This window comes from Mastigoproctus giganteus, chromosome 3 (genome assembly GCF_048544385.1).
Source record: "Mastigoproctus giganteus isolate SK-2022 chromosome 3, ASM4854438v1, whole genome shotgun sequence".
Classification (NCBI taxonomy): Eukaryota; Metazoa; Arthropoda; class Arachnida; order Uropygi; family Thelyphonidae; genus Mastigoproctus; species Mastigoproctus giganteus.
In genome coordinates, this window is record NC_143577.1 from 240,492,578 (window position 1) to 240,632,568 (window position 139,991).

General features: G+C 38.6%; 1 protein-coding gene and 1 long non-coding RNA gene across 2 annotated transcripts; one reads left to right on the forward strand and one right to left on the reverse strand.

The window, feature by feature from the left end:
* Positions 1-6,012: 6,012 nt before the first annotated feature.
* Positions 6,013-23,223, reverse strand: LOC150088946 (uncharacterized). The gene is made up of 3 exons (XR_016546803.1): positions 23,108-23,223; positions 9,037-9,220; positions 6,013-6,344 (listed from the first exon to the last, which is right to left on the reverse strand). It is a non-coding gene; the product is annotated as an uncharacterized LOC150088946 (long non-coding RNA).
* Positions 23,224-54,591: 31,368 nt separating this feature from the next.
* On the forward strand, positions 54,592-121,453 carry LOC150088947 (uncharacterized). Its single transcript, XM_090370960.1, has 10 exons — positions 54,592-54,977; positions 82,761-82,803; positions 105,275-105,471; positions 109,597-109,706; positions 110,230-110,339; positions 110,529-110,607; positions 112,938-113,088; positions 114,592-114,721; positions 115,971-116,110; positions 119,051-121,453. Exons 1-10 carry the CDS (start codon positions 54,903-54,905, stop codon positions 119,327-119,329), a joined length of 1,314 nt encoding a protein of 437 aa, XP_090227086.1. The 5' UTR covers positions 54,592-54,902; the 3' UTR covers positions 119,330-121,453.
* Positions 121,454-139,991: the final 18,538 nt, after the last annotated feature.

The following is a 139,991-nucleotide window of genomic DNA, read 5'->3' on the forward strand; positions in this document are numbered from 1 at the left end:
AAACCAGTTAGTGGCAAATGCTGGCTTTTCAACATTATGCAACATTATGCGTCTAGTAACTGCGCATGCTCCTAAGTGAAACCTTACGACAATGGTCAGTAGCTTTAGTCCTAATTATTGTAAAGTTGATTTTTATTAAATAGTAAGAAACCTGAAAAAAAAAAGGGTCCTATATTTTACTCTATATATATATTCATAAGAAAAGGAATATACTTGAATGATGTATTAGAAGTAACAGAATCATAAGTCCCAAGATTATTAAATAATTATTTTGTCTTTTAATTCACTATTATTGTTATTATAACTAATCTAATGTCAATTTGGCTCTATTACTTGTATTTACACGTGCTGTGCTTTTCTATGTACAACTCTATGGCAGGCACACAGAATTCACGGTCGCATTTGAATACGACAGTGTCGGGGAAAGGTTTGCTATACACTAAAGCTTCTATTATTATCATTATTTTTATTACAAAAATCTATTCAACTACCCATTTGCTAAATTTTGGCCTACGGTAAGGTGATCAAGTGATATTTGCACGATTGCTGGATATTAGCAATGTGTTTAGTGAAATAGGTGATTTTATTACTATATTTTGTGATTTTGTGGCTCAGTTTTGGCAATACTCATTATTAATATAACATTTACTATTTAATAGTAATATATTGAACTTTTTCCTATATATCTATATATATACATTTTTAGCTATAATGTGTAGTGTTTCATGGGCAAAAAAATCATTATAGCGCTACCTGGTTGCTGATGTAGGAGTAGATACTTTTATCGGGCTTTTTTGTCATCTAATGGTTCACAATAAACCCCCGAGTCATTTTGATTGTGTGGGAGTACACGCAATATTGATAGATCCCTAATAAGTATGTAGGAAATTAACTCCACTAAAGCTAGTTAAGGGAGGGTGTTCTGGCGATACTTGCAGGAGTAGATCGATGGCATATACGGTAATGTATGGCCTTACCTGCTGCTGCTGCTACCGGTTGTCAAGGTAATGAGTGTTTCGCGTGACCGGAGTACAGGTCCGTGAAAGACGGCGGGAAGTCGACTTGATCGAGTTACTTGGAAAAGGGAAATTTACTTAGCCTCATTCTGACAAGGAGCACTTAGAATTCTTGGAATAAAGGCAAAAAATAAATAAATATAAAATAATAAGAAGAAAAGGGCTGAAATGTTTTATGTACAATAAGTAATGGATATGTTTTTCGGGCTAAAGGGAGAAGTACTAAATTGAAAAGCCAGTTTCTTGTGCTATTCTCGTTCTGTCAAGAATTATTATTCACAATCTCCCCTTTTGTCATTCTTCGATATTTTGGAATAAAGGACAAAAAAATAATAAAATAAATAAATAATATTAATATTATTTTTTCCTCTAGTTGCCTGTAGCGGGAATCGTGTCCTACATTTCTATGAATAAAGAATTTTTTTATTATTATTATAATAAGGAAAGGGACGATAAGAGTAATGGGCATTTTGAATTATAGTTATAATATTAATTAATATTATTTAATTGGTTATAATATTAATTTAATTATACTTAAAATAATTATTACTAAATTATTATCGATGAGATGGTATTTTTATATATATAAAAAATAAAAGCTCAATTCGGTTATTCTGCGTCTTTAGCTCTATTCGCGCCTGTGACCGAGGCTACACTTTTTCATGCCCTAGTAACGTCTGCTGAAATTTTTTAATGTGCAATACGTAATGGATAATTTTTAGGAATAAAGGGAGGAGAAGTATTAAATCGAAAAGCCCCTTTATTAAGTTATTTGTATTATTCTCATTCTGACAAAGCGGCGTCTGACGAGAATTGTGTTTTTTTTTTTTTCTTTATTCATTCTTTCATTTTCTCTTTCTTAGATATCACAATAAATATGATTTATTTCAATTTTATTTAAAAAAAAAAGGACTGTAATATTTTTTTGTACATTAAATAAAGGATAATTTCCGATTGAAAGGGAGGAAGAGCATTCAATTGAAAAGCCGGCTTCTTTATTAAGTTATTTCGATTATATTTTTCTCAAAGCAAGAGAGAAATAAAGAGATAAATATAAATTTATCGGTGACATTTGTGGACAAACGAAATTGAATTTCTTTTTTTTTTTTTATAAAAATGTAAGCGTATGCATCATTATCGGCTGCTGTTTCTCGAGCGTGATCGGTACGATAAAAGAATGGACGAGCGCAGTTTGGACGATAGCCTGTCGTAATGACGTAGGTACAGCTGCAAAATATCCGGGACATTGGCGGCAGGTAAGTCCAACTGATCAATACCCAGCGTCTGTAGCCAGTAGCCACGAAGTCTCCAGTTGCAGCAAAATGCATGTGAAACAGCTGTGACAGGTGAGCTTCGGGTGGTTGCGCCGGGCACGTGGCGGAGTATACGTACAACAGACGCTTCTATTATCGAATAACAAGTGGCTTAGTTCCCGCCCGGTGGTGTATAATGAAGGTTTTAATGTGATCCACGAAACAATTAAAAAAAAAAAAAGTTGGGGTAGAGTGGTATCAGCGTGATGTTAATCGATAAGTTTTATGTGACCTGATGTTTAGATGAGACTCTGAGCATGAATTATAAAGGATCGATTTGTTATTTCTAGTATTACGTGATCGTAATTCTTATTAACGCCATTTCTTTCAACTTTTTTTTTTCTTTTTTTAAGCAGACGCTTGCTTCAATATCGGCTCATTTTTCTAGCTACACTCTTACTTCTTCACAGTTTATTTATTTTGCAATTACACATATTTGTTTTAATTATCCATGTACTGTATTTAAGATTTATTGCCAAATTATTTACTATAAGTTTAAGGAAGGATAGATACAGAGAGAGAGAGAGAGAGAGAGAGAGAGAGGCAAACGAGGTAAACAGAAAGAGGGAGAGGACGAAAGATGGGGGAGGAAATAACAAAAAAAAAAAAAAAAACATAGAAAAAAGAGTGCGAAAGGGAGAGAAATAAAATGAACACCGGAGGGAAGGAGACGAGAGATAGAGTGAAGAAATAGAAAAGAAATAGAGAATGAAAAACAAAAGAAAGAGAGCAAATACGAAAATGGAAAGAGGGAAAAAATGAGTGAAAAATAGAAAGAACGAGAAAGAGGAGGGGAAAATTAGAAAGAACGAGAAAGAGGAGGGGAAAATTAGAAAGAACGAGAAAGGGAAAGTGAAAAATAGAAAGAGAGAAATAGAAAAGCAAGAGCGAATATGAAAATGGAAAGAGAGAAAATGGGACACATAGCGAGAGAGAAAATTGAAAAGAAAGAGAATATGAAAAGTGGAAAGAGGAAAAATGAGAGGCAAAACGAGAAAAAGAAAGAAATAGGAAAGAGCGAATATGAGAAATGGCAATGGGGCAAATGAGACAGAAAATAGAAAATGAAAATGGAAAAAATGAGAGACAGAGCAAGAAAGAGAGAAAAATAGAAAATAAAAAACGAATATGAAAAATGGAAATGGGGAAAATAAGAGAGAAGGAGAGAAAAATAGAAAATAAAGAGGGAATATGAAAAGAAAGAAAATGGGAGACAAAGCGAGAGGGAGCGAGAAATAGAAAAGAAAGGTCGAATAATGGAAAGAGAGAAAAGGAGCGAATATGAAAAATGGAAAGAGGAAAAATGAGAGACAAAGCAAAAGAGAGAGAGAGAGAGAGAGAAGGGGGACAGAAAAAAATAGAGACAGACAGCAAGAGCGAATATGAAAATGGAAAGAGGGAAAATGGGACACATAGCGAGAGAGAAAATTGAAAAGAAAGAGAATATGAAAATGTGGAAAGAGGGAAAATGAGAGGCAAAACGAGAAAAAGAAAGAAATAGGAAAGAGCGAATATGAGAAATGGCAATGGGCAAATGAGACAGAAAATAGAAAGTGAAAATGGAAAAATGAGAGACAGAGCAAGAGAGAAAAATAGAAAATAAAAAACGAATATGAAAAATGGAAATGGGGAAAATAAGAGAGAAGGAGAGAAAAATAGAAAATAAAGAGGGAAAGAACGAAAAAAAGAAAAATAAGAGAGGAAAAAAGAAGACAACAAAAAATAGAAAGAGACAGAAGAAAAAAAATAGAGAAACAGAGAAAGAACAAAGATAGATAATGAGAGAGAGAGAGAGAGAGAGAGAGAGAGAGAGAGAGAGAGAGAGAGAATATACCTTGTTTGGATGTTTTAAGTATTCGTGAGTAACATAGGTGCAATTAGAGCTGCAATACAGATTCTTTCTCTAAAGTTATCCCCCGGGAGCTTCCTGGCAGTTCACATCGCTGTTGCTAGGTGACAGCGTTGCCTAAATTGGCCACAAATCGATCGTCACTTTACTGCACAATCGCCATTATGAAAATTTTATGAAGTCGTTACGATTGGCTGCTTTTCAACACGCCCCCTCAATGCACGGTGTACGTCGTTACACGAAGCCACTTGCCAACGGTAAAGCGATTTCCACGAACACCGTTGAGAAATTGCAGTTGCTGGAAGTTAGGCGTTGGTGGAGTAGTCGAAACTTTTACAAAATTTCTGTTTTCATGGGCGTACACGACCGATTTTATTCGATACTGCGTAATCCCACCGAGTCTCGGAAGGTGCGAAAGATGACGCTTTACGACATTCTCAATTTTGAATTTTGTTAAAAGCCATCTATATTTTTACATAGATTATACACAGTGGACTAAGGAGAGTTCATGTCTTTTTATCATTAACGTTAATAACACAGCTAAATCATTTAATTATTCTAATTAAATCAGAATTTGACGTATACCAATAGAATATCATTATTGAGCTGAAATTTTACATTCGTTCTTTCTTTATTTATTTAACGTGAATCTTAAATGGCGCCTTTGTCACCATTTTACACCGGTGATAAAACGTCTGCTTTGGTCTCCGATAAGCCTGCCCTCTATCAAACTTTTCCACTTTGTACTTAATAATTTTAATTTTATATTACTAAAACTATATTCAACTAAACCCTCAATAAATATAAAATATTGAGAGCAATATTTTAGATTTATTAAGAGTTAAGTTTGCAAATAGAATATATAAAAATAAATAAAAAAATGAGCTTAGCTGTTTAGACTGGTGATAAAACGTCTGCTTTGGGCTCCGATAATTCTGCCCTCTACCGACTTTGTACTTAATAATTTTATATTTAATTTTAATTTTATATTACTACAACTATATTCATCTAAAAGCTCAAGAAATCTGCGAGCAATTAAGAGTCCAGTTTGCAAATAGAAAATATTTTTAAAAAATGAGCTTAGCACACGAAGCAAGTGTACGTAACCTAAAAATTCATCACGTTACTCATAAAATATTTAAAATACAACACCAGGAAAGCTAATTACAACATTTACAAATCCTAAGTTAATTACACTAAAACTACATTACAGACAATTACCGTACAATATCGAAACGGTCCATCGTAAGCGGCTAACCCCACGGCTACTTTTGTTGTTATTCTGTCGCTATGGCAACGACCATTTGTCGCGACAATAACAGATGGATTGGGTCATACTAGATATTTTTCGTCTACACGCTTTTATTAAAGATTGATCTTTTCTTTTCTTTTTTGTTTGCAGACATTTTATGTAAATAGAATTAAATATTTACTAATTAAATATACGCATAACATCGATATGCAGTTGGAATCGATATACAAAGCGTGAAGTGAATCGATTCCATCATTTTATTAACATCTTATGAAAAAATATTTAAAAACATTTTGGCATATTACTTTGCTGGAAATATGTTAATAAGACGAATATGGGCTTGTAAAACGATCAAGAAATAATTCCTCTTCAAATAAATAAAATAGAAACAAACAAATTATTTACTCATTTAAATGGATCTCTGGGTGAGGCAGAGCACCACATTTTCCATGATTTTTGAAACTTCAAAAATAATCTAACAATAAATTAATGCGTATGTGCAGAATGACTATAATAAATAGCTAAAATTCTGACAGCAAAATACTATTATTTATTTTAGCTCACAGCTCATGTTTAGATTAATTAAAATAGTAACTGAGAGTTTCCGTTCATCATAGAAACATTTGAAGCTTTTCTCAAGGCTATTCCTTACTAATTTCATACGAATATAGATTTTTCCCCCTCCTTGAACACTTTTAATTCCAGAAGAAGGTAAATTTATTCCTTTTTAACTGAAAATTACGATTTTTCTCCACTATGGACAAAGAACTATTCCAGTGTTTGGCTATGTAACAAAATTATGAAAGGAACTTGTAGAATCTTCATTTAAATTTTGTCTTGAGGTAGGCAGGAAAGGCTCCGAACGGTCGAGGTGGTGGGAGGAATAAATTCCTCGGATACTCATGTACGCAATCCTGTAAAGAAAACGAAAAACTTATAATCGAAATAATTCAGAATTGAAAGTCATCTTTCGAAAATGAATTATTACAAAATGATTTTATGATGCTTCATTTAGGTGGATAATCATTTACACACTAATTGATCTAGAATAAACATAAAATAATTCAATTAAAGAATCAATGCTATTGGTTAATAATTAAAATATGGATTACTATATATATATATTTTTTGATCGCTTATAACTAGTAATGGGCATAATCGAATGATTTGCTGTAATCGAAATAGTCACCTTCTGGCGACAAGAGGCCAAAATGTGTCTTAGGCACTCCTTCACGAATCACAGTACTAAAATATAAATAAAATAATATCCTGTATTTATAGGAACTGTCCGATTTGTAAGAAATATTTTTAATAAAGAAGAAATATCTTTATTTCTCACCCATTTGAACCCTGGTGCATCCCTAGCAGCCAGGGAGCACACGAGTTCATATCACCTTCTTTGGCACTCTTATGTATATGTCGTGGACATAAGACACCTAGAAGTGCCAAAGAAGGTGATATGGACTCGTGTGCTACCTGGCTGCTAGGGATGCACCAGAAGTTTTTGGAGGCCCCAGAAAAACTGGTGGACGGAGACATTAAATTTTAATACAAGGCTGATGCCATTTTACGAAACTCGTTTAAGCAATCACTACAGTAATGTGCCAAATGATAAGGCCAAAAAACACGAAATATTTTTAGAACCAGTTAGGCTTAACTGTTCGAAGATAACATCTTTTACTTATCTAATGGAAGAAAATAAGTAACAGACTAAAATTACGTATCAATTAAATAAAAATCATCCAATTCTATGGCTGGAAAATTCTAATCTTGCAGTTATTAAACCACAACGGTAGCGTACGTTAACCAAACGCATACACAAAATACAGCACTAAAAACCGATGGACGGAGACATGTCGGAGCAGCACCAGTAGGACCCGGAGCACCATTTCTCCGCAAGCCGAAACCTATCCCAGCTCACAGCGAAACCTCAGACCCAGCCCAGTTACCCTATCCACAGTTTCACCTCAGCAGAGCAGCGCTACCTTTCCAGCGTCAAGAAAGGAAAAGCTGGGGTCAAACAACATCGCCAATTTCCTAGCCAAGGCAATTGAACATAGTACCACAGTGTTTGGCGATGTGGGATGAGTGTCATCCAATTCTAGAGACTCTATCCAGTAGGATTACAATTTTACAGCCCATCTGGGAAAGAGGGACGATATGCTCCACGAAAACAGACCTTCGTTTAACTCTATTGGAAGTCTCCTCTAATGAGTATGAAACTTGAAGCATATATATACAATTAGATAATACTTTGTAGATACGTTTATAAAGAGTTGCTGAACTATTGAATCTTAATTTAATAGTTTTTAAGAGCTTGATCGAACGTCACATACCTGCACAAACACACATCTTCAATGCATACAAACGACGAATAAAAAGCTTAGATTTGTCAACAATGTAGTTACTAAAGGTAACTTGCTGTTCCACCAAATTCCTCATTGAATCTTTAGCCTACAAAGGTTTCCTATTCTATACTTTTAAGTCTTTATAGCCAGTGCATTAGTTTTCATATAGTTCATTGTACTCGCTGTGATGTAGCACAACTTCAGTGTTTGACAACTGTAGAGTGTCTGTTCTTCCCCCTTTGGAACGTGTCATCATTTCTGTTAATAAAAGCGTTCCATTCATAAAATGATATCAAAAATAGTTTTAAAATTTATTCTAAGTAGCGTGATATGAAATAATTAAAAGATTTAAAATAATATATTATAATACAGTTATATATTATCATTAAATGTAAATATTTTTAAGTTTAGTTCATCAACAAATTTTAATTGGGTTAAACATTAATAACTATAAATTTAATAAGATATACATGGTCAGTCCCCCCAATCGTATGGCCTTTTTAAATTGGAAATATTCTATTGAATAAAGGTCCTGTTGCAATGCTGTTTCATAAGGTTCTTCATTTCTCTTAGAGCGTAGAAGTATTATTTTCAAATTTGTAGTCAGAATTAGAAAACAGAGCCTTGATCTTATCTTTCAAATACCTTGCATGCTCAGTGAAATACCTCTCCTCAAGGAAGAACTTGAGGTGCTTGACCTGGTACACAACTCAGGGAAGCATCTCATACCTCACAACGTACAGAAGATTGTCGCATAGCATGTAAGCATCACACAGAAGTATAGTTCAGTACTACTCAACTGTAATACGTGTGTACACAGCATCTGTGGCATACTTATGGACATTCACGCCAATACCCAAGTTTCCTGCTAGGAGCAAAGAATACCAGAGAGTGGTACCTAGTTAAAATACTTTCCTACGCAGTGATCCTATCGATTCTGTTGAAGTGGCCAGGCAAGTCATAATTTTATGAAGTAGCTATTTGACAAGTACCCCTTAACAAACGTTTATAATTCTTTTAAATACTCATAGCAAATAACGAAGCAGTGAAAATTGAACTGAAAATTGAAAGCGCATTTTGCTGTTCAACCAGTGGTTGAGCGGGCGAAACGAATCTGAATGTTGTTAAAAAATTGAACTGGCATACCAAGTCATATATCGACAAGATACTGCTTGGTTCATTTTCAATACAATTGGTACTAGAATCCTAAAAATAAGCAATAATTTACGTGGTAGTTTTATCATAAAAAGTATCTTACCTGTACATTAGTGTGAGCCATTTCATAGTCGTATTTGAATCATTGGATTGGTAGAAGGACTCTTGTATGACGTTGATATGGCCACGATCTGGATTCACCGGTTCTGCTGGACTTTCTCCACATTGTCGTCCATGATGGCGAAAGATAAGGTACTGTCGCTTGCTTTTCCCATTGAGGGTGATACCTGAAGAATGAAAACAAACTGCCTCAGTCTCTCAATAAGTTCAGTTATTCTTTTTGAAACATCACTACGCACCCCCTATTTGACACCCGTTTTGTATCAGTTGTCAATTTGTTCCTAACACCGAACACTATCTCAATTACTTGCCTCTACAATGAACGGTGGATTGTCACACTGGCGTTTCTCTCCTTTGTGCTTTCATACCAAAACAAGGTGTCCTGATAAAATGAGATTTCCGTTGCAATCCGTGACTTTTTTTTTTATTTTGCAAGGGGGAGGGAGGGATCTACCGCACACTCTCAAACGTATGCATTGTGGATACGACCTGTGAAGTGAACTGTGACAATTACAATGCATGCAACACATAACAATGAACTTACAGACACCGTTTCAACGACCCACCTGTCCACAGCCTGAAGGGAACAGCAGGTGTTGCATAGCAACCGACTGCTACAGTCTGCTCTCTAACACAGCTGGGTCGTTTTTGTACCTGTAATAAAGGATTTTCAGTTAATCTTAATTTTTTTTTTTTTACCATAAATAAATATACGATATTATACAGAAGATAGGGTGACCAGAGTCCGAAACACTATTTCCCAACTGTTCTTCAAAATACAGAAAATATCTCAATGAACAATGTGTAATTAAGAGTTAATTTATTCTAGTTTTTATGCATAAAAAATAATTATGCAATTTACTATAATTTTGTTTTTTAATCTTTTCAGATAATCTACTCTACAAAAGATGGCTTCGATAGAAGAGAAAGCGAAATGTGTCCTCTTGCTAGTAGAGCTTAAGTCCCTATCAGCAATTAGAAGAAAATTTATGATACATTGCGCAAAAGGAAGCACCACAAAGAAATTCAATTTCAAACTGGATGAAGAAGTTTGAAGAGACTGGTTCGGTCAACGATTGTGATGCGAATTGTAAAGTCTCGATTAGTCAGGCGTAAACTCTGGTATCTGTCGAAGAAGCTTTTCTACAAAGCCCATGAAAATCGTTAAGACGGGTATCTTTGGAACTTGGTGTTCCTAAAGAAACAGTGCAAATAATTCTTACAGTAAAATTGCACAAGCGACCTCACAAGATTCAAGTGCATCAAATATTGCTGGAAGAGGGGTCCACGTCAATTTGTTGCACGATAATGCTTTATGCAACAGTCTGGTGCATGAAAATTCGCTGTAGACGACAATTTGGTGCATGACGTCTCGTTGTATGACAGTTTGGTGAAGGACATCTGGTGGCTAAGACAATTCGGTGTGTCACGCAGAGAGCAGAAATTAACAAAATCAATGTAGTACAAGGTTTAGGAACAAGAGAAATTGTCGACTTAGAAAGGAAGAATGCAAAAATAATAGAAAAAAAGAGAATAGTACATTTTTTTATCCATTTATTTTGTTTAAAAGGATTTACGCCGATCCTTCTCATAGGCAGGTTGGAAAGTGAGTACTTATTTCAGCAAGACTCTGTTGGCGTACCCTCCCTTAGTCAGGAACGTCGAGAACCGCCACGGGCCTTCTTGAAAACACCCCACTGGGCTATAGTGCTTTTCCATGTAGAGGACACAGACTCCAATTCTGACCCCTACACAATCTTCAGGGAAGCTTACCCGCCTACCTTTAACCTATCCATGGTTCTAGCTTACTACTAACTTCTTTCGATAAAAACCATAGCGCGGTTTGGAAACCGAACGTCAGAAGAAAAAATAAATAAATAAAAAAATACAACTTACAGAAGTGAAAGTAAAGTGCGAACAAGATTCTCTTGTATCCCAGTCTTAGTTATCTTGCAACGCTACAGATTTTTTTTTTTTTTTATATTTATTTATTCCTGAACGAATGCAACTAAGAATTGAAGCCAATACAGTTTTTCAGCAAGATGGAACACCTTGCCACTTCGCTCGGGACGTTCAACAATTTTTAAACGAAGTCTTCCTAAACAGATGGATTGAAAGAGGTGAGCCAGTTGCTTGGCCAGCTCTTTCATCCGATATGTTCCCATTGGACTTTTTTCTGTAGGGGTATGCTAAAAGTGTCGTTTCTTCCTCAGAATCTCACTCTTTAAATGATCTTTGTATAATCTTATGATTAACATATCCTAAAAACTAAAATAAATTACCTTTCCAATGCATTTTACAGATTTTTGCCCCTGATTGCCTCTGATTGTTCAGGGGCAATCGACGTTTAACTATCTGCGAAGTGGCTAGTGATATTGCTATTTATTATGGGACATATCAATCTATTTTAACACAAGATATGGGAATGTGACACGTTTTAGCCAAATTTATGCCTTGCAATCTGACTAATGGTCACACAGAGCGCGAATTCCCGCATGAGAGGGTAATCATCAGCTCCATACCTTGTTTCTTCTCACATCACTGGTGATGAATCGTGAGAGTATAGCTCGGCCTTGGAAACAAAGGCCCAGTCTCTCAATGGAAGACTCCGCCTTCTCCAAGGCCCAAAAAAAGGAAGAAAAGCAAGGCAATCCCCATCAAATGCGCAGATCATGCTTATCATAGTTTTTTGGCTTATACATTATTTTCTACTAACTAAAACTTTTATTAATTCTGCTGGGGGAAAACATTATAGACATGAAACTATTTGCCACTTTTATTTTTAAGTTTATAAAATTATTTAACCCTTCAAGCAGTTGTTGCCAAAAATTACCACAGCAGCGACTTAAATCAACTGTCAGAGGCAGCTGATTTAAGTATCAATTGACATTTTCATATAGCGGGCAGGGTAAAATTTCTTGGTTTAGATCCAAGAATTTAAGTCTCCACACTAGAAGAAAGTTCAAAGTCTCAGTTATGTAAAGAATATATGAAGACTTGGAAAGAGAAACTGGGCGGTGGTTGCAATATTTATTTGGTTTGTTGTTTTTGAATCTACAATTATGAGATAGGTAATTTGTAGAAACATAGAATTTTTATTTATCGCTTGCACTATTTGTCTCATTTTGGAAATATCAAAAAGAAACCATTTGCATAATTCTTTGAAGGTGAAGATAAAGAAAGAAAATGTAAGCACGATGGTCGAAATCACACTGAAGTGGTCAAGGGGATGAATGTGACTCGCAGTGTTGTAAATGGCACTGTGGAACTAGTCTGAAAACACGTAAACTATATCTCGAGGGGTTCTCTGGGTTATTCTCATCTCACGTCTATAAAAGATTATGGCCGTTTTCAGATTTAACTGCAAGGCGTCGTAGAGAATTCACAGCATGGTAAATTGTTTTACAGCTTGCTGGATATACAAGGGCTGGTATCTAGGTATGCCTTCTACAGAAGGCTTTATGATCCATCTATCCATGTTCCCTTGACCACTATAGACGGCTCACTTGAATTGGTGCCGACTGAGTGTTGAACACACACAGGAGTAATGGGCCATAATGCTCTTCAGCGACGAGTCGAGATATTAACTAGAAAGGAAAAGGAAACCAGATTCCATCATCTTAACAAGAAAGACGCATGTTTGGAGACGGTGTTTTTATTGCATTGTCTGTAATCGCTGTCAATGACCGTTCGGACTTCTATATGAATCCAATACCAACATGGAGAAAGAGCATAGCCGTATGGAATGGCCAGCTAGATGTGAATCTAGTAAATATTATTCATGGCCGGGATGTTCTGAGCGAAAGAGAAGTCAGACACTACATTGAGCTAGCGTCAGCCTTACACAATGAGATTGATACTTCCAGCACTAATTCATGGCCTCATTCTCAGCATGATAAGACGATATCAAGCAAGTGTTGTTAATTACGGGGATAACAGATCTTATTAAGGTATTTTTTGTTTTATTTTAGTTTAATATAATTTACATATAACGGGCATACACTCCAATGACAATGTCTATTTATATAAGAATTATACTTTCAAATAAATGCACCGATAATGCGCACAATTCTTATGAATATAAAAATGCATATTTGCACAAAATGAAATTACAATTATTTACACTGTTGTTATTTGTTATTTTTTTTTTTTTTTTAGGAGCATTAGCAATTAAGGCCATATTGCTCCGGGGATATGCGGTGGTCATTCTCTGACCTTTCCGCATCCTCCGTATTTGGTATTTACACTGAGCGATCATTGAATTATGACCACCTACCTAATACTTTGTAGGTCCTCCTTTTGCCCCCAGTTCAGCAACTATCCGACGTGGCATTGATTCAACAAGATGTCGGAAGCGTTCGGGGGGGGGGGTATGGTCAACCAAGCTGCGTATAATGCGGTCAGCAATACAGGTATGGAGGTGATTGGTGTATGCAGACGCCTGATATGCCTTTCCATAGTGTCTTACAAGTGCTCTATGGATTTGATATAGGTGGAGTTTGGAAGCCAATCGATAAGCTGGAAGTCAGAATCGTGTTTCTCAAACCATTCCTGCACAACAAGTGCCCGATGGCTCGGCTCATTGTCATCTTGGAAGATATCATCGTCATTCGGGAAAAAGTGTAACATAGCGGGGTGTACACAGTCAGCAAGCAGTTGACGAAAGCGGAGACCACTGATACGTTGTTCCACATGCACCAGGGGGTCCAAGTTCCTGCCAGTGATACAGGCCTCACACTATACAAATGCCTCCACCGGCCTGCACTTTTGATACCATGCATGATGGATTAAGAGTTTCATGTTGTTGATGCCAAATCCGTACACGACCATCCACGGTATGGAGAAAATAACATGACTCATCCCACCAACACACCAGTCTTCTTCCCGTCTTCTAACGTCCAACTTGCATGCTCTTTGCACCAGGCGAGTCTTTTACACCGAGAACCTTGGTTAGGAGAGGATGAGCTTGCTTAGGGGTCGTCTTCTGATATAGCCCATACGTGCGAGCGTGCGACGATTGGTCATGCCAGATATTGTTTCGGGTTGGCCCATTGTATTGGGTAGTCAACTCTTCAACAGTGCTGCGCCTATTTGCCTGTACTAGTCATCGTACCCGGCGCTCACCTCTAACATCAACCTTTCGCTGACTTTTGCAGTTTTGCCTTCAGGTCGTTGTTTGACCATGTTGACGCCAGTCCTGGTACACTTTAACTACGGCGGCTGGTACAGTTTAACTACGGCCACCAGTTCAGCCGTTTGGGAAATCGAGGCTCGACGAGTTGGTGCACAATCTGTCCTTTATCAAAGTCCGATAAATCCTTCCTTTTTTACCCATCATGCTCGGAATTTTACTACCAACTGAACCACTGACATCTTATCTATTCTACGTAGGTCGACTAACTGCGCACTCTCGTACCTCACGTGGTCAACGGGTCGCATTCAGTTTTCATAGGGGTGGTCATAATTTAGTGATCACTCAGTGTATTTTACAGTTATATTGAGTGGACAGTTCCAAAATCATGTACCTCGTGGGCAGAACAGTCGGTATTATCACCGTCATCCCCACAGCAAGTGGAAAAGACCTCGGTTTGAATCCAGTCAATGACGCGAGGAATTTTTATAGGCCTTTTTCACAACACGGCTGAGTTAGTCGGTCTCAGGCGAGGGTGGCATGGTTTTTATTCCAAGAAACTCGAGTTTTCCAGCAAACAGCAAATCGATCAGAAAACTCACCCAATTTACAAACACACACTGGCCAAAAAAATACGAACCTACATTCAGTATCGAATCGGGCAGTCTTTGTTTGGAATAACAGCAAGTATGCTGTGTAGTATGGATTCTATAAGGTGTTTTAGTGCATTTTAATCTAATTGTTACCATCCTTCCAGCAATATATCGCTCAGCTGCGACAAAGTTGAAGGAAGATTAGCTCTCACCAGCATATCCCACATATTCTCAATAGGATTAAGATCAAATGAATGTGTAGGCCAGGGAAGATGGAAGAAATCCATATCATGATCCGAACCATTTTTGAACGATTCTGGCACGATGCACTGTTGCGTTGTCGTCCATAAAGTGGCCATCACCTTCGGGATAAAAGGGCAGGATGTAGTAGATCTGATACAAAATTCAGGTACTCCTTGGATGACATTCGACCTTTCACTGGTATCAACGGACCCAGTCCGTGCCAACATTCCCCATGTCTTGATATCACCTCCAGATGCTTAAGTTGTCTTAAGGTAAGCATGTTCCATCGCTTCATGAGGTTCTTGCCACACTCTCTGCCAACTATCAGTGCAAAACAAAGTGTATCGTGGTTCCTCTGGCCACATGACTTTCTTCCATTGTTCCACTGTCCAATCACAACATTCTCGGCACCACTGCAAGCGGATTTTTTCTATTTTTCTCGGAAACAAGTGGCTTTCGAATAGGCAGGCGACCCAATTTCTTTAATTTCCTGTGCATGGTACTGTTGAAATAGAGCAGTTCTGGGCTTGGTTGAATTCAGATGTTATTGACTGCACACTGGATGTCCTACTTTTTCCATACAGTCCTTCTCAGAGTACCACTGATTCGCTCTTGAAGTATTGTTTTTCTACCACATTTTCGCCTTTGAGATGTGGAAGAACTGCTTGCTTTTCAGTCATTAAAAATATTGCTGGACGCTTTTAAGAAACCAAATGTGTTTCGTTAATCGTGGCTCCTGCTAAGACCTTTTTTTTTTCAATTTTGAAAGTCTGATAGATCACACGTTTTCCTCATTCTCACTTCAGGTTATTGCAGTGTCTAACAGCATGTGCAATCTTTATACTGAACGAGGCAACACGTCATCACCACACGTCACAGATTTCTTTGCATTTCTTCTGTTTGTGACTGTTTTAATACAAAGGTTCGTTTTTTTTTTTTTTTTGTTTTTTTTTTGGCCACTGTGTATTATATACGGCACAATATTGCTTAAGTTGCTGATGCTTCTAAAACCCTACAACAATCAACCAAGATCACGTGTAAACATACCAGAGTAAAATCTTGAGAAAACGCCTATGACTAAAATAACAAATTTCCATTTACAAAGAAGCAAAATCAAAAATATTTATTTTAAAATTGACTAATTTCAGAGAGGTATTTTGTATATCCACAAACGGATCCAGATTTAAAATTTCAGTAGAATTATACAATTAATTTGGAGAATTATTTTTTCTACCATAATTAGTATGGAATTTTGCTCAGAATAAAGGGAACCGCATATGACGTATCAGATAAACAATCTACATCTAAATCGTTGTTAAACAGCTTATCTATAAAACAGAGGTTTATCAAACTCGTGGTGGAGTAAATATTTCAACCAAAATCGTTGTAGGTATATCGGGTAATATACTGGTGTGCAAAACTTAAGGACCATTCAGGTTTTCAACTGTAGCTTCTCATAGGAGTGGCCTCGATATTGGAAAAGCATACCAAAGGAACCACGTGAGGTACAGAAATGATGAAGGAAACAACACCGACACAACAACGGTAGAGAGGGACTTTATTCAAAAATGGCAACATAGCACTGGCTGCCATGATACAGATGCATCACTGCCAAAGATGGAACAAAGGGAAGAGGTGGTCCTCAGTAGGAGATATGGCCACCCCTAATGTCGATGCAAGCTTTGCACCGCCTGTCCATACTTAGAACAATGTTGTTGATAAGTTCTTGCGGTAACAGCGTCCATTCCTCTGTCAACGCCATCTTCAGCTGGTGAACATTTTCTGGTGGGTGTGGACGTGCCGCTAGGCGTCTCCCCAGAGCGTCCCATATGTGTTCGATGGGATTTAGATCGACTGAACGGGCAGGTCAATCCATACGAATAATGTCCTCACTTTCCAAAAGCATATCAACAGCTGCAGTGCGATGGGGGGTGGCGTTATCATCCATAAACACGAACTTGGGACAAATGGCACCTCGGAACAGACGCACATGGGGAAGGATTACCTCAGTACAGTAGCGTGCACCGGTTACAGTACCACCTTCCGGTATCTGGAATTGCGTACGTCCATCCAAGATAACGTCTCCCCAGACGCGAACACCTGGACCGCCATATCGATTCCTTTCAGTGATGTTTGCTGAGATGTTTCAGGGAAACAGCGTACTGGCCGTCGGGCAAACAGTCCACCTTTGTGGAGTCGCTTGGCCACAGTAAACCGCGATATCCAGCGTCCTGTGTTCTTGTGCAGCTGGTTTGCAATGGATCCCGCTGTCTGGTGTCGGTCCCTCTTGGCCTGTTGGAGAATATAGCGGTCATCATTGGGCGTTGAGTTTCGTGGACGACCACCACTGGTCCTTCGAACAGCTGTAGCTGTCGTTCTGAAGACCGACAACGCACTTGAAACGATGCTATGGGCGATACCGAACTCTGCAGCCACACTCCTCGCACTTCGACCTTCCTCGAGCTTCCCAATTATTCGACCCCGGGTAAAGTCATCCAGTCGTTGTCTACTGGCCATTTCGTTGCCTGTAGCACTGTATGAAACCAATGGAACGTCTGTAACAATTGTGCTCACCATTCGGTAATTTGTGCATAACTGCTGAACTGCTGCTTTTATCTGTTTATGTGAGCCCTCTCATCACGATTCAAATTTTTGCATGTGCACCAGCTTTATACTGAACGGCACAATTATGTAAATCGCCACATGCTGTTTCGTTTGATTTTGTGGTTGTAACCTTTAGAAATAGTGTTGGTCCTTAAGTTTTGCACATCAGTGTAGGTGAAAAAGACCTGAGTTGTAAATTGCATGGATTCTACGGTCAATTTTTTGTTTGCTGGATGAAAAACCCGAGTGTCCGGGAGAAAAAAGCATGCTACCCTCGCCTGAGAGCGACTACTCAGGCATATATAGCGTGTTGTAATTTGAATTGAATAACTTTAGCGTTTACATGTAAAAATTGAGGGATGTAATTTTTGATATCATCTCAGAAACTTATGTTGTGAGATAAAGATTCTTTTTTCTTAGGAATACTCCACGTTAAATTTTGCGAGCGTTTGTTCACAATTTATTTTATCAGTGGGCAGATTGAGTTCCCTTTTGAATTTCGAGGAAGTTAGTTAATGGCAGTACATGCTGTGACGATTTGTATTTGAGAGAGCAGTAACCAGATTACTCGAAGTGTCCAGAGTTGTAAGTTCTGAACTTCAACACGGACAATTCACTGTTTAGAAAGCAATTTAAAGTCAATGTTTCTTCATTTTGTCTTTTAAAAAAAGAAAGCTCAATTATGATTTCTGATAATTCGTTCGAAGTGTTGTTGATCTAGGTATTAAACTGAGATTCTGGAGTAGTAATAGCTGATCTGTATTCTTGAAACTATTCTCTTATTCTTGAAGCGCTCTACACTAATTGGAGCAGGTACCTAGAACGGTAATGATGTTATCATCTGTTTTGAGGCCTTCAGAAAGCGAAGCCGACAATTTTTCTTGAAAATCGAGGATATCGAAACTTTCACTTCCATCGTTATCTGATGAGGTCTCTTCTGCAGGATGCAAAGTGTTTTCATTACGTTTTGGAGAATGTAAAGAAGTAAGGGCGTTCTTTTCTGGGTGCTCTCGTGGGTAACACAGTTTGTATAATCACCGTCCTCCCCACATCGGGTGGAAAAGACCTGAGCTCACATCTCGAGAAAGACGCATGGAAGTTTTATGGGTCTTTTCCACGTTGCTGAGTTAGTCTGTCTCTGGAAAAAGGTATCATGGTTTTTCGTCCAGCAAATCGACGACAGAACACATGCAATTTACAGACATATTATTTCAGATCAATATTTGTCCAGGTTTTGTGTATTATTAAGAAACTTCCAAACGAGTCTTTTCTTTTTACATTGGTAGATAAACGCGAAGCCGAACTGCCTTTCCCAACATATCCAAGACACTCTCTATTGGATTCAGATCTAGACATTCAAATTTTAAGCTAAATGGGAAGAGCTCGTTCTTATACCACTAAAGTTTGGGAATCATTCGTATCATGTTTTAATAGTCCCTACTCCAGTTCATAGCAGCATAATGTATGTTCTTCTTTATATTCCAGTACGACCACAGTCAGAAGAGTTTACAATAAATTGTGAATACAATTGTTAATCGTGTTTAGCAGTCACGAGCTTGAACCACAGTCTATTCAAAAAGCGTGTACTACTGCACTTTTCCCCCATGACCACTCGGCTTCAAAATAAAGTTTATTATTTATTATTATAAATGCTATTAATGTAATTAAACTATTAGCATATCGAAGTATCGCATAAAATAGGTGTAAATTGATTGAGACAGCCATTTCTTTGGTGTCAACTTAGGGTGAAACAGTAGAATAGAAGAAAACCTCCCGTGCTATTTTGCTATTGCGAACCCCGTGTAAGTTACCTGGCAACGCTAATGGATGTTCCAATTACTGTTGATGTATGTCGTTTCTACGAAACGGCTGAAAAAAAATCGCTTGTGTTGAAATAAGATCCGTTGATAGAGCGGTTGAATGAACTCACAACAGAGAGGAACTTTAAGTGGCTCCTTTTCAAGTTCATTGAAGACAAACTCGTGGGGGTAAGGGAGCTTTCCCTGCATCGCTTATAAACAACTCCCTACGGCCAATTGAAAGAGATCTCAGACACCACACAAAGCAGATGGTGATCTGCGCAGATCGTTTGACCAAACTGGTCCACCTCCATTATTGAACAATGACAATATCGGATTATATACTTGATTAGACGCAAAACAACCCTCCGGAGATGGGAGAAAGGTGAGACAGAGTAATGACTCCCTTCCCTGCATTCTCCCAGCAGCAAATGCGATTCAAGATAACTATTGATCTTACATTGGTACATATGTGTTGCCATGATTCTGAAGTGACAATCGCCTTCCCTATGCAAAGACACAAAACAGGAATAAAGGCAGAAGCAAATTTCAAAATTACATAATTTTTGTTGATACAGGACTAGCCAAATCTCAATATTTGGATAGTCCTGTATCAAAAGCTTTACCGATATTTAAATATATGATATGAAAATTATTTTTTGCATCCATTTCCTTTGTGACTCACTAGCCAAAAAATTAGAACGCTTTTGCAATTGGCATCAACAGATGGTATGAGCACACGTTCCTTGATATCAGATAAATACTGTACGCTTTCTGCGGATTCTCAGTAGATTCGGTGGAAAACGAGTGATCTTTCCAATTTTCAGAATGGTGTTATTGTTGGAGCACATTTATCAGGAGCCACAGTTAAAAATAAAGAAACTAGTGTGTCAAAAGCAATCATCTGAAAAGAACATAATGAGTGAAAGACGGGAGGGGAATGCAACACTAAAAGGAAGAAATGCAGCAGAAAATCGGACTTCAAGAATGAGACCGCGGACATTTAAAGCGAATTGTTCGTCAGAATATAAGGTCCAGGTTGCAGCAAATTACTGAAAATTTCAGTTTAGGCAAAGAAAGATTGGTTTCCAAATGAACTATGTAGCAGAAGTTGAAGAATCGGGGATTTAGTAGTTATGTACAGATACAAAAGCCACTTCTTTCTGTAAAAACGAAAGATTCGACTGGACTGGGCCGCCAGTCGCAACACCGTACTGTGGAACAGTGTAAAAGATCATGTTGTCTGACGAGTTTCAATTTACACTTTTTTGCACCATTGGTAGGGTGAAAGTGTGACATGAACTTCATGAAGCCATGCATCCAGACTGTTCTCGTGTCCAGTACTCTAGCAGCTGGAGGTGGCATGATGGTATAGAGTATGTTCTTCCTTAGGTCTGTACGGACTGTATCCGTTCATAAAGTTGCAATGCGTAAGGACTGGGTCCGTTCATACGGTTAGACGCTAGTGTTATCTCCACTGAATATCCTTTCGTCGTATCGAACAATTTTCCCTCTGCAATGTTTCATTTTTACCGAATGGATTCTTTCAAGACGACAACGCAAATTATGTATGCATCAGTGATTTGGTCAACTGCCCCGCTCTCCTACTTGAAACACCATCTTGGATTAGAATACTGGTATTTGCGATGGTTGAACTGGGTCACAAAGAAGCTCTTCACAATCTCCAAGGCGGTACTGTTCTCAAATCTGAACAACCCACCGTGGAAACATCTCATTGTTAAACGAAATATTATAACCCTTAGTCAGCTATTTACACACACTTTGGGCCCCCGGCATTGACAATATCCTATATAGCAGGAAAACAAGAAGAGGCCAAAATTACAATTTTACTATCTACAGAAACGCACTTCAAAGCCTAACAAGTATTTCATACATGTTCTCCTCCAATACCATCAATTTCTGCACCATTTCTTGAAACAGACCTAAGGAATGTTTTGGATAGAAAACAAATCCTGGCCGAAACCTTCTCCGTGGTTCAATTCTGAAGCAGTACGAGCGATTCCATGGTTAATTAGCTCTACAAACCAGAAACCCCACGGTGTCTGATGCAAGGGCCAATTCGGAATGCTGTTTTCTTCCTGGGATGTGCCGATGACCACTTTTTATAATGGAGTTCAAAATGGACCTCAGACTTTCCTACTAATCGCAATGATCAATTTCTGCTCATTTTTATCGAATTAATTTGATCTAATTTACTCATGTTGTTATTCATTTATTTTGTTTATTCCCATAAATCTCCTATTTTATTTTTGTTATATACTAATCATTTATCTCTTGAGTCTTGTAATCATTATTGTAATTACAGACTTGTCACTAATGTAAACCCCACTAGTACTTTGCTGTACAGGGGTGAGATTATGATCTCTAACTGAATAAATAAATAAATAAACTATCCACCGTGCAAAAATTGTATCCGAATGGTTTGAGGAACATTCCCGAGGAATTTTTACAGGTCTTTTTCACAACGTGGCTGAGTTAGTCGGCCTCAGGCCAGGACAGTATGGTTTCCCCTCCCGGAAACAAGGGTTTTTCGTTCAGAAAACTAAAAATCGACCTCAGAACACATGCAATTTACAGACAGTATACACGGAGCAACATGCCCTTAGTTTCTGATGCTCCTAAAAACCAACAACAAAACCACAAACAACGAGAATCAGGCGAGGGCACTAAGCTTTTTTCTCCCTGAAACTCGTGTGTTTCTTCCAGTAAATAGCAAATCAACGGTAGAATATGCTCACTTACAGACATAATATATTGATACCTCATAGACTTAGTTGCTTTGGCGCTTAACGCACATTACCTCCTCAAAAATGGGATGAAAGTGGCAAGTGTAGATTGGCAGATAGCGTTCACAAAAAGACATTCTAGTTAACAATACGCAAACTGGACAATCCAACCTTACTCCAACCTTACTGGAGCTATGAACTTGAACAGAGTAAATGTAGGCGAATTTTACGCTGATTTGCCGACTTATGAGTTACCATAAATATGAACCTCAAAGCATATAATGTAGATGAGACAGGAGTCACTACTGGATAAAATCATCGCTTTGTTTGCGTGTCCTGTTGGAAATCCAACCCACTCTTTACTTTAATTTTTCCGAGAAAAATATTTTCAAGTCCATTTTATTAGAGATGACCAAGTAGGTAATGTTCGAACAGCGAATAAATCAGGCTGGATGCAGGAAGAAAGTTTTAATCAATATATTCACCATTTTGAAAAATTTGCGAAGCCAGAAGGAAACAGTACAGTTCTACGAATACAAGACAAACAATCTCAGTTCTCAATCATCCCAGTTACTGATTTCTGTAAAAATAATTTCATTACACTTTTTTTCCACCGCACACGTCTCACAAACTACACTTTTAAGGGTAGATGGACCACCGAGATAAACCCTAATTTCGTATGTTATCTTTCTATTGGAAAGGCTATGTGACCTTTACAATACAAAAATGGTCTAGGTGAAATGCTGGATTTCCCTTAACGGGACCCAAAGTCTGAGAACCACTCATATAAGATATAACGTTCTTTGCATTATTTAAACACAGTAATTCAACTACTGAAGACGTTAGAAAGCTTAAATGTATCCTGCAAACACAGAGAAAGATTGGTAACAGAGTAATAAATCCCAACTATTTAACTTCCTCCCAAGATTTCACCTACCTTGATTCAGCAATACTTTGTGTGCGATCGGCACCGTTTTCTAAGCAGCAAGCAGGTTTCAAAGTTTCGTAAATTGGCTGGTTCCTGATTCTCTCTGCTTCGGCCATTCTGTTTCTCCCACTGCTCGAATTTCTATAGCTTTCTCCTTTTTATCGTACAGGAAGGTGCCTAGCGAAAGTTCCTCCCTCTCGCCTGAAGCGCGTGATTCTATTGGCTGCATTTCGTTATCAGAAGGGCAGTACTACTGCCACGCGCCTGAGCCGATGTCTCTGTGCCATTTCATCCAGATTTCATTCAGGTTTCTGATAGCTTCCGTCCACTACTCAACCGTATCACCAAATTTTTAATTTGGGAGTGGAAGGAAATAAATGTATATGGGGAAACAGATGCTGCTGGAAAATACTATAGATTAATTCAGCACGGTTTTTCTTCAAAAGGAAATTATTCTAATTCTAATCTATTCTAACTTAAATGGGATTATTTCAATCCAATTTAAGTTGACAGATTCTTCCTTAAAAGCAACCGAAGATACGAAATCTGGTTATGTCATCAGTTGAACCAATTATCTAATTTAAAGTTAATCAAGGTGCAATTACTTTCTGAAGATATTCTTGACAAAACAGTCATTTGGTTTCTTTTTGTCCTAGGATCTATTTTTAACCATTTCTATCGATGAACAGTTAAGTCCCATAGCCATTTTTGTGTTTCTAATAGAAAATGGCAGAAACATTAGCACTATGATCGTTGGCTTACTATTGGAGGGATTGTTTATTGATTTTTACAATGTTAATCTTTATGTTTCAAAGAAGGGCAACAGTAATTTCGAACATAATATTCTTAATCACCCCTAATAAAAGTAAACCAATCTGTTGCCAAGGTAACGTTAATTATGATAAGGCTTTTTTTTTCAGAGAGGATTACACGATGAAAAACTTTACAGGATGCTAATTATTTAAAAATAATAATTAATAAAAAAAATAACAGAAATTTTAAATATTGCAGGGCAAATTGATCGATTAAGCGATTATATTTGTGCACGAAGTATACAAAATTACTGTATATTCCAGAGAAGGCTTTAGAAGTTATCTGAGGACTTCACCTTTGAAGTTCTCAAAAATCTTGAAATTGTAAGTTCAACTTATACGCTAAATATAAAACAATAAAGTTAAAGGCACATATTTAGGGTTAGCAGACAGATCAATACCAATATATTTACAATTAATTACATATATTTTTTTACTGTTGCTCATCATTTAAAATGTTGCTACCTGTATTGCATATCATCAGGGACTTAGGCCATTTTGCTCAATATATACTTAGTCTTCTGTAAATTGTGTGTGTTCTGTGGTCGATTAGTCTGTTTGATGGACGAAAAATCCAAGTTTCCGGGGAAAAAAAACCATGCTACTCTCTCCTGAGACCCCTAATTCAGTCACTTTGTGAAAAAGGCCCATGAAAGTTCATCACGTCAACGACTGGATTCGAACTGAAGTCTTTTCCACCCGGTGTGGAAAGGATGATGATATGTCGGAATATATAGGATTTATTTAAAAATAAATATATCTGTATGTTCTGGTGGAATCTCTCCCCATGGTCTTCCCTAACGTTGCCTGCTTGAGCTGAAAAAATTCAGGTAAGAGTGCAAGTAATGAAGTTTCATTGACATTCTGCATCCTATTTTTCAATGAACTTGTGAAGGTCTTTGTAACTTTTAATGTTAGAGATAGCCTCTCACTACAACGCAAAAGGACTACAAATTTCGCTCGGCATCAGCCATATGATCTTCCATTTATTGTAAAGCCAACATACGATGAACTTGTCGGCTAATAAATATAATATCTTTCACTTTTGCATCAAACAATTTTGGAAAATAGATTGTATATGATTCGAAGGTTTCACGTGAGGATCAAAAATAGTTAACAAAGAATCTCAGCTTGATATGAAGTGGTGGAAGCAAGACTTTATTTCTTGGAAGCCAGGGATTGCCAACTGAATTCTGACCGACTATTTTCTTCTCGAGTAGTGCTGATGTACTGCTCTGCTGTCCCAGAGGCAGAGAAAGCAAGGGAACTTAGTGAAACCACTTCGCAAACTAAGGAGGAACTCCAGCATTTTGAAGTGCCCACAGACATCACTATTTATACTGGCTATACTTGACCTTCTCTGGCTATAGTGGCCATCCTTGACTCTACTTGGACACATGCTTCATATTTCCGTAGTTTTCTTTAATACGAATACAGGAATTGATGGGTGTATATTTCCATTTTGGAGCAATTCATTTTTAGAAATTTTGCTTGAATTGTCTATGAAAAGGACTCTTCCTGATTGTGACCAAAATAAATTTCTTCATAAAGGCCAATCAGATCAAAAAAAGTAGCATATAGGATTCTACAACTGTGTAAAAGAGTCACTATGTGCATCAGTGACTCTTTCTATATGTGGAAGTCTTGTAGCTGTGATCCAGTAGGCTCCATTCTTGAGATGTCAGAATATTTGCACCAAATTTGGTTAAACCACGTCACTCACTAAGTCATCCATTGCTTTCTGGTTACCGAAATATGGCGCTTTACTTCAACAGGCTTGTGTGGTGTAATCAGAGTTGTACTGTTGACCAAATCATTTCAAACGGGAACTTTCAATCCTATTCTGGAGTTTTTTGAACCTAACTTGCCGACGACGACGTGAAACTATATTCATGTATCAACAGTCAAGATGATGAGTTAACCTTGAGACTGCTCTCAACTCTTTCGCTAATTGGATTGTTTTGAATGGTCTGGAGGTTAATCCTAGGAAATGCAGATCTATTTCATTTTCAGCTTCAAGGAAAACTGAGATTTTAGTTAACCAATTTTACATCAAGGAGATGCCGATTTTCAGAGTTTCCGAAGTTTAAGATTTGGGAGTTACTTTTACTGCTGGATGTGGGTTTGATAAACATGTTAGAAAAATATTAAACCAAACAAAAGAGACAAATTGGCTTCATTAAACGGCAGACATAAAGATTTGAAGATCCTCAGTTCTCTTTGCTCCTATTCAAAACAACTGTACTCCTTATACTGGAGTTTGCTTCGCCTGTATGGAACCCACACTATGCATACTTGATGCAGCAAATAGAATTGTTGCAGATGAAATTAATCCATTATCTTTCCCGATGTAATCACATCTTTTACCACAGAATCTTCTACCCGAATCTCTGTTCTTACTTCAAGCTTCAATCTTTGGAAACTTGGCAAAATGTTCTCGATCTAAAACTGTTGTACCACATCTTCACTGGTTCAATCTACCTGCCGGATCTTCTATGCCATATTGATCTTCACGCTCCAGCGGTGGCTACTAGACAGAAGACTACTTTCCACATCGGTAACTCTAGATTAGAGATATCCAGGAACTCGTTCGTTCTTCAAAAGAACATTGGCACTTATGAACAAGTTTGATCTGGATATGGTTATGAACAGGAAAGAGTTTCACAGAACCGTTTGCAGTAGGTTGACTGGCTGACGGATGAGTTCTGGGTTAAAGAAGTCCTCATTAATTTGTGTTTGAAGACGAAATGCACAAGGCATAATCCTTATGGGTTTTGATAATTAACTATATAATATTGGTGTAGATACACCATAGTTAACTCATAATTTGAACTACGTATATAGTGTAACAGGCATCGTTTTAATAGTATCTCATATTGTGTGTGCCTTCACAACGAGAAAACTGGTATTGCAATATTCAAATAAATAACACTTCTCTAGTAGAGAAGACTACTGTTATTTATTTTCAGAGGATACCACCACCCAGACGATCGTTTCGAAGCTAATGGGCTTCATCATCAGAGGGCGGCCAGGCATCATGGTAGTGCAACATGCCATGTTGCCAGAGAGATGCCAAAGGGGCATCTCTTTTTGATTTATTCGGGGTAGTGCAATACCAGCTATCTCGTTGTGAAGGCACACACAATATGTGATACTATTAAAACGATGTCTTTTACACTACATACGTAGTTCAACTTTATGGGTTAACTATGGAGTATCTACACCGATATTATATAGTTAATTACCAAAATCCATAAGGATCCTTGTGCATTTCGTCTTCAAATACATTATTTCCAAAACCCTTTGTTGTGTATATTATATGTTAAAAGTAAATAAATAAATTCTCTCCCTAATCACATCATTCGTGATTTATCGCATCTTGTCTTTCCAGCTATGCTCCTCACAAATCTCATTTCTGTCCCCTGCATTCTGCCTTCATCCTTTTTCCTTTTTCAGATGCATACGTCAATTATGACGTATGCATCTGAAACTTTTTCAAGTTTCAGATGCATACGTCATAATTGGTATGTAATAGGTCTAATATATAGCCTTGTTACACTTCAGTGGTACGTTCCTGTTCCAGATTAGATATCTAGTCTGCCTATAGAAATTCCCGCCCGCTGGTATCCTTCTACTTATTTCTTCGTCTATCACTCGAGTCTTTGTAATGGTGCTTCCTAGGTACTTAAAGTTGTTATATATTTTTAGCTCTTTCACTACCATTGTAATGTATCCTTCAGGCTCACCCCTCTTTAGAACCATTACTTCACTCTTCTCCTGACTGAAAACCAGTCCAAATTCATTGGCCATACTAGCCCACAAATCAACTTGCCGCTGCATTTGTTCCCTGCTCTCTCCCCACATTCAGAGGTCACCTGCGAAGAGCATAACTTTCATCTGGTCTTGTCCAAATTGTTTCGCCACTCTACATTGCACATCATTCATGACAGCTATGAACAGTAGTGCTGACAGAACGCCTTTTATGTGCAACAGTATCAAAAACTTTCCTGAAATTCAAGTATTTGATATCAAAATTATTTTTTTGGATCCAGTTCCTTTGTTACTACATAATACTGTCCAATAAAATTGATCAGACAAAACTTCCCCTTAACAAACCCATGCTGTGTTTGAAGTAAAATTTCAGCCTTGTCTAGATGATCTTGCATTACTTCTTTTACCAGTGACTCCATTATTTTCCATGGAACAGAAGTTAAACTAGCAGGTCTGTAATATGTTACCTTCTGATCCCCTTTGTGAATTGGGGATACATTGGCAAATCTCTTCTCCGCGAGGATCTCCCCTGAGTCCAAGAAAACTTTCATAATTATGGCTAAGGGTATGGTTACTTCCTTCGTTGCCTCACCTTAAAATAATTGGATAGATCCTATCCGCCCCGAGTGCCTTTCTTATGTTTAACTTCAACAATTTCTCTTCCACTTTCCTCTCAGTTATTTATCACAAAATCATTTACCTCCCTGTTAGTTTGATAAACTTCTAGCATCCCTTCCCTAAAGAATTCCTTATGTGTGAATGTAGTGTAAAAAGATATTGGAGGATGCAAAATACTCATTCAGTTTTCCAGCAACCTGAGCAGGATCATCCAGTCGAACGATCGATATCAAGTGGACCAATCTGATTTATTCCCTTCCGTCTAGGGTTTACATAAATAAAGAAGACTATTTTGCATCCTTTGCCAAAGATTTCTCGTAATCTGCCTTCGCTTACCTGACCTACTTTGAGACTCGTTTACAGACTAGTTTTTATCTACTATAGGCTTCTGTGTCGCTGATATTTTATATGCATCCCATTCATTTTTATTTTCTGCCATGAGTCTCATTAGCTCATCTGACATCCATTAGGGCCTAAACTTTGAACAGTATTTCTTAGTTGGTATGAAAAGCCTATTAGCTTCCAAGATTAATTCCTTGAATGCGTCCCATTTAGAACTTGCTAATGGTAACATTGGTGTACATGCATTGTCCTAACATTGGTGTACATGCATTGTCCTAGCATTGGTGTACATGCATTGTCCTAGCATTGGTGTACATGCATGGTCCTAGCATTGGTGTACACGCATTGTCCTAGAATTGGTGTACATGCAAATATACATGCACCAATCATATGTACTTGCATGTCACGATGTGTTCTTGCTTTGGCATTTGCCAAACGTAAACTGTCCTGGTGTTGGAAAAAGTGTGAATGATGATTTGTCTGAAATGACGTTTCCAATAATCAAGTGTACAGTTTTTGTACTCCTACCACCATTCCATCCTCATTCGAGCATTATCATCACTAACGAGTGGCTTGGCAATAGCGGCTCTGCCATAAGTTTCAGCGTTATGAAGTTCTCGCCGAACTGTTTTTCCTCGAAACTGGACTGATGAGACTCAAATTAAGGTCTAGTTATTTTTGAGGCGGAGGTTCTGTGTTTTTTAGGCTACAATCGTTTTCAGTTCCTGGCAATCTTCAGCATCAGTCAGCATCGATTTTCTCCCACAATTCGTCCTACCTGATTTTGTTTTTCCCTACTTAGTGAAGGCAGACATCACTTCCGATACAGTTGCCCTCGCAATTTACCCTTAACACCATTCTGCTCCTATTTGTACAGTAGTCTTCCATGCGCAACGCTGCCTTGTAGGGGTTATTTTACTTTTGGTGATATTTTAATATCATAACGGTTGAAAGTTATTATTTTTTTTTTAAATTTTATTTGTATAAGAATCTTATACATTTCTTAAATAACTTTATGGTTGATTATCTTAAAAGTTATAACACTGTAATCTTATTAGCACCCAAATGAATTTAAATAATAAAAGTTTCTAATCAATTTTTAGAAATATTATCATTATTAGCCATATGGTGCAAGGAGGCCTAAGGCTTTTGCTGCACCAGGCAAAAAAAAAAAAAAAAAAAAATTCTGAGTTACCCTGAGAGAGAGAGAGAGAGAGAGAGAGAGAGAGAGAGAGAGAGAGAGAGAGAGAGAGAGAGAGAAGCAGAAGGGAATCACCAAGGAAAGAGAAGAATGATGATATCCAACTCAAGACCCTGGGTGCGCCAGGCCCATACTCACCAGCTCCTGGAGAGACTTTCCAACAACTTATTGTTGTTGTTGTTGTCATAAGGTGTTAGGAGCATCAGCGACTAGGGTCATATTGCCCCGTGTATACTGTCTGTAAATTGCGCGTGTTCTGAGGTCGATTTTCTGTTTGCAGGTCGAAAAACACGAGTTTCTGGGAGAAAAAAACCATGCTGCCTTCTCCTGAAACCAACTAATTCAGCCACATTGTGAAAAAGAACCATAAAAATTTCTCCCTTCATCGACGGGACCCGTACTCAGGTCCTTTCCACCCGGTGTTGGGAGGGAGGACGGCGATCCTACTAACTATGCTACCCACGGGGCCTCTTGGTGTGTAATCAACAAGGGGTTGTATGGTTTCCTGTAGTAGTGCTATCCGTGTGTTTCCGAATGTGTCCAGTAACGGCCGCACATTGTCAGGTGGATGGTCGTAGCTTCGAATGTCCTTTCCAGTAGGTCCCAAACATGCTTGGATTGAGATCGGTAAGTTGGATTGCCATTGGGGGAATTCATTGTGGTATTCCTGAAACTAGTTAGCAATCCATTCGAATCCCATCAATGACGTAAGGAATTTTTATTAGCGTTTTTTTTCCACAACGCGGCTGAGTTAGTCGGTCTCAGGAGAGGGCAGCATGGGTTTTGCTCCCTTAAACTGGGATTTTTCGTACAGCAAAACAGCAAATCGACCATAGAATGGGTGCAGTCTACAGGCATTATATACGGCGCAATATGGCCAAAGTTGCTTATGCACCTAAAACCCTACAACAACCAACCAACCAACCCGACTTTGAGTCTTCAACCAGCGTCAGAGACCAGTCCATTCCTGTATAAGGGGTATTGCTAATTCGAAGCCAACTCAATGTATAATTTCTGTTTATTGATAAAGTTTATTTCAAAACCTTATACCTTATAATAAAGCACTTTGATCTTTAAATAATAATACATTTTCAGAATTTTGTATTTTTAATATACTGCAATGAGGATTAGATTTTAATGTAGTATGGAGTTCTGGCGACTTCCAGAGAAATTTTTCGTGTTAAAGCCATAAGTTATAATTTTTTCTAGATTAATATCTTAGATATATTGTGCTAATATTCGATTAATTACTGCATTTAATTACAAACTCATTAAATATTTAATAATTAATACTAATAATTATCTACCACCGAATTACTGTAGGATAGGAAAACAAAAGTGGACACGAACAGCCAGAATTCATCTAAAACGAATCAATTATCCTTCTGGTCTAATCTTAGAATTTAGTCAAAGATTGCTTGTGAAAAATGAACAACACATTTGTCATCAGCTTAATTAATGAAAGTTTACACACAGTGCAAGTCGTCAGAGTATAATGGACTTTTCGAAGCTCACATGTACGTGTTGCTAAGACAACCGATTTACTAGTGGAGTCTGATGAGAAAACAGGCATGTTAAAATTAGCCATTTCTCCATGTATTCAGATCAATTTACCAGCAACTTGTTTTCGTATTGTCAGCACTTTGCTATTGTCAAAGTTGGGTTTGAGGGCTTTCTCAGCTGCGGCAATGACATAGCCAGCCATTAAACTCCAATAAATTTGCAGTATTTTCTTCTCGAACCTTTATTGTATAATGTCTACGCCGCCATTTTGACTAAGAATATTAATTTTTATTTCATGGTTTTCAACTTTTGGCTAAATTTCAAAGATCATCATGTAGAGAAAATATTTTAAAGCACTGTAAATTTCCATGGAAGCTTTTAATCGGATTAATCAAAGTAGGAAGAGATTATCTTACAATGTTGAACTCTCACTAATCTATTACACCAGCACATTAACTTAAAATAACAATCTACATCTTCTTCTTCTTCTTCTAAAGTTCTCTACCAAATGGCAGATTCAGGAGAGCTAGGAGCTAATTGCTTTTCAATTTCTTTGTCTGTTAACAGTGGCAGTCTCAGGATTTTCAAAGGGAAGGACTAAAGTAGTTTTCCGGCTAATCAGGTGTTTCTTAAGCTATCATCATGTAAAAGTAAAAAAAAAAAATAATAAAAAAAAAAAAAAAAAAAAAATCAACATTATTTTGATGATAACGGGACAATAGCCACTTTGGACTTGACCAGCGACCGCCACTACTTTCTCATTCCAGCTTTCATTACACTTCTGTAACATAATACTTATAATCCATCTCATGGCTGATAGTGCGCCTTCCTTCAGGTTTTTCTAGGGCGTCCTCGCCTTCTCTTCCCTTGTGGTATCTACTCATATATAATTTTAGGCCATCTCACTTCATTCATGCGCAGCAGATGTCCAAACCATCTCAACCTCCTATTTTCTATTCGTTCTATAATATCTTCATCTGCGTGCATCTTCTTGTTTTTTGTTTCCTCATTTGTTATCCTCAATACCCTAGAACCCTAGCACTCCGACGTAGGTAGTCCATCTCTAGGACTCTAAGCTTCTTTTTGTCGCCCTCTTTCAGTGTCCACACCTCACGGGAGAGGTGTGGACACATTCTACGGGAGATATTGTTGTCCCACCAAAAAGAATTTAGGGCACTAAGAATCTTCCTACTTTGATGAATTCTTGTGTAAACTTCCTCTTTCCCCAATCCTTCCTTAGTTAATCTACATCCAAGATATTTGAAAAAGAAAAAGTCAACAGGTTTTAGATGTATAGACTGTGTAACTTTCAATTAATCAGGATGTTCCGCTGTGCTTAAGTATTCTATCTTTGTAAAATTGATATTGAGGCCCCATTGGTCATATATAAGATGCAATTTTCTCAACATGTATTCTAAATCATAAGCTTCTTGTGCAATGATAACCTGATCATGCAAAATTAAGATTCCAAAGACATCTGTCATTAACTGGTACTCCCATTCCATAACAGCTTCTTTTCCATTTTTGTAAAGCGCATTCCAAGAAAACATTAAACAATAAAAGTGATAGATTGGGTTAGATAAAGTATTCGAATAGATTGGGTTAGATAAAGTATTCCCAACTTTAATATCGTACAATTCCCTAATCAGTTCCACAAGCTCTGGATCAACTGACATATTTTGAAGGGCTATCCATAATTCCTTTCTTGGAACGGAGTCATAAGCCTTTTCTAAATCGATGATGGCAAAGAAGGTATCTTTATACTTTACTTTTCTTTTCTCCACCAGCTGTTGTAGAACAAACAGATTGTCCACACACAAGAGCGACCTGACCTAAATCCACTTTGTTCTTCAGTTATCTTATCCTTTACCTTCTCTCGTAATTTTAACTGAAGCACTTAGAGTATAGGCTGGACATAGTGCAATTAACACTTAAGCCTCTATAGTTCCCCGGATCCAGCTTATTTCCTTTTTTATATATGGATGAAATATAACTTACTTTCCATTCATTTGGAGTTTCCTTAGCTGTATACATCTGTTAATCAGCTGTGCTATCAGATCGAAAAGACTTGGTGGTCCATATTTAATTAGTTCCATCGCTATGTTCCCAGGGCCTGGAGATTTTTTGTTCTCCATTAATTTTGTACAGTCAAGAACTTGATGTTTTGTAATTTCTATCTCCCTATTATCTTCTGGTGGAGGGGTAATTATGCTCTGATACTATGAACGTCTTTCGTTTAGGAGGTTATTATAATGATTTTCCCATGTTGGCATATCTATAAAGTTCTTATTCGATCGAGATTCATTTGTTTTCAGTGCTCTCAACACTCGCCAGATTTCTGATGACTGTGTTCCTCCTAATGAGCTGTCAATTTCTTGGCATCTTTTCTCTCCTGCTGCATTCTTGGATTCAGCAATTTTCCTTTTTAAATTTTCCTTTTAATTTTCCTTATAATCCTTTAGGGATATATTTATTTTCATTTCGGCTTTTCCCTTTACTCCAAGTACCTCTTATATTAATTTCTTATCATACCTCCAGAACATATCCTATATTATTACTTTCTCACTCCCCCCTTAATTTCAACTCTTTTAATGAATACTACATATGAAATTATATTTCTGACTTGTCCTGAACTCTATAATTTTGTTGCAAACAGTACATTTCCAACTAAAAAAAAAAACAAACCATGTAATTATTTAATTAATATCTATCAAAATTTTCCAATATACAAGTCTCTCTGAATCATGTTATTCAAATCGACAGAAATCTCTCTAAAAATCATGTCATTCCGATCAACAGAACTCTCTCTCCAAATCATGCTATTCTAATAAAATTATTCTCTAAATCATGCTATTGTAATAAAATCTCTCTCTCTAAATTATGCTGTTCCAATCAATCATACTATTCTAATGAACATATATTCTATTATATGAACATATAATCATACTATTCCAACCATACTATTCTAATGAACATAACTTTTCAAATCATGCTGTTTTAATGAACATAACTTTTCAAATCATGCTCTTCTAATCAATACAGCTATATATCATACTATTCTAATCAACAGAACCCTCTGATTCATGTTATTCTTATTAATAAAATCTCTAAATCATGCTATTTTAATAAATAGAACTCCCTAATCATGCTATTACAATCAACAGAAGACTGCCTAAATCATTGTGTGCATTTTTCACACCAAGACACTGGTGTGCAAAACTTAAGGAACAACATTATTTGTAAAGGTTACAATCACAAAATATTTACTTCAGGTACTCTTTATTGATGAGAGTAGATTCAGTCTCAGCAGCGATTCTGGACGTCAGCTAACCTGGCGAGAGGTTGGCACACGGTATCACCCCGCAAACATTACTGAAAGGGATCGATATGGCGGTCGAGGTGTTCTCGTCTGGCGAGGCGCTATCTTGGATGGACGTACACAATTCCAGATACTGGAAGGTGGTACTGTAGCCGGTGCACGCTACTGTACTCAGGTAATCCTTCCCAATATGCATCCGTTCCGAGGTACCATTGGTGTTCGTGTTTATGGATGAGTTTATGGATGAGTACCGAGTTCGTGTTTATGGATGAGTTTATGGATGAGTACCGAGTTCGTGTTTATGGATGATAACGCCACACCCCATCGCACTGCAGCTATTGATATGCTTTTGGAAAGTGAGGACATTGTTCGTATGGATTGGCCTGCCCGTTCCACCGATCTAAATCCCATCGAACACATATGGGACGCTCTGGGGAGACGCCTAGCGGCACATCCACACCCACCAGAAAATGTTTACCAGCTGAATATGGCGCTAACAGAGGAATGGACGATGTTACCGCAAGAACTTATCAACAACATTGTTCTAAGTATGGACAGGCGGTACATCGACATTAGGGCTAGCCATATCTCCTACTGAGGAATATCTCTTCCCTTTGATCTTTCATCTTTGGCAGTGATGCATCTGTATCATGGCAGCCAGTGCTATGTCGCCATTTTTGAATAAAATCCCTCTGTACCGTTTTGTTTCCGTTGTTGTTGTGTCAGTGTTGTTTCCTTCCTCATTTCTGTACCTCACGAGGTTTCTTTGGTATGCTTTTCCCATATCCAGGCCACTCCTATGAGAAGCTATAGGTGAAAACCTGACTGGTCCTTAAATTTTGCACACCAGTGTATTTTAATCAATAGAAGACCGCCTAAATCATGCTATTCTACTCAACAAAAGTTGAGTAGAATAGCATATAGTAGAATAGAATAGCAACATAGTTCAGCAGGCTGAACCATGCTATTCTACTCAACAGAACTTACCAACTCATGCTATTCTACTCAACAGAACTTACTTACATGCTATTCTAATCAAGAAAATTCTCTCCAAATCTGCAATTATAATCAATGGAACTCTCTCCAAATCCTGCTGTTCCAATCAATACAACTCTCTCCAAATCATGCTATTTTAAGCGATTGAGTTATCCCGAAATTACTCTACTCTTATCAATAGAACCTTATCCAAATCATGCCATTCTAATCAACAGAAGTCTGCCTAAACCAAGAAAACTATCTATAAACCACGTTATTCTAATGAATAGTAAACTCACTAAATCATGCTATTCTAATCAACAGAACTCTCAATCATGGTATTCTAGTCAAAAGAGCTCCCTCCAAAACATGCTATTTTGATCAGTTAAGCTATTCTAAATCACATTATTCTAATTAATAGAATTCGCTCCTAATTATGCTGTTCATGAAAGTCTCTCTCAATCATGCTATTTTAATCAATAGTATCTCTAAACCATGCTAACTATTCTAATCAATAGAAATCTATTTAAATACATGGTATTCTAATGTACAGAACTCTATTTAAATCATGCTAATAAACAGCACTCTCTGAATCACGGTATTCCAATTAACAGAACTCTCTAAAGCATGTTATTCTAATCAATAGAATCATGAATTCCAAATCATGCTAATTTAATCAATAGAGATATCTCTAAATCATGCTATTCTAATGAATAGAACTTTTTCTCTAAATAATGATGTTCTAATCAATAGAACTCTCTCCAAATCATGCTATTTTAATCAGTTGCGCTATCTCTAAATCATGCTATTCTGATCAACGGAACCCTTTAAATCATGCCGTTCTAATCAATAGGACTTGCTCACTAAACTAATGGATTTTCTACTTGTAATTCGTTTGGAGAGGTTCGGGTTCGAATCCAGTCCCAAAATTACACATTTTGTGAAAAATCCCGCACCACAGGTACTTCAAGCATTTGTAACTTTTTTTTTCCCAAATTGAGGATTACTTTTTACCATGTTATTCTTGTATATCCTATAAGAAAACAGATTTAGCAGAGAGTTTAATTAAAATATTCTGTTACACAGAATATTTTAACTAAACAACCTGCTATCTAAGTGGTCTATTATACAGGCCCCTTAAATTGCAGCAGTCGAGGTGGGCCCTGCTGGCCTCGCCTTGATCTAGAGTTCCGGCTCGCTACAAACGTGCTCTGTGTTGTTTAAATGACTACTAATACAGCCAGGTGTTTATGATGCTGATCTTGGAAAGGCATATCGTGGCGCCATCATCCGGTCATTAATTATACTAATTATTTTAACCCGAAGAAGTTCAATTATTTCTTTATACAAATAACAAAGTTTTATCGTTTTGTTTTATCGTTATTATTGTATTCATAAACGTAAGCCACATTTGTATTTTAACATGCAAAAATAAAAAAAAGTAAATAATAAAACAAAGAAAAGAAGGAAATATAAACAAAATAATAATAATAAATTATAAAAAATAAATAAAATCTGTTTATAATTTAGATTTCGAATTTAGAATATAGGTAGAATCTTGCTAAGATTAATTACACTTGTTAAATCGTTTCGTTTACTTGGAATCGAACTTTTTTATTTTTTACCCGAAGAGTTCTATTAATAAAATTCAAAATCATTAACTTTGATATCCAACCATAAATTGGAAACAAGTGGCTCCATCTGGTGGGCTATTCTTTTAAAATCATCACAAAATAGATTTCAAACTTGGTTTTGTGACTCCCAACTTTGTTTTTACCAATTACCTCTCGGAATTTCGCAAAAAATACTAAAATTTTCCCAAAGAAAATTTATTTTAATTCACTTGAATTTAATAAAAAAATATATATACGCAAAATTCAAAGTTAAATTATTTTTACGAAATTTAAAATGCAATCCCAAATGAATATTGATTGTCTTACAGTGTATACTGTAATTCAAAAGACAGTTTATTGTACCTCAGAGGTGGAGATGACTCGAAATGAAGTAATTTGCATGTTATGCAGGCTGAAAAACACAGAATAACTTGCAGCAAAAACCTAAAATCAGTGGTTCGCAAATGGTGTGTTTCGGCACATTGGTGGGCCGCAACCTTAAAAAAAAAAATGGTCTTGGGGAAGCTTTAGCCCTCTTAGGCCTTCCACTGTTTTCGCCTTTGCAAATTAAGTAAGAAAGTTAGGACATTGGTAATCTAATCTTATAATAACAAGGCCACCTTCCACTTGTCCTTGCGCCTTGCCCTTGAGAACAGAGATGATTAAAATCAGTTTTGTATAGTGGTCAAGTGGAAGATTGCGTCGTTCACCGAGTATTTGCAACTCATCGATCAATCAACATAAACAGACTAGCGTGGACAATTTTAAATTCGTATACGAATTTAAATTTAATTTTGTATAGTAATTTTTGAATATTCCTATACGACTAATAATCAATTACAAATATATAGTATAACACCCTACAGTACACTGACCTACTATTAATATCCGGACGGCGTTCTGTTGATAATTGGTCCCATCCTACCCAAGCACCACTTGTCAGACAAACTATAACTATGCTTGTAAGCCTTCATGGAGACATTAGTACGACTATGAATGTAAGTAAATGGAAGCAGATTGCTGCTGAAACCGTCCCGAATCTATCCGGAAAACTATCGAAGCTGATTGAACGTGACAGAAAAGCCCTGCAAAGAATCGTCCACTCGGAACCCTGGTTGATGTTGTCGCAGCACATACACAGGCCCTCGGTGAGACGATCGGGACATAAGTTAGCACTAGTATAGTGCTCAAGATGCTGCATAATATGGGTTGCCACAGTCGTACAGCTGTCCACAAGCTGCTAATTACAACTATTAATGCCGATGCCATCTTTCTTGGGGTAAGGTAATTGGTCCTTACACTGTTGGACTGAAGACCAATGGAAGGCTGTGCCATGGAATGGGGAGTCATCGTACATGGTCTACCAGTCTGATAGTTGTGCCAGGATGTGGCGGATGCCCCTCAGATAGTTACAAGCTGGACTGCATCATCACGACATTAACGTTTGACGGAGGGAGGTGATGGATCGTCTGAGGCAGTTTTTCATGGTTTGGGTCTGTGCGGGTGTAGCACAGTGGTATCGTCACTGTCCTTCCCACACTGGGTAGACTCTGAGCTGGCCAGTCCCACTTTTCCACACCCATGTTCTCAAACCACTCTGTTACGACCCGAGCAGTAGGGCATGACTCGTTGTCTTGCTAATACGGGTACATGTATGGGCCTTTCCCAAGTGTTGCCATAATATTGAAAGTGCATAATTGTCCAGGCTGTCCTGGCATTGCACAGCATTTATGGTTTTGTCAATAACGACTAATGAGTCCAAGCCAAACCATGAAAGGAGTCCCATACCAAACTTCATTGTTGGGAGGATACAATCAGGAAGGAACTGTTCCCCTGGCATTCGCCACACCCAGGAACGGCCATCAGACTGGTGGAGTGCAAACCTCTACTCGTCTGTCCATAGAACTGTTTTCCACTGCTATACAGTTCAGGATTCGCGCTCCTTACACTACGTTAATCGGCGTCTAGCATTTATGACTTGTAAACAGCTGCACGACCATTGTAACCCATATCATGGAGTGTTCTTCGCATTGTACTAGTGCTGACATTAGTCCCAATATTCTCACAGACGGTTTGTGTGACTTGAGACAATGGCAAATTACGATTTGCGCGCACAGTTCTTCGCAGAATTCACTTGTCCCGTTCTGTTAGTTTTCCGGGTTTACCAGGCCGTATTTTGGCAGATTCAGTCCCGTTCCTCTTTCATTTGCATATGACGTCACTAACCGTGAACCTAGGGATCCCCAGAGTGACTGCGATGTCTTGTACAGAACGCTTGCTTATGTAGCATCCTACTATCATTCCACGTTGGAAGCCTTAATTCTATTGAACGTGTTATCTTGCATGCCTACTTTTGCAATTGTCTGTTCGAAGTGTTGCATATTTATAGTAGGTTCTGTGATGTGTTGCTTGCATCGGACCTGTTTTCCCATCCATGGAGGGGTGCCCCGATTTTAATGGTAGGGTAGTGTATATATATATATATATATATATATATATATACAGTGTGTCTCAAAAATACACGGCATAACTTCAGGAATACGTTCCTCATATGTAGACAATAAAAATATTTTATATCAACATAGTTCCGGAAATGCTTGGTTTTCGAGTTTTCAAGGTCTGTCTGCGATGCTTAACTGTTCACATCACCCTTATAGTAATTGTTCAAAATGTCCACCTTCTACCTGAATACATGCCTCATATCGACGTCTCATGGACTCGCGAAGACGATGCCAAATTCCTGTCACGTTTCGTATTAGTAGTAGTAGTAGTAGCATGTGATGCAAGAAAGCAAGCGTATGAGCCTATGCAGAATCAGACAAAAAAAAAAAAAAAAAATCACACCATTCCCTCCAAATGCCTGTCCAGTTCCTCCTTAAATTTATTTAACCTATCAACTTCCACAACGACAGATGGAAGTTTGTTCCAGCAATTAACCGCCCTCTGGCTAAAGGCCAATTTCCGCACATCTATTCTACATCTGTGTCTCCTTAATTTGAATTTATGCCCCCTTAGGTTCGTAATCTGAACAAGAGGAAGAATCCCATCAGAATTCAGCGAGCTTAACCCATTCAAGGCCTTATACACTTCAATCAGATCACCGCGCAGGTGCCTAATCTCCAGCCATTTCAATTTGCAGAACTTAAGCCTCTCTTCGTAAGAGGATCCCTTCATTCCCCTCAGGCGCCTCCGTAGCCAGGTGGGAAGGAGCAGCAGTGCGTAGCACACGCTTCTTGATTAAACCGGGGTTCGAGCCCGTCACCACCAAATACGGAGGATGCGGAAAAGGTCTGGGAATGACCCCCGCATATCCCGGAGCAATATGGCCTTAGTTGCTAATGCTCCTAAAAACCAAATCACAAACACAATCATTCCCCTCACCAATCTTATTGCCCTTCTCTGTACACGCTCAAGCAAATCTACATCCTTCATAAAATGAGGCCTCCAAACCCGTACGCAGTACTCAAGGCGTGGCCTGACCATTGCCTTATACAGAGGGACAATCACCTCCTTTTCCCTGCTAGCAAAATTCCTATATATCATTGACAAAACCCCATGACCTGCCCTGGCATCCTGTCTGCATTGCTCAGAAAACTTCATATCTGACTGCACAATTACTCCCAGGTCTTTTTCATTTTCTACCACCTTAAGTGTAGTACCACACAGTTGGTACGTTTCTCTGGGGTTACTTCTAACCATATGCAGTACTTTGCATTTGTCAATGTTATACTTCAGTTGCCACTTCTTAGCCCATCTTCCCAAATTATCTAGATCCTGTTGCAGTAGCACACTACCATTACTGTCATTAACAACCCTGCCAACTTTTGTATCATCTGCAAACTTCGACATTAAGCCTGATATACCTTCATCAATATCATTGATAAACATACAAAACAACAGTGGACCCAAAACCGAACCCTATGGGACTCCACTAATAACATTAGTCCACGAAGAGCAGCACCCATTAATTACCACAGTCTGTCTTCTCCCACTCAACCATCCTTTTATCCATTCTTGCAACTTACCCTTAATACCATTCTGCTCCAATTTGTACAATAGTCTTCCATACGCAACAGTGTCAAAAGCTTTCCTGAAATCCAAATATATGATATCAAAATTATGTTTTGCATGCAGTTCCTTTGTAACCACATCATAATAACCAATCAAATTTGTCAGACAAGACTTTCCCTTAACAAACCCATGCTGTGTCTGAATTATTGCTGCAGACTTGTCTAGATGATCCTGCAATGCATCTTTAACCAGTGACTCCATTATTTTACCTGGAACAGGAGTTAAACTAACTGGTCTGTAATTACTCGTGTCACCCTTCGATCCCCCTTTGTGAATTGGGGATACATTTGCACATCTCCAGTCCGTGGGTACTTCCCCTGAGTCCAAGGATGCTCTCATAATTATGGCTAAGGGTTTGCTTAGTTGCTTTGCCGCCTCCTTTAATATACCTCGATAGATCCCATCCACCCCAGGTGCCTTTCTTACGTTTAACTTCAAAAATTTCTCCTCCACTTTGCTTTCAGTTATTACAAAATCATTAAGTATCCTGCTACAATTTGATAACCTTCTGCCATTTTCAAACCTTAATAACTCCTCATGTGTGAATGTAGATGCAAAATACTCATTCAGTTTGTTTGCTATCTGAGCAGGATCATCAACAGTCGAACCATCGATGTCAAGTGGACCAATCAGATTCATCCCCTTCCTTTTAGAGTTTATATAGGTAAAGAAATCCTTGCTGTTTTTCTTAGCATCTTTTGCCAAAGATTTTTCGTAATCTGCCTTCGTCTGCCTAACCTCCTTTGTGACCTGATTACAGACTAGCTTATATCTGCCATAGGCTTCTGAGTCGCTCGATAATTTATATGCATCCCATGCATTTTTCTTCTCTGTCACGAGTCTCATTAGTTCATTTTATAACCATTTAGGCCTATTTGAAATATTTGAACAATATTTCTTAAACAGTATTGTCTCACAATCTGCCACAATTCGTCAGCTACCGGAGTCTAATACACCAATGACTTTAAATGGCCCCACAAGAAGAAATCTAGTGGGTATAAATCAGTGAGCGTGGAGGCCAGGCAGTTGGTCCACCTCTACCTATGCACCGACCTGGAAACCTTCGGTTCAGGTAATTGCGGGCTAGGTGGCTGAAATGTGTGGGAGTGCCATTGTGCATGAAGTGTGCTTGTTGACGAATGATCAGTGCCGTGTCGTCTAAGAAATCAGGCATGTTGTTTTCCGCAAAGTTTCTGTACGCCTGCCCTGTGAGTTTGTTTGGAATTACATGGGGCCCAAATAACTTATCACCAAAAATACCCGCCCAGATGTTGAGGCTGAACCGCTGTTGGTGATGTGATGGAAGAATTGCATGTGGGTTTTCCTCAGCCCATAAATGCTGATTGTGAGTTTTGGATTCCGTCTCGTGTGAACTGTGCTTCATCTGTGAATATCACTAAGGCAGGAAAGTGAGCAGTAGTACCACAGTGCTGCAAGAACCACTGGCAGAACATTACTCGCGCAGGGTAATCTGCTGGTGACAAGGCCTGTACCCGTTGCAGATGGTAAGGATATAGTTGGTGCTCTCGCAGCACTCTCCAAATAGTCGAACGTTGTACAGCCAGTTGCATTGCTATTCTGCGTGTGCTGATTTCAGGAGAGGCATGCACAACATCGAAAATCTCCTCCTCTACTTCAGGAGTCGTAGATCTTGGTCGTCCTCTGTTGGCAGCACGAGGTGTAAAGGTCCCATGTTCACAAAGGTGGCAATGGATACCTTCAAACGTTTTCTTGTCTGGACATCTTCGTTCTGAGAATCTTTCTTGGTACAAACGACGAGCCTCCAGAGCATTGCCGTCCGCCAAACCGTACATAAAGTGCATATCCGCTTGCTCCTGATTTGAGTACATGGTCGGAATTGAAAACCACCAGATTCTGCCAGTACCTTATGATAAAGGAAATCACCTGCGGGAGATAAGACATTCCGATTAATAACCCGGGAACCACGCATTTCCGGAACTATGTTGTTATAAAATATTTTTATTCTCTACATATGAGTAACTCATTCCTGAAGTTATGCCGTGTATTTTTGAGACACCCTGTATATATATATATATATATATATATATTTTTTTTTTTTTTTTTTTTTTTTTTTAATGGTTTTGATTGGGACTATTGGTTGTTTTGGACAAAATCATAAATTGTGAGGTATATCTAGACGTTGTGGACAGTAATCCGCTACCAAATTTGTGGCAAAGCGTTTGGGAAGGCCCTTCCCTGTATCAGCAAGACACCGCTCTGTCATACTGCTCACGTTGGTGACGGACTGATTCGAGGACACGATCGTCAACAAGTTAAACTTGCCAGCTCAGACCCCCTAATCTCAATCCCACAGAAAACCTGGAATAATTTGGTTCCTCGGGTTCGTGTGAGAAAGACAGCCCTTAAAGCAGAGACAAATTGGTCGCTGCATTGAAGGCCGATTAGTGGGAAAAATCGGAGGGCATTTACATGAAAACTGGTGAGGAGTGCTCTATGGAAACTAGAGGCTGCCAAAAAGGTTAAAAGTGTCTGCACAAATTAATAGTTTTCTTATTAATAAAGGTTATTTGTAGATATTCATGTGTACTGATATTAATGATAGGGGGCAGTGGATGTAACTAATAATAGTAAAAGAGTAATGCGCAGCCTTCGTCCCCACACCGGGTGGAAAAGACCTGGGTTCGAGTCCTGTCGATGACAGGAGGTATTTTTATGGGCCTTTTCACAATATGGCCCAGTTAGTCGGTCTCAGGTGAGGGCAGCATAGTTTTATTTCTGGGAATTCCGGGTTTTTGGTCTAGTAAACAGAAAATAAACCTCAGAACACACGCAATTTACACACAATATACACGGAGCAATATGGCTTTATCGATGATGCTCCTAGAACCCCACTACAACAACAACATGAGTAAGGCACGTCCTTGAATATTTATTATGAAACATGCATAATATTGGTATTTGTATAAATATTGTATGGATTTTTTTAAATACTAAAAATATCTTGAGGAGTTACTTTATAGTGATTTTTTAAATAAGCCATTAATCACTTACTGTTTAATTCTAAATTTCAGAAGCGAGCGTAGGGACGAAAGAAAACTGTTTTAAGTTGGTAATTTAGTGCCATCTTCTGGACAGAAAAAGAAACTCGATAAGCCTTTTTTTTTTTTTTTTTTTTTTTTTTTAATACAAGTTACGAGACTGTCTCTTATTCTTCTTCTTGTTTCTTTTTCTTCTTTCTTTAATATATACGTTAAATTTTCCTGAGTAAAGAATGCGGAAAAGCTGTAAAACTGATCTTGTATCAGCGATTACTCACTAAAGAACTCTAGAATACCAGCATTTATTACCTTCGCGACCAACCTAATAAACTACAAAATAAAACAATACTATTAAGAAATATTTACTTATAAATTAATAATATTAATAAAGGAGTAAGGCACGCACCTGGCTATTCATGTTATTATGCAATATACATAATATTTTCAATTTAATTCACAATATTTGTATAAATAAATCATAACGTTCACATCCTAGAACGTTTTCATGGAAATCTTAACTTTTAGATGCGCCCTCTAGCATTTTTTAATGCGAAAATATTTTAAAAAAATTAAAGGTTCGTCTGCTGTAAACTATCTTTAACATCTTTCGAATAAAAATTGAAAAGGTTAATTATACATATTATTAATTTCGTGAAAAATAAATTAACATTTATTGTGGTTTAACTTATGGTTACTGAACCGTATATTGTAATTTTAATTTTCAAAAAAAAAGGTGAGTGTTACTGCTTTCTGCAATATTACTATGGGTATTAATAAAGACAAAATGGTGCAGTGAACTTATCGTGGATCGGTTTTAATAAAGAATAACCTCTTCAATCTAGTTGTTGTTGTTACTGGGTTTTGGAGCATCGGCAACTAAAGCCATATTGCTCTGTGTTTACTGTTTATAAATTGTGTGTGTTCTGTGGTCGGTTTTCTGGTTTGCTGGACAAAAAAATCCGAGTTTCCAGTAGAAAAACCTGAGTGTAATTCCACCCAGTTGATAAGTTAATCTGGGATTACTACTACTCATGTGCAATAACTTGCATTTGTGAATGTTAAACTTCAACTGTCATATCTCAGTTCATCGACACAATTTTCTTAGATCTTGTTCCAGTAGTTCATCCTGATTATAGTCGCTGACCACCCTGCCAATTTTTATATCATCCACAAACTGAGACCAACGAATTCAGCCACGTTGTGGAAAAAGGTCCATAAAAATTCCTCGCGTCATCGACGGGACTCGAACCCAGGTCTTTCTCATCCGGTGTGGGGTGGATAGCGATTCTACTAACTGTGCTACCCACGAGGGTCTCTTCAATCTAGAGTCACAGTTTGAGAAATACTGTGATAAAGCGTTCTTGAAATTTATTGAAAATGGCTCAATTTGTTACTATAACTGCGTGATGCTTTTTAGAACCTTTGGATCGAAGAAGCGTAAATTTTACTGACAAATTCATTCTAGTTTTAGATATACGTTTAATGTTAGAAAAATTTCCCAACCCTAAAAGAGTAAACGGATGAGAAAAATACATATCGATATATCGTGATGGTATTATCCAAATGATCAAACAGGCCATAAGTGGGAAGCCAAAATAAGTAGGACACGAAATAATGGGAATGGTCAGTGTGACACATGCTGTTATTAGTTGCGAAAGAAGAAGAGTTTGTAAGTCAGTGTATACCTAACTGAATGCTTTTGAACCGGATATATATTTGGGACTGATATTAAGGGCCAAAAGTCCTTACAAACTCGCAACTTCCTGAATAAAACTGTACATACTCTACCATATAAGGCCGCAGTGGGACCAGACAGTTTTCCACAATTTTTGATAACGGTATGCAGCACGTTCATGCTTGACTATCTCTTGCATCTCTTTAACCAGATCTTGGACGGCAACCATACCAAGGATATGGAATAACTACTATGTGAGACCAGTGCGCAAATTCAAGAGAATCCTAGAGCTATAGGTCAGTACCCATAAGCTTTACCCTTCTAAAAGTATTTGAAAAGGCAATGCAATCCAATTTACTCAGCACAACTTCAAGCACAGGCTCCATACTTGTGTATAATATTATTCAAGGGCAGATCCATGACTACCAATTTGCTCGACACCTTGCTAAGTATTCAGCATGCACTCAATAAAAGAACAATTCGACATCCTCTTCCTTAATATAAAAGCAGTTTATGATAGTGGGGCGTTACCTCTAGTACGTACACTCAGGAGATATTTTAACCTGGATGGAAAATTACTGGCCGTCATTGAAGTGGACATTAGGCTTAGGCACCTCTAATCATCCACAAAAAATCTTCAAACATCGTAGTAGTAGTAGTAGCAGTAGTAATAGTGGCAAATGATGCTGGAAAACAAGCTTATATAGCATAAGCCAAAAAAAAGAAAAAGAAAAAAAAAACCGACACACTTCACCTATTCATACTCTCCAAGAATCTGTCTGGTTCTTTTTTGAATTTATTCAAACCATCCTTCCTCCATTAAATTTATGTCCACTTATGTGTACGTGTCATCTCAGCAAGACGAAGAATGCCATTAACATTCAGTTTACACAATCCATTCAAAGCCTTAAACAACTCAATCAGATCATCCCGCAGGTGTCTAGACTCAAGACACTGCAATTTGCAGAACTGAAGCCTTTCTAGGTAAGAGCACCCTTTTGTTCCATTCACCAATCTGGTTGCCCTTCTCTGCGCCCGTTCAAGCAGATCTACATCCTTCATAAAGCGAGACTTCAGACCTGTATACAGTACTCAAGATGCAGCCTAACCATGGCCTTGTAAAAAGAGATAATCACCTCCTTATCTCTGTTAGAAAATTTTCTGTATCTCATTCACAAACCCCATGAGTTGTCTTGGCAGCATGTCTGCACTCTCGGAAAATTTCGTATCTGACTGCACATTCCTCCCACCCAGGTCTTTTTCATTTTCCACTGCCCTGAGTGTAGTACCACACAGTTGATAAGTTAATTTGGGATTACTGCTACTCATGTGCAATAATTTGCATTTGTGAATGTTAAACTTCAACTGTCATTTCTTAGTTCATCGACCCAATTTTCCTAGATCTTGTCCCAGTAGTTCATCCTGATTATAGTCGCTAACCACCCTGCCAATTTTTATATCATCCACAAACTGAGACATTAAGACTCATATATCTTCAGCAATATCATTAGCATTAGGATTAGCATTGATGCATGAAAGCAAGATTATATAGCAACGCCAAAAAAAAAAAAAAAAAAAAAAAAAAGAAAGAAAAGAAAAGAAAAAGAAATGACACCTCCCATTTTACCTATTAATTCCCTTCAACAGTTTATCTAGTTCTTTCTTCAATTCATTTAAGCTATCAACTGCCACAACAACAGATGAAGCTTTGTTCCACCAATCAACCACTCGCTGGCTAAAGGCAAACTTCTGCACATCTATTCTGCAACTCCTTTCTCAAGTTGAATTTGTGCCCCCATATGACTGTGGTCTGAACAAAAGGAAGGTTCTCATCAGCATTGAGCTTGCTCAATCCATTCAAAGCCTTAAACACACGAATCAGATCATCTCTATGAGGATTTTTCGAACCAAGTTCTTGGTCACTGCATCATAGTAACCTATCAATTTAGTTAGACAAGACTGCCTCTTAACAAATCAATGTTAAAACCTCTTAACAAACAAATATGGTCCTGCTATTACTTCTTTAACCAATGACTCCATTATTTTCCCTGGAACACAGGTTAAGCTAATAGGTCTGTAATTTCTCATGTAGCCTTTTTTATCTCCTTTATGAATTGAGTATACGTTCACATATCTCCAATCCATAGGGACCTACTCTGAATTCAAGAATGCTCTCATAATTATGGCTAAGGATTTGCTTACGTCTATTGTTGCATCCCTTATTATAATTGCATAGATCCACTCAGACTAGTACATTATTTCTATAAACTTAAAAGTTTTCACATCATTACCTTGCCATATTTACTTGATATAAATTTGTCTATAATGTCCTGATGTTTTTATATCTTTTAGTAAATCTTCTATTGACAAACAGCCAGTCCGTTTTTTTTTTTTTTTTTTTTATATATGATTGAAGATTTCAGTGACCAGCCTGAACTCGTCTAGGCATGGATTGAACAAAATGCTGAAAACGTTGTGCAGGAATGGAGTACCATGCAGATATGAGTGTGTCACGCAGTTCCTTGAGATTCGGCGGAGGTGTAGGCCTGCAGCGAACAGCCCTTTCCAGCTCATCCCAAAGATGTTCAATAGGACAGATCCCGGGACTGAGCGGGCCACTGCAGCAAAGAAAAGTCATTGTCATGTTTCTGGAACCATTCCATAGTGATTCGAGCTTTGTGCACCGGCGCATTATCCTGCTGGAAGTAACCATCTGACTGAGGATAAACTGTCAACACGAACGGATGCACTTGGTCAGCAACGATGTTTAGGTACGATGTGGCATTCAGACGTGAATCTATGGGTATCAATGGACGCAACATGGGCCAAGAAAACATTCCCCACACCATAACACTGCCCCCACCACCTTGCACAGTAGTCGTCAGACATGATGGGTCAATGGATTCATGTTGTTTTCGCCAAATTCTGAGTCTTCCATCAACATGACGCACCAAGGAACTTCGACTCGTCAGACCAAGCAACTGTTTTCCAATCCTCGATAGTTCAGTGCTGGTGTTGCTGTGCCCACAGGAGGTCGTGCTCTCTTGTTCTTCACTGATAACAAAGGTACGCGATGTGGCCGTCGGCTGTTGTAGCCCATTCGCGACAAGGTGCGACTAGTGGTTCATTGCGATATTTTGTATTCTGACGCGATGTGCGACATTGTGGCCCATCTGTTTGCTTGCACAATTCTAGCCATCCTCCTCTGCCCTTTCTCATCAACAAGCGATTTTCTTCCACAGGAGTGCCGTTGAGAGGATGTTTTCTGTTCGTTGCACCATTCTCGATACACCTTTGAAACTGTGGTGCGTGAAGAGTTCAGGAGAACTGCGGTTTCAGAGATGCTTTGTCCAGCACATCTTGCACATACTACCATGCCACGTTTGAAGTCCGTTAGATCACTCCTTTTCCCCATTCTTGCTACGGTTTGTACGCTTAACTGATACTAGCAAGGTTGTTCTGCTGCATTTATATCCACAACTGTGGTCATGTGACTTGCAACGTTGTGGGACAAACCATTTGTGTGCACAGCAGGGGTATATCTAATAAAGTGGCAGTACAGTGTGTATATATATATATACAAACAAAAACTTAATAAAATTGTTAACTTACCCATTAAACTTGGCAAAATGTGCTGGTTTTTTCATTTAGACATAAATTTGAGTTAAATCCAAATTATTAGGTTGAAGTTTTACAATTTTGAAGAAAGAAAAATCCCCAAATTAGTGTTCATTGTGCAAATTATTTGAATGGTTAAGCAAAGCCACACTGTAGGCTAGAGGGCACTTCAGCGTAAAGTTTAATGCATCTACTGAGGAAAATAATTTAATAGACAACGTCTGAAACTAAATAGTATTTAATATACAGAAAAGGAGCAAGGGTGAAGCCCTGTGGCATATCGTTCGTTAAAGGATAAAATATTGGAAAAACTTCGTTAACATAAACGTGATGTAATCTATACTGAACATAGCGTTGAGGCCTGCTTAGCAGCTGTTCACGTTTAAGCCTTAGTCTCAACTCAGCTGGTTGTAGATGACATCTACCTGTAAGCCTTCTTCCAGTTTACCCATTAAAGGAAGTAAGCAAACCCTTAGCCATAATTATAAAAGCTTCCTTGGACTCAGGGGGTCCCCATGGACTATAGACGGGCAAATATGTCTCCAACTCACAAAAGGCGACATGAGTAATTACAGACCTGTTAATGGAGGCACTAGTTAAAGAAGCATTCCAGGACCACCTAGACAAGACTGCGCTTATAGTTCAGACACCGCATGGGTTTGTTAAGAGGAAGTCTTATCTGACTAATTTGACTGGATGGTTGGTTTAACCATCATGGTTGGTGGTTAAACCAACCATGGTTTAACCACCAACTACTGTTAAAAGGATGGTTGAGTGTGAGAAAGTGGTAATCAATGGATGCTGCTCTTCGTGGACTAATGTTATCAGTGGGTCCCCCAGGGTTTGGTGTTGGACCCACTGTTGTTTTGTTTATTTATCAATGATATTTATGAAGTTATATCAGGGTTAATGTCGACGTTTTTAGATGATACAAAAGCTGGCAGGGTTGTGAATGACAGTAATGGCAGTGTGCTACTGCAACAGGATCTGGAAATTTTGGGCAGATGGGCTGAGAAGTGGCAATTGAAGTTTAACATTGACAAATGCAAAGTATTGCATATGGGTAGAAGTAAGTCCAGAGAAATCTACCAACTGTATGGTACTACACTTAGGGTGGTAGAAAATGAAAAAGATCTGGGAGTAATTGTGCAGTCAAATAGGAAGTTTTCTGCGTAATGCAGACAAGCTGCCAGGACAGGTCATGGGGTTTTGTCAATAATATACAGGAATTTTGCTAGTAGGGAAAAAGAGGTGATTATCCCTTTGTATAAGGCAATGGTAAAGCCACGCCTTGAGTACTGCGTACAGGTATGGAAACCTCATTTTAGGAAGGATGTAGAGTTGCTTGAGCCTGTACAGAGAAGCGTAACAAGATTGGTGAGGGGAACGAAGGGGGTGGCCTTACCAAGAAAGGCTTAAGTTCCGCAAATTGCAGCTTCTGGAGACTAGGCACCTGTGAGGCGATCTGATTGAAGTGCATAAGGCCTTGAATGGATTGAGCAAGTTGAATTCTGATGGGATTCTTCCGCTTGCTCAGATTACGAACTTATTTTGGTTCTTTCATCATGTCTAAACCAAAATATCTCAGGATAGGGTGTTGTACCACATAGGATAAAAATTCTGATTGGGAAACGAGTACCTAACTGCTTTCAAAGCAGTAGAATGCACTGCTTAACCTTTTCAGGGGCACGAGGAGGTCTTTGGAGTCTGAATAGCGGGATTAACCAGTTTCTCTTATAACCTGCCCACGGTTGAGAGCATTTGAACGTCTTCCCATAAATATGTGACTGTCCTGACCATTATAAATCTTTGTTTTATCACCACCACACATCTTGATAACGTCGCGATATTTTTATTGCGCTACTCCCAATAATCGTTAAGTATTATATGAAGTTGATTTATGTTTATTTACTAGCTACTTGTAGTTGATTTTGTTTATGTTTATGAAGTTTGCTGCATCTTTGATTGCTTGATAATACCTGTCTATGTATACACAGGAAGCATCATGAATTATTCATGAAGTGGAAGGTCTGCGTAGAATATTTAATCTTCAGTTCATGATAAGCATCTGGTACATGCGCACACCACCAGTTGATGTTTCTAACTCTCTTTTATAAAACGGCCATCGAAAATGAAAATACAAGAGAAGAATTGTGATAGAAACCAGACACGTAACCTTAACTTTTTGTCCGTTAGTGTATTTGCTATTTTCACCTCACTTGATCAATTGAAATTCATAAAATTTGGTTTATGGTAAAACCCAAATCCTTTTTCGTGGTTGGAGTATCGTGTGACCAGGGGACTGGTGTAAGTCCCAAAACTTGATGCTGTTAACAAAGGTTGGTGGACGTTTTCAAGATGCGAATTCGACTACCCTACACACCAATGGAACAAATTACAACTTGGCATGTGGGATGTATCTCTCACCACCAGGAGGAGCTATTGATTCAATAATATTTTTCATGGCATCAATCGACATAATGGATTACACATAACGAACATTTTTCACAAGCTGGAAGTTGCCTTGCATTTGATTGAACATAGTCGTATGAGCTGCAAAATGTTTTCCAACTTGGAAAAATGCTTCGAGTGTAACAACTGCCCTCTGGTAGTAATCAAGTGAACTAAGGTGTATCTTTCATGGCAAAAAAAAATATTTGATAACTTTGTGAATATCTTACAACTCCTTGCTTAGCGGCTAGTCAGTTTGAAGTTTTAAAGGACACTCAGTGTCCAGACATGACAAATTTTCATGGTGAATGCAATTCTCAGTATTTTGCTGCTGTTCATCAAGAGTATGTCAGTTGTTTTCATAAACAGCCTTGAGTACACCTTATAGATAAAAACGTGGAGTTGACAAAATAAACAAATAAACACATTCTATTCGGGAAAAGTCCATATAACGCACCGCACCATTAAATACTACAGTGCTTCTCAAATACATTGCTGTGATGCCACACGTTTAAGAATATCCCACCCCAAATCCGATAACATCATGTGCACTGTTGCCATAGTTACCCCAATATACGTTAACCAATTCGGTTGCGCCATAAATGTATAACCATATTCTTCGCTTCTCTTTCTTTTTTCATATAACTTTGTCTCTTTTTCCCACTATCTCTTATCTTCTCTACTACTCTCTCTTTTCACTATCTTGTCTTCTTTCCTTTTCACTATCTTCTCTTTTTCTTACTTGTCTTCTCTCTCTCTTACTGTCTTGTCTTTTTTATTACACTCTTTTTTTAATCATTATTTTCTCTTTTCTATTACTCTCTCTTTTCACTATCTGCTCTTCTCCCTCTTTTATCATTTTGTCTTCTCTTTTTTTCCTTTATTTCTCTCTTTCTTAGTATATTGTCTTCTCTTTTTTTTTTTGTCTCCTTCTCTGTTCTCTTTTTGACTATCTTCTCTCTCTCACTAACTAGTATCTTGTTCACAAATTTTCTGTCTTCTTCCATTTCATTTCTCCTTTTTCACTATCTTCCCTACTTTCTTTCTTACCATCTTGTCTTCTCTTTTGCTCTCTTTTTTACTATCTTCTCTTCTCGCTTTCTTACTCTTTTGCTTTCTTTACTAGTCTCTCTTTCACTATCTTCCCTCTTTCTTACTATCTTATCTTCTTTTTTTTTTCATTTCCTTCTCGTTTGCTCTCTTTTTTAACTATCTTCTCTTCTCTCTTTCTTGCTCTTTTATTTCCTTTTCTATTCTCTCTTTTTCACTATCTTCTCTCTTTCTTACTATCTTGTCTTCTATTTTTTCAATTTCTTCTCTTCTCTTTTCTTTTTTGACTATCTTCTCTTCTTCTCTCGCTGTTGTCACTATCTTCTCCTCTCTTTTTCTTACTGTCTTGTCTCTCTTTCTCTCTTTCTTAGTATATTTCCTTCTCTTTTTTTTCTTTATCTTCTTCTCTGTTCTCTTTTTGACTATCTTATCTCTTTCTCACTAACTCATATCTTATTCACAATTTTTCTCTCTTCTTCCATTTCACTTTCCTTTTTTCACTATCATCTCTTCTTTCTTTCTTACCATCTTCTTTTATTTTTTTTTAACTTTCTTCTCTTCTGGTCTTTTTTTTACAATCTTCTCTTCTCTTCTCTTCTCTCTTTCTTATTATTTTGTATTCTCTACTGCTCTGTTTTTTCACTATAATCCTATTTTCTCTTTCTTACTATCTTGTTTTCTCTACAGTAGGTCTCTCTTTTTCACTATCATCTCTTCTCTCTTTCTTACTCGCTTGTCTTCTCTCTTTCTTTCATTTTCTTCTCTTCTGCTGTTTTTTTTTCTTACCGTAATCTCTTCTCTGTTTCTCACTAACTCCTATCTTTTTCACAATTTTTCTCTCTTTTACCATTTTCGCTTCTCTCTCTTTTTTTTTGATTATCTTCTCTTCTCTAATTCTCAAGCCAGTTCCACTACTTTCTTTTCTCTACTCCTCACTCTTCTCAATTTCTTACTGTCTTCTCTTCTTTCTTTCTCACCGTCCTCCATCTTTTGCACTATTTGTTTTCCTTTCTTACGATCTTCTCTTCTTTTCTGTTTACTATTTTCGCTCCCACCCCTCTCTCTCTCTCTAGCTGATGACAAATTTTCCAGCTGCCCATTTCGATTTAAACTTTCAGAGACATTTCCAACAAAAACAAACACCGAAGTAAAACATATTTCCGTGTACACTTTCTCTCCTCAACGAGCCCCCTTTAGGGGCCGGCCAGTCTGAATTCGCCCCCCCACCACACACACACACACACACACACACACACACACACACTCACTGCATCAGAACGAAAACATCTCTCACTCACACACACACACACCTGCTCGTCTGGCCATCAGACTTCACAGCTTGATTCGCGTAGCCAATGGAAGCAGTTGTGTTCGTGACGTCACCACAACGTGCACGGGGAAAACGCTAGAAAGTTTAAACCACAGTCCAGTAGCGGAACTAAACTCGCGCAGCGTGTTACGGCCGTTCATTTGTCCGCCTCTCGTTGCGCAACCTTTCACAGGTGTTACGATGTGGATTCTTCGAGTGTGTGTCAAAGTTGTTGAGGTGACTCCGCGAAATCGCCATTTGGTGTCGATTTAAACCCCTTTCGTCGTCTTCGTCTGCGTTTTGTGGCAACAACCCCGGGCCAACATGTCTCCTTGAGGATTACGGAGGACTAAGAGGTCGCCCGACCGTAACCCGCTCGGCAAAGATACGCTTTGCTTGCTCCACTGTCGTCCCGTAACTGGCTCAGCACCCTGCACTGGTCGAGTTGGAGCAAGCATGGAGCGAAGGCTACGAAGCAGGACTACATTTCCCTCAGTGCCCATTGCTGTCCTCCTTGGAGTGTTGCTGCGGGTAAGTCTGAAAAAGAAATAGGTTAAAAATAAGTTGTTGTTGTTGTTGTTGTTGTAGGGTTTTAGGATCATCAGCGACTAAACCATATTGTCTGTAAATTGTGTGTTCTAAGATGGATTTTCTGTTTTCTGGATGAAAAACTCGACTTTCTTGAACAAAAACCATGCTTTTTCTGAAACCGATTAACTTGGCCACATTGTGAAAAAGGCCCATAAAAATTCCTCACGTCATCCACGAGACTCGAACTGAAGTCTTTTCCACCCGGTATGGGGAGCACGACGATTCCACTAACTCTGCTACCCTTTATTCCTTTGACTATCGTCTTTTCTATTCCATCTGCATTTCATCCTTTCACCATAAATGTAGTGGGTCTTTAGCACTTAAGAGATTATACTATCTTCTGCCTAGGAACAGATGTAGGTCAACGTGGAAGTTGTCAACGTATAAAAATGGGCCAGAGTTTGTTCCCTTCTTGAAGAGTCTTTGTTGGTAAAAATTCCTCAATTTGTGTCATCTGGAAAAGAGCAAAAAAGCCGAAGAAAGGAATTTATCTTAGACATCTGTATTTAGAAATTATTGTAGAATTTTATTGTTGGATTTAAATTGTTGAATTCTATATTTTTGGGCCCCTATTTTTTTGATGGGCTTCCCCTTAACTGTTTTAAACTTTAAATGCTTTGATGTAGTCGCCAAGTGCATATTCGATTATTGGACTGCAATTTGGAGAACTGAAGTCTCTCTAAGCATACCCTTTTGTATCCTTAACTACCAGTTCGGTACTCTTTCTATCTCTCTTGTTGGCATTCCGTTTCCAGCTTTCTTTCTCTCTATCTTAGGCTACATCTTGAGATAAAGGTATGTTTACCATACCTTTATCACGTGATGGGTAGCCATGAGCTGGGATTTACAAAACAGTTCATTGGATCTGAAACCTCCCAAGAGACCAACGAAATATACGCTGCAGGTTTGATGTTGACTCGACTTTTTCTTCTCGTGTAATGCTCCACATCCAAAAATAATATAGATTTTTATAGGGAAAAACTAAGGGAGATATCAAATTGGAATTGATTTTAAAACCATCCGAGGGACTGATAGGGCTGATAATTTGGTGTCAATTTGACTTTTCCTAAGAGAATAACATCCAAACAAAAAGAAACAAAAATTCCATGAAAATCCATCTACTAGGAGTCGACTTATTACATGTGAACGGACAGACGGACATGGTGAAGACAATAACCTTTGCAAGGTGCCTAATAAAGCTACTTTTCTCTTATTCTCCTAGTACGTTTCTTCTATTCTCCTCAGTTCTTTCTCTTATTTTCTTATGAATACCAAAAAGTCAGTAATTAGCAAGGGTACAAACCAAACTTTAATTTATTAATTTTGGGTTAAAGAAGCCCCCTAATTAGTCTCCCACAAACATATATGTTTGATATTCGACTAGCTGTTTAATCTAGTTGTAACTCGGTTCAGAACCTGAACTGACCGAATCAGTTTCCTCATTTGTAATTAAAACCCACCAGTGTCTAGCCATCCATTTTTGATACAGCTATTTACAGTTTTAAAGAAAAGAAAAACGAATTAAAAATTAGAAAAATAAATAATTAATAATAACAGTTATTATTAATAATCAGTTTATTTTCCATACTAGAAGACAAATTAAAAACGAATACCCTGTTTCTGGCTCTTTCTTCTTCAAAACAATCGCGATGCACGTGTTCTTTAAACTTCTCTTTATGGGGGTCGATGTCCTGATTTTTTCCAATCTTTTTGCTCCATTGCAATGTCAATGAATTTAATTGGTTATAAAAACGAGCCTGTGTCTTGAATTTAACGTTTGACCTCAACACTTGATCCAAGAAGTGGGCGTGACGTCATGCTAAATTGTCTTTGATGATATTGGTTTCAATGAGGCAGTAGAACGAATAGATCCTTGACCCTTCTTGTAGACGTCACTTGAGGTATGTTGTCGGCGTCACAAAGGACTGGAAAGGCTTCAATTAACATAAAGAAGCAGGAACTGCTATTTGGGTCAGGTCGAAACTACCACACAGTTGAGGGTACCAGCATCCATCCAGAATTGCTGAAATTCTATACCGGTAATAGAGAAGAAGAGAAATTTATTAAAATAGAACAAATTTCCCACAACTCACCACGTTGACTCAACAGATAATATTTCTTTCCTTTGTTATAGAGGTCACTAGCGTCTCCGAAACTAGTGACCTCTATATATTTGTATATTATATTAATTCTAATTTCTATTCGATTTCATTCCCATTGCTTTTTCTCAGATCAATATTTATAAAAATTTAGTAAGAATTTATTCAGAAAGTTTAGAATAAAGGAAAAAATATAGTCCTTGATCGACATGGGCAAGGAACGTGATCTGACGGATTTCGAAAAAGGGATGATTATTGGGTACCGGTTGAAGGGTGTCAGTATTAATCTGCGAATCTTGTGCAATGCCCGCGCAGTTAAAGTGCAGTCTCCAGAGCAATGGATAGCGCCAAGGATTCGTTGATGGTGAACACAGACTGTCCCGCCTTGTGTGAATCGATAGATCGAAAATTGTGGAACGGCTGACCATGGACTTTAAACAGGGGATGATCACCGGTGTTGCCAAGACCATGATCCAATGAACTCTCCTTCGTATGGATCTCCAGAGTAGGCACGCGCATGCTTAAGATCACCTAAAGGCGTCATGGACCATTGCAAATGGAAAAAATGTTATCCAATGAATTAAGTTTCCTACTCTGCCATGTGGATGGTAGATGGAATGTACAGTGATGAACTGCAGGGAGAAAGCACTCACATATCCTGATCCAACAGAAACAGGTAGGTGGTGGCAGTGTTTAAGTACGGGGGATGTTTTCTCCTGGCATCTTTGGAGCCCTCATATATCTGTAGAATGCACTCTGAATGGTAAAAATGATCTATCCATTGTACCAGGGGAAGTTGAACTAGTGGAGCTATTGTGTATTTGTTAGTGGTACCACACAAAGCCGCATAAAAGTGTCATTGTGAAGAAGCAAAATCGGCCAAGGTCAGATGAGGGTGTGGTATCATGGATAGAGGGTTGTTGTGGTGTTCGTCTTGTTCTTAGTTACTGGAATGCCCTCATCAGGAAGGGTATTCCAGCATCCGTCTACGTCACGAGGAGCCAGGCTAGGTCAGTACAGGGACGCATAGGGAAGGAGGAAACGAGGGAAAGACAAAACTGGGACCTCGAGGAAGGAGGACCCAATGGGAACAAGGGCAAGAAGCCACTAGTGGGAGAGCACCCTTAAGAAAGATGAGAGAGAGAGAGAGAGAGAGAGAGAGAGAGAGAGAGAGAGAGAGAGAGAGAGAGAGAGAGAGGACAGCATAAAGTCAGTCAAGTAAGAAATAGCAAGGAGGAAGAATGCTGAAAATCAGCAAGGAAGGTGAAGTTGAACTGTAATTCCATTGTGGCTGATCAGGTGCATCCCCTTCATGGTAACTATCTCTCGGATGGCACAGGTGTGTTCCAGCAGGACAATGTGCCCTGCCACTTTGCCTGTATTGTTCGAGAGAGGTTCGCTGAAAGTGACTTTCAGGTGCTACCTTGGTCACCGAATTCTCCGGATATGAATCCCATAGAACATCTCTGGGATTATGTGCATCGACAGATCCTGGCGATATGGTGAAACATACCTCCTGCAGCATTCAGAGGATTTATAGAGTCTATGCCTCTCCATGTGACAGCGATACTGCCGGAAAGAGGAGGGCACATCCACTATTAGGTAGGGGGTCGTAATATTTTGACTGGGCAGTGTATAGAAGTTAAAAAGAAATAGAAATTAAGGTATTGGTACTTTCTGAAATTGTGGAACAGTGTCGAGAACAACTGAACGTATTTAAAGTTTAATATGTTATTTTCAGAATAAAAGTGCATCCTATAGTCTATAAAATACGGTAAATATGGGAAAACTATCACCAACGTCTGGAAGTCAATTATAAAATAAATAATGGGGTTCTTAATTGATATTTTATGTTAAATAATTTAATAATTAACTAATTTACGTGCCAGGCATATAAAGAATTTCGAAATAACTTCTTAAGTATAATTTTGATAAACTGTTTCCTGCCAAGAATTGCAGCATCTTATCATGATTATGGAGTTATTACACTATCAGATAAAATTTACGCAATACTCTTAGAAATCCATGCAATGACGTCATCTTTAACTTCATCTAAAGATTAAAAATAAAAAAAGAAAAGAAAATAGGAGTGGGAACAAAGAAATGGTTTCAAGTTTTGATGTATTTCCGTGTTCTATTTAAGACATTTTTCTTCCTTTTTTTTATGATCATTTTATAGCTAAAAAAACTTTTTAAGTCGTTCTCTCTTTTACATGATTGTATGCTTGCGAAGGACATTAGAATAAATTGTAGGATAATAGTCATAACAGGGGATGGCGTGTTTCCCTGCATGATGTGCCCAAATAACCTGCTTAAGAATATTGGGATTGTTCTGTAGGTATTTTAGAGCTGAACAGGAAAACATTTTCTACCCTCGATAAAAAGATATAGGCTTAATAAAAATTTAAATTTTAAGGTGCTACTAAGAACTTGATGGAAGTAAACTGAAAATGGTTGCAAACTAGGGTCCACATCTGTCAATAATTGGATCTTAATTGTCATCATCTGAATCTTCTATGGATTTTTCCTTCTCGAAATACTTTTCCTTGAACTTTGCACACTTTCGCCATGTACTCACCCATTAACTGCTTCTTGCAAGCCATTTTTCAAAAGACTGGAAGTGCTTCAGTTGTGGCTCTGCGAGCATCATTGAGTCTGCGCGAGACGCTTGCCTCTCAGAGCTTTCTTCAGATGTGAAAACAGGAAGAAATCACACGGGACTAAGTCCGAAGAATAAGGGGGATGTGGCAGAACCTCGATACTTATGGCAGTGATCAATGCCTGAACAATATTAACCGTATGGGACCTGGCATTGTCTTGATGGAGAAAACAGGAAGAAGCTTGATCCATTCCTTCAACACAGCGGTCCATTCACTTACTGATTACAGCGTGTTGTCCTACCATGAAGCTCACGTTCCAGTGCGTCACAAACGTGTTCAGTGGGCTTAACTTTTTGCACACCCATATCTTCAAACCAAGTTACTATAGGCTCTGCAATATGACATGGTGCTGAAAACAAAAAAGGGCCATCCTATATTGCTGCCACAGGATGTAGAAAGAACTGTCCAGAAAGTTTTCCAGGTATAGTATAATCATGACGTTTCCTTTGGTAAGAGCTTTAGCCACAGTCTACAAGTATATATCCATTGCATATATTCTGGACAGGTGGATGGTGGATATGGTTAATTTTCGCCCAATTCCCTGGAGTGTCCGGGTACTTTTGTCAATATAGTTTAGTTGTTCATAACCACCAAAGCCTCTAAGGCATCAGTATATCGCGTATGTTTGTGGGATGAAACACTGGAACTGGTGGAAAAAAGCCATGCAACCTTTGTCCAGGACGATTAACTTGGCCACGAGGTGACCAAGTTCATCCTTTCAAAACGAGAAACGAATCCAATAATTTTCGTGATCACACACCTTATTTTAACTTATTAGTAATCTGTGTTTTCAATTTCTCGTTTACTTAATCTTTGACCATTTCTTACTTTAATCTTAATAACTCTCCACAATGTTGTCAGTTGAAATTTTTTCAATCTGCAGCCTGATCTTTTGGAAGTACACGACAGTGCAGTGTCCTGCCGATAAAGAATGTTAAAGAGAACCTCACATCCGGGAGCTGACGAACCACATCTGAGGGGGATTGCAATCTTCCATTAGGCCTTAAAAGAACACCTAAAACCGACGTACCATGGAGGAAATAATTAAGAAGACAAGAGGGGAAAAAATCAGATAGTCCCCATTACTGCTTAATGTTGATGGGACAATGCTAATTTCTCTTTCACAAAGTAAAAGTTGGCATCTAAATTTGTGGAAAATTAACTCCAATATCGAACGCACGAGTTATTCCCACCCCTAGCGTGAATGTCTGAAATAATTTTAACAAACGCCTTTCGAATATTTGCGTTCCAAAACCATCCCCTAGGGATGTACGCGTTGAAATTCGAGCTAAATATTTCACCTTGTTAGGACATAACTTACTTCCTGCGGTGTCGAGGCCTTGGATGCCTCATTAGTTGACACCCATGACAGGAATGAATAATTGGATCTCTACAGTGAGTGAAAGTAATAAAACATTTTCAAGGTTTAGATGGAGATGCTTTGAAGCCGTACCAAAGCTTAACGTGCACTCACTGGATAAAAAATTAGTCTCGTTTTGCAATTGGATCCAACAAATAATTAAAAGTAGAATATGCAAAAGTTGTCATGATATGATCACAAATTCCTTTCTGGTGGCTTCAAGATTCCTTTTTAGATCTTAGTAGATCTTTGCCACGAGAATTTAAAAGCAAAAAGACCCATTTCCAACCGTACTGTGCAGTGGCTGTTGATGAATCTGGCATTTGCAAAAGAAGCCACTCCTTTCTGCAAAAAATCGAAAGATTCAAATGGAGTAGTGCCTCTAGTGCCAAGTCTGGACTCAGGAACATGGAAAAAGGTCATGTGGATCTCATGAGTCTCGATTTACACCTTTGTACCAATATTAGGGTGAAAATGCAGCTGGAACCTCATGAAGCCATTCATCCAGACTCTCTCGTGTCCAAATGGCTGGGGATAGTATGGGATATATTCTGTTGGCATGGACTGGGTCCGCTCATACCGTTAGAATGTCGGGTTATCTCCAACGATGCTACCTGGCTGCCTAATTCTCCAGATCTGAATCCAGCTGAAAATGTCTGGGAAGTGTTGGAAGGACAGTTCGGCTACGCAGTTCTCTACTGACCACAATACAAAAGTTAAGGCAAATATCGTGATGGAAGAATGGTCAAATCTGCATCTGAACTTCTTCGAGCATCCAGTTGAATCTTTGCCACGAAGTGTACGGGCTATAATTCGGATAAAAGATGGCCTCTTCTGGATGTTGAATAAAGGTTTCTAATTTTCTGGCCAGTGAGTGTTGTACTCGCCAGTTCTATGTTGTAAATTCATTTGGACCTTATTGTACACTCAAAGGTTATTAGAGAAAGATTATACTCACTGTGATCTCATAAGTGTTTTAGCCTACTTTCTTTCCATTTTTGGAAAGTAGGCTAAAAGAATCAATTTTTCAGACCCAAAGAGTTATGTTTGGCTCATTCAGTTTTCTTTTCATTGCACCTTGTTTCTTAAAGGCCTCCTAGTTACTGTTTACCACCTTTCATCTGAACTCCCGGTGGTTAGACAGAGATAGAGAGAAAGAAACCATGTTTTGCTATCATCCGGACACGCTACATCGAACCAAGTAGAACAGCAAGTTGCCTGCCCCTCCATGCAATCAACAGCAGGTCAGTGACACTGTGAAAGGGGTGGAGAGTTTAACGTCATCACACAGGGAATCACAAAACAGAATCACTAGTTCTGGGTCAACGCTGATCATCGATTACACTCTTTAATGTACCCTTTCCGGTTTAAATTCTCAAGGGAAATAAAAGGGTTGGAAAAAGGTCGAAGATATGTTTTATTATGCCCTTCTTTTGGCGAGTCTGATGAAAAGAAGGTCATAGTTGATTTGTAATCAAAAATATTCAACTGAATCAATGAGTAAGTCTATCATCTCTGTTTTATTGCAGGATGGATCCAGTTTGTTGAAGCGCTAAGTAGTACTTAAAACTCCCTAGAAAAACTACAGCAATATATATAGTTTGGCCCTAAATAGGTCAAGTTAAAAATTAGGTAAATTATTACAAAGTTTTTCACTACAAATTACATCGTCTAGAAAAGCCCAGGCTAAATACAGGAACATTCTCATATTTAGAAGTAGCGTGGGTAGAATGTGCCATTAATGGACCCAATTGCATGTTGCATTTGCACACAGTCAGAATTGTGCCATCCTCAGATGATTATATTCTCGACTTAACCTTGCTTCATTTCTCAACTCCATCACTGGACGTTTGCTGATCTATAAATGTTGTTACCAAGTATCAGAGAGGCCATTCACCTGGAAGCTAACGTACGGAGAAAATATGATGAAAACGCCACTCCCTTAAGATATCGTACCTTTCAGCCCCTTGATTACATCTTTCGTCGTTTTTGAGCACTTTTCACGAAGCTCCAGGGGAGAGGAGAAATGATGTAGGTGGATCATGATCATTGACGGACGCCGACCCCTTGAGAGGTAGGTGGACAATAGCTCAAGTCGATGACCTCTAAATGAAACTGCCGTAACTCCACAAAGCTCGTGCGACTGTGATTTACCAGAGCATGAGCCCTCACGCGAAGAACTAGGAAACAACTGAGAGGCTGAAATAGGCCTTGTCCGTCTGTTTGTCAGCCACATGAGCTGTCAACAGCCCAAATGGGAGTTTAGCATCGCTCCATTAGCTTACGTGGTGTGCGTTATCCTTAGAGAGTAACGGATGTATGTTATACAGCATTTGCACCCCTTTTAGATACAGCGTTAGTGTGGGGGTGTAAGAGGGCTAATATCCATAATTTTGCAAAAGGAAGCGAACTCCAAAGAAGATAAAATTCTTGTCTTTGATTTTAAACACCCAATAATTGCCGGTCACAGTTCAGTGAGGTGCATCGAGATAAGGCAAGCCCAGATGTCGCTATTTACGATGGAACTGATAATAGATAATTGATGACAATAGATAAGGATCATCTCATTCCAGGGACATGCTAATGGAGTCATGGGATAAAAATGATTATCTAAAATCTGAAAGCAAAACTCATCCAACACGTACTGCACAGGAGAAGTGGGTTAACTTATCGACGTGATATGGTACATAGGTCCCTAAGAATATTCTAAGAGAGTCTCGAAATTTTGAAAAGGATCGGAATTGCTGTTCCAAAATTATAGCAATGTTCCTGTAGAAGTGAATTGGGAGTGGGAAGGGCAGGTATAACCTTGAAATTTAACCTAAACTTTCTCAGGGACCAACAAAACAAGCTAAAAATTTAATGTCAATTTAGCGCTTTGATATGGATCTTAGAACCTTGAAAACCATTTTGTGAAACTGTGGATGGAGTCTAGTTACGATGGAGATAACCAAAGTAATGAACTGAACCATTTATCTAATAAAATCAGTTGAGCCTCACGATTTATGGTAGTAATAAATGAAAACACGAATTTCAGACTATTTATGACCGTGAACTGTGCATGTCAAAGCCTTGACAGTCTGTGGGAACTATGAAATTAGAATTACCCCCTCAATAATGTTCCCTACTCCAACCAAACTCGTGATCCCACCACACCTCAACAATACAATTGAACCGGAGCTGAGCTCGGTGTATCTATCCACACAGATTTTATGCGCAGAACAGTAGGGTAAAAGTGGGGAGGAGATAAACATTAACAAACTGATCGTCCTTTGTGTTTGTATGTGTCTGGAGTACTTTGTCATGGCTTCGCATAACAAAAATTGGGTTATCAGCTTGTGTACCGTTGCACAAGGACATTGTAAGGCACACGGTCTCAGTTCCCAGCGAGGTCTTTCATGGTCACGCGTGTTGTGGCCTGTTAATTAGGACAGAACTGTAAATTTAAAAGGCCGTTGTCTCACAATAGCCCTCAGTTCTTGTTTTTCCCCATGAAAATTCACTTACCTTAACATAATCTTCGTGAAGGAATTCTGACATTAATAGGAGAGGTAACCAGCTCGCAACCTTACTTCAAGAAGCAAAAGACAAGTCAAAGGCTTTTTTTTTATGATTTCGTTTAACAACTGATCAAGTATACCAAGAAATAATTGCAATGCCTTAAACTCGTCGTACAACGCCACGCTACACCACTCCTTAGCTGTAGGAGAATTTTTTATTTTCTTTAAGATGACCATAAACACAAGTGAACTTATGTTGTGTTTAACTCCGCCATAAAGATATTAGAACCCATGATGCTGAACTGATTGAGATTGAAGGTTGAGAAGACAGAAGAAAGTTGTTGAAGTTGGACCTCGCGGGTAGCACATTATTGTCGTCCTCGTACTCCACGTGGAAGAGAGTTCGAATTATTGTTAAACGCGATGAATTTTTATTGGTTTTTTTTCACAATGTTGCTGAGCCAATAGGTCTTTGGCTAGGGTTGTATGGCTTTTTCCTACTGGAAAAAAAAAAAAGATTAACTCTGATGCACAGAGTTTAAGAACGAGTGAAGAAATGCCATCTTGGAGACTTCTTGACATCAAGGATTCTTCTGCCTTTCTGTCGGAAGATCATGAACCATACCGAGTATGTTCCATTCAATGGAATATGCTCAGATGGTGGAAGAGTTTACCACGATCATCGATGCAAGAGTTAAGGATGATATTAATCTTTAAATAAGGATAAAATAGGATCACCAGTATCCTTTTTGAAATCCAGTTTCCATTTATTAATTACTTATTCACAACTGTTGAGAGCTTTATTCTAGGAAGAAAATGAAAGTGCAACCTTAGTACATTTATTGGAAAACCATTGAACTGAATAACGCAACTGCTTAAGGAGGAATGGCGAATAAAGGATTTTCTCCCTAACAGAGTAATTTCAGTAGCATGATCTGATTTGAGCATTGCACAAGTTGTTGAAAATTAGAACTGAGACCATAAATATTTGTAGAATGAACCAGGTCTTGGATCAGCATGTATTTAAGACTTTTTTTAAAAATAATTTACAGTATATGATTATTGATTTAACCACCAGCGACTTCTTCCGTTGAAAACAAAATTATATAAGTTCAAATTCAAAAATAAAACCCATAGAGAATTTTTTATATTTCTTAAAGGAAAAACATTTGTATGTTCTCTGCTTGTAGATAGTTGCTTCTAGGAAAGTTTGGCAATAAACATTACTCTGTTGCAAAGCTAACTTCGTATAACTAAAGTGGATGCACACACACACACACACGCACGCACACAAAGGCAGCATAGGAAATGCGTGACAGCAGTAACAATATATGCTCACACGGATAATAATCGTGAACCGGAAGAGGTGAGAGACACACACTCTCCCTTCTCATGGATCATGTTGCCCAACTGACAGTTCACTGTATCTATTTACTATTGTCATTCAATCAATTTACATGTCAGTTAAGAGTTTGACAGATAGGTTAGTAATGAGTGAGCTTTCACAATTAGAACTATTAAGGTCAGTTAAATGGTTTTTTTTCTCTCTCTTTCCTCATCGCTCAGTTAAGAAGTCTAAGCCAGCTGCTATTTGAAGATTGGGAGATGGGTCGTGGATGTATTGAGTCGTATTTGTTGGGGAGGGGATAGATGTAGCTATTTTGATCTTCTAACGAGGCGTAAATGTATGGTTTCACGGTTTGTTTGTTTACTGGATGAAAAACCGAGATTTTCAGAATAATAAATGAAAGAAAATATTTAATAATTTTAATATTTATTAATCTTAATAATTAGCTCTTAATAGTAATAAAAATAAAACCGTCACGTCACGCTTAAAATTTAAAATATTTTTAAATATTTGACTTTTTTTCTTAGAAAATTGCATTTTGTCACCCTTCAGAAAGCTCTTCAAAATGCAGTAATATTTTGAAATTCATAAGCAACTTTTAAGAACTTTAAATTGAGGTAGGAGGGAGTTAATTCGTGACATAATTTATGATGTAAGTAAATAATGTACAAATCATTGCTGTTGAAACAATTATAACATTTGAACTTTCTTGTATACTCCATTTTCGGCTCTGTTGGGTATTTCATGCGCAGTGGCATAACCACATTCCAGCACGTGGACTGCCACAATCCCATTGTTCCCATTACTTCCCGTATTCATTATATAAAACTAGCAGCCATAACAAGGAACTACCAAGGAAAAATATGCAAATCGTAGTTGGTTATTTTCTGCTTTTATCACTGTTTTCATTACCACTTCCTACTGGTACTGAATCATTGGGGCGAAATAGCTGTTATGATTAATAAGAAGAGAAAATATTCATTAAGCAAATATTCATTAAAATCTACTCAACAATATAAAGAATTAAACCCCTTTAATTATGTAGTTTGTAGTTAAGCAACGATTATATTTAGACTACAATTTTTTATTCTATTTTTTGTTAAAAGAAACTCTTAATGAAATGGCTTAACCATTCCTAGGACACCTGACTGCACTTTGTGGAATCAATGCCAACTTGAATTTCTGCTCTTATCTTCTATAAAGAATGATCGATTGGTTATTAGCCGCATTGTCTAATACACTGGTGTACAAAAATTAGAGACGTCATACATTTTTGAGTAATCAATCCCCGATATTAAATTTGATTAATAGGGATTCTTGTTGTTGGTTTTAGTGTTTTAGGTGCAATATGGCCTAAATTGCATCAGCAATTTAGGCCATGTTGCGGCGTAAATTGAGTGTTCTGTCTTTCTCGTGGATAGAACAGTTGGTAGGATTGCCATCTTCCCCACATCGGGTGGAAAAGACCTGATTTTGAGTTCCGATATCAAGGGAGGAATTTTACGGACCTTTTTTACAACGTGGCTGAGTTAGTGGGTCTCAGGAGAGGGTAGCATGGTTTTTTTTTTCCTCCCCGAAACTCGGGTTTCTCATCCAGTAAACAGAAAATCGACCCCTCAGAAGACAAGAAATTTACAGGCAATATACATGGAGCAATATGGTCTTAGTCGATGATGCTTCTAAACTCCAACAACAATAACAACAATGTGTTCTGTGGTAGACTTGCTGTTTGCTGGACGAAACACCAGAATATCCAGAAGAAAAAACCATGCTGCCCTCATCACGGTCTGAAAAAGAACGATAAAAATTCCCCGCGTCATTAACGTGAATCGAACTCAGGTCTTTTCCATCCAGTGTGAGGAGAACGGTGATTGTAACAACTGTGCTACCACCAGGGCACTCACGAGGGAACCAAGTGGTTTACACTTTTGAGGTTGACAGTAGCATTGGCATTAGCATTAGTAGAGGCATATGATGTAAGAAAGCAAGCTTAAAAAAAAAAAAAAAAACCTTCCCATTTCACCCATCCATTCACTCCAAATGTTTGTCTAGTTCTTGAATTTATTTAAGCTGCCAGCTTCCACAACAACAGATGGAAGTTTTTTCCAGCAGTCAACCATCCGCTGGCTAAAGGCAAATTTCCATACATCTGTTCTACAACTGCCTCTCCTCAGTTTCAATTGATGCTTCCTCAGGTTCGTAATCTGAGCAAGAGGAAGAATCCCATTAGCATTGAGCTTGCTCAAACCATTCAAGGCCTTATACACCTTAATCAGATCACCTCGCAGGTGCCTAGCCTCCAGATTTGCAGAATCTTTCTTCGTAAAAGCAACCCTTTGTTCCATATACCAATCTCCTTGCCCTGATCTGTACTCGTTCCAGCAGCTCTACATCCTTCCTAAAATGAGGCCTCCAGACCTGCATACAGTACTCAAGGTGTGGCCTGATCATTGCCTTATACAAGGGGATAATCACCTCCTTATCCCTGCTAGAAAAAATCCTGTATATCATGTAATGCCCTCTTGTGTAGCACAGTTCTTAGAAAAGCCGTCATCCCCACACCGGGTGGAAAAGACCTGAGTTCGAATCCCGTCAATGACATGAGGAATTTTTATGGGCCTTTTTACAACGTGGCTGAGTTAGCCGGTCCCAGGCGAGGGTGGCATGGTTTTTCTCCCAGAAACTCGGAATTTTCAAGCACCAAAAAGAAAAGCTACCCTTGAACACAAGCAATTTATAGCCAGTATATATTCTGAGCAATATGGCTTTAGTCACTGATTCTCCTAAAACCCTACCGCAACAACAAAAACAGTAGCAAATAATGCACGAAAGCACACTTATACAGTAGCAACAACAAAAAAAAAAAAATTTTACACCTCACCTATCCATCTACTCTAAGTGTTTGCCTTGTTCTTTCTTGAATTTATCCAAACTATCCACTTTCATAGCAACAGGTGTGATTTTGTTCTAATAATTACCTAGCTGGCTGAAGGCACCACCGCGCATCTATCTTGCAACTATCCTTCGTCACCTCGAATTTATACCCCCTCAAGTGTGTAATCTTTAGAACAGGAAGGATTTCACCAGTACTGAGTTTGCTCAATCAATCAATTCAAAGTCTTAATCAGATCACCTCGTAGGGCTCCTGACTTCAAAAGCTGCACTTTGTAGAAATGAAGTCTTCTTGATAAAAAAAATGATCAATGTTGTACTTCCACTAATAATATTAGTCCAAGAAGGATAGTGTCATTGATAACGACTCTCTCTTATCTGCCATTCAAATTTCCCTTTATCTATAGCAGTAACTTTCCCTTAATGCCACCTGCTTCGTTTTTTACAGCTGTCTTTCATGTGTAACACTATCAAAAGATTTCCTGAAATCCAAGTATATGAATCAAAATTATTTTTCGCATCCAGTTCTTTGTTACTCCGTCATTGCATTAAATCAAATTGATCAAACAAGATCGCCCTTTCACAAATCCATGCTATGGCTGCAGTATAATTGCATTCCTGTTCAGAAGGTCCTGCATTATTTCTTTAACCAATGACTCCATTATCTAACCTGGAACAGAAGTCAAGATAACAGATCTTTAATTACTCATACCAACTTTTGATCCCCCTTTGTGAATTGGGGATACATGAGGATACATCTGCAGTCCATAGTGACCTCACCAGATTCCAAGGATGATCTCGTAATTATGTCTAAGGGTTTGCTTATCTCCGTTGAGGCCTCCCATAATATAATTGGACAGATCCCAAGATGCCCGTTTTATGTTAAATTTATCTTCCATTTTCATTTCACTTTATCACAAATCATTTAGGTCCCATTTAGAATTTGATAAAATTCCGGCATTCCTTTCCCTAAAGAATTCCTATATGAATGAAGATGCCTTAACTTGCCTAACCTCCTTTGTGACTTGATTGCAGACTACTTTATAGCTACTGTATGCATATATATTACCTGATAATTTAGATGCATCCATGAATTTTACTCCTCTGCCAAGAGCCTCATTAGTTAAAGCCTTGAACAGTATTTCTCAGTTGGTATGAAAAGTCTAGTACCTTCTACGATTACCTCCCCGAATGCTTTCCATTTAAAAATTACTGTTGGTAACACCATCATTTAGTTCCACGAAAGGAATTCAAAAACTCTCTGAGGCCACTGTAGTCACCATTATGAAAGCAAAAGCCCTTCCTTTAACCTTAACGGCAATTTAAGGAGATCCTCTTTAACATTCTGCTGTAGAAAACAATCATGCAATAAATCCACAAAAGCCTTGCTACTGTGTTAGTGTCCAATCCGCAAATTCCAGATATTTGTAAAGTTAAAATCCTCCATTTTACGACATTCTGATTTAATGCCCACTCTATTTCTCCGTATTGCTATTTGTTAAACTCATCAGAGATATTAGGCCTATAACATACTCTTACTCTCATTTTTTGTTTTCCCGATGCTTATGTCACACCAAACTGACTCAACATTGCACTGTCCACCCATCGACTGGATCCACTGCCTTAGATTTAGTGTGCTTCTTAACTAACCCCTGTCCCTCCTGTGCTGAATGTCCTTTCTGTTCAGTCTGCGCTGGTAGCACAGTAATTATTAACATCGTCCTACCCACACTGGCTGGAAAAGTCCTGGATTCGAATCTAACCAATGACACGAGGATCCTTTATGGGCTTTTCCACATCAAAGAAGAATTAGTTTGGCACTGCTATAGAGCACTGTGAGACACAATACTCTACAGCAGTGTCCGCTGTGGCAATATGATAGGCTTGCTGTTGTCGGGTTTTTGGAGCATCGGCTACTAAGACCATATTGCTCCGTGTATAATCTGTAAATTGGGTATGTTTTGTGATCGATTTTCTGTTTGCTAGACGAAAAACCCGAGTTTCCAGAAGAAAAACCATACTACCCTCGCCTGAGACCGCCTAACCCAGCCACGTTGTTAAAAAAATTCCTTACTTAACCGAAGGGACTCGAACTTGGATCTTTTTCACTCGGTGTGGAGTGATGGCGGTTCTACCAACTGTGCTAATCACGAGGGTGGTAGATTCGCCACTAATCGTATCATAGATTTGGAGAGTTCTGAGAATTTGTTCAATTGTCCGTCGAAAACTGGAGGAACTCTTAAAAGTCTCTTCAATAGAGACACGTTATTTGGTCTCAAACAGAGGGAGTTTTCTCTTGAGTTTTTCCCTGAGTTTTTCGGCTTGCACAAAATACAAATTTGTTCACGAAAACAAAATTCTCACCCTCACTCATTGTCTCTCATTCTCACCCACTATGTTTCCAAAAAAGAGCGAACCTTGTTTCTTAGGATTTCAAATGTTCCATTCTCCATAACTCATTCTTTGATGAGTTATGGAGACATACGAAAAGTCGTGAACCTACAATTCCTCCTCCCCCTTCCATCAGACGTGCTCTGTATATCTAATGAAAATGTCATATCACGATTGTATAGCTGCAGATCTCCTAAGCCTACTCACACACCACAGCTGACCCCACGTTTTTAATTCACCTCCTGGTAGAGAGGATTTCAATTTCTCACGAAGAAAACTATTTGTCACGCTCGGCACGCCACCGTTATAACATCTATTGGACAGTCAGTCTGATTACGTCTGTAGCATTTTGCAGTCTTAAGGGGATGGAAAGATCACGGAGGGATGAACATTTAATTCCTCCATATGACAAGGAAGTTCCTTTCTTATGAGGGAACCACTGAAATAGGAAGATGACCGCACAGAGTGTATACCATCTTTATTATCGCGATGTCTGAAAATGAATTCCCTTCCTTATTCTGACCACATCGTAAGATCACACCCTGTAGACGTAGTGCGCATGAGTGCACACGTGACGTATGTTCCAACGTCAGACGACTTACTCTTCGCATCTGAGAACTGGGTCACCATGCTGAGCTACAATACGACCCCAGGTCGACCGATAGCCTGAAGCTTTAAAACCACCCCAGTAAGACTGAAATCACTCCTTCGACATAATAAAACAGTCAACTATGTTACTAGCAATTACTAGGAGGAAAAATGAAACCTATTTTTAATGGAGAGAGCAAAAAATACGGCAAAAGGAGGAAATGTTAGCCTTGGCAACGTTTCGGGATAAAAAACGTCTTGCTTAAGAAGACGTACTGTCCAGGAGGATAATATGGTTGCAAAAACGAATGTGGAAATTATTCTAAGTTCAAAGTCAAATAAGCAGAACGCTCATAATTTTGTTGATGAAATAAATAAGGTTTTCACTTTGTGAGTTGGTGCCATTTTCAACCTCCAATCCAGACAGGATGTGGAAATGTCTGACCTTAATATGTTCTTGTTTCAGTTTCTGCTTTGCTGTTCTTAATTAGTCGGGCTGTTCCAGGATTCGGTATATGTATATAATTATGGAAATGGGAAAGAGAAAATAAAACTGATTCTTCGTGCCAATCTAACTATCTTTATGCGCTTAGTTGAGTACTGGCTTTTCAATAATTAGCTTCTGCTGGTTTGTCTACACTTGTTCTGACTGAGTGCGTATTGTGACGAAGTAGTTCGTTAGCCTTAAGAATTAGTCAGCACGTGCAAGCAGCACGCACTCGTCCCACTTTTCGTTATTATACCGTGTATTCTGTTCCACGTTTCAGATGATTTTCCGCTATTGCTTGGTTTCTCAAACAAGAATAAAATGAATCATAGGATGAAACAGGACTACTGTATTGGACCTTAGCTGGTAGTGACTCTTGCTCCATGAGGAAAAGGCCAGAGTTCGAAATCCTTCAGTGATGAGAGGAACCTTGTCCAAGATCTTATTTTACAGTTGACACCCAAAGTACATCGAGGCTTGAATTGCTTTTGTCAACAGCGAGCGTTATAAGGATCTGTCTGTTTTTATGAAGAAGACAGCAACTATAGGCAGGACTGTGCAATGGTATTTCAGGGGGGGAGGGGAGAAATACCATAACTGGCAGCCTTTTTTCATGGTCGGGGCATGGGTGTGTCTTAAAAGCTTTAGAAATTAATTGACTTATATACTGGATTTTGCAAGCTTTCAAAAAAATTAAAGAAAAAAGAAATAGAAATTCTAGATTCAGCGAACTAATATTGAACATGTTTTAGTTGGACTAGAAAATCTGTACATTATACTTTTCAGGGAATACATACGAAGGAAGTTTGTTCCAAAGAATAAAGTAGAAGGAATAAGTTAGGCAGAGAAAAGGTTAGTTTTGTGAGTTTGGGGTTCGGCAGTGAATGGATTTTGACAGTAGTTCAGAAACGTGTTCAGACTCTCTTGCAAGACACAGGTGGAATTACAAACTAATTCAGAATAGTGGCTACGGAAATAGATTGTGTGATGGGGAGAATATGAACTTTGTAAGGGAGATTGATAATTACGCCCTCGTGGGTAGCACAGTTGGTAGGATCGCCGACCTCCTCGCATCAGTTCGAGTACCGTCGATGATGGAAGGAAGTTTTATGGGCCTTTTCCACAATGGCTGAGTTTGTCGATATCAGGCGAAGATAGGATGGTTTTTCATCCCGGAAACTCGAGTTTTTCTTCAAGCCAACAGAAAATCGACCTCAGAGCAATTTATAGACAGTATACATGAAGCAATATGGCCTTAGTCGCTGATGCTACTAAAACAACAACATTGATCATTACTGATTACTCTTTTTTAGATGGAGTCTAGGAGCTTGACATCGGTTTTGAAAGCACAATCCTAGATCAATATACCAGTGTAGGGCGGATTTGTAATTTATACAGTCAGTAGCTGTTTAAAAGAAAAGTAACGCTGAGAGCTGAAGAGGAAATCAAATTTCTTCGATGCACAGGTAGCATCATTCGTGATCTGCTTATGCGTATCTCAAATCTTGCTTGCCAAGCAAGGCCAGAGCTCAAGGTTATCCTAAGTAAAAATAAATAATTTTGTCTGTAAATCTGAATGTTGTTGATAAACACGGAAACAGCGGACTATTATTGTTTTGACCTCGAGAAATAAGACATGATTAGATTTTAGGAATGAATTTAGACAGACTGAGTTCTTCGTGGGTTGCAAAGTTAGTATAATCACCGTCCTCCCTACACCTGGTGAAAAAGACCCATGTTCGAATCCCGTCAATGATGGGGAAGGATTTTTACGGGATTTGTTCACTCCGAAGCCGAGGTAGTCTGTCTCAGGTGAGGATATCAAAAGTTTTCTTCTTCAGCGATACTCTAATAGTTCGTTCAACAAAACAGGCAAACCGACCAGAGAACACACACAATTTACAGCTATAATATGATGAGATTGTTCTTGGGTAAGCCACCTATGACAATTTTTTTTCTCCCACTGGAGATCAGCATTTTAAGAAACTGGTGGTGGACTTTCTAGGAATAAGTATCTCATTAATAAAGATAAATGATACAAGGAGGAGGACTTTTTTGTAGTTGAAGTCTGAGTAGAGATAGACTTATCGAACTGGAAAGTGGGATGTTGTGCAGTATCATTAGCAAGACTGGATTTCCGGTTAATGGAATGTGGTTTAATGCACATGAGGAAAAGAACTGATTACCTTATTCGATTGTTCCGAACTATCCAGCTTGTGATACACAAGCTCAATAGTTCGGAACTGTGATATTCCAGATACTGAGAGAGTTCCTTGTTACTGCATATAACACACAGCCATAGTAGTAGAAACAAAATATGTACACATATTATAAAAAGGAATATTTATAACCATTTTAAACATTATATGCACGTTTTTATTTATTTATTATTTTTTTAAATATACATAATCACAACAAAAAGAATAATTAGTCGATTGTCCTTAGTAACAATTCACTGATTACTCGATAGTTCATTTCAGTCAATAGTGCCAATTTGGCTACGGAAGCGCCCTCTCACTCATTCCTTATCATTCCATATAATGTTGTTTTTTTTTTATTTTATTATTACTCTGGAAATAAACTTATGTTTACAACTGAATAAATAATAAAAATAAATAAAATTTATGATTTGAAGTTTTACTATATTAAAATTACAAAGTAATTGTGATTTAGTAAAATTTAATTTAACTAATTTAGTAAAATTAATTAGCTTAAAATTACTGTATTCTCACTCGCAGACGATAGGTCGTTTGGAATGCTGAATCAAAGCAATTAGGACTCAAAATTTCCAATTTTACTTTTATAATTTTTTGGATGACTGTAGAGGCTAAATTTTGCTGGTATTATTAGAATTCACTTACTCAGTTATTTACTTTTTTTATGAAGATGTTTCAAACAAGTTACTTATACGTATCTAATTATGGAATACATTTTGACCAGTCTGAAGATTGGCTATGCCCTGCATGTGATGCGAATCCAGGCTAGAAACCAACAGGAAGTTAGTGATACCGAAATATGTTCATGTGCTGACCTCGCTAGCAGGCTGTTCATGTTCCGCTATCATCTGCTAACGACACGGTTTACCAGAAGCCGACCTTACAGTAGCGAAAGGGGCGTTAATATGTTCACAAAGGGTCATTTACCACACTGTCTTCAGCCAGGCTTACATGACGGAATGCAAAACTCTATGAAGTTTTTTCCCTCTTCACCAACAGTGCGTTTGATCATCGAACTATTTCTATAAAATCAAGGTGTAAAACCAGTCAAGTGGAGAGACGACCTCTAACCCGAAAATAACTGTATTATCAATGGCGTGGAACAAGATCAACTCATACGTAACAGGTTGTCTTTGCTAAATGGAGAGGTAAATAAACTTAGTAAAATATTACTAATCCTTAAAATACTTAGTTAAAAAAACTATGATCAGAGGGTCGGTGATAACCAAACAGTTAGATTTATATAATGTTGTTCGTTGGGTTATCCAGCGGTTTGTTTTACAATAATATAATTGTATTATATTGGGAGTTTAGTTTTCTGGGGAACCTTTTTATAATCAATTACACACACAAATTATACTCAACGAAAAGTCTGCGCGGGAGCACAACTCAATAACCTCAGGGCTTCTTTTCACTCCGTGGCTGAGTTAGTCGGCTCAGGCGTAGATAGCAAGGTTCCCACCCCCGGAAATTATGGTGTTTCACCCAGAAAAACAGGAAAATCGACTAGAGAACACAGGCAATTCACAATCATAACACTTGGGTAGTTGGATTAATATTACGACTGACCCTGGCGTGACTTTTTTTTTTTTTTTTTTCAACCAAAATATTAGAAACCCTACCGATTTACATTGCCAAGGTACAAAAGAAATATTTACAAAGAAGATAATCATACGATATGGTCACATGTCAATCTATAACGCCTTAAATACCTCAGCATAGAGGTGTTAGAGGTATCCAATGCCACACTCTCAAGAATTCTTATTTGGAAGTCATAAGTGATTTCTAAAGAAGAGTTTTTGATCTTAGACAATTTCTACCGCGTGATTTTGTTCATGAACCAAGATCTCTAATAATTTTAAAATGTAACTTTCTGTCTAAATTTTTTATGCCATTAATGTATTGACTGTTGTCAATATCGATAATAAACGCTTAGCTGCGTTATATATTATTATTATTACTAGCCATATGGTGCAAATTCTGAGTTACACTGAGAGAGAGAGAGAGAGAGAGAGAGAGAGAGAGAGAATTAGAAGGGAATCTCAAGAAAGAGAAGAATAATGATATCTAGCTCAGGACCCTGGGTGTGCCAAGCCCATACTCACCAGATGTGAGACCCTGGGGTGATATATGCACTGGTCTGAAATCTTTGTCCTTTCCAGTGACAGATTTGGGCCAGTGCTCACTTTAAAATGTCACGAATCGACACCTTTTTTAATCAAATGACATCATCAAGATGACGAATCCTTTATTCATTAAAAACTTAAGGCACCAATTTTACAACTGTCCCGGATGTCACTGGGCCCCTCCTCAGGCTGTCTCTGTTAACAGTTTAATGTCGAATCTAATAAGGGTCTAGTAAGACCCGAAAGAGCTGCAATACGCCTTGAGTTTTTATTGAATAAATAACTTGCCCTGTTGTGTTATTGTTCGACTGAAAAACGATATTAATTATTTTTTAGTCGATTCCCGAATAATAATTTCGTTTCTAAAGTGAGAAAAAAGTCCAAGCCTGTTGCTGGATATAAAATAACTTCTTCAAGACAGCAACATATAAAAATACAACACAGCGAAATCTGTCATTGACGAAAGACAAGAATTTTCATGAACTTTTTTCACAAGGGCTGAGTTAGTCGGTCTCAGGAGAAGGCTGATGGGTTTTTTATTTTAGAAAATCTGTATTTTCGTCCAACAAACACTAAACTGACCGAAGAATACATTCAATTACAGACGTCGTATACGACACTTCGTAGCCTAAATTGCTTTGGTGCATATAAGACACACAACCACCCTGAAGCATTTTTTTTATCAAACTGTTTCAACACCTGCATTAAAATACAGCTCCATTCCTTTACTTATTCATAATATTATTCAGAATACTTTTGTTGGTGTACGATTCTAGGATCCTCCACTAACTAAAACCAACCTCGCGGATAGCACCGTTGGTAGGATCACCGTCTTCCTGCACCGCGTGGAAAAGACCTGAGTTCGAATCCCGTCGACGACAGAGGAATTTTTATGGGCCTTTTTAACAACGTGGCTGAGTTAGTCGGTCTCAAGCGAGGATAGCATGATTTTTTTCCCACGGAAACTCGGATTTTTCTTCCAGCAAACAGAAAATCGACGCGTGAGACCGAGTAATTCAGCTACGCTGTGAAAACTATAATTGCGCTACTGCGAGGACACAATACTATATATTTTTTAAATTTTAATAATAATTTATTATTAAAATTTAATAAATAATAAATAATAAATAAAAAAAATTAATAATGATTTGATGCGATTGGACCGAGGAGGATTGGAAACGAGTATTGTAGTCTTATGAATCCCTATTTACTCTCTTTTATGTAGACGGCAAGCTAGAGTGTGGAGACAACTGTATGAGGCAAATAGGTCCATCACATGTTAGCCTTAATACGAGGGTAGAATAACTGTGTATTATTATTATCATGTCTACGGTGGCACCTAGACTTCCGTCTATCTCCACCTGAAAAGTTGAATTTACGCGGAACTTCTGCAAGACGGGCCTGTATGGAAGAGGCTCTGCGCCACCGGGAAGCAGCCGGTACCCGGACATTCCCCTCTGATGGCCGTCCCCAGGCACATAGAACCGGGCCTGAGTCCACCATTCTGACAGTGCCTCATGCACTGAAGTCCTGCACCCACTGGAAGTAGTGCTACACCGGTGGGTGCCAGCGATCCAGTCCCTAGGCTACCCAAACCCGGGAGCCAGCAAATAAAAAAAATAATAAATAAAATAAAATAATAAATAAAATAAAATAATAATAAACTAAAATAAGAAAAAAAATAAATAAATAAACAACAATATATATATATATATATATATATATATATATAATAAATAAAAAATAATAAAATAAAATAAAATAAATAAATTAATTAATAATAAAATGAAATATGTAAAAAAATAGACACGGGGGGAACAATCCAACAAACCCATGTCCTACATGGGGTTGTTGGATTGTTCACGCAAAAAAAAAAATAATAAATAAATAAATAATAATAATAATAAATTAAAGATTAAAAAAATAATAATAATAAATTAAAGATTAAAAAAATAATAATAAAAATTCGGACGCTGGGAGAACTATCCAACAACCCCTTGTCCAAACAAACAAACAAATAAAAATAAAAAACAAATAAAAAAAGAAAAGAAAAAAAATACAACACAACATACAGTGAGTAACAAGTAACCTTAATAAATAACCCTAATATGTGAGTATTAATCTAATCCAACGTCTTCTCCGTTGGAAAACAGTGAACAGAATAACTGTGTAGCACAGCATTGACTTAAAATTACATTAGATACAGTTCGGCCACCAGTTCAATGAATGAATCAATTTCAAACTGTTTTTCACTGATGCGGAACTCCTACAGAACACTGAGGTTCATTTTCTAGTATTCATATATATATATATATATATATATATATATATATATATATACACACTGTGCAGCCACTTTATTAGATACACCTACCTAGTAGCATGTTGAGCCTCCTTTAGCCTTCAAAACAGCCTGAATTCGTCTAGGCATGGATTGAACAAGATGCTGAAAACGTTGTGCAGGAATGGAGTATCATACAGACATGAGTGTGTCACGCAGTTCCTTGAGATTCGAAGTAGGTGTAAGCCTGCAGCGAACAGCTCTTTCCAGCTCATCCCAAAGATGTTCAATAGGATTGAGATCCGCAGACTGAGCGGGCCATTGCAGCAAAGAAAAGTCATTGTCATGTTCCTGGAACCATTCCATAGTGATTCGGGCTTTGCGCACCGTCGCATTATCCTGCTGGTTGTTGTTGTTGTTATTTTGGTTTTTAGGAGCATTAGCAACTAAGGCCATATTGCTCCGGGGATATGCGGTGGTCATTCCCTAACCTTTCCACATCCTCCGTATTTGGTGGTCACGGGCTTGAACCCCGGTATAATCAAGAAGCGTGTGCTACGCACTGCTGCTCCTGCCCACCTGGCTACGGAGGCGCCTTATCCTGCTGGAAGTAACCATCTGACTGAGGATAAACTGTCAACATGAACGGATGCACTTGGTCAGCAACGATGTTTAGATACGATGTGGCATTCAGACGTGAATCTATGGGTATCAATGGACCCAACGTGTGCCAAGAATATATTCCCCACATCATAACACTGCCCCCACCACCACCACCTTGCTCAGTAGTCGTCAGACATGACGGGTACATGGATTCATGTTGTTTTCGCCTAATTCTCAGCCTTCCATCAACATGATGCATCAGGAACTTCGACTCGTCAGACCAAGCAACTGTTTTCCAATCCTCGATAGTCCAGTGCTGGTGTTGCTCTGCCCACAGGAGGCGTGCTCTCTTGTTCTTCATTGATAACAAAGGTACGCGATGTGGCCGTCGGCTATTGTAGCCCATTCGCGAACAAAGTGCGACTAGTGGTCCGTTGCGATATTTTGTTCTGCGCACCAAGGTTGTATTCTGATGTGATGTGCGACATTGTGGCCCGTCTGTGTGCTTGCACAATTCTAGCCATCCTCCTCTGACCTCTCTCATCAACTCGAAGTGGCCAGATGCGGACTAGCATACTACATATCAAAAGGAATCTCTGTGACCTACTCGGGCTTTACGATTGAACCCACAAACAATATAAAAATGGAAAAGGCTCAGCTCTTGGCACACTTAAAACAGGAATGGCAAAACAGGTGGACAGACTCAACCAAAGGGGAGGTGACACGACGCTTCATACCTGATGTAGACAGGTTTTACCCGAAACTACCTGTATGGTTCCACCCAGGCCTATATGCCACCTACTTATTGACGGGTCACGGCCCCTTCAACGAGAAACTAACATCTCTGGGCCTCCTTCAAGACCCCAACTGTTCATGTGGCGAACCGAAAAGCTGGACCCACCTCATGCACGAATGTACAAACTACGAGGACCTACGTGGAAATCTAATAATAAGATTGACCTACGTGCCGCGAGGCCAGGAGCATCATCTCTTGGACACAAGCGAAGAATATAAGAACCTCACCAGATTTGCACAGGAACTCTTTGCCAGAAGAAGAACCTGTTCTGCGATCAGGAACTAAGGGCACATATATGGCACATGTATGCCTTGTATCAGACATTAAACTTCGACAAAACCGGACTATGAGCAAATACACCAGCATTGAAACCTAAATTGTCTGACCCTACCAACCTACTTGAAGAGTACGCACACCACAGAAACGATGGGCTCACTGGATGGAAAAGGCACTGGAGCGCTCTCCCTGATGATGGAAACAGGATCAACGGACCAGACCCATCCGGGATGAAAAAGAGACACTACCCTGGTCGGGTATATAACCCATAAACGTGTCTGACCTCAACCTATCTGGATGGACACATAGCCCATGAATGACATCGGGGCACTGGTTCCCACTGCTTCGTTGGACCCATATATTTTTCCCCACCTTGAACAGCAGATTTGCTGCCAGTGCGCCAATTGGCGACCGAGCTGGGCACTCTTTCCTGGCTTTCTTTCCACTCCACTTCCCTGGCAGGGGGGGGAAGGTGCTTGCCCTCTTGTCTCCTCCCTTCCTCGCCACCCCATTTTTCCTCCTGGTGGGGCATGGGCATGCTCCACTGACACCTATTGGGGTCGCCTTCCCTATTGACTCCATATTTCTGTCTCTCCCCCCCAGTCTTTAGTCTCCCTCCCCTACTCTATCTGTACACAAGCGATTGCCCTACACGTCCAAATTACTGTTTGCCAATAGTTTCGGCCTTTCAAATCCTAGCGCTCTTACAATCCGCCCCCCCCCCACGCGAAAGGTCAAAAAAAAAAAAGAATTTTTTTTTTTGATAAATAAAAAAATGTATTTATTATTTATTTTTTTGTTAGGTCCTACCCACTGAAATCTCAGGAAATTAGGTGGCAAGACCTGCCAGAGTAAATAATTATAATGCTGGTATACCTGGCCTGCCTCCACGGGGCTGAGTGTGGGCAACGTTGGGCCTCAGCAGGGGTCCAGCGGCTAAATGGCCAGAAGAACAACGGTACATAACACTATGCATGTACAATATCCACGCACTTTTAAATCTCTGGCCTTTCCAGTGAACTGGCACACCTACAATGAAAGCAACGCGGAGATGGGATGTTTTCTGTTCGTTGCACCATTCTCGATACACCCTTGAAACTGTGGTGCGTGAAAAGTCAGGAGAACTGCCGTTTCAGAGATGCTTTGTCCAGCACGTCTTGCACCTACTACCATGCCACGTTCGAAGTCCGTTAGATCACTCCTTTTCCCCATTCTTGCTGCGGTCTGTATGCTTAACCGATACTAGAAAGTTTGTTCTGCTGCATTTATATCCACAACTGTGGTCATGTGACTTGCAACGTTGTGGGACAAACTATTTGTGTGCACAGCAGGGGTGTACCTAATAAAGTGGGAGCACAGTATATTTTTTTTACCCGGAAAGCGTATGAGAATTTACGAGCTGATTACGACAAGGTTACTTGTCGTAATCAGCTGGTTAACAGGTGAGTTCACCTGTTAACCAGCTCACATACTTCAGTAGTGTGACCTCATTATGGCTGGAAATTATGAGTTTTATGAATGAGCCCCATCGTTCTTCTACTGTCTGAAAAGATTTCGAAATAGGTCTTAATAACAACTTAAACATTATCGCCAAGGTTGTCGAAACATAAAAATAGAAGTACTGTATTTCTATAACTATCTTATTAATCTGCAAAGGGGTTTGGGAAAGTACAGTATAAAGATCATAATTCCATTTACTAGAATAATTCCATAGATCAGATCAATTTCTGGACTAGATAAATTTCTTTATCTAATAAGCTGACTTGAAAAATTTTAGAAAATGTTAGAGTGGCAGCCCACTCTAAATCGCGGCCACATTAATATAACACCTATCTGGAATTTGTTGTATCTTTAAATAATATTATTTACTTTTTTAAAAATTATTTTGATATTTTTTGAAAAATCTATTACATGTAATTGCAGACGATAGTTTTGTTAAGAACGAAAGTGTTCACTTTATACTAGTGCCATCTATCGATAGAAAATATAATTGTTTTCATGTCAAATAACTTTTTAATATGCATTATTATTTTACAAATTAATACAATATTTTTTATTTTCTTCAAATTTAAAAAAAAGGTCCTTTCAATTTTTGTCTAGGTCAGCAGCTCACTTCCTCAAGACACAGACTTTTATCCGTCAGGTAATTTAATCGTTTATCTATTTAATAATCTCTTACCATTAAAAGACGTTCTTCCATCTATTTATTTCTTTCTACTAATTATTTATTAATACTTTGGATGACATTAATTTACTCGTGTGATATTCTTATTTTTAAGTATAATTTATTAAAAATAAATAACTTTGCGGATTGATCTGATAGTAAAAAATAGTTCGCAAGAATTCAGACGATTCCTTCGGTTGTAACCTTGGAGATGCACGTGCTCCTTTACGAAATGCTTTTGAAATGTGGCTTGCCTTGAAAGGTGGTTGTATCATATGGCGACATCTTCCATTACTATTTAGTATATTAAAAATGACACCGTATGATTTAGAAGGAAATAACTGTTCTTACTACCACTACAACAGAACGGTAAATGTGCGTGTTTGATTTAGTTGCATGTTTTAAATTATAGCCACCATTGAGCAAATTTAAGATTTACGTGGTTGAGTAATATATATAATAATATATTGTGTAGAAAATAAGTGATTTACAGAGTTTATTTTACTCCCATACTTTATTCACGAACTATATTACAGAAAGATTGCCTAACTAATAATCTTCTTCTTCTTTAATGCTGCCGAATGGCGTTTGCGACTTCGTTTTGATATTGTTCTCTGTCTAGCGCTGCGTGTAGAATTTGTGCTGTTGTCATGTGAAGCCAGGTGTTGATGTTATCTAGCCATGCCATTTTCGGTCTGCCTGGGCGTTTCTTGCCTTCGATCTTTCCCTCCAGGATGAGTGGTAGTAGGTGATATTTTTGTTGGTTCCTAGCGATGTGACCTAGGTATTTGCATTTCCTGCTGATGATGGTTTTGAGCAGGTCCCGTTCCGTGTGCATGTCCTGCAGGACCTGTGCGTTGGTTATCTTGGCTGTCCACGGAATTTTCAGCATTCTTCGGTAGAGCCACATTTCGAAGGCCTGGAGCTTTTTTGTAGTAGCTGATGTTAGAGTCCAGGTTTCTACACCGTAGAGCAGTATTGGCCAGATGTAGCATTTCAATGTGCGTAATTTGAGCACGATGTTCAAGCTTCTGTCGGTGAGGAGGGTTCTCCATTTGGTGAATGCCTGCCTGGCTTGTTCAATTCTGCTTTTGATTTCGGCCTCATGGTTCAGCTGGTCATCAATGAGCACTCCGAGATACTTGAAGCGGTGTATTTGCTCTAATTTTTCGTTGTTTAGTTTGATCGTGATTTTGCTTGCAGTCCTGCTGACCTTCATCACCTTTGTTTTCTTTTTGTTGATTCGTAGCCCCCATGCTTGGCTTTCTATGTCCACTTCGTTCAAGATGGTCTGTAAATCTTGTTCTGAATCCGCTATTAGTGCTGTGTCATCGGCATATCTTAAGTTATTGATGTAGTGTCCGTTAACTTTTATGCCGATGTTCTTGTCAGCCAGTGTTTTGTCGAAGATCATTTCCGAATAGATGTTAAAAAGAATGGGAGATAATGGACAGCCTTGCCGGACGCCTTTTTTTATTGGAATTGGGTCTGTCAGATCGTTGTCATAGCTAAGCCGGGCTGTTTGATTCCAGTAGAGAGTTGTAATAAAGTTGATATCATTGTTTTCAAGCCCAAGTTTTCTCAGTCGGTCAATTAGGCGGTCGTGGTCTACTGAATCGAAGGCTTTCTCGTAGTCAATAAAACATATATACACGTCTTTTTGATGTTCATAGCACCTTTGTAGCAATATTTGTAAACAGAAAATTGCTTCTCTGGTGCCTAGTCCCCTGCAGAATCCGAACTGTGTGTTTCCTAGTGCACTTTCGCACTTACATCTTATCCTTTGCTGAATCACCTTGAGGAAGACTTTTAGCACCTGGCTCATTAGACTGATCAGCCTGAAGTCTTCGCATTTCCGGCTGGTAGCCTTTTTTGGTAGGGCCACAAAGATGGATTGGAGCCATTCGGATGGAATGTCGTTGTTGTTGTAGATTTGATTGAACCATTTCGTTAGTTGTTGGATGTTGCTGTAGTCTAGTTGTTTCAGCAGTTCCACATGAATCTGATCAGGTCCACAGGCCTTGCCTGGCTTTGTTATTCGGATGGCATGTTCCACTTCAGATGTTAATATGTGGAGATTGTCTTCCTGTGTTTGTTGTTGCGTTTCTGCCGGTTTTCTGTTGGTGCCGAACAGATTGTATATATAGCTCTTCCAGGTGTCGAGTTTGGCTTGTTTGCTTAGTATAGGTTGATTGTTGTCCGTATATAAACTTGGGATAGGAGCCGGTTTGTAGATGTTTCCAGCTTCTTTAAGCTTCTTGTGCAGGTTATAGTTGTCATTTTTCTTGATTAGGTCTTCGATTTCTGCACACTGATCTTCCATCCATTTTTCCTTCGCCTTCCGGATTTCCTGTTTGATCTTTTGTTGTATTTCTTTGTATTTTTCCCGGTTGTTGTTGTTTTTGAATATTCTCCGTTCATCCATTAGGTCTAGTATGTGCTGGGTCATCCACCGTTGTTTCTTTTTCGACGCCTGATGTCCTAGCAGGGTTTCTGCTGTTTCATTGATGCACTGTTTGAGTGAACGCCCGAATGCTTGCACGTCTGTTGTTACTGCTTCGATCGATCGGATTGTAGTGTTGAGATGAAGCTGTACTTGTCGTCTGTTGGCGGTGTTCTTCAGTTTCTCCAGGTCGATTCTTTTTGTTGTGCTTGTGCGTTTGACTGCTCGTAATTTGAGACGTAGTGTTGCTGTTACTGGGTTATGGTCTGATGATATGTCAGCTCCGGGGTAAGTTTTTGCATTGAGGACACTTGACTTATATCTGATGTTGATTAAGATGTAGTCAATTTGATTCCTGACGATATTGTTGTCAGAGTCTTGTGGTGAGGTCCAGGTGTATAGTCGTCGAGGTGGTAGTTTGAACCAAGTGTTGGCAATGCTAAATTTTTCTTCTTGGCAGAACTGGACGAGTCTGTCGCCTCGTTCATTCCGTGTCCCCAAGCCATGTTCTCCGACTATGTTTTGTAGCTTTCCTTGACCGATTTTGGCATTAAAGTCACCGAGGATGACCGTCATGTCGTGCTTCTTCAGCGACTTTAAAGTGTTGCTTAGCTTGTCGTAGAACAATTCAATTTCTTGATCGTCTTGGTCCGCTGTTGGTGCGTAGACCTGGAGCACATTCAGGTTGATCTTGTTGCCTGCTAGCTGTAGTAGTGCGATTCGTTCCGATATTGGGGCAGGGGTGCTTGGCCAGTTGTTTGTGGACAACGAAAGCGACGCCGTACGTCTGCTTGGTGTTCTCTTCTCCTCCGGAACAGAAGACGTGGTGGTCGTTTGATATAAACTTCTTTGTTCCAGGCCATTTGGTTTCACTTAACCCAAGTATGTTGATGTTAATGCGTTCCATTTCTTGTAAAGCATTGGCTAGTTTTCCTGGTTGTAGTAGGCTTCTAACGTTCCATGTAGCTAGTTTCAGAAAATTCTTCGACGCAAGCTCGGAGATTCTTAGCACCCCTGCCCCATTCAAACATAGTCGGAGAACATGGCTTGGGGACACGGAATGAACGAGGCGACAGACTCGTCCAGTTCTGCCAAGAAGAAAAATTTAGCATTGCCAACACTTGGTTCAAACTACCACCTCGACGACTATACACCTGGACCTCACCACAAGACTCTGACAACAATATCGTCAGGAATCAAATTGACTACATCTTAATCAACATCAGATATAAGTCAAGTGTCCTCAATGCAAAAACTTACCCCGGAGCTGACATATCATCAGACCATAACCCAGTAACAGCAACACTACGTCTCAAATTACGAGCAGTCAAACGCACAAGCACAACAAAAAGAATCGACCTGGAGAAACTGAAGAACACCGCCAACAGACGACAAGTACAGCTTCAAGAAATTGAATTGTTCTACGACAAGCTAAGCAACACTTTAAAGTCGCTGAAGAAGCACGACATGACGGTCATCCTCGGTGACTTTAATGCCAAAATAATAATAATAATAATAATAATAATAATAATATGTTGGATTATGAGAGATCGGATTGTCTGCGCATGTGCAAAGTCGCCATTGTTCATTTATATAGAAATCGTGTTTCGAATATGAATGTGGAACACTTAATTACAGAAATAAAGAAATTAGTTAATGAGAAATTAATTAAAGGAGAAAAATTAACTAAAGAAAGAAAGAAATTAATTTAAGAAGAAAAATTAAGTAAAGAGATAAAGATTTTAATTAAAGAACTCTTCCAGCAAATTTTAAAAATAAATAATTATGCATTATAGAATTTATTATTATTATTAATTTTGTTTTTCTGAGGAATTCAAGGATTTATGACTAATTACTTTCGATTATAATCTTTATTTCCGAAATACATTAGAACCTCGTAAATCCGGGACATAGCACGTTTCGGATTTTGAAAATTACTGTTTTTTTTTTTTTTTTTTGTTTTTTTTGTTTTTTTAAGGTTGTGAATATAGTTAAGTATTCAGGGACTATATTAGCTAAAACGTGAAGAGATAAAATAAGAAATACATATAAGAATGAATTTGGGAATATAAAGTCTAAGGGAGAAGATGATTACATCACGTTTACGATGGTTTAGACACATGAAAAGAATGAACGTAGACAGATTACCAAGAAGAATGTTTGAGATGAAAATGGAGAAGGGGCCGAGAGGAAGACCCAGGAAGAGATGGAGAGATCAGATTAGAGAAGATGTGGAATTGAGTGGGAGAGAATGATAGAAGACAAGATCTGGGAAGGCAAAAAAAGATGGAAGGCTTTGACTCACCTGAGTGACCTGACCCAACCTTAGGTTGGAACAGTGATGAAGGTGAAGTGAAGTTAAGTATTCTGGGGTATATTAGATTGTACAATAGCTCTGATCCACATAATCTCCCCAGAAGAATAGTTGCTATTATTCAGCCAAAATAGATTTTTTTTTTTTTTTAAAGTCTGGCCAGCCTATTTTCCCTTTGCCCTTGCACGGTCGAATACCCTGGAAGAAATACTCAAAACATTCTGGATTTATGAGGTTCTATTGTACTTACAGTATATCCGCTTGAATTCGATTTTATTTTATCAGGATAAAATAATAATCATAATAGTAATAAACGCAAGATTTTTTATAGCAACCATATAAAAATGATGTAATAAAATAGTATTGACCACAGTTCTTGCCTACGAATTCTGTTACTCTCAATTTTTTTTTTTAGCTCCAGTTATTTATTTATTTATAATAATAATTTTAATTTTTTATTATTATTTTATTTTATATTAAGATTTGGCAGTTTAAATTCTGTATAATTACGAAAATTGAAATCAATTGCACAGAATAATATAACACTAGGGGCGGGCATTGGTGATTTAAAATGGTAGTGTCAGTATAATAATAATTATTTTGTTTATTATTATTATTATTTTATTTTATTTTTTTTCGTTATAAATTGCTTTTCCACAATATACAGGTGATTCACTACCAGTGCAACAAACTTGCAGGAGGTGTAGGGGGCACAAAGACGAATCGGAATCACATAGCATTGCAGGGTCCGAAATGCCTTCGTCATGCGGTAGAGGACGTTGAACGGGAGATCGCGTGAACAGCGATCCCGCTGGAAGTCAGCATTTGCGAACTGGTTCCCGAGGCAGTAGGATGGACGAGTATTCAAACGTTGAACTGGCCGACATGCACCTCGCATATACTGTCAACAAACCAAATGAGTTCATACCATCTGCAACGCGTCCAATCAGTGGAGCCTGCGGATTATCCACTCCGGAGGACTTTTGCTACTTGGTTTCTTCAACAGAGTGCGGCAGACAGCGCATTTGCTGCGTCCGTATTGTTCACGGATGAGGCAAGTTTCACAAGAGAGGGAACCTTCAATCAACATAACGCCCATTTGTGGGCTTTGGAGAACCCCCATGGTACGCGAACACGTGCAACTCAACGCCGTTTCTCTGTCAATGTTTGGGCCGGCATTGTTGAAGACCACCTCATTGGATCGTACCTTCTGCCCCCCTCGTCTGGGCGGTAGGGCATACTTGATCTTTCTACAGCAAGTCCTGCCCGAACTTATTTTTTTTCTTTTTTTCTTTATTAACAAAGAACAGCAAGCGGCCCCTAGCCAGAAACTGGCAAATCCGCTATGTACATGCATAGATATATATATACAATGATATATATATGATACAATATATAATGATACATACAGTGATATATACATATAATCGTGTTAACTACAATGTTATAGGTGTGATAAACATGTATCATGTTCACAGAGCAAATCGCATCACGTAATTAATCAGAAGTATTACTTGTGTCCCAGGAACCACAAGACAGCAGTCTTTTCCTATCCTAGGAAGAACGAAAACCGCACCCACTGAAGGTAGTGCTATATACCAATGGGTGTTAGCTAATCCTGTATCCACAGCTGCCCAAACTGGGGTACCAGCTAATAAAAAAAAGAAAAAAAAAAAAAAAAAGAGAATAGATGGCAGGCGATATCAGTTTCAAGAGGCTATAGACATTGCAGGTGTTGGGTTGGTTCCTTGTTGTTGATATGTTGATAAACTTGAGAAGTGTTGCTTTCTTTTAGTGAAAACAGCAGAGCAGAACTGTTGTAGAGCTGAGAACGATTGAGAATTTTCAGTCAGCGCCACTTCATTTCCTTCAGAGAAGTTGCTGACAGCAGCTTGTAATGTATTTCTGTCATCGTGGTACAGGTTGCAGCGATACAGAATGTGCGTCCAGGTTTCCTCAGCACCACACAAGCAGAGATTGGTGTCAGACAAGGCAAATTTAAATAGTTTGGAGTTGATGGAGCCGTGCCCAGTAAGTATATACGATGTTGTTAGGCTAGGAGAAAACCATTGGCGGACGCTCTTGTTGAGAGGGAAGGTAACTGCAGGAACAAAAGAGTGGGTGACTTGACCAGTAGTACTGGAATCCCATCGTGATTGCCACACACTGATAAGTTCATTCCAGATCCTCCGTTTCTCGTCTTTGATGTTAGCAGTTAAGTTGCATGAGATGCCGAGAATCTCGCCGGGAACTCCGTGCTTTAGACGATAGCATAGTCCTTTGAAAATTACATGCAGGTCTAGTGGTAAGACTCCAGCAAGGACCTGCAGAGCAGCAGAGGACGCTGTCCTGCAGGCCCGGAGCATGGCAAGCAGCATAATCCGTTGAATGGATATGAGCTTGGAACGGAGTTTAACATTAACGGCTCTATGGAACCAGACTCCCGAAGCATATGTTGTTATTGGTACGAATACTGCTGTATAATATAGTAAGAGAGTCTTCCTGTTTAGTCCCCAGTCCGATTTGGAAATTCGGATAACTGCTGCAGTGAATTTCTTAATCTTCGAGGCGAGGTGATTAATATGAGAGGAGAAGGTTAACCTGTCGTCTAAAATTACGCCAAGATGTTTTAATTCAGGAACAAAAGGGATTTGCTTTCCGTCTATCTTTACATTTGGAGGTCTTCTGTAATCTAACTTGCCTTTAAAAATCATCAGTTTTGTTTTTGTGGCAGATATTCGCAGTTTATGTATACTTGACCACTTGATTAGCTGAGAAAGAGTTATATTGGCTGATTGTTCTAGTTGCAGACGTGATCGACCTGGAATTAGAAGAACCAAATCATCGGCGTAGGCGAAGGCAGAGATATTGTCAGGTTTTTGCGTGAGCCAGCTGTCCAGAACTATGTTCCAGAAGAGGGGCCCCAGAACTGATCCCTGGGGGCATCCTCTTGAGATGGTCCTTGAGAGAGATTGCTGTTTTGAGATTACTTGGATGAGTCTATTTTGGAAGTAGCTTCTAATAACTTGGAATAGTTGCTGAGAGCACTTGGCTTTGGTAAGACGATTGAGAGCGCTCTCCCACCAGAAGGAATCGAAAGCTCCCTCGAAGTCAATGAATATGGCCATTTCATATTTTGCCCTCGAAGCTGATATGTGGTTAACTAAAGAGACCAAGGCGTCTTCACAGGATTTTCCCTTCTTGAAGCCAAATTGGGATGGAGACATTAAGTTTTGGCCTTCAATTAAATCTGCTACTCTGGGTGCTAACAGTCTTTCAAATAGTTTGCCAAGGTTTGCCAAAAGAGAGATGGGTCTGTATGCTTTGGGATCAGATTTATTTTTGTCCGGCTTGTGAATAATTTTGATCAGAGCTACCTTCCAGAGATTTGGAAATATCCCCTCAGTAAGACATTTGTTGTACATAGTTAGAAGTATTTCTGGAAAGATTTCAGCAAATTTGATAATTACAGCATTTTCCACAAGATCTAAACCCGGACATTTATGGATATTTATTTTGCTTAGGGCTAGCTTTAGCTCGGGAAGAGTGAAGAGATCTGTTGCATATGAGGAGTGGTAGGTTGAGTTACTATTCCTGATAGATATTTGTTCTGGAGTTTCTGTGGTGAGATCGTCCAGGGGAAGCAAGCGATCCAGGATGGCGTTAACTGAATCATTCCAGTTAGTGGTTTCTGTGTTGTTGTTCACTACAGTGTTGTACACTTCATGAGAGTGATACTTGTTTTTGCTAATTTTATATAATAGACCCCAGGGATCAGAATTTCCTGTGGAGTGAACTAAGTGTTGCCAGGAGGCAAGTTTTTGTTTAGCAATTGTATTTACGTATTCATTCCGCTGGCCTTTATAGATATTTTTTAGTCTGGTGACTTCTGGTTCAGGCCAGTACCTTCTACGTTGAAAGTCTCTGCGTGCTTTGTGTACTTTTTTGCGCAGAGTGGAAAGTTCAGCTGTCCACCATGGAACTGTAGTATGCTTGCTAATTTTCTTCTTAGCGGAGCGTTCTGTAGCACGAAGTAAGGCAGCCTGTACATAGAATGCATATTCTGAGGAATTGAACTGGTTCAAAGACCGGCGAGTGTCAACGTTAAAATCCTGGTGAATTGAAGACATAAATAAAGGCCATTTGATGGTTTTGATAGAAAATCTTCTGAGATCTTTTGGAGGAGGAGAAGGAGGGGGACCTGTAGAATTTGGAAGGAGAGATACCTTAAAAGTGATTGCTCGGTGGTCACTGTTTGTGTAGTCAGTATGTATGGTCCAATCAGAGATCCTCGACGACATGGCGGACGTTGAAATGGTTAAATCAATGTTTGATTCTCCGTGGACGTTTGAGAAGGTATGCGGTTGGTTGGGTAAGTTGTGCAGATTTAAATTGTAGGTGAATAAAAATTCCTCCAAAATCCTACCTCTGTTGTCCAAGACACTGCTGAACCATAAGAAAGATTTTGCGTTTGAATCAGTTGTAATTATTAAATATGTGGGATTTAAAATAGCAAACACCTGTTCTAGATATCTTTGTGATAAATTAATATCTGCTGATGGTGGACAATATAGTGACAGTAAGTAGAACGAGAAAGTTGATGTAGAGACTAAAATACAGGTGGAATTTTGATTACATAAGCCAGAGATAACAGTGATATCCAGCTTGTTGTTGAATATGACGATGGCAGATTTAGGATTTGTTGCAGAGGACTGGATGATTCTTGTAGTCATGGGATATCCCATAACTTTGGAAGATTGCCCATAAATGTGCTTGGAGACATAAGGTTCCTGAATGCATATTATATCAAATAAATTTTCTGTTGCAATGAGCCTGATCTCATCAGCAACGCATCTAGAGTGTTGTGCATTGATCTGCATGATTGTAAGTTGGAAGGGGCAGTCTGGTTCGCTGCCTAGCTATGCAGAGAGAGGCACACTGTCCGTCCTTGGTCTCGGGATCGCTTGTACCGCTGGCTGTTCATTATGATTGCCAAACGATGGCATTACCAAGAGACCTGCGGGCCACATATCTGTGTTTAGATATCTTTCTATATTGGGACTTTTGATCTTAATCCGGAAAGAGGAATAGGATGGATGCCTGGTATGGACCTTTATGGGGGTACCGGGTATGTTGAGCTGCTTCAGAAGGTTTTCGATTTGTTCTACTGTTGTTTCCGGGCATAGTCGACTTATAAAAATGCTGGTAGGCCTTGCCCTCCTTCCTCTACGCTGCACTGTTTTGATACCCAATGTGTTCGGATTAGAGCCAATAACTGCATCACGATTATGAGCTGCTTGGGTGAAGAAGGTCTTGTCTTGCTTGGAAGTAACGTTACTGTTGATAGGTGTTGATTTCATTCTCCATGCTCTTGGTTCAACTGTCTTCTTAGAACTATTTTCAAACGGCATGTTGTGACCATCAGTTGTATTTGTTGCATTACTGTCCATTGTTGGTCGGAAGTAATGCTGTTGTATGTTTTGCTGCAGATAGCTCGATTTGGGCTGTTTGGAATTTTTGTAGTTCAGTTCTGAACCTCTGACGGCCGCTTTAGTTGGTCTTTTGGTGTTCTGATGCGTTATTTCTTCTTGTGCAGCTGGTAACTGGTGTGTAGTCTGATTCAGTCTGTTTAGCTGAGAGGATCTGTCTCCTCTTAATAAGGAATCTGGAGTTTTTCTTTGTGTGATTTTTTTGATAAATTCTAAATAGTCAGAATTCCTCAGCATTTCTTCGAGAGGACTAGAGACCTCAAAAGCAGGTTTATTATTATTATTATTGATCAGCACCTGAGGTTGCTGCGGTACAGTCTCACTGGGCGCGGAAGAGACAGGATCTGATGTTTGAGTACCCACTTCCCTTTTGAGTATGGCTTCCTTTTCTTTTCTTGAGCTATTCGGGGTTCTTGGGTATGTTTCAAGAGTATCGGCTATTCTGTTAATGCCTTCAAGTATCATCTCAATGCCCTTTGTTTCATGCCCTTCTCTGTGCAATATTAAATCCTCAATTTTCTCGAGACGTTGTACCCAGTTTTCTAATTTTTTCCCATTGGCCGATATATATTTTTTAAAATTATTTATCTCGCTAATACAATTGACATGAAATTCTGAATTTTTTCTTTTTTTATCTCTGTTTTTGCTACCGGGTTCAAAGATCGCAACAGATCGTGGTTTATGGTCTTCTGTGTGGGTTACTGCTCCGGGCGTCCTCGGTTCAGGTATGCCGTCCGAAGAATCAGGGTGTCCAATAATTGTAATATTATCTCGCGTATTCTTTGCTTTTCCAAGTGTTTTCTTCATTGTGGTTTTCCTGTACGGAAATCTGAAAGTGCTGGTCGGGGAGTTATTCCTAGAAACCCTAGAGCTACATTTAGTTGGCTGAACACCGGAGGCACGTATTGGCCTGTCACTTAGACGTTTTAATTGTGCACATTCCTTTCGTGGGCAGGTAGAAGATTTAGATTTCTTCATTGTTAGGCCAAATGGAAATTTCCAGACAATTGTTTACAACCCCTAAGGATACTTGTAGGGTAGATCTATACTTTGGCTTGGGGGGAAAATTCCTAAGGGAATTGATTGGATTATCTCAACTGCAGGGTCTATACTAGCACTTTTAACCTTGGAAGCCTATTGTTCCAGAATTCTGGCAATCAGCAGTAACATTATCGGCCGTCTAATATTAATTTTAAAATTGAAATTGCACTGTACCTGTTACTTGTGGAATTAAGTGGAAAGGATTGACGTATAGCTTACACTTCTCGGATTCCGTAGATGTCAAATATGGATCAGTTTGGTGAAGCTGATACTAGAACATAGTAACTAAACTGGGAGCACACAAACATGCGACCTGACGCTGGCAAGCACTCGACAAAGACTGCCCGAACTTATTGAAGAAGCACATGTTCCTCAGTCGTTGCGTCGCTCAATGTGGTTCCAGCATGATGGGGCTCCCCAACATTACACCAATGACGTCCGCCAACACCTAAACGTTACATTTGGACAGCATTGGATAGGTCATGGTGGTCTGGTTCATTGGCCTGCTAGATCGCCGGACCTATCATGCCTGGACTTCTTCTGCTGGGGTAAAATTAAGACATTGGTGTACGAGACCCGTTGATTCAGTGAAGACCTCGTCGCTGGCATCTCTGTAGCTGCCGGGGAGATTCGAGACACGCCAGGAATCTTCCAGAACGTTAGGGATTCCATGCAGCGGCGCTGTGAAGCCTGTGTAACTGCTTCTGGTCGAACTTTGGAACACCTTCTGTAGCATGGCTTTTTGCCAATGTAAAACTTGTCATTAAAATGATTTCTGTTACACTAACTAGTTGCTGTTTCTGTTCTTTTTCTTTGCTTCTTTGTTCACGCGACCTCCCGCATGACGAAGCATTTCGGACACTGTAATGCTATGTGATTCTGATTCGTCTTTGTGCCCCTACACCTCCTGCAAGTTTGTCGCACTAGTAGTGAATCACCCTGTATATGGAGGTAGGGGATCTGCTTAATCATTGTTGGTTATTAATGGCTTAAAGGTAGCAAATACCATATCGCTCCTGTAATATTAATATTTAAATGACAGAATAGATTAATTCTTTTCAGGAAGTGAAAAATTCGTTGAGATTGGCTTTCCTTGGTTCTATTTAGCTCTCTTTGGTATCCATTGACATATCATTGGCTCTCTCCAATGGCGTGCTACGTTGTCAGAGATTCTTCTCGGTTTAAAATGAATAATAAAGTTGCATTTCTATCTTGTTGAGAGTATGGATATTGATTAACTACATCTAGGCCTGGCCTAGCCGAGCGGTCAGGAGCGAGAATGCATAGCACGCATTCCTTGAGTGGACCGGGATTCAAGCCCGTGACTACCAAATACGATAGATATTTCTACTGACTTGGTTGTCGTGCTGGAGTATAAACAGAAAATTTATTTACTTTACATGCTTCAGTGTAATGATGGACTTACATTGAGGCGGTTCATTTCTAGTTAATCCATAGAGGTGTGTTAGATGAGTATGGCAACACATACCACGCAAGGGAAGAATTTTTGTCGGTTTGAGCTTGAACTGGACATTCAAAATTGTGGATCATGCTTCATCTGTATGAGTTTATTATTTATACGAGTATGCCACATTTCTTGTTATTGGTTTTAGGCACATCAGGTCTTAGGCTGTATTGCGCCATAATCTGTAAATTGCTTGTGTTCTGTGGTCGATATGCCTGTTTGCTGGAATTAAAACCTGAGTTTTCGCGAGGGAAAAACCATGCTACCCTCGCCTGAGACGAACTAACTCAACCACGTTGTGAAAAAGATCCATAAAATTTCTTCACGTCATTGACGGGAGTCCAACTTGAATCTTTTCAACCGGCGTGGGTAGGGCGGTGATTATATTAACTCTGCTATGAATGGTGCCATATTTGTTTCCACCGTATATTAGTGTACTGTATTATAATGGCTAAATGATGCTAAGAGAAAAAAAATCTATCAACCATACCGTCCTCGTCGCCAAAAAGTGCCTGTCCAATAGTAATTTGAACTTAACCGAACTATCAACATCAACCACTCTAGCAGGCAATTCATTCCAATGATCTTCATCACTGCCCAAAAGTAAGTTTCATGAGATCCACTCTTCTGTTACTCCCCAATTTTTTTTATGTCCCCTGGCTCCTATCTTTTCTGCCAGTGAAAATAATCTCAGTCATTCATTTTATTGATTCCCTATACGGACGTACTTTTCGAGACATCAATTAGCACCCTTTACCATATTCTAAATCATTACAAGATTCTAAGTCTCGTCACCTTCTTATACAATGGGATGCTGACATCCTTTTGCCTATTTGCAAAGGTCCTTATGTTATGGACAGGTCACCATGCGGCTTCCTAGCCACCTGTATACACTGCATGGATAAGCTCTCCGTAATGAAGATGGATGGACAGAACGGAAAGTTATGGCATGTCAGTATCTATTGTGATTTTGGCTGCCTTCTTAGTATGTCCATTTTTTAAGATCCCAGAGTGCTAGAATCCAGTAAAAGGTTGTTTTAAGAAAACCATCTATGTTGGTGTTCTTGAATTTTTCTTAGCTGCGACGATCTGATTTCGTTCAGGATGGTGGTGTTTATTGGTAAATCATATTTGAATACATTAATCGAGTTAGAAAGAATAGGCGAAAACTATATGCTCTGAGTCAGGTTCTATGTTTCCATTTTAAAGTGCCAATTTAAGGGCACATAATTCAAAAGTAAAGCTAGTGCATTCAGGGATGGTAGGTAGTGTCGGTGAAGATAGCCGCTGCACAAACTTTCATATCAGATTTTGAGCCATCGGTATAAATCTGCAGAAAATTAGAACTACATAATTGTGGAGATTGCATAATTGCGGAGATACGTTACATGTAATTATTACATGTTTAAGTTGTTCTTCAAGTAGGGTTTTAGGAGCATCAGCGACTAATGCCATATTACTCCAGCAGCTCCGTGTATACTGTGTGTAAATTGCGTGTTCTTATGTCAAGATTCTGTTTGCTGGACGAAATCCCGAGTTTCCGGGAGAAAAACATGCTACCTTCACCTGAAACCGACTAACTCAGCCGAGTACAGAAAAGGGCAACAAGATTAGTGAATGGAACAAAGGGTTGCTCTTACGAAGAAAGGCTTAAGTTTTGCAAATTACAGTGTTTGGAGACTAGGCACCGGCGAGGTGATCTGATAGAGGTGTATAAAGCCTTGAATGGTTTGAGTATGCTCAATGCCGATGGGATTCTTCCTCTTTCTCAGAATAATCACCTGAGAGGGCACAAATTCAAATTGAGGAAAGACAGATGTAGGATAGATGTGCGGAAATTTGCCTTTAGCCAGCGGGTAGTTGGTTGGTTGGTGGAACAGACTTCCATCCCTTGTCGTGGAAGTTGATAGCCTAAATAAATTTAAGGCTCAGCTGGACAGGTATTTCGAACGAACGGAGAGGTAAAATGGGAGTGGTTTTTTTTTTTTCTTTCTTGGCTGATGCTACATAAGCTTGCTTTCTTGCATCATATGCCTCTACTAATGCTAATATTATGAAAAACACCGGTAAAAATTCCTCACATCATCGATGGGACTTGAACTCACGTCTTTTCCACTCAATGTGGGGAGGACGGCGATTCTACCAGCTGTGCTATCAATGAGGGCTACATGTTTAAGTCTGCTATGCATTTACGTATTTCTCCGTTGTCTAAAGTAATTATCACAAGATGGTGGTAATCATCACCATCTTGTGATAATCACTTTAGACGACCAAAGAACAAATGGACAGGTGCCCTCCCTCGCAGTACATAATAAGCACCGTCCTTTCCATACCGGGCAAAGAAAGGCCGGGTTTGAATAACGTCAATGACGCAAGGAAGTTTTATGGGTCTTTTTCACAAAGTTGTTGAGTCAGGTGAAGGTTGCATAGTTTTTTCTCCGATAAACTCGGATTTTTCTTCCAGCAAACTGGCAAATCTTCAGATTTATATAAATACACGCGCAATATGATCTTAGTCTCCGATGCGTCTAAAACCCTGCAACAACAACAATAAGATGCTCATGGTGCTCGTGGGTAATTATTATTTTCAGTTTCTGAATTATGGCAAGATCAGGGTTCCACCTGTGTGCTAGTTTAAGTAATCTAAAACATGTTGGTCTATTTTGGGTTAGTTTCTATAAAAAGTTTCCCTTTGCAGCTGGAATAGCATTTCCAAATATGGTGAGAAGGAAGACTTCGTATTTTGGCGCTTTAGTTAAGTAACAACATTTTCGCTCTGAGATATAATGGGAGTTCATGATCTATCTGTAGATTGTGAACTGGCGATGTTTTTAAGAAAACACCCAGAAAAATCCTGAGGACGATATGCTATTTTAGTACTTTCTCTCTGGCAGAATTATAAATAGAGTTTCATAATCCAGACGGGATCTGATTAAGGATCTCTATAGGTGGAGTAGTGTGTCTGCGCGGTAGCACAGCTGTATCGCCACCGTCCTCCCACACCAGCTGGAAAAGGCTCTGGTTCGAATCCCCTCGATGACGCGAGGAACTTTGGTGGGCTTTTTTTTTTTTTTTTTTTCACTCTATGGCTGAGTTAGACGGTCTGAGGCATAGATAGCAAGGTTTTAATCCCGGAAAAACTGGTGGTTTTCGCCCAGGAAAGCAGGCAAATTGACCAAAGAACACGCAATTTACAGACACAATACATATGGGTAGTTGAAAGTTATTTTCCAGGTGATCCTAATATAACAGCTTAGTTTAGTTTAGTTTAGTTGGTGGAATAGTGTAGTTCTGTCTACACCCCAAGTTTTGACTGACGTTTTTTTAAGACAGCTAGGAACGCATTAAGACAGACAGAGCATATATATTTAATATGATCAAAAAAGTTAAATTTATTGTCAAGCATGTCCCAGGAAGCGGATATTAGTAAGTGGATGGTATGATTGAACAAGCGAAGCTCAGGATGGTTTCTGCAGAAGTATATAACTACTGTCTGTATCGAGACAGTCGATAGTTATTATGCTGATTCAGAAGAGTAGATGAGTTGATTTAATGAGTTTTGAAGTTGTCTTTCTATGGTATATCCTAGTCTTTAAGTAGCAAGGAATTAACAAATCATCTGCATAGAGAGAGGTTCCACTATGTTTGGGAGTTTGTGGTGGTAGTAGTAGTAGTGGCAAACTATTCAAGAAAGCAAGCTTATACAGCATCAGAAAAAAAATAAATAAAAATCCACACACTTCACCTATCCATACCCTCCAAGAACTTGTTTAGTCCTTCCTTGAATTTATTCAAGCCATCCACTTCCACAACGCCACATGGAAGACTACTGGCATATGGTTTTTTTTTAAGGGCAAATACTCGTAAGGTGACATTTAGAATCGATTATTGTGTTATACTTTTTTCCTGGATAAAACGCCTCGAATTTTGGTAACTGACCTGGAATGATCGATTTTGCAGGAAGTTTTGAACGAAAAAAAGAAAGGTTTCCGCATTTCGAGATTATAAAGATGTTCAAGAATCCTGAATTGCCACTAAGTGTCAAAATCTTTCCCAGTATCAACAGATATTAATTTCTCATGACATAATTTTCTGTGTCATATTTAACCTTAACATTAGATCCACAAAGGATTTTTTTTAGGGAATCCATTTTGAGCTATACTCATTACATTCTTCGTTTCAGTAAGCCAAATCAAACGAGTATGACCTACAATATTTGTCCAGCTGGTGAGAAACATCGGAATTTTGGTTCGTTTCTTTTTCATGTTTTGGAAAAGCTAGCATAATTGAGTGGTGCCAAGTTTTAAGATAGACATTTTTCTGGAACATCGAATGTAAAAATTCAGAAATAACTTCCATGATTTTTCGTCAAGATACTCCAAGTAAGTGCTCTTAATTCCATCAGGAGCACTATAATAATGAGCTCCAAAAATGTTGATTATACGAGGACTGAGTTGTATGAAAATTAACCTTATGCGCTTCTCATTAGGAAGGTCCTCAGTGGCTGCTTTAGTCAGCACGATACATGCTGTCAACCACTCCGTTGGAAAGATATGGGTTCGATTCCCGTCGATGACTGGAGGAATTTCTAAAGTCCTCTTTAGTCGAGGTAGAATCCATCTGGGGCGGATAGATAGGATTGCCCCTTGAGTTATTACAAGTTTTTCAGCCCACACATCATACAATTGAGCCTGCGAACGTACACTTCTATAAACTTAATACACACAAGGTTATGTTGTAGTTGTTTTTGGTCTTTAGGTGGATCAGCTACTTACACCATATTGCGCCGTGTATAATATGTCTGTAAATTTCGTATGTTCTGTGGTCGATTTGTTGTTTGCTGGACGAAAAATTTGAGTTTTCGGGAAAAAAAAAAAACCATGCTATTATCGGAAACCGACTAACTCAGCCACATTGTGAAAAAGGCCGATAAAAATTTCTCGCGTCATTGATGGGATTCGAACTAGCAAAATTCTTGTACATCATTTGACAAAACCTCATGAGCTGTCCTGGTAGCCTGTCTGCGCTGCTCACAGAACTTCATACCTGACTGCACAATTACTTCTAGGTCTTTTTCATTCTCCACTACCATGAATGTAGTAGAACGCAGCAGGGACGTATTCAGGGGTGGGCAGAGGGGACATATGCCCCACTTTAAACAAAAATTTTAAATTAAAGAAAGAAAACGCAGGAGGCGTTCTAAAAAAAAAAACTCAAAAGCCTGGTTGCCATACTCCTCCCCTCCCCCCCTTACGATGATACATGGACCTGGTCGCCATGCCCTGGTCAATGTTAAACTTCAGTTACCACTTCTCAGTCCATCTGCCTAACTTTTCTTTGTATCATCTGTAAACTTCGAAATTAAACCTGATATACCTTCATCAATATCATTGATAAATATAGAAAATAACAATGGGCCCAACACCAAACCCTCGGCAACTCACTAATAGCATTTATTAATAACAATAACTTGCCCTTAATGCCATACTGCTCCAATTTGTACAGTAATCTTTTATGTGTAACAATATCAAAAGCTTCACTGAAATCCACATATATGATATCAAAATTAGTTTTTTGCATCCAGTTCCTTTGTGGCCCCATCATAGTGTCCAATCAAATTGGTCAGACAAGAGTTCCCCTTAAAAACCCCCTGCTGCGTCTAAACTATAACTGCAGTCTTGTCTAATTGATCCTGCATTATTACTTTTGCCAGTGACTCCATTATTTTCCCTGGAACAGAAGTTAAACTAACAGGTCTGTAATTACTCGTGTCACCATTTGATCCCGCTTTGAGAATTGGGGATACATTCGCAAATATCCAGTCCGTGGGAACCTCACCTTAATCCAGGGATGCTCTCATAATTATGGCTAAGGGTTTGCTTATAGTCTTCCCCATACTGGGCGAAGTCCTGTCTTCGAATCCTGTAAATTAGGAAACTTTTGTGGACTTTTTTGTGAAAGTTGGGTATTTTGTCTAAACTGACGCCTCCTTGCCTTAATATCCCCGCTGCTAATTCAAACTTCTAATAGTATTAACATAAGCATTCGGAACCTGAAACCTCTTACAAAGCAAATACTGTATAGCATTCACTGTATACCAACTCTGTATAAGCATTCAGTGTGTACTTAGGGGGAGAGGCTAAAAATATTATTTTTTTTTCATCCCCGGATCTAATCAGTTTATGATAAATGAGCACCTACTCCTATGCTTCCGGGTGAATGCGCATGTGTGTGCTTGCCTTAACGTTGGTTATGAGTTAAAATAAAACTCACGCTCTTTCTAAAATCACGACAGTCTTGTTATCCTTCTAGCCCTCGTGCCTAGAACCCGTCGGTTGAATATCACTGGGGGAATGAAGGGGTCAGAATAAAAGGGGAGAAAGGTACCGAGGCCATTTAGGTTTGACTGGTCTGTTAGGGTACTTGTTTTCGTAAATAATCTGTAGAAATCAAAGAGGATCGAAGTACTGTTGCTGTTCTACACATGGGCTGGAATTAACTACACTACTTCCAAAGAGTAGATAAAATCAATGATTGATGAACTCTGTCAAGTTTTTTTCTTAACGAAATCTGTTTTAAAGGTAGCATCAACACCATTGTTGTGGTGTCGTGCCAAAATTTTTCGCATCTTTATAAGCCAGCAGATCATCGATCTCTCACATGATGGAACTCCTGTACTATCAACCCTATTAACTTTTCACAAAATTCAAGGTCATCTAGGATGGTTGTTGTTGTTGTAGGGTTTTTTTAGGAGCATCAGCGACTAAGACCATATTGCTCCGTGTATACTGTCTGTAAATTGCGTGTGCTGGGTCGATTTTCTGTTTGTTGTACGAAAAACCAGACTTTCCCGGAGGGAAAACCGTGATACACTAGCCTGAGACCGACCAACTCAGCCACGTGAAAATGGCCCATAAAAATTCATCACGTCATCGGCGGGACGACTCGAATTCAGGTCTTTCCCACCTGGTGTAGGGAGGACGTCGATTCTACCAACTGTGCTACCCACGAGGGCAACAGAAGTAGCGATAATAGAACATAATGGGAAAATGTTATTGGATTTCTAGTATGGTTTACCACAAAATTAATAGGGAAAATGAAACAACAAAAAAAAAAAATATAAAAATTACAAGAAAACAAGATCTATAGATCCAGCCCAGAATTATTAAAACGCAAACAGCTAAAAATATTAGTAAATTAATGCGTAGGTATATTGATTCTATAAATCAAAGGCTATTAACATTAATAGACACAATATCTTTTTGGAATTATTTAAGTATAAAGAAAACAGTTTTTGTATTAGGGTTGCTCAACAACAATCTCCTCCGCCATGTGTATTCTATCAATAAAATGTGTACTCTCTGGTCTGGTTGCCTGTTTTGCTGGATGAAAATCTTTCTGTGAGAAAAAAATCTGAATTTTTATGACCTTGTTTTTTACAGCGTGAGTGAGCTAGTTGGTTTCAGGTGAGGGCTGTTTGGTATTTTCTCCCCAAAACCCGGATTTTTCGTCTAGAAAATAGAAAATCCACCACAACACATGTAATTTACAGGCATTATGAACTGCACAATATAGCTTAAATTGCTGATTCGCCTAAAAGCCATGATGGCTGACCATCAAGATCAATCCATATGATGGATTTGAAATAGAAGGGAAGCGGTCACAATCCAGTTCTTGTACTGGACACCAGTGGCGCGTTTTTCCTATGTTAGTGCAACTGCACAAGGCCCTGAACTCAAGTGGGAACCAAAAACAATCCTCCCTCCTCCTACCTGAATTTCATCAAGAATATCAGGAGACACACACTAGAAAGATGTATGACTGTAGTAATCAGCTCGAAAGCGCACTTACACAAGGGTGGCTACTGATTCCGTAATAACTCATTGATACCTTTGATAAAGAAAGGAGCATCGGATCTAAGCACATAAAAGAAATCCTGCTGCTGCGGGTAAACTTTGTAAATACAAACTTGATTATAAAATTAAAACATACGAAAAATATATACTACAGTTAAAATATTAAACTATAGATTAAAAGTGATAAAACAAAACAGAATATATTAAGAGCAATGTGCCTCTCTATCAACTGTGAACTCTACAACTCTTTTTGAGCTCCAAATCAGTTGAGCTCCAAAACCAGTGATAGACAATGGTGGTTCAGCATGAGACAAGTATTGATCCCAATGCCCGCATCGCTAGAAAAAGAACATCCATAATATGCATACCTCTCGAAGAGATTGTTATCCTAGTAGGCACTGAGACTCATGATGGCTGACCATCAAGATCAATCCATATGATGGATTTGAAATGGAAGGGAAGCGGTCACAATCCAGTTCTTGTACTGGACACCAGTGGCGCGTTTTCCTATGTTAGTGCAACTGCACAAGGCCCTGAACTCAAGTGGGAACCAAAAATTAAAGGAAAAATTGCTTTGAGGACCAACAAAGAACCTATGCACCAGCGCCTAAGCTCCTAATGCGGCACTGGATTGGACCAAGAATCTGCTTTGGCAGTAATCAATCTGAACCCACAAACCTGATCAGTCCAGGTGTGGAAAACGCCAGTTGAATAAGTCACAGATGTTTGGCTTTGAATTGATACCTACAAACATTTTGACTTTTAAGAAATGCCTGTCATAGCAATTTAGGTTCTTTATGCGCAGTGCTTGGATTCTGGATGTTATTGTTAACCTAGTAGGTATATGAATTTTGTACGTGGCCCACTTCAAAAGCCAGTATTCCGCTGAAAATGCTGTTTTGATCATGGGGTAGCGGATATCCAGATGTCTGCACCACAAATGATGGCAACAAACAATCTTGTGAGAATACGATCCAGCATAAGCACCTGGTCTTTTACGTGAAGTTGGTCCTCTATCATTCATAGGAGTGTCCAAAATTTTGTACCTTGTTAATGTAATTCGATTGACAGACCAATGTGGTATTGCACATTAGGTATTAATTACCTTTACTGAAATTAGAGAAAACAATCAAGAAGAAATAACCGGAGGAAAATAATCTGGCCAGATTTTGTAGGGTTCTTGTTATTGGGTTTTAGGAGCATTGGCAACTTAGGCCATATTGCTCCGTGTATATTGTCTATAAATTGTTCTTGTTGTGAAGTCGATTTTCTGTTTCCTGGACAAAAAACTATGCTGTCCTTGCCTGACACCGACTAACTCAGCCACGTTGCGAAAAAGACCCATAAAAATTTCCTCCCGTCATCGACGGGATTCGAACTCAGGTCCTTTCCACCCGATGTGCTGAGGACGGGGATCCTACCAACAGTGCTACCCATGAGAGCGATTTTGCAGGATTGATTTGAAATTGAAGAAAGCAAGGCACTCCTGGAAGTCAGCGAGCTTTAATAAATTAAATTAAGTATCTTCCATTTATCAGTATAGGATATAATGCAATACCCTTCTGCAGTTCCAACTTTTGCACAGATATGTACATTACCAATTTACTAAAGCCAATTTTTATGCTCACCAGTATACATGGAGTATAGAACGAATCAGAAGTTAAATTACCTTTGTTACGTGTCAGTGTACTTGTATCTGATAACTATGTCAACAGGCGATGGAATTCCCCATCGCTTCTACGGTCCTTTATGGTGGGGTTGGTTGGGGGGTTTACATGAAAATTGCAAGTCGGAACTGTAATTAGAACCTTATATTAATTTCCATTGTGTTTATGTTTGCAGTAACAGCACGGTGTCATCGAGGTAACATGACTATTACGGTGAGCACGGAGAAGCCTTTTGAAGGAGTCATTCATGCCAAGGACTACAGGAAAGAACCATGCGCAGTATACGGCAACGGACGCTTCAACACAACACTTGTTATTGACCTCCTTGCGGGCAAGGACGATTTCAATTACTGCGGAGTTCATACGAGCAAGGTATGTGAAAGTTGTGTGTACCGTAGTCACTCAATTATGAAATGATATTCTCCCCTAACTCCCTCCCTCCCTTCTCCTGCTCTTCGCTCCTGCAGAAAAAGTGCAAAGAGGATAATGACAACTGTTTCGAAAATGATTACCTGTCATGCGATAGTGATGAAGGGCACCGAAAATTGACCTCAAACGTTTGATTTTAAATTAAAAATTGTGCATCCGTGTTTTTGTGCCCGACTTTTGGCTGTAAGCCAGCAGTGGAAGTCACTGAACCTTCTGTAAGAAACATCTGTGTGAATCATCGTATATACACTACTTCCCAAAAGTAAACGGACACCGTAGATCCCTTTAACGCAAAGATTAAAAGAACTATTTCGAGCAAAAATATTTTATATTAGAAACAAATTTGATGAGAAAGAGGAGATAAAATTATGTTTACAAATTTCTGTTGGGGAGATTTATCCCTGTTTCCTTCCCTCGACCCTTTGCTTATACTCATGCGCTCAGTGGTCAAAAAAATTAGAAACCTTTAGCAATTGGCATCAGCAGATGATTAAACGTGCGGTATCCAAATGTCAGCAGTCACATTGTATGATTCTAGAATGGATTGTGAAACAGATCATGAGGTCTGACGAGTCTCGATTTACACTTTTTTGCACCAATGGTAGAGTGAAAGTGTGGCAGGAACCTCACAATATCATGCATCCAGTCTGTCTCGTGTCCACCACTCAAGTGACGTCATGGTATGTCCTTTTGGTACGAACTGAGTTCTCTCATACCATAAGAAGGTCGTGTTACCTCCAATGAATATCGTTCTGTTTTATAGGATGAACTTCACCCTTTAATGCTTCATTTTACCCGAATTGCGATGAATTCTTTCAAGACGACAATGCAACTATCCATCTTCTAAAAATTGTATCTGAATCGTTCGAAGAACATTCCCAAGATTTCAGCATCTACTCTGTCCGCCTAATTCTCTAGATCTGAATACGATTGAGGTGTGGGATATGTTAGAAAAGGCAATTCGACTTTTCAATTCTCTACCAGCCACAATACGGCAGCTATCAAATATCCTGATGGAAGATTGGTCAAATTTGAAGCTAGACTCCTTCAGACACCTAGTGGAATCCATGCCATGGGTACGGGTTTGATTCGAGCAAAAGTTGGCCCTACTCGATATTGAATAAAGGTTTCTGATTTTCAGTGACACTTATTAACCTTGTCATGAGGGAGGAATTAAAAACTAAGTAAAATATGCACTACTTATCAAAAGTATCCGGACACTCCTTGAGTTCAAACTTTAAGTCAAAGTTGATGAAATTCCTTGTTATTCCGAATAACTGTCAAAATTTGAATGTTTGGATGTCTTAAAATCGCTGTATATACACTGAGTGGATAATTTATTAGGTACACCTACCTTAATAGCCAGTAAGTAATATCCCCTCAGGACAAGACGGATTCGTCTTTACACCGACCCTGGGATGGCCATTGGCTGGATTCTTTTTGTTAATTGCACCAATCTCGAAGACACAGTAATATGTGAAAATCCCCAGCAGGTTGCAATTTTCTAGATAACTGTACATCAGAATTTAACTATCTTGCCACATTCGAAGTCCCTAAAATATATCATCTTGCATTCAACTGTACACATACAGTATCCTTACTTATCTACCTACTTGCTTTATATCACGTGAAGCTAATCCTGAAGCTATCTATTTCATGAAAATAATAGGTGTACCTAATAAAGTGTCCACTCAGTGTATAATCTCTCCCTATCTCAGAAAATTCATATTGTGGTTAGTGCTGTGATCGTTGTAATAACTTTTGGATAGTATGTTTTTTTTTTAAAGTTTAACATGGATTTATGTAAAAAAAATCCGCGTAAAATTTAAAATTAATTTATTTATTCAAAGATAAATAAATAAATATTCGTCAATTATAAAGTAAAAGACTAAATGTTTGAAGGTAACGCTGGAAAAGATTAAGAAAGCATAAAGAATGATGGGTTTGACCTATTTTTTTTTCAAAGTACTGTATTTATTTCGTGGTAGAGATATGTATGACGTTTCAAGTACCAAACAGACCTTTTCTGGAGAGGAAAAACCTCCTAGATCTTTATTGAGGTGTGATTAAAAAGTTCGGAGACTGATATTGCTTCTTGAACTGACTTGTCGCGACATGTTTGATGACTCTTATAAATTATTAACGCATGAATTACTCATAGGCTTTTGTAGATATCTGACTTTCAATTATTCTTGAAAAGTAACACATCTGCATCGAATAAAGAAATTATTCAGAATGCAACACAGGAACCATTACCAGTTCCGAAAGAAGCCTATCCGATATGCTTCCGGTAATGGCAGAGGCGTTGGAATCAGTGTATACACTCCAAAGGGACTACTTCGAAGAAGATCTATCCTAGTTATTACTGGCAGGTTTCATCATTTCCCAAATATTAATTCTGTCTCCGAACTTTTTTATCACACCATGTATTAACTTTAAGGATAATATTTTAGTTTTGTTAACTGCGACTTTAATTTTGAAAGAAGAAGATTTGAAGGTAACCTGAAGGTACTGTTGTTTTCTTAAAATTTCTTAGAGGCAATGAGCAATGTTGAGGGAAATGGACCATAATCTGCCACGCTGGTCCAGTGTGGGTTGGCAGATCGACCGTATTTAGCAGTCAGGGGCTTGAATCCCGGTCTATTCAAAGAGCGTGTGCTACTGCACTTCCGCCCCTAGCCATTCGGCTAGGAGGCCCTACGGAGGGAAGAAGGCAGAGGGTTGTAATGGGTATTCTTTAGATTGGTGTAATGTCAGGAGTGGGGTCCCTCAAGGGTCGGTTCTTGGACCACTGTCGTTTCTCATTTTCATAAATGACATCGACGAAGGGATAGAAGGCGTGATGTAAAAATTTGCACATTACGTAAAGATTGGCAGAGTCGTTAATGATCAGTGCCAAGCAACGCACCTTCATGATGACTTGAATAGACTTCAAAGATGGTCAGAGGAGTGGCAGCTATGTTTTAATGCTGCTGAATGCAAGGTCTTAACACTTGGGGAATTTTTTTTTTTAGTTGTTGGCGCATCGGCTTCTGTGGCCATATTGCACCTCCCAAAGTTTTTGCATTTTCTACTTTGATCCAAGCCCGAGGCGGGATTCGAACCCGTGACCTTTGGGTTGCCAAGCAGGCACTTTACCCACCCGGCTAGCCGGGGCGGCGCTTGGGCAATAGCAACCCACAAATAAATTATACACTTGGTGGGGCTGAATTAAAAACAGTGGAGGAGGAAAGGGATCTGAGAGTTATTATATGAGCAGATATGAAGTGTTCTGAACAGTGTAAACAGGCAGCCAGGAAAGCCCACTGTGTATAAGGCAATTGTAAGACCACATTTGGAATACTGTGTTCGAGTATGGAGAGCTCATCTGATAAAAGATATTGAGCTTCTTGAAAGGGTCCAAAAACAGGCAACTTGAATGGTGAGATCGGCAGAAGGACGACCGTATGAGGAAAGACTCCGATTATGTGGGCTACAGAGCTTGACAACCAGGTATCTCAGAGTTGACCTGATTGTGGTTTATAAGGCTCTGAGAGGGATTAGCAAAATGAATGAAGATGGAATTCTTGCTGTTATTGAGAATTCCAAAACTCAGGAATTGAATTCAAATTGCAGGGTTTGAGGTTTAGATTGGATTGTAGGAAGCTTTCTTTTAGCCGGGGAGTCGTTGATTGCTGGAACAAGTTCCTCTCGCAGGTAGTTGAGGCTGACAGTTTGAATGAAAATATTAGGACAGGTTGAGAATTCAAGAATAATTTTGGACAAAGGAAGTTCTAGAGAATCCATGTTGCGTAATTACTATTTATAGCTGTCTGTTTCCTTAACTGTCATTGCTGATATGCTCATCTGAGCTTTTTGAGAAGCAGCCAAGGCCTAAGCACATTATTAACCAACTTTTTCAGAAAGTAATTGACTAATTTTAAGTCATATAGGCGCGGCCAGTTGAACATTGAGGTGTTAAAATACATTTAACAGTTCAAAATTGAACTGTGTGTGCGTCAGCTTGTTTTCATTAAATTTCAATAAGAACCTCTTTTTCTTTTTTTTATTTTTTTTTTTTATTTTAAGAACCATGAACATTCGGTAGGAGTAGCGGTCCGGGTTCACAGGACGCTGGAGTTGTCAGACGACAAACAATATCGAATCACGTGTGGAAAAACAAGTTTCAAGAACACAAGGTAAGCCTAAATATTTTTCATCTCTCTCTCTCTCTCTCTCGCTTCCGATAATTTAAGAAGGGATTTTGTGGGGGGGGGGGGGTGATTCAGCGATCAGATCACAATGTACCGATCTATTGTTCTAATAATCAGCGAATAATATAATCGTTTATCCACCTATCAAGTTATTCAGCAAATCCAGTTGATTAAACTGATTGCACAAGAACACAAAGGTAATGAATGTTATCTAAGTCCACTCAAGCAAGTAGCTGAAACGCTAATTGCACCCATAAAAAGCGATAATTGGCAACACCGTTGCTTGCTAGCATTCATTAATCTGATACAGTCCACTAAATTTATTAAATGCAGTAATTGAAAAAAGTGTACAGTAGTGGGAACAAAAAAATGACCATTATCAGTTGAGCGGATAGCAGTGGTATTTAGCACACTGGGAGGAGCGCATAAACAAAAAAAAAATGCTAACATTAATTAATAATTAGTATATTAACTGTCCAGGACCACTAATTTTGTTGTAATTCCATAGGAATGAATTCTCAAGGGTATCGCTGTTTTTTCTCAGCGGCTATAAGCGGGTGACTGAGTTGGTCTATGGACATCAATATGTATTGAGGGCAGCCCTATCGAATCCAGATGGTAATTATTACTATTTTTTTACTGTTACGTTCTAATTAGCAATGGTATGTTTCCAGTGATGCACATCAAATGTTAATCGCTAATTATGGTGTTAGATTCAATTAAAAGTAATTTTTGTGGTCTCCAAGAAATTGAAATATACTTCTGAGGCCTCAAATAATCAGTTTTTGGTTCTTTGTTTTTTTATAGGTTTGTACGGAATTATGGTGAAGAACTGTTTGAGCTTTGCATCCAATACCACAGAAGTAAATATGATTGATGGTGATGGGTACGTGTTGGATAATATATTTTTTATTCATTTATTTTTATCGAAATAAATTTATAGAAATAGAAATATCGGTATCTATAATCAAAATTTCATGAAGGCATTCCTAAGTTCTTTCTTAAGGCTTTAATCTTTCAAGATGTCAATATCTAGATCGTTAAGTGTCCTAGTAGTGACTTCGGAGGGAGATTGAGGAAAGCAAACATATTGAAGAAAAGCATATCATATATTTGGTGTGGTTACTGATAATCAACTGCCTTCTTCTAAAAGTAGTGATCTTATACAAGATGTGGCAGTAGAGTTCCCGGACTGGTGCAATAAAAAAAGAATGAGCGAGAGCATTGTGTAGAATGAGCGAGAGCATTGTGCAACAAGAACCAGTTGCCTTTCTCTAGAAATTGCGATCTCGTTTAAATTTGCTTCAGTAGTCTTTGAAGCACCTGCATGGAATTTCTCCCCTTCAGTATAAATTCCTTGTGAATCACATCCTGTTTATTGAAAAACACTATCAGCATCACCTCGGTTCTGGACTTCTATTAACGAAACTTTCTAGACCTTGGTGATGACTTTGAAGTCCACTGCATGCTCTGACGCTTCTTTTCTGTCTCGTTGCCTGTGTTCAAGTATGGGGAGCTTGAATGAGCAAAAGCAATTCTTGTTGCTTTTGCTCATTCAAGAGGCTGTGCGGCACAAATTTTGCACAGACCTTCCTTTTCCATCTCATCAGCCTTTCATATCCAAATCATAAGCCATCATTCTGAGGGTCAAACAACGATCTCTTACTATGATTTCCCGAACTTTTGCAACTCTGTCCTCATTTCGAGAAGTTATCGCACGCCCACTTCTTTGGTCATCTCGAACATCTTCACGTCTGTCTTTGAACCGCTTATTACCATTCAAACACACTGGTACGATTTAACGTTTCATCACCATAAACAGTTTTTTTAATATTTCATACGTTTCTGTTGAAAAGTTTTCTACTTCAGAGCAAAATTTGATATTCATTGCACAATTGCAAAATCGTGACACGGAACGTTAACGATACTAACGAAACTGGTTGTTATTTGCAACCTGGCGTGATTGTGGGAACACGTGCGTCGTGTGCACGTCATGTCTTGTCAGTTTTTCACGGCACACTGTGCTTAAGGTGTACAAAGAATGGTGTCGAATGGGTCAAACCACCTCCTGCCGAAAGAACTGTAAAGGATTATTCAAGGTGGATGTTCGTGGTGAGCAAAGGGTGCAGAGCATTGCACGGGCTCAACGGCAGGTCACTGTGCGACAGTTGACATCGCAATACAATATGGGGAATACAAGGACAATGTCCCAAATGACGATGCGCTTCACACTCAGACGTATGGGGTTCCACAGCAGACGACCCAAGAGACACCCTCTCCTCACCACTGATTATCCTCGACGGCGAATGCTGTGGTGTGAACAACGCGCTGTTTGCACACTGGAGGACTAGAAACGAGTGTGCTGGTCGGATGAGTCCAAATACCTGGTGCAACACGCGGGTGGACGCCTTCATATGTGGCTCAAGCAACACGAGTCCATAGACACATCGTGTCTATAGACTCGTGTTGCTTGAGCCACATATGAAGGCGTCCACCAGCGTGTCTATGGACTCGTGTTGCTTATTATCCAGGCAGGTGGCGGTGGTTGCTTAATATGGGGCATCTTTTTCTGGCAACAATTAGGACCCCTGGTGCGTATGGACCAACATTTCACTGGTGAAGTCTGCCGGCAGCTCTTACCAAAGTCCACTTTTATTGTTCCAAAGTCCACAAGTGGAGTTTGGAACAATAAAAGCCACTAGACAGGGCTAACAATCAAATTTGAGTTTGATTAAAAATTGCTGATAGTTATAAAGCCTTGCATGAAGGATAAATACTCTCATCCACGCCAAAGATGGGCTGCACGGTATTAATTTTCTCAAAAAATCCAGTCTTCAACATTACTGCTGTACGAATTATACTTTTGAGAGGATAGTGTGTTGATCTGTGGAACGTGCGAGTGGTTTTTCTGTTTTTATGGGGGATGCTTAGAACTACTAGCGTTTGAGGAAAAATGGGCCTGTTGTACTGGGGTCCATGGTGAAAGAAGGTTAAGTGTTAACCAGTAAAAACAATTTAATTACAAATAGATACAGAATATCTTAAATTACAAATAGATACTGTAGCTTTCGAGACAAATCATTTCGAGAAACTACTAGCGTTGAGAATACCATATTGGTAACATCTATCACGTGATTAATGCACTTTAAACACAGTAAAATAACTTTTAACATTCATTACATACTGTAATTTGCTAATTATGTTTTTTGTTGCCAGATGTCCCAAGGTGCCAATGGTGTCGAGTTTCCGCTACAATAAAACAGCTGCAGCAGCAGATGCTGCTCTATTTTCCATGTTCAAATTCCCTAATAGTAACAAGGTCCACGTGCAATGTGATGTCGTGTTATGCCGAGGAGGCTGTAATGAGGTGAGATTTCTTAACATCTGCTGTTAATTTGCCATTGGTTATATAGCGTATTACCACGTCTTCAGTAACTACCAATCTTTCCGATGCAGAAATAGCTCCTAATGATAATAATTACAAAGTGGTTGTAATTGTAAACATAAAGTAAAACTCATTTATAATGATGGCGTGTGGCATAGGATTAATAATAATCTTATTACTGTATTTAGAATCGCCGATAGCAGATGCATTGACAGTAATGGACTTTGAATCTACAAAAGATAGTGCTTTTCATATGTTGAGATATGAAGAGTGTCTGGAATATTTAGTAACTACGCGACTTGTACGGATCTGCTCATTGAAATCTCTTGTGGATGAGAAAAGATATCAATTTTTACCGGGTCCACGTCAGTTCGTTTTACAACAGCTCGTTGTTGACGGAGATCAGAATTAACAAAAATTAAAGAAGAAAAAGATTCAGGAAATAAGAGAAATTTTCGCGACTTAGAAAGGAGGGGGCAAGAAGTATTTATTTACATCTTGTCTCCTTACTAACAGCCTTTCAGGTAGCATTGCAGTTAGGATCCAAGACGTGTGGAAAACGAGGTGGTTAGGATCTCATCACAAAAGAGGAATTTTATGGGTGGGTGTTGGTTCTCTTCCCCAGTATCGTCCTCCATGGTAACTAAGTGTCTTTTGTCGTACCATCCCTTAGGCTGGAGCGTGGAGAACCGCCACGGATCCTGTTAAAAACGCCTCGTTGGGCCAAAATGCTTCCATGTAAGGGACTCGAATTTCAATTACGACACCTACATAATCTCCAGGGAAGCTTATCCACCTACCCATAACCCATCCCCGGTACTAGCCTACTACTAACTTCTTTCAATAAAAACTTTTTATTGGCTGTTGTAAGTCCCTTAAGGGTTTAGCAATCCATCTAAAATCTAACAGCAAGTTCGTATCAAGCCTGTGTTAGCACATCCCTGTGTCCAGCAGAATTGGTCTTTTGAAATGGAGTCTGTATATTCTTGGCTTTTGTTTGATATCCATTAAATTAAAAAAAAAAAAAATCTATCCACTTCATTTTCCCATCTCCTATAATAATTTTTCCTGTCTTTAAAGTTATTCAAATTAATTAATTTATTTCGAAAAAGAAAAAAAAAAAAAAGAAGATTCCTCCATAGCCTACAGAAATTCATATAATGTATAAGTTACGAATTTATTAATTTATTTTAAATATTTTCTGATTTTTTAATATTTGGACAGCGATGTATACTCCCTCTAGTGGTGTATCTTAGAAAATAACGAAAATGAAATCTCAGATACAGTTCTCGAGCGACAGTCGTCTGAAAGTTTAAGAAGTCATCAATTACACTCAGCAGACGGCAGATGTTGCGCCCCCTATAATAAAGACTATAAAACCCAAAGAAAAAATAACTCTAGCTACATTAAAGTTGTCAAGAATGTTGATTTTAAGATTGTAGTCAGTTCGTGAAATAAATCTAATTTTCTTTTTCATTTTTATAGGTTGCGTGTCCGGCTAGAACAGAGACCTTGCCTCGGGCCTTAGCGCGGTCGTTCTCCCAGAATTCCAGCGAAAATGTACAGTTAATGGCTTCAACCTCCGTGTATGTTGTGGAACCTGGTGAAAGAATGGGTAAGTCGATTATGTAAGAAATATTTGTGTGTTATGAATGTTTTAATGAAAATAATTTTTTCATTAAATTTTTTAATGAAAACTTATGGAACAAAATAAATTCTGATGACATGCATGTGCATGTCATCAGAATTTATTTTGATGACATGCACATGTCATCATCTAAAAAAAAAAAAAAAAGTTATAATCCGTTAAAGATATTAATTATAAAAGCACGTTACAATTTGGCGCCCCTATATCTCGAACAGTACAGAGTACTATAAATGAAAATTGTTAACTTTTCATGTATAGTAAAGGTGGTCAATAAGTATTTATCCTAATCTAGAAATATTTCAGTTAGGGATCTAAAACTTGGCTTGTAATTTCAACCTTCTCTATGTAGTTGCTTTCTACAGCTGCGCATTTTCCCCATCTGTGGATAAGCTCTTTCAGGTGTATTGAATAGGACCTCTCGCTCCGGACGGAAAACGAGATTTCCACCTCAATAATTACGTCCTCATAAGTTTGAAATCTATGGCTTTGTAATGGTTTCTTCATTTTAGGAAGAAATTGTTGTTGTTGTAGGGTTTTAGGAGCATCAGCGACTAAGGCCATATTGCTCCTTTTATACTGTCCATAAATTGCGTGTGATCTATGGTCTAGATTCTGTTTGCTGGACGAAAACTCGAGTTTCCGGGAGTAAAAACCATGCTACCCTCACCCGAAACAGACTAACTCAGCCACGTTGTGAAAAAGGCCCATAAAAATTCCTCTCGTCATCGACGGGACTCCACCGCAATATGGCTTAAGTTCATGATGCGCCTAAAACTCAACTACAAACAACCAAACATTGTGCCTAATGCTTTACCCACACCCAAACTGTCTTTTCCAGTTTTTCAGTCTCGTATAATGGGAAATCCTTCCTATATAGCGCTTTCATCTCCACCTGCACTTGTTTAGCTTCTTTGCCTTACAACTGATCGGACTCAACCTTCTCCAGCATATCGCCTCTCACTGTATTCATGGCTCTAATTCAGTAATCGATGGATCTACAAAAATCAATAAATAAACATTAAATTATAGACTTATTAGTATATACATAATAACAAATCACTAAGTCAAACATTTCTAGGTGAGGTAAATGCATATTGATTGCCCATAAATACCATTGGCTTAGTTTCTCTATTTTAATTTGTAAAATTTATTTAATTTCTAACTTGTTTGTTCATTTACAGTATTTTAATAATTTGTTTTCTTTATTTTTCCATAGAGGCTATTACCGAATGCACAGAATGGCAGTTTCCTTGGTTAATTGGACTTTGTATATGCCTTGCTGTCCTTTTATTAGTCATGTTGATCCTCAACATCTTCTTGTGTTCTTCACTTGCTTGTACATGCACCAAAACGGAGGTAAGTAAAAAATTGGTAGAATCGCAATCCTTCCCGTACGGGTGAAAAAAACCAGAGTTCAAGTCCTGTCTGTGATGTGAGGAATTTTCATGTGACTTTTTTACAACGTGGCTGAGTTAGTCGGTCTCAGCTGAGGAATGCGTGGTTTTTCATCCCGGAAACTCGGGTTTTTTGTCGAACAAACAGAAAATCGACTGCACAACACACGCAATTTACAAATAATATACACAGAACAGTATGGCCTTAGTCGCTGATGCTTCTAAAACCCTACTACTATTACTGCTACTACGTGAGATCTTAATTCCATTTATTTAAAAAGTGCCTATGTGTGTGTTTATTTAATATCTCAAACTGGGAGATGGTGGTCTCACTTATTTGAAGAGGCACTAAAGAAGAGTTCGTCTTCGAATGGACCTAACGGCTTTTTATCCCAACTCTTCTGGAACCATCCCTGATAGCCTTCTATTGGAATCGCTAGTAGGTCACCATTAACAATTCCAAAAGAATAATTCTTCTATCATTGGAAATCTGTGACCTTTCAAGAGTGCTTTAAGCTTGGAAAAACAAAATCACAGGAAATTAAACAGAAGAGTGTGATGGACGAGTAACCAGAGTGCTTCGCAAGAAATCCATCATAAAGAGAAAGTTTGGCGTGTGAAGGGGCATTGTTATGATGCAAGTAATAATTGTCTGACCCCCAATTTTTTGGCCGTTTTGTTCCGAAAGGCATCATGCAGTTGCCGTAAAACTATTTTGTGGTATTCAGTGTTTGTCCAAGCAGGACAAATTCATGATGAACAGTGCCCCGTGATCTTAAGTATGATTTTAACAATTGATTGAGATTGTTTTGCTTTTTGCGGATTTGGAGAAGATGGTTCTTCTTGTCTTCCGGACTTGGCTCTTGTTTTCGGGTCATAGGTAAATACTGATGATTCGTCACCATCGATGATGGAAGACGCAAGGATCACGTGCATAAGCCACTGACTCATTGGTTGTTGCAAACAAAAATTCTTGATTTGTTTTATTTGAACAAAAAAAACTTCAAAGTTTGGATATTTCATCACTGACTGCTTTCATATGAATTGTTTTTAAAATAATGAGGCAAAGGTTGGGATTTAAAGAACATATTACGAGGAATTCTGGTGTTAAATTTTTTAATAAAACGAAGTTTTATTATTTAGGTTCCAGTTTTACTTAACAAAATAGTCACTACGAGCTAAAAGTTTCATAATTTCTTCTGGAAATCAGCGGTTAAATGTTTTTCTGATTTTTCTAGAATGTGGAATCTCGAATGTTTAAAAGGGGTCGGCAACCTGGAGTCCTAATGTCAAAGGTAGTGAGAAGAGTCTCCAGAATGGTACCATGAGATGAATTCAGTTTAATGCTAATCCTAATATATATTTTCCTGCAGTAATTTGCAAAAACATCAAACAGGTCGAAAACTGAATCTTGTTTTCAAGAAATAATGTATTTCTTATCTTTTCAACAACTTTTTTTAGCAGAAGCAACGAAGAGTGTCATCGTACGAAGACTTCATCCAGACTTGTCAAGACAGTCCTAGTTTCTTTGAGTGTATTTTCACTGGATATGAGTGTTGGGTGTTTTGGTACAAACCAGATATGAAGCGTATGAGCATGCAGTGGACGTAAAAAATCATCACCAAGTCCTAAACTTTTCGTTTACAGAGGTTCAGGATCAAGACAATGATTTGATTCACAAGGAATTTGTACCTGAAGGGGGAAGAGAGAGTTGATGCTGCGCGTTCTACATACTGCTGCTTCAAAGACAGAAGCGCAATTCTTGGTGAGGGCGTAAATTCGAAGGAAACTCAGTTGGTTCTTCTTGCACGACAATTCTCCCCCCCCCCATTTCGCACTTGTTGCGGAAACATTTCTGACGAAACATGGCATTGTACAGATAAACCACCTACCTTACTTACCGATCTAGGCACGAGCGGAATTTTTCCTGTTTCCCAAGGTTAAAACTGCCTTCAAAGGAAAGAGATTTCAGGATGTTGAGGTCATAAGTAAAACATAACCGTCGAACTGAACATCATCTCTTTGGACGCCTTCGCTGACTCTTTTCAGAAATTTTTAGAAGGGTGTAATAAGTACATTCAGTGAGGTAAAAATACAATAAATTTGAGTTCCTTCACTTTGTATTCTTTTTATTACAACAGTCTGGGAACTTTATTTTTACATTTCATATATTAAAATCCCATTATAACGAATATCATTTTAAGGAAATTTTTGAAAAATCCTCATATTCGAATAAAATTACGAAAAGCCGATTTGGGACAGTAGCGATCTAGGCCCTTGCTTTTTCATGATCTCAAGCTCTTTCTCTTACATTCGAAGTGGTTCACTCGATCGCGACCAAAAAAGTGTCAAAATTGGTAATCGATTCTGTTTAATGAAAGCTGAACCATTTTCGATTGCACTTGAGGTCTCGTGGAGTCGATGGCACGGCGGGTACAAGCGGTTATCATGACGAAAGACGGCCAAAAACGCTGTTAGATAGATGGTCATAATGTTTTGGCTCATCAGTATGTACAAGGCCTTAAGGAAATCAGTAAAATGAACGAGAGAGGTATATTCTCACTAGCAGGCGGAACAATAACCAGGGAATACAAGTATAAAATATTGGGGAGTAACAGAAAGTTGGGTCACATGATGTTTACCTTCGTGCATTGTGTTATAGATAACTTTTTACGGTGGTTGAGGCGAAGAATTTGGTAAGGTTCAAAGTAAAATCGGATAGCCACGTTTTGGTAATGATGTAGATATAAGTGATTCAACTTTTTTTGTTGATTTGGAAGATATTTTCTTACATTATTTATCTGTTATAGTACTAACTAAACTTATTCTAGATATACCAATATTTCTGCCAATGTCGCAAAAGAAAAAAAATATGTCATATTTATTTATTCTATTCATCTAGGTTATCGAAAAGGAACCCTCTGAAATGGAAGACTACGATCCTTATAAAGTAGGCTGGAGTAGTTCCCACTATGGATCTCGTTCATCCCTTAACAAACCAGGTTATACTTCAGGTGGTTCCACTTTGAACTCTGTCAGCTCCGTTAGTGACCATTACGCCGTCGTACACTCGCGTCCAGGAAGTAGATTCTCACATCATTCCAGTAGAGAACCCCTTCACGCTATGCCCAGAGGACCAGGTTCCAGTATATCAAATGGAATGTATTCGTCGAGAATATAACGAATATCCCAAGTGTTTAGTGAATGTGTGGTTGCCAAATATGTTGTACAAACGTTGTTTCCAGGTAACGAACAATTGTTCTCCAAATAACTAAGTCATATTATACAGACCGTTAAGTATTAGCTCCATCTTCTGTCTCGGAACTCAATGCTCACGAGGACTCTCATGTTGACGAATTATGGATCGATCTAACTGCTGATGGCACTTGGAAGAGAAGACCGACTTCTCTAAGGAGAGAAGAAGTGTGAAACCAACGTGGAAAAGTTTTATTCTACTGTACAGACCAACAGTAATTAAGCGTAGAACCAATATAATTCCTCAAACGACATTACATACGCTGATGACCTTTATAAAATTATAAAAAAGGGGAGCAGATAAAAACTTAAGACATTATCACAAGCATTGAGTGCTTCTGAAGATGTCTTAGTTTAACTGTAGATGAAACGTAAAGACCTTCCCTTTTATAGCAATTAAGCGTACTTTTCGTTTTTCTGATGACAGAAAATATTTAAATTTTGATTTCTCGTATGGAACAATTGCGATCGAATTTTACTGACCAACAGAAGAGTTTGAAATCTGGTTCTGTCAGCTGCGAAGGTACTTTAACATTACATTCTACCTTCAAAAATCAAAATTAGCAGAAATCCAATGATTTTCTGCCTGTACTGTATAAACTCCATCATTGAGATGATATCTGTATACTACATAAAACAATGCGTTTACCAAGAGTAAAAGTTAAAAAATATCAAATAAAATTAAGCAGATTAAACATTTTCTTACAAAAGTACCTTGAGAAGTGTAGTATTGACAGTACTACACTGCTTGACAAAATTAACAGAACAAAATGTTTTTCAAGAATATTTTATTGTGAACAGTCTCTCCAAAGGCGAATATCTGATATAATGTATATCCTGACATGCAAATTCCGAGTATCTAATAGAAATTAATCTACCACCGTCCAGAGCCGCAAATTAAGCATACTGGAAGCAGTTTCAAAAGACAGGAACCATTATAAGAAGAGCTGGCCAAAGTCACCCGAGGGCTACGTCAACCAGAACAAACCACTATCTGGCCCTAACGGCAAGACGAAACCCTACCGATATCCTGATCACAGGGTATCGTAGGGTTTCTTGTCTCTTGAGGTTGCTACAGCCACAGGTGAAAACATTTCCAATCGGGCTGTGTTAAGAGGGCTCAATTCAAGTGGACTCTACGCAAGGAAGCCAATGGTCCAATTAACCCCAAAACACCGCAGAGTTCGTGGAAACTGATGCCATGAACATGTGACTTGAAGCCTTGGCAAATGGGATATAGTTCTGCTCTCCGATGAGTCCCGTTTTAGCCGACAAACAGATTCTAGACGGCATTTCTTCTGGAGACAACGAGGAATTCTGTACCATTCTCCAACAGCAGAGAAAGGGACACTTACGGTAGCGGCAGTGTTGTTGTGTGGGGTGGAATAATGATCAACGGCCGTATCCCCCTTCATGCTTTTGATAGGAGTACCGTAACTGCGCAGAGGTACCGAGAACAGAGCCTTGAATCCTATATGCGACTTTTTAGAGATGCGGTTGGCCCAGATTTTCTTTTTATGCTCGACAACCCACTGTACATGCAGCTCACGTGGTGGAGGAATATCTTGAAGCTGAAGATATCCAACGACTGAGATTAGCCAGCACGATCCCTAGACTTAAATCCTGTCGACCCTTCGGCGTCGCATTGCATGCCGACAGCCAACTCCGCGGTCACTTCGTGAGGCCTGTGCTGGTAGAAGAATGGGGTTTGTTGCCACACAGAATATTATAAACACCCTTATACCGAGCATGGTTCACCGCTGTCAAGCTTATTTAGTGGTTGGAGGGAATCATACGCCGTACTGATGTTACGTGACCATATTTTCGAGCACCTTTTTATCGACTTCTGTAATGTGACTTCTTTGGTAATTCTTATACAACCCCTATAAATGTCCGTTATATCTGTCCGAAGTGTCTTGCTGTGTCCTTATTTCATCCTTATTCTATGGCACACCCCATACCAAATTTTGTCCCTATTCATTGAAAGCTGCACAAGTTACACGTATTCTACTTGTTCTGTTAATTTTGTCGAGCAGTGTAAATGTTCTAACTTAACCTAAAACGGTTTACGAGTAGAACCGCGGATAATTGTTATATAACATAAAATTCTAATATCACATACTTCACTTTGCACTTTGCTATTCAAGTATTTGTGAAATTAGCAGTATAAAAAAAAAAAAATACAGTATTTGCGTCAAGATTATTATAAAGAAACTTTGACACTTCGTTGATTATCTCCTTAACAATTCTTGATAGTTTAAAAGTCGATGGTATGTGAGACTAACCTCATAACATATATGTCAATCTAAAAACATGCTCTGAAAAACTGGGTCTGCTAATCCGACATTTTTCAAGTAGATTCATAAAAAAGTAGGGAATCCTCAAAACCAATAAAGTACCAGAGCCCCAGGACACTATTGTACAATATCTATGCCTATCATTGCCTAACTTGACATCGTATTCCTGGATGCATATATCACCCGACTTTTGCTATCCTGGACTACGACCACTGAATACTGTACATGTATTTATGGAGATTATTTGGTTGTTGGTTTCATAGCAACGGCACCATAACCCATATTCGCCAGTATTATATTACATATGTATGAATGTGTGCTCATAGAATAAAAATCCTGGGTGTACGCACGATTTGGACGGCCCAAAAATCATAAATATGGTAACACAAGGTTGGTTGTCCTTAAGAGGAGTTATAGAGACCGTCTTTCCCTTTAATTCTTCAAACAGACAAACCAGCCTTAGAACACAATTACCGTACTAATACGACAGACATATTGACTCGAGTTATTCTAGGATTAAGTATGCCCAAGTACTGTATCGAAGTGATAATTTCTCTTATAATCATCCAATAGGCTATCAATTTTCAATTTTATGTGTCAAGTCGACAACTTGTTTGCAATATTTATCCCACTTAAATCAAAAATTTCACTCATTGTGTTAATTTGGAAGTTCATATTACCGAACTTTACTTAACTAGTCACTCAGTTCATACCTCTAGTGTCGTTGGATTTTTGTTATCAGTATAGATAGCTGTGATCCCATAGGGTTTAATGTTATCTGATTTTTAATAAATGATGCAATCACTGACTACATCAGCTGCTTTGAAAAGTAGTCCGCCATGTACAAATATAATGACGTTGTAAATGACCATCGAATGGGGTGTTCAATGCAAACACCAGGACTAAAAGCATTTGCTACAGTCCTGAGTTATCTCAATGCCCAATATGCTGTTATTATTATTTTGTTTATTTTATTTTATTTTTTCGCTTTTATACCCAAATTTCTTGCACAACCTTTTTTTTTATGCTTGTCTTTGGATTTTGTTCCTTCTTGTTTATTTCTGAATATCAAAAACTAACTCAATACTTACATAGGTAATGCCTTATTCAAGCCATTCTAAACGTGACTTTCACTTATTAGTAGTCAGTGTATACAATAACTTAAAGGGTAAATGATAATTTCCATGAAAGTTGAATTTAGAGTCTAATATACAGTATTACACAAATACGTCTGTAAAAACAACTGAACCCCAAAATTTTATATACAAATATGAATTTATGTTCTTTGTATATATTTAATAAATATAAAAATGTCTTTAAAGTATAAGTATGTTGAAGTTGTTTTTATTCTTTATTTTTACACTCATGTAGAATTTGGCTGTATTTAGTACTTAATTTTTTATTAAATCTATTATTACTGTAAAATCAGTAACCACTAGTACTAATTTTTTGTGGGTGTTAGTAAGTCACTGTTTATGAAAGAAATTAACTATCTTTCATTATTTATCACTTAATTCGCACGCATTTTTCCAGCTGTACCCATACTGGCCGTTTTCAATCTCTTTGTTCTAAGCTGTCCTAAAATGACGTCAAACTGGTCACCGGCTCATGCAAGCGCTGTAGGATCTGTCACATAGCTGTAACTTGCAAGAGCAGTTCACATTAAGTTACGAAGTTTAAGAGATAGCATTGAAAGAGAGAAATTCAAAGTTGTAATGTAGCTAAAGCTATATGGCCTCAGAGAAATTCTAAGATGGTTGCAGACTACCTTGTCCTTTCATTTTTTTTTTTTTTTTTTTTGCAGCCAGAAGGATTTGAACTAGATTGATAATGCAATGGTCTTAATTCTAAGATAAAACAGATAGCGTTATCTACATTACAACTTTGAATTCTTGATTTCGCATTCCACGTGGCAGCTCAAGTGAATTCAACGACTTTATAACTGTTTTGTCTTCGTCACTAGAGGCTACCTGCTATCTGATGAGGGACCAGTTAGTCCTGAAACAAGCTGTAATAGCAATGTCATCTGTTAAACAAAAGGTCCAGTAACCTTTTGGCGAGATCATTTCTTTGAAAATTGTGCAATACCAAGGAAACTCGTCGCGAAATTAAGTTTGTTCTATTTTGCGAATTAAGACCATTTCATTATTTATCAGTTTAAATCTTGCTGGCTGCAAAAACAGTTTAAAGGACAAGATAGTCTTGCAATCATTTTATAAAGACAGAAATGTCACACTTTATTGAAAGGATTCTTAGAGACAAATGTGACAATTGCGGGATTGCTTCAATAATATTTTTGGATTTTAAGATGATAATTTTTAAAAATCAATAAATAATATAAATAATTTATAAATATTTAAATGAAACAATATTTTAAAATAATTTTGTCATATCTTTTCATGTTCGCAAATCAGACCTATTTTGCATTAATTTTGTCGACCTGCTTGTAAATTACACCCCCCTACACTGCTAACGTCATTCCCTCTCATTTGTGGCCTGGCGTAGGATATGGTAATACCGGCTACAGATGGTTTGGCTGGTATTGGATTATTCACAGGGAACCACTGTCCTCAGTGCGATCTCCGTCCAACATAGGGCACCCTAGCTCTATGCTTTTTTCCCAACTTACCCATACTCCCTTACCCCACTTCCCATCCCTATTTTTCGCCTGGTGGATCCTACCACCACAAATCTACTTTCTTGTCAGTCCACACCTGTGTGGATGATGGGCTTTTTCACAGGGGTGTCCCTCTATTCCTCGCGAATCGGGTTAACTATCTACTTCTTAGTGGATAGTCTTCCTATCATCAACTCTCACAAATTACAGTGTCTGGAAACTAGGCACCTGCGAGGCGATCTGACTGAGGTGCACTAAGCCTTGAATCGTTTGAGCATGCTCAATACTGATAGGATTCTTCCTCTTGCTCAGAATAATTGCCTCAGAGGGCATAAATTCAAATTGAGGAAAGACAGTTGTAGGATAGATTTGCCTTTAGCCAGCGGGTGGTTGATTTCTTGGAACAAACTTCCATCTGTCGTTGTAGAAGTTGATAGCTTAAACAGATTCAAGGCAGAACTAGACAAACATTCGGAGCGAGTGGATGGGTGAAATGAGAAGGGTGTGTGTTGTTTTTTTTTTTTTTTTTTTTTGGCTGATGTTGTATAAGCTTGCTTTCTGGTACCATGTGCCCTTGCTAACTTTCTTTCTCTGCTCCCTTCCCCTCCACTGTCATCCCTTTCACTTCTTACCCGTTTTTTTTTTTTTTTTTTACACTGGGCCCTTCTTGGCAAGCTCCAGAGCAGTCCAGGGTTCACCCTGCCAGAGTCTTTCTTCTACTCACCCGGCTGCCTCCCCGAGGCGGCGGATGGAAACACGGGATCCCACTAGGGGCCCTGGCAGCTAAATGCAGGAGAAACAACAGACCACACACTACACTACGCAAACTAACACAAATACAGTACTTACATTATTTCTGGAATTTTCAGAGTTTGTACTGTGTTACAAAGCATACGTCTCCGTTTTTAGGGGGAATCCCCGGTGCCACAAAAACAAGAAACTATACACTATGTCAAAGTACTCGTTTTAGCAATGAAATTCAATAATAGGTATGATTGGAAAAGGAGTAATAGGTATGATTGTTAAAGAGTAGGATGCTTGTCAGTGAATCGTGAGAGGGACGCAGAATACGCTGCTGTACGTGGGTCACTTTTAAAAACAACCACAAACATTCCACGAATTTAAGTACTGTTCGAAAATGCATACGTTCAATTAGTCCTGTTTGTTATATTAAATCGTATATTTATTAATATAACATTAACGTATAACATTTATTAATTTCTATTTATACGTTCCTACCTATCTACCAAGAATATTTGTGCAGAAATATGTGAGCCCTGAAGAAAGTTTTTTATATACGTTATTATCTGGTACCACATCTTACCGGTGAGTCTAAATATTTATTAATTTTGCAGAAAGATGTCCCCTAATCGGACCGAAGTTTCTTGTTTCAGTTGGTTACTTAGACAGTAATGAGTACTCTGATATGGGATATCTGTTCACGATATCGGCCACGAGTTTTTGCATGTGCGAAAATAATTCATATATCATTCGAAAAGTCTCGACCAGAACTAAATATTCGTTGACTCTTTTGATAGAACACTTGAATGAAGTGGTTTAAATAAATATACTTATCCTATGGTTGCATTTTAATCGAGCGGCCGCTGACCTTAGGTTCAAGTTTCATACCAGAAAAGTGTAATTATTACTGTTGATGCATATATCGTTGGAATAAACATATAAACTTAGATAATTTAATGTTTTACTATTCATATATCGTTGGAATTTACTCAAAACTACGTAAATCGATTATTTAACTTTTTTGTGCTTGTCCTCTTTCTACGTAACACCGTAACAAAAGCTTTAATTTTTCCTTTCTCCAAGCTTGAACAAATACACCCTGAGCCACTAACAGAACCATGTATGCCAGAAACTCCTGCCAATGTTTACGCAATAACGTTAGCATTGTACAGAAATATACGTGAAATTGTGCCGTCCCTGAAGAAAATATTTACAGAGTAACATTACCATTGAACATGTTGGTAACCATGACACCAAACAGAAAACATTAAATCACAGCGTGATTGTCACATTCGTTACTTCCAATTTCTTTATGATACGACGGATAAACATATGCAATTCATTTGTATTAGAAGCAGACCTGCTTGCAGTTTGGCTGCACAGGGCTGTGCAGTAGATGCGAAGTACCCGAGCTCCAACACAGGATATGCGTCCAAAAATTTTGCTGAATGGTTAAGAATTGTTATAAATGTTAGTTCCTCAACACAAATTATGTACCAGAATACCTTTCACAATCCTGCCTTCGCTCTTGTTCTTTTCTTTTTCTCTGTTTTTTATCAAAAAAATACAAGCTGAACTTGAACAAGATTAACAGTTTGCTGAGAACTGTTAGTCGAATGGAGAAAATAAAAATTCCAGGTCTTTTACACCCGGTGTGGGGAGGACGGCGATTCTACCAACTGTGCTACCCCACGACGGCGCTGAAGAATTACGAAATTCGCATTCAAGTAAATCGAAAAATATATAAAAATTGACGTCCATTGTATGCTGTTGAACCTCCTTGGCAGATAATTTCCAAAATTAAAATATTACTATTGATATTTATAACTCTGAAGGCTTCTAGTTATCCAAATACTAATAAAAAAAAAATGCTCAGGAACTTCTTAAAGATAACTCACTTCTATAAATGTGCATATATATAAATTCTCTCTAAAAGTTATTTTCCTCATGAGGAAGGTCTGAAAAAAACATAAAATAACAATTTTTATATTTATTTATTTAATAATAACAAATATTAACTGGATTCACAAAACGCCACAGGAGGGCACAACCCTCGTAAATTATATTCAACGATAGGCCTAGCAAAGTTGGCGAGAAAGATAAGTTTCCTTTTTTTTTTCTTTTGCCGGAGCTCCAATAGTTCAGTTAAACTTAAATTATTTATTAATCATTTTTAATGAGAAAACTTGTTACATGATATTCGTGTGAACTCGCATCATCGCAAAGTTTTTTCTGATTCCCCCCCCCCCCCGAATATCTTATCTAACATGTTCATCGTTTATCCAAATACGTAGTAAGTATGCTTTCTTAGCATTTCTTATATTACCATACAATTAGTTAATGCTTAGTGATGTTTATGATTATAACACTTAGCTCTACGATTCTATTAGTCGACTTTTTTTTATCATTGAAAATAATTAACAAAAAAAAGCTACTAATTTTTATTTAAATGGCAGCCTTTATCGACGTGATACCATGTTTCCAGAAAGTAAATAAATTAGCATTTTCAGTATGCAGAGTGTGTTCGTGAGGAATCATAATATTAGAATATCACATTAAGGAAATAGGAAAATTGCTGCCAAGAAAAACAATGTTTATGGTTTGCAATTTCAAAGTTACAGCTTTGGATGAAACCACTTGTTTGGAGGAAGGGGGGGTTAGTACTGGTGGCCATAAAATCAATGGAAACAAACTGGACAGTGTAATAAAAAAATTATTTTGTGGAAAATGCTTAAGGTTGTTTAGTATGTGTTTTTTTTTTTCTCTGTATATTTTTTAATTTCTAGAATTTCGCTTTCTTTTTCTCTATTTTCACTTTTTTGTGGGGAGGGAAAGCGTGCGAGACAAGTACTAGAATGAAAGAAGTTTGCCACACAAAAAAAACTTGGAAGAATGCTTCATTCAAATAAAGGAATCAAGAGAGGGAGGGGGGTTGGAAGAGACATAAACAAGCTTTATTGAATTTCCAACTATAAAGATAATACGAAACGTTACGGTTGGCAGATCATGAATGTCTTCACTGTTATTCGTTTCCAATAGCATACCGTTGTATCTCACACGAATCGAGGCGAAAGAAGCTTTCAAATACCAGTGGAAATTCTCGGGTGACAACTTTCCGTGTGCCACAGAGAGTTGTTGCGACAAGAGAAAGTTTTCTTGAGTGTTTCGTGTTCTGTATGTATTCAGTATTATGCATTTTTATTTCCTGCCTCAGTTTTTAATTTAAAAAAAAATTCTGTACCAGGTACATAATGAGTCCTGCCGCTAGCATATTTAACGTGTTTTACATTTAAGAGTCATCGGCAGGCGTTAAAAATGTTTTAATTTTCAGATAATAAAATTTATGGATAACATGATAATAATAATTACATATCGGTTACTGAAAGTATTGGTCTGTGATGACTAAAGTAGGATATAGAATTTTTACATTGAAGAGATTTTAGTTCACGACCAAATACACCATCTATAGTTGTGCCATTAAATATAGTATTTATCGAAAGATCTAATGACACGTCCAAGTTGAAGAATATTTTCATAAATGTGCACAACTATTTTCCAGCCTCAGAGTTTAATTGTAAAGAAAAAAATTACATTCAATCTGAAAACACCAGGTGACTTGAAACCAGATGTGTTTTCGAATTAACACATTTCGCAGTTTCCGAAAGTTTTTTATATCTTAAAACCTTAATATTTCTGTTTCTAAATTCCTTAGCTTTCCAACGATATGCTATACGTCCACATTATCCCGTTTATTAAGTGAGAAAATTTCCTTGATCACATGTTCATATTTTCCACTATCCTGGGAAACTACTGCAATTTTCAGAGGTTTGAAAGTTTTTCCTCTATTATAGAGCTAAGATGAAGCTCCGTGCTAAATTTCATTAAATTTGGTCCAGTAGAAGATAAATTAAACTGGAATAAATTTTCGTAACGCTTTTCTCGTGACGGTTTTTCGTTACAAAATTTTTTTGGAATAACGACAGTAAAAACGAGCAAAAATGTTATTGTTATTTTTTTGCAGAATTAGGCTTGACCAAATGGCTTTAACAGAAGAGAAAGTAAATTGTGTGCTGTGATTGGTTGAGTTAGTCTGTAATTGCAGTACAAAAAAGATTTAGAACCATTACAAAAAAGATGCGCCACACAGGAATTCAATAACTAACTGGATTAAAAAGTTTAAAGAAATAGGTTCGTCAATGATAAACCACGATCTGTAAGGCCAAGGACGGGTTGTTAATAGTGAGTTATTTGGAAATGCTAAAGAATTACTTTATTCATGAACTAACACGTTGAGGACTTATAGGTGATACAGTGTTTCAGCAAGATGGTGCACCTTGTCACTTTAATCTCAGTGTTAGGCAGTTTCTGAATGAAAATGTTCTTAAACAGGTGGACTGGACCGATCTCTTGGCCACCACGTTCACAGATTTGAGCCCATTGGATTTTTTCTTCTATGGGGACATATTAAGACTATTGTTTATTCAACAAAACCTCGCTCTTTAGACGATCTTTGGACTAGGAAATCTAATGTGATTCAGGGTATTACTGAAAATCAACTAAAAAATGTATTTGTATATGTATTTATTTGTAAGAAGCGTATCTCAGTTTGTATACGTAATGACGGTGGACATATTGAGAATTAACAATCCCAAGATGTATGTAAAATTGTAATAAGTTCTTTCCCTTACCCTTTTTACAGATCGACTTTATCATGTATAGAACGGAAGTTATGAAATTTTTAAACTGTACAAGGACTTTATAATTACCCTGTATATCGCATTGAAACCAAGAATAATGAAGGTAAATAATATCACATGGAAGTTGGAAGAAAAGAAGTCCAGATAAACAAAGTTTATTAGTTTTTGGACATACAGGGAACAGCACGTCACAGGACAGAGGGAACAGATTTTCTGGTTGTTGTAGGGTTTTGGGAGCATTACCTAAGGCCTTATTGCACCGTGTAAACTGTCTGTAAATTGTTTGTATTCTGTGGTCGATTTTCTGTTTGCTGGGCGATAAACCCGCGTATCCGGGAGGGGAAACCATGCTACCTCGTCTGAGACCAACTAACTCAGTCACTTTGTGAAAAAGGCCCATAAAAATTCCTCACGCCATCGACAGGACTGGAACTCGGGTCTTTTTCGCCCAGTGTAGGGAGGACGGCGGTTCTACCAACTGTGCTACACACGAGGGCAGGTTTTCTGAATTCCAGTGCGTCATGGCATGTTATAAAGCGGCCAGAATATATTGAGATGCTTAAGTTCTTTTTTGTTCTGTTGAAAAGTTTTTTCTGTTTCGTCCAGAAAACAGCAAATCGATCGCAAAACAAGCAGTTTATAAACATTATGTGCTGAGCAATATGGCCTTAAGTTGCTGATGCACCTAAAACCTTACAACGACTGCAACTCCTTCCACTCTCTGTCACATGGCTGAGTTAGTCAATCTCAGGCGATGGTTTTTCGTCCAGAAAATAGACAAATCGGCCACAGAACATACTCAATTTACAGACCTAATATATGTACGGGGCAGAACACACATAATTTACAGAAATTGCTGATGCACTTAAATCTCTAAACGAACCAACTGACTAACCTGTACATGTATTTCCCGAATATTACGCCCTCGTATGTAGCACAGTGGTTATAATCACCGCCATTCCATACCGCGTGGTAAAAGCCTCAGTTCGAATCCGGTCGATGATGAAAGCAATTTTTATGATCTTTTTAACAACAGGGATGAGTTAGTCGGTAGAGGGTTCCATGGAGTTTTTTGTCTGTAGTTCGAGCTATTCGTCCAGTAAACAGACCGAAGAATTCATGCATTTACAGAGATAACGTACACCGATGGGCCAAATTGTATTGGCCAGACGACTGGGTAAGAGCATATCCAAAAAAAAAAAAAAAAAAAAAAAAGCAACCAAACCTTTTTTTTTTTAAACCACCCGAATAATGAAATTCATCTGCTGTGCTGTCTTGTGTCTGTTAATTGCGTATGTTCTATGGTCGAGTTGTCTGTTTTGCTGGAAGAAAAACTCCAGTTTCCGGGGAAAAATCTTGCTATCTACGCCTGAGACCGGCTAACTCAGCCACGGAGTGAAAAAAAAAAGCCCATTAAAGTTCCTCGCGTCATCGACGGGATTCGAACCCGGGCCTTTTCCACCCACCCGGTGGGAGGACGGTGACGATACGACTGTGCTACCACCATAGACGGTCAGAGCATATCCGAGACGGCACAGCTGGTAGGATGCTCACGATCAGCAGTGGTCAGTACCTACTCATCTGCTGCTAATGAATTGGTCGACACTTCAGCAAGCACTAATGAAGGCCTCGTATAAGTCGGCAAGAAAAAGTCTATCCGTCCCATTGTTTGCTCATGGTGGTGTAATGAGCTAGCAACGATGCATAAGGAGGCCCACCGGGCGCGACGTTTTTATCAGCGCCATCGCAACTGGTCCCACTCTGAGATGGCAAGATTACACAGCACCTACATTGCCAAAAAGAATGAATACACAAAAGACATTGCCGCCAAGAAGAGAGCAACCTGGCTACATTTGTTAATGACGGGGAACTCCAATCCATGGGGCCATCTTTATAAGATAACGAGGGAGAAAACATACATGCCTGATATCTTTGGCACAGTTACAACCGAAACTGCAGGGACCTCGAAGTGGGCTGACACAATTAATCAACTGCTAGACAAATTGTTTCTTGAGGATGATTCCGCAGGGGAGCTACCAGAGCATTCAGCTATACGAATGGCCAACAAAACCTATGACCCTAAGGCAACTACCAACCCCTTCACCATTGATGAACTGTCGGCAGTGATTAATAGAATCAATCCCAAAAAATGCCCTGGGATGTATCTAATAGAATATGTTTTTATTATGTGCTTCTTCAAGCTTAGACCGCTGTACCTACAATTACTGGACAATAAATGCCTGCAAGACGGAGTATTTCCCAAAATTTGGAAAGTAGCTCTCCTTCGGCTCATCAGGAATCCTGGTAAACCTCCTGACGACCCCCGCTCCCTCAGACCTATTGCGCTCCTGGCAAATCTCGGGAAAATACTGGAAAGACTCATGGCACTAAGAATCATGCAGTTGCTGTTTGACCTGGTCCTCCACATAGAAAATTCTACATCCAAATACGAACTGGCTATCTTTGTTGATTTCGAGGGCGCCTTCGACACTGTCTGGTGGGACTGTGCATTGGCCCGCCTCCGCCAGCCTCAGTGCTCCCTCCATCTATATCAGCTCTTTAGAAATTATTTCACTGAGTGAGATAGTAGTTAAATCCAACTTCCTGCAGGTAATCAGACCGACCTCTCGAGGATGCCCACCCACAGGGTTCTGTCCTAGGGCCCCTTGTCTGGAATATGGTCCTCCACAGCTGGCTCACAAAACCCTTGGATGAATTTAAAATAGTGGCTTTTGCATATGATCTCACTATCGTTGTTCCTGGAAAATCCCGCTTTGACCTAGAGTAAAGCAAATCGTATCCTGCCTGATCTCAACTCCTAGACGATGCTCAACAAACTACGAATTAATCCGAATAAAACAAAAAAAGGATGCTCTTCAAATCCAAGCTAGATCTCAAACGCCCACCGCAAATTAAGATCTCTGGAAAACAACTCCCCATCGTAACACAGACGAAAGTCCTGGGGTTATTATTGACCACAAGCTGAGCCTTTACCAACGTCTTATGTACTTAGGGACCAAGACTAAAAGATTCTCAGCGGCCATCATTAGATTTTCCAGATGTGACTGGGGACTCTCAAATAAAACTCTGTCCTTATACTATCGAGCCGTCTTTTTGCTATTGTGACATATGCGGCTGGAGCGTGGTTTCATAGAGTGAAGCTAGAACATGAGAGACAAACTTAATTCCATCCAGCGAAGCATGCTTTTTCCACTCATAGAATTTTCCGAATAGTGTCCACAGCTGCCATTCAAGTGATTGCCGGAACATTACCACTGGATTTGTACGTCATTTATCGAGGTCTAAACTTCAGGATCAAGAAGAAAATTCCAACTAAAATCCCTGAAATTGAACTGGATCTAAACAGCAACTCCAAAGCCGAAAGACTCGGTGTTACAATGAACTAATAAACATTTGGCAGACAAGATGGAATACCTCTGTAACAGGCGCCGTCACTAGAAAATTCCTTCCAGAGTTCTCGTTTACTGCAACGAAAACTGTTAAGTCCTGGCTCTCGCTGACCTTGGAATCCTCATTTTTGGTCACTGGTCATGGCTCCCTCAACGAGAAGCTTTTTCAGCTAGGACTGTGTGCAACAGATAGCTGTTTCTGCGGAGAAAAGGAGAACTGGAAGCATCTCCTACTTGAATGTCCGCTGTATGAAGACATAAGAACTCTTACACAGGCAGTACCAAACATCACTGGGCATCAACCGGACCTCCAACTACGAACACCAGAAAATCTCTCAGTGCTGCAGACTTATGCAAACGTAGAAGGCGAATCCATGCTGAAGAAAGACGCGTTATAAATACTCATGCAGCAAACTGAAAGTCCACAAAATTCAAATTATTATATTAGGGCCTTCCGTAATCTTTTACATATACCCATAAACGTACTGTCTGTAAATTGCCTGTGTTCTCTAGTTGATTTGCCTGTTTTACTGGACGAAAAAACCCCCAGTCTCTGGGGGAAAAACCTTGCTGTCTACGCCTGAGACCGACTAACTCAGCCACGGAGTGAAAAAAGCCCACTAAAGTTCCTCGCGTCATCGACGGGATTCTAACCCGGGCCTTTTCCACCCGGTGTGTGGAGGACGGTGCTACTGCGCAGGCATTGAAAGTCCACAGTGAAAACCCTTTTTTTTTCCCTTATTATTTATTTATTTTATTTTTTTTTTCGTCGCGTTCTGTCTGAAGTTAGTTAATCCGGTGCAGCTGTTTTTTTTTTTTTTTCAAACGCACCAAATATATATATATTTTTTAATTTTATTTTATTATTTTTATTTTTTTCCATATGGCTTATTGAAATTTATTGTCTATTTATTTTTATTAATTACTCTTTTTTTTCTTAATCAGTATCACTAGTTTTTTTTTATCTATCTATTGTATTATTATTTTTTTATTTCTTGTTATTTTTTATTTATTTTTATTTTATTACTTGTTATTTTTTGTTTATTTTTATTTTATTATTTATTTATTTCATTTTTTTATATTCTTTATTTTTTTATATATATACAATGTATATATTTTTATTTATTTATTTATTTTTCATAACCTGCAGCACGAGTGGTTTCTTTTTCTTTTTTTTTCTCCCTTTCCCCCCCTCTGGAATGGGCCCTCAGAAGATCATGGCCCACCTTCATTTAATTTTTGTTTGAATTTATCTTATTAAATTAAAAATTAAAATGAACGGGTTGTATTTAAAATATCAATTTATTCTAGCCTTCAAAATGTCAGATGGTGAAAGTAGTTTTAAAATTCTGGAAAAGAAAAGAAGACTGTTGGTTCACTATAATGCTGATTGGGAAAAAAAGTATAGTTGGATAAAAAATTAAATGCTCTACATGCAACAATTTCATTTTCACAATTAGTCACAGTGGTGAAAACGATGTAAGTCATCATCATCATCAGCCATTTTCAATCCACTGCAGGATGAAGGCCTCCCCAGCAACTTTCCAGTTCCTTCTGATGTAAGTAGACATTTGCAATCTAAAAACCACATTGCAAATGTTCAAGCAATAACAACTACATCAAAAATTCTAGGTGCCGCCCATTACATATACACATGTCCACCTAAACATCATTGCTGACCAGGTACACCCTTTCAGGCAACGGTCTTCCCCTCTGGCGGTACCATCTTTCAGCAGGATAATGCGCCATGCCACACCGCCCGGATTGTTCGAGACTGGTTCGCGGAAGATGAGGAAGACTTCCAGGTATTGCCCTGACCTCCAAATTCCGCAGACATCAATCCCATCGAGCATCTGTGGTTTGTGTTGGAACAACAACTCCGCTCTGGGGCATCTCAACCACGGACCTTACAGGAGTTAAAGGATCTGCTGGTTACGTGTTGGTACCAAATACCACAAAACACATTTAGAAATCTTGTAGCGTCCATGCCTCGCTGGGTACGAGCTGTTTCGGCTGCACGTGGAGGACCAACGTCATATTAGGTATGTGGTCATAATGTTTTGGCTCATCGGTGTACACATCTCATAGCTTTAGTTACATTGGCACTCAATACTCACATAACCTAACGAGAAAACTACCAACTTTGGGGCTATCACAAATAATATAATAATAATAATATTATTATTAATAAATAATTTCAGCTGAAGGATTACTTCCAGGAAAACACAACAGCACTCTACAAGGCTATAAGGAAGATAGAGAACGGTATACTCGACTCAACCTAAGCGAGGGGGGGTCTCCTCCCGCCCAGGTGGCACAAACGAAGCTAGAAAGATGGGCAAAGAAGACACTCCATGGCAGACACTATATTGATCTCCATTAAGATCACATAGATAAAATGGCTTCCAATGCATATGGCTCATGAGCGGGATGCTCTTCCCCAAGGCTGAAGGATTTATGCTCGCCATCCAAGACCAGGTAATCAACACCCGAAACTGTAGAAAATACATCTCAAAGGAGCCCGGAGTGTCAGATGACACATGTAGACGATATCGCCTGGTCTCAGAAACGATCCAACACATCACCGCAGGATGCAAGGTGATCACCCAGACTGAGCCCACTTATAGACACGACCAGGTAGCCAATGTAATACATCAGAAGCCAGAAAGGAAATTGATCAAAGAAAGTGTACCGTATTACAAGTACAAAACCCAATCAGTACTGGGACCGCGCCATAATAACGGACAAGACAATCCCGATCAACAGACTGAACATAACCCTTGTGGACAAGAAGGAAAAGGCTACCTATCTGGTTGCCATTGCAGTGCCCAACACTGGAAATCTCCAGAAATACCACGAGGAAAAGATCAGGACATACACGAATCTAAGACAGGAGATCAAAGAGATGTGGCATATGCAACCAGTAACGACCATCCCGGTCATCGTGTCAACCACCGGTATGGTGCCAAACACCCTACATAACAGCCTAGCAGCAATAGGTCTCTCAGCGAACACCTACAAGGAACTCCAGAAAGTCGCAATTCTGAACACCTGTAGGATAGTCAGAGAGTTTCTCGGCCAATAGTAACACCAGACATAAAAACCACCCCCTGTGTACTTGGTAGCAGTAGTCGTCACGGGGTGGAACCCTCCCCCCTTCCAAATCAGGGAGAAATAAGAGCAATAATAATAAACTCTAAAATGAATTTTTTTTTTTTTTTATTTCTCTTAGCCTATAAATATCAGTAAGACCGAAAGTACCCCTGAGGTGACCTAATTTGAAGACTTTGCTTTAAATTGCACTTTTATTTCGGATTATAAATATAAGGTTTTAATAACTACATATTTCAAATTAATTATTTATGAGTAATATAACTGTACAGAAAGAAGAAGAAATACTGTTACACCTACATTACATAGCCGGTCAGGAACGCGAGTGTAGTAGCACACGCTCTTTGAGTGGACCAGGATTCAAATCCGTGACTGCTAAATACGAGTAACAATTTGTATTGATTGGTTTATTGTAAACTCCACTGGCCTGGTGGTTGTGCCGGAGTATGCACATTAACCACAGAAGTTTTAATTAAAATCGGAGCAACTTGTTTGCCAATATTTATTAAAATATTTTCTGTTATATATAAAAATCAAAAACTTAAATAATATTTAAGAAATATCTCAAATATTTTAGATATTTCTAAAATATTCCTTTAGAAACACCTTTCTAAAATATTCTTGAATAATTTAGAAAAGTGTAGAAGACTCCTGAATATGATAAAAGATTATAGAAGATTCCCGAAAGTTGTGGGTGATTTTAGAATATTCTAGAAAGTGGAAGTATTCTTTCAACATTATAGAAGAGTGAAGATAATTCTAGTGTTTCGCAATAATGTAAATTGAGGAGTAAGGGCTGTAACATACAAAATCGAACACCCGTCATTCAGAAAGGGTTTGGTATAAGTTTTGTGTACACACGGCAAGAAATAAGGAACTGATGTTGAAAAGAGAAGTGCTCTGTATAAAGAAAAGCTATTCCACGAGAAATATTGTCAAAAAAAATAGATGGTTCGTTTAAAGGAGTACAAACTACCATTCGACGATTCACTGAGACTAGCAATTTTGAAGTACAAACCGCGACCAGGAAGACCGCACGTAACAAGAAAGATAAGACCATAACACTGATTTCTAAATGCAGTCAACGACTTAATGCACCTGAAATCCGAGCTGAGTTCTATAGGAACAAAAATACTCCCTTGTCTACATCCACTGTAAAACTTTTTCTAAAACAAGCAGAACTTCATGGTCGTGTAGCTCTCCGAAAACCTTTATTAAAACCGAAAAGTCGAAAGAAACTTGGACTAAGAGACAACATTGGAAAACTGAACAGTGGAAAATTGTACTGTGGACGGATGAATCCAAATTTGAAATTTTTGGATCCAAGGGTAGAATTTGTGAGAAATGATCAACAATCAGAAATTGTGCCAAATTGTTTAGTGCCCACTGTCAAATATGATGGTGGTTCCATCACGCTCTGAGGTTGCTTCTGTCTTTCTGAAGTGGGTGACATCGCCAGAATTGAAGAAATTTTAACAAAAAGGCCATAAAAACATTCTTGAAAATAATGCAGCATCCTCTGGACTTCTACTGTGTGGAAGAAATTTTATATTACAACAAGACTGACCCGAAGCTGTGCAGGGACTTTCTAGCAACTAAACAACAGGAAGGGGTATTGCAAATTATGGTGTGACCACCCCAATCGCCTAACTTAAACTTAATTGAGCTTTTATGGGATCATGTAAATCGTCAAGTTCATGAAGTCGGCCCATCTTCACAAAATTTATGGGAAACCTTGTAAATCACTTGAAGTAGTGTTAGTCAAGACACTATTATAAAATTAATCGCCAGAATTCCACGTCTGTGTAAGGCGCGATAAAATCTCGTGGAGGATATTTTGATTTAAAAAAAATTAGTATAGTTGTTAATATTAATCATTTCAATATTTTTTTGCTGTAAATTTTTCAGTGCTTAATAAAAAGTCTTAAAATACTTTGTAGTGAGTTTTTTTTTTTTTTTTTTATATTTAAACCTTCCATTGTCATAGTTCATTTCAAAAAATGAAATATGCTAGAGGGGTTTAGAATTAACCATTTTTACAATGATATAAATCGTATTTAGCAGTCACTTGAGCTCGAACGACGTGTGCACTACTGCATTGTGGAACGACCACTCGGCTATCAGGCTTGATTGTTCACAAGTTATGATTATAAACTGTATTTAGCGAACAACTGAAATCGGACCACTACGGTTAATTCAAATGCGTGTACTGCAGGGTGGTATAGAAGTCCTTAACTATTTTTAAAACAAAACTTTAAAGGTAGCCTCGTAATTTTTTTTTTTTTTTTTTTTTTGAGAAACAAAAACTAGTTCCAATAATCGTTACCAGGGTTTTATTGTAATAAAAAAAGCTTACAGAAATTGCTGTTATACTTGTATAGTACATATATCAAACATGTTTTATAGGTCAACCACGTTGACATCTACAGTGGGGGACAAAAAAACTGCATCACCTTTAAAAAAAAGTAACATTTGTAGTGAAGCGTATAAGATATTGTTTGATTACAGTCATTTTGTTTGTCGCAAAGCAAAGATATTGCGTCAGATAACGCTTCTATTGCATCAGGCAGTAATTGCATCAGCCGTTTCTATAAATACGGCGTTGGAAGGGTATACGCGCTCATTAGTATCCTGTTTTGCGCATGTGTAAGCATGGCTCCATATGTTCAGTTGACACCAAGAATAAAAAAGTGTAGCTGTTTCTCTGTCCCAGGAAGTGCTTTCTACGCTGCTATCGCTGATAAAATAGGCTGCCACCAATCAACAGTATCCGGGTGCTGAAATTAAAGCGTGAAACCGGTGATGTAAAGAGAAGACTTGGATCAGGCCGTAAGAGAGTGACTACGCCTTCCCAAGATCGATATTTGAAACGGCTATGCCTTCGTAATCGTCATGCTAGTGCTCCTGATCTAAAACTGGACTTTGGGATGGCCTCTGGTGTTGAAGCAAGCGCACCAACTATCCAAGACATATCTATCAGAAAAGGTGAAGAAATTTATTGGGATGATTACTCGAATCACTGGGGTTGGCTGAGGAATAAAAGGTAAGGCGCTGAACTTGCTACATAATGTGTATTTATCATCATGGTAACGTATGGTGCACCAATTTGGTTTGAGCGTGTAAGTGGAAAAGTATTTACTAGAAAGCTCAGTTCCGTTTAAAGAGTGATGCTCTTTAGAATGTGCATGGCATGCAGAACTACCAAATATTTAGGCCACCCGAATAATTAAATTCATCTGCCCTGCTGTGTGTCTTATGTCTCTTAATGGCGCGTGTTCTATGGTCGATTTGTCTGTTTTGCTGGACGAAAAACCCCAGTTTCTGGGGATAAAACCTTGCCTGAGACTGACTAACGCAGCCACAGAGTGATAAAAGCCCATTAAAGTTTCTCGCATCATCGACGGGATTCGAACCCGGGCCTTTTCCACCCGGTGTGGGGAGGACGGTGATGCTGCCACTGTGTATGCGGCGTACGCGCAGACTAGGTATGCAGAACTGTGTCGACCCCAATTTTGCAGGTTGTAACTGGAAAATTGCCTGTTGATCTGCATTTGGTGTATTGTGCGTTGGCTCACTTCGTTCGCCGCGGCATTCCCTGTTCTTTTCTGAATATAGAGGTGGACATCTTGGCAGATCCCAGGAAGGAAAGGCAAGAATCTGGGACACTTTGGTAAAAGTCTGGCAAGACCGGTGGAGTGTTTGTGATAAAGGGCAG

Coding starts and splice junctions, on each gene's coding strand:
- LOC150088947 (XM_090370960.1), top strand. CDS start 54,903: ATGGAGCGAAGGCTACGAAGCAGGACTACATTTCCCTCAGTGCCCATT. Junction 105,472..109,596: donor GCGGAGTTCATACGAGCAAG/GTATGTGAAAGT, acceptor TTTTATTTTAAG/AACCATGAACATTCGGTAGG. Junction 116,111..119,050: donor GTACATGCACCAAAACGGAG/GTAAGTAAAAAA, acceptor CTATTCATCTAG/GTTATCGAAAAGGAACCCTC.